This window comes from Brassica napus, chromosome C5 (genome assembly GCF_020379485.1).
Source record: "Brassica napus cultivar Da-Ae chromosome C5, Da-Ae, whole genome shotgun sequence".
NCBI classification, from domain to species: Eukaryota; Viridiplantae; Streptophyta; class Magnoliopsida; order Brassicales; family Brassicaceae; genus Brassica; species Brassica napus.
This window is the reverse complement of record NC_063448.1, coordinates 7,965,635-8,068,069: the sequence shown is the minus strand read 5'-3', so window position 1 is coordinate 8,068,069 and position 102,435 is coordinate 7,965,635. Positions and strand designations below refer to the sequence as shown.

Below are 102,435 nucleotides of genomic sequence, written 5' to 3'. Positions count from 1 at the left end.
TTATATCAATGATAATATTACGATATATATTTAATTTAATGTTTTTATTTCTTATATATTATATTTACTTATTCTTTATTCTTTCTTATATTTTATATTTACTTATTATAATATTTAAAATTTATATTTACTTATTGTATTTTTAAATAATAAAAATGTAAAACAATACATTTTTCAGATAGATGTTTAATGTAGTTTTTGCATTTCTTAATTGTATTTTACCTATTTTTTATTTTTCTTATATTGTATATTTACTTATTCTATTTTTTTACTTTTATATCAAAATGTAATATTATTTATAAATGTTTAATGTAACATTTTTATTTCTTATATTGTATATTTACTTATAATTTATTTTACTGTATGTTTATCAGATTTGTTTTTATTTTGCTTATATAGTATATTTACTTATTCTAATATTACGATAGATGTTTAATATAATATTTCTATTTATTATATTGTATATTTACTTATTATTTATTTTACTATACATTTTTTTAGAGAGATTTTTAATTTAGTTTTTTTTAATTTATTAATAGTATTTTACCTATTGTTTATTTTTCTTATATTGTATATTTACTTATTCTAATTTTCGTGCTTTTATATCAATTGATAATATTATAATAGATGTTTCATGTAAAATTTATATTTCTTATATTGTATGCTTAGTTTTCTTATATTGTATATTTACTTATAAAAATATTTGGAAGTAATAAAAATGTAAAACTCTACATTTTTCAAATAGATGTTTAATGTAGTTATTCCGCTTCTTATATTGTATATTTATTTATTTTATTGTATATTTACTTATCTAACTGTTTTTCTTTTAAATCAAATTATAATATTATGATATATGTTTAATGTAATATTTTTTATTTCTTATATTTTATATTTACTTATTATTTATTTTATTATAGATTTTTTAGATAGATGTCTAATGTATTTTTGGTATTTCTTATATTGTATATTTAATTATTATTTATTTTTCTTATATTTTATTTAGTTATTCTAATATTATAATATATGTGTAATCTAATATTATTATGTTGGATATTTAGTTATTATTTATTTAACTATATATTTTTCAGATATATGTTTAATTTAGTTTTCTATTTTTTATATTGTATATTTATTTACTGTTTATCGTTCTTATTTTGTATATTTATTTATTCTAAATTTTGTTGCTTTTATATCAATGATTATATTACGATATATATTTAATGTAATATTTTTATTTCTTATATACTATATTTAATTAATATTTATTTTTTCTTATATTGCGATAATTGTATAATATAATATTTCTATATTTTATATTGTGTATTTAATTATTATTTATTTAACTATACATTTTTCAGATGATGTTTAATTTAGTTTTTTTTCATTTCTTAATTGTATATTTATTTATTCTAATTTTCTTGCTTTATATCAAATGATAAATTATGATAGATGTTTAATGTAATATTTCTATTTCTTATATTGTATATTTCCTTTTTATTTATTTTTCTTTATATGTATATTTATTATTTATTTTTTATTAATGACACGTGTCATCTTTTAGAAGAAGTTTTTTTCGGTGATGTGGACGCTCTATGAAGCCTCAAAAGCTCAATTTTATTAATATAGATACATATTTTAGATAGATGTTTAATTTAATTTTTTTCATTTTTTAATTATATATTTATGTAATCTAATTTTCTTACTTTTATATCAGATGATAAATTATGATACATGTTTAATGTAATATTCTATTTCTTATATTATATATTTACTTTTTATTTATTTTCCTTATATTGTATATTTACTTATTATTGTTTAACGTAACATTTCTATTTCTTAAATTATATATTTACTTATTATTTATTTTTCTTTATATGTATTTTTATTTTTATTTTTTGTTAATGCCACGTGTCATCTTTTAGAATAAGTTTTTTCCGCTGATGTGGACGCCTTATGGAGCCTCAAAAGCTCCCTTTTATTAGTATAGATAGTTTTTTCATTTTTTAATTATATATTTATGTTTTCTAATTTTCTTGCTTTTATATCAGATTATAAATTATGATAGATGTTTAATGTAATATTTCTATTTCTTATATTGTATATTTACTTTTTATTTATTTTCCTTATATTGTATATTTACTTATTATTGTTTAATGTAACATTTCTATTTCTTATATTATATATTTACTTATTATTTATTTTTCTTTATATGTATTTTTATTTTTATTTTTTGTTAATGCCACGTGTCATCTTTTAGAATAAGTTTTTTCCGCTGATGTGGACGCCTTATGGAGCCTCAAAAGCTCTCTTTTATTAGTATAGATTTTCTTGCTTTTATATCAGATTATAAATTATGATAGATGTTTAATGTAATATTTATATTTCTTATATTGTATATTTACTTTTTATTTATTTTCATTATATTGTATATTTACTTATTATTGTTTAATGTAACATTTATATTTCTTATATTATATATTTACTTATTATTTATTTTTCTTTATATGTATTTTATTTTTATTTTTTGTTAATGCCATGTGTCATCGTTTAGAATAAATTTTTTCCGTTGATGTGGACGCCCTCTGGAGCCTCAAAAGCTCCATTTTATTAGTATATATACATTTTTTAGATAGATGTTTAATTTAGTTTTTTTATTTTTTAATTATATAATTATGTTTTCTAATTTTCTTGCTTTTATATCAGATTATAAATTATGATAGATGTTTAATGTAATATTTCTATTTCTTATATTGTATATTTACTTTTTATTTATTTTCCTTATATTGTATATTTACTTATTATTGTTTAATGTAACATTTCTATTTCTTATATTATATATTTACTTATTATTTATTTTTCTTTATATGTATTTTTATTTTTATTTTTTTGTTAATGCCACTTGTCATCTTTTAGAATAAGTTTTTTCCGCTGATGTGGATGCCTTATGGAGCCTCAAAAGTTTTCTTTTATTAGTATAGATTATAAATTATGATAGATGTTTAATGTAATATTTCTATTTTTTATATTGCTTATTTACTTTTTATTTATTTTCCTTATATTGTATATTTACTTATTATTGTTTAATGTAACATTTCTATTTCTTATATTATATATTTACTTATTATTTATTTTTCTTTATACGTATTTTTATTTTTATTTTTTGTTAATGTCACGTGTCATCTTTTAGAATAAGTTTTTTCCGCTGATGTGGACGCCTTATGGAGCCTCAAAAGCTCTCTTTTATTACTTTTTATTTATTTTCCTTATATTGTATATTTACTTATTATTGTTTAATGTAACATTTTTATTTCTTATATTATATATTTACTTATTATTTATTTTTCTTTATATGTATTTTTATTTTTATTTTTTGTTAATGCCACGTGTCATCTTTTAGAATAATTTTTTTCCGCTCATGTGGACGCCTTATGCACCCTCGAAAGCTCCCTTTTATTGCTATAGATTCACTTGTAGTTAAAGTAAGAAGATATTTATTTTTAAAAGGAAAGGTAGTGCAAAATTCAAGACTGGGGATTAAAACAAAGCAACATCAAATTAGAGGTGTATCTTTCGGTGTTGAGTCTCTATATGATTAGCTCACAGTGAGTTTTTGAATCGTCCGTAACTGGACAAAGAAACCAGGAGTATGAGACAAACTAAAACTCAAGAGAGGGAGAGATAAAGATTACTTTCCAAGTAAATAACGTGAGTCCAGTGGACCCATCTCTTAGCCGAGTGGCAGCTCCTTGATGTCCTAAGGCCATCAGCATCGCTGTATCTTCTCACGTATCTTGTTAATATTGGGTTCAAAATTAAATCAAATAAACCCAATTAAAAGAGGGACGTTAACAAAATTAGAAGTTTTGTTAACAAAATTAACGCGTCCCTGGGCATACGTGGCGAGAGGGGATAGGAAGACCGAAGAGGGTAGAGGAAAGTTCCAGATCGGTCTCGACTTCATTCTTCTCGTCTCCCCTTTCTCTCTCGTTATCGACGGCGACTAGGTGAGCAGCGGTGTGTCTCTGCTCTCACATCAAAAACTTCACCTCCGCTCTCAATCGAAAGCTTCTCCTCCAATTCAAAGTGTTCTCCTCCGATTGGAAGCCTTCTCCTCCGATTCAACGCCTTCTCCTCTGATTGAAAGACTTCTCGTCGGATTCAAAGGCTTCTCATCCGATTCAACGGCTTCTCCTCCGACACAAAGCTTCTCCTCCGATTCATAGGTTCTCCTCTGATTCATAGCTTCTCCTCCGATTCACATCAAAACCAGGTACGTCTTCTTTATTTGTTCTCCTTTCGCGGTGTAATTGTATGATTGGTGCTTCCTTGTCATTTGAATTCGGTGTAATGAGGTGACTGTAATGTGAATTCGTTTAGTAAATGTATTTCAAAGTTTAGGGATTACAGACGAGACCTTGAGTTGGTTTATGTGTTGAGTTGGTAATTTGAATTCGGTTATGTGTTCATCATAAGTCATTTGTATAGTTGTTTTTGTCGTATTTCGGATTGTCTTAAGCTGTAGTCGAACATTATAATAGAAACATGTATCTTCATGGTGAAATGAAATTTTATGAGGATTTTATGAGGAATTCAGTTTACTTTAGATCATTGGTAGGTAAGGTTGTAATGATGATTTCACCAACAGGTTGGTCTTGTATGTGAGATGGTCCACTTTGGAGAGTCACAACAGGCTGATATCCCTCCTTTTAGTTCACAAGAAACCGCGACACCATTGACCTCTAAGGACAGAAAGAAGTGGACACCAGCTGATGACGAGGTTATCATCAGCGCTTGGATAAACACGTCTAAGGATTCGGTGGTAGGAAATTCACAGAAGTTAGGGACCTTCTGGTCCCGAGTAGGTGAATATTATGCTGCATCTCCACATGCAAAACAGAGTGGTGACCGAAGAGAGCATCTGAATATAAAACAGAGGTGGCACAAGATAAACGATTTCACCAACAAGTTCTGTGCTGCATATGCAGCAGCAGAGAGACAGATCAGCTCTGGTCAGAGTGATCACGATGTTCTCAAGATGGCGCACGAGATCTACTTCGCTGATCACAAGAAGAAATTTACTCTTGAGCATGCGTGGTGTATTCTGCGGTTTGAACAGAAGTGGCTAAGTCTGAACACTCCTAAACCGACTGGTTCTTCAAAGCGAAAAGAATGTGACACCCCGAGCCAAAGTACAAACACCACTGCTGCTGATGATGAGGTCCGGCCTGAAGGTGTAAAGGCGGCTAAGGCTAAAAGGAACACTGCAAAAGGAAAGTCAGTGGCTGATTATGCGACCATCATGGAGATGAAGAGGGAAGATTGGGAGATGAAGAAGGATGATTTGGACAGGAAGGAGAGACTGTCTAAGCTAGCTATTCTAGACACTCTTTTAGCCAAAAAAGAACCACTGAAAGAGGCTGAAGAAGTTGTAAAGAATAACTTACTAAAGTTGTTGTACTGAGATTAGATCGCCTCTTGTTTTAAAAAATGTCTCTTGTTATAATGAATTAATCTATGTCTTTTGCTTCGTTGCTACAATGTTTGAATCAATATATTTGTTTTGCTTCATTGTTTGAATTAATCTTTGTCATTTGCTTCTCTTGTTTTAAAAATCATAACTGCTATTGATGATTAATACTTCGTATTGTTTTTTGCAGGTATTAAAACTTGACATGTTTGTAATATTTGTTATGTTCAGACTTTGTTGATTTCCCATGAATGCTATATGTTCAGACTCAGTTTCCCGTGACCACAAAAGATACAAAACAACAGACTCATACTCACTTTCCCGTGACCACAAAGATACAAAACATTAGTCACTATTGTTTCACAAGATGTATATGTCGACAATAAACACAACACGAGATGATATATCATTCTCTATAAATATGAGAATGGTTCGAACATTATACATATTAATCAAAAATCTCTTATACTCAACAATCTCTTCTACTCAATCTCAATACCAGTTTTTTTGTTAATAAAAATATGGCATCTTTATCTCATTACCATTACCATCAAAAAGATGATGATGATGATGATGAATATTCACATCTCTTTCAAGAATTTGATGACTTCCCTGCTAATATTCCGGAACCGAAAGAGCGAAAAAAACGTATATTTATCGAGAGAAACCGGGAAGAAGGCGACCGGCAGCTATGGAATGATTATTTCTCGGAAACTCCTACATACCCTCCCAATATATTCCGACGGCGCTTTCGAATGAGTAAACCCTTATTCTTGCGTATTGTCGACCGTCTCTCTACGGAAGTTGAGTATTTTGCTCCAACAGAAGATGCAGTCGGAAGGCAAAGTCTATCACCACTCCAAAAATGCACGGCTGCAATTCGTCTATTGGCTTATGGTGGTGGGGCCGATACAGTCGACGAATATGTCCGACTTGGTGAAACAACAGCTCGGAATTGCTTGCATCGATTTTCCGCCGCAATTATCAACTTGTTTGGCCATGAATATCTAAGACGTCCAACATCGGAGGATCTTGAAAGACTACTACATAAGGGAGAAGAACGTGGATTTCCCGGGATGATTGGAAGCATCGACTGTATGCACTGGGAGTGGAAGAATTGCCCTACCGCTTGGCAAGGTATGTACTCACGAGGAACCGATAAACCAACGATTGTCCTCGAGGCCGTAGCTTCTTATGACCTCTGGATATGGCATGCATTTTTCGGAGCTCCAGGTACGATGAACGATCTTAATATTCTAGATCGATCACCTGTTTTTGATGACATTATTAACGGAGTTGCTCCGGAAGTCAACTTCCATGTGAACGGAAGGGAGTACGATTTGGCCTACTATCTCACTGATGGTATTTATCCGGAATGGACGACTTTTATAAAATCTATCCGACTACCACAGGGTCCAAAGCATTCACTATTTGCTGAAACCCAAGAAGCTGTCCGAAAAGACGTTGAGCGTGCTTTTGGAGTCCTCCAAGCTAGATTCGCCGTTATTAAAAATCCAGCAAGAATATGGAAAAAATCCATGATATCTAATGTTATGAGAGCATGTATCATACTCCATAATATGATTGTAGAAGATGAACGACGTACAGACGATCAAGATGAGACGTTTCAAGATGCAGATATTTCTTTTCTCGTTAAGGAACCTACTGAGCTTTTCAGTTCACTTGATCGTCGAGCAAGAGTTCGGGGTAGACCAGTCCATCAACAATTGAAACATGATTTGATCGAACATATATGGGATAAGTTTGGGTAAAATCTCATTTTTAAGTTTCTATCTATTAAATAAAAATTATGCTTTTATTTTATGTTTTTGTAATTTTTTTTAACTTTTGTAATTTATTTTTTACTTTTCTAATTTTTTCAAACTTTTGTAATGTTCTTATGTTTAATGTTATAAGTTTTAGTATAAAATCCTATTAATCCATTCTCAATAAAAAAAAAAAATTTGGGGTAAGAACCTCTACAAACTTCTACCAATAATCCCTACTTTTAAGCATGTATCTTGCCAAAACTTCTTAATCTAATTATATTATTAAATATATCCTAAGATATGCAAGCATGTATCTTGCAATGCTGATGGCCTAAGATTTCTCCAAAAGTATCCTCTTCCAATTCCACGCTATAGATTGTAGTTATCTCCACCGTTTAATATTATTTCTCAGAGGCTACAATCACACTCACACCAACAATTAATCAGAGGGACTGAATCGTTACGACAGTGGAACTGAATCTTAACGAACAGAAATCTAGCACATCAGGAAGTTGATTTCATATTGTATGGGTAAGTGGAATTTGGTCGTAAATAAAAGTAAATATGAGGATGTCAATGTCATACCTGCTCATCGATCAGAAAGGCGCTCTACGATTAGGGGTTTCAGTTGCTCTTACTGCTAGGTTTTGATTTTGATAGGATTTAGGTTTAGACGAAGCCATTTATATAAGAGGAGGATGAACGGAAATTGGAACGAAACCAGCCAGAAGGTATAAAAAGCATCATTGATTAGGAGAGGGGTTACAGAGATGGAAGATAGAGTGGAAGAGTCGATTACAGAGAATCGAGAAGTTGAACATGAATTTGGAATTGTCGGGCTCGATGGCCGTGATAATTTTTTTTGGAAACTACGCCAAAGCCCATTTTCTCAAAACAAAGATGTTCTGGCGTGGTCAAATAATTGTTTCTGATTGGTGGATTTAATTAAATGACGTGGCAGCCTCTCTATTGAGTATATTGTGCTTTTAATATTGTTAGATGTTCACTGACTCTTGTGTATACCACCACTTATGCTGATCTTATATCCTGAAACTATTTTTTGGCTAAAACTACCTGACGTATTGAAAAAAAAAGGAGTAATATTTGTTAAAACACGTTTTACGTGTTGGTCGGCATGGACGGTGACGGCATGGACGGTGAGCTGAAATTGTTGACGTTGGTTTTGTCAAAGATTGTGAGCCACCAAACACCTTCTTCATGCTTATAAAAGGAGAGCTGAGGTGAAGAGGAAAATCATCCCAAAACAAGAAAACAGAGAGAAAAGAACGAGAGAGGAGAGGAGAAGAAAAAAGAAGAAAAAAAAAAAAAACTTTTTTTTCTCACAAAAAATCTTTTTTAAGAAATTACTAGTAATTTCTGAGTGTATTTGGGATCGGGGTGTGAGTTGTGAGCTTGTAAAAATTCCCTGGTTAATAATAAAAGATCTGTAGCAGGTCCGGACACGTAGGCATCATTGGCCGAACTCCGTTAACAATTTGGTGTGTGTGCTTCTTTCCCGCTCCCATAAATTCTGGCTTTTCCGCAAAATTTGACCGCGTATTTCCTAACAACTGGTATCAGAGCCTGAGTTACGGTGATCGGTCAATTTTTTTGCAGGGTTACTATTCACGTAAACATTACTTCATGAATAGTGAATTTTGTCGGTAACATCGGTTTGTCAACGGAGGTGTTCTAATACACGGTGGTTCCAGAAACGATGGGAGGCGAAGATGGTTTGGCGCACAGTATCGGGAAATTTGACGGTACAGATTATGCATTCTGGAGAATGCAAATCGAAGATTATTTGTACGGAAAGAAGCTTCATCAACCGCTGAGCAAGAAGCCTGAGAATATGGATCAGGCTGAGTGGGAGCTCCTTGACAGACAAGTTCTGGGTGTTATAAGGTTAACACTATCGAAAAACGTTGCTCACAACGTTGCGAAGGAGAAGACCACAGAAGGGCTCATGAAAGTTCTCTCTGATATGTATGAGAAACCTTCGGCAAACAATAAGGTGTTTCTCATGAAGAAACTCTTTCATTTGAAGATGGAAGAAGGTGGCCTGGTTGCCGCACATGTGAACGAGTTCAACACGATTGTCAACCAACTGTCATCGGTTGAAATCGAGTTTGAAGATGAAGTGCGAGCACTGATTTTGTTGGCATCTCTGCCAAATAGTTGGGAGCCAATGAGGGCAGCGGTTAGTAATTCTGTGGGTACTCAAAAGCTCAAATTCAATGATGTTAGAGATCGTATCCTTGCTGAGGAAGTTCGAAGGATAGACTCTGGGGAAGCATCAACGAGCTCTGCTTTCAACGTGGAAAACAGAGGGAGAAACCCAGATAGAAATAACCGAAGTAATGGCAGATCGAAGTCAAGGAATGGACGGGGTCAATCCAAATTCAGACAGCCTGCAGAGTGCTGGAATTGTGGAAAGACAGGTCACATCAAGAAGAATTGCCGAGCACCACCGAAGAAGGAAGACAACACTAGAGGCGGAGCCAATGCAGTGACACGTGAAATCGCTGATGCATTGGTAGTGTCTGTTGATTCCCCGAGGAAAATTGAAGCTCGTGATGCAACTGCAAATACCACCAAAGCGTCAATCTCCTATGTCGATAGCCCAGTCGATTCATGGGTGCTTGACTCAGGAGCGTCGTTCCACACCACACCGCACCATAACATCATGGAAAATTATGTTGCGGGAAATTACGGAAAGGTATATCTTGCTGATGGATTACCTTTGGACATAGTTGGTATTGGAGATATCAACCTGAAAATGTCAGACGGACGTGTGTGGAAGATTACCAAGGTCAGACATGTGCCAAAGTTGATGCGAAATCTGATTTCAGTAGGTCAACTTGATGATATGGGGCACGATGTTAATTTTGGTGGTGGAGCCTGGAGAGTCAAGAAAGGTTCCATGGTGGTGGCTAGAGGTCATAAAAGAGGCACTCTTTATATGACGACGAGTTATCAAGACACTGTTGCTGTTGTCGAGAATGCAAAACAGACCAAGTTGTGGCATTGTAGGTTGGGACACATGAGTGAGAAAGGGATGAAACTCATGGTGGAAAATGGCGCTCTTCCGGATCTGAAGACGGTGGATCATCAGATGTGTGAAAGCTGCATCCTTGGGAAACAGAAACGAGTTAGTTTCTCTAAAGGAGGAAGAGAGCCAAAGTCTGAGAAGTTAGAGCTGGTGCACACTGACGTGTGGGGACCCGCTCCTGTTGCATCGCTGGGAGGTTCATACTACTATGTGACCTTTATTGATGACTCCACAAGAAAAGTGTGGGTTTACTTCATGAAGAACAAGCATGAAGTGTTTTCGGTTTTCAAAATATGGAAAGCCATGGTTGAGATTGAGACGAATCTCAAGTTGAAGTGTTTAAGGTCTGATAATGGTGGAGAGTACATCAGCGACGAGTTCAAGAGATATTGCGCTGATAATGGGATCAAGATGGAGAAGACTATTCCTGGAACGCCTCAACAGAATGGAATAGCGGAAAGGATGAACCGAACCTTGAATGAGCGTGCAAGGAGCATGAGATTGCACTGTGGATTGCCAAAGACGTTTTGGGCAGATGCAATCAATACCGCAGCCTTCTTAATAAACAGAGGACCGTCTGTACCGTTGGGATTTAAGATCCCTGAAGAAGTTTGGAGCGGAAAGAAAGTAAATCTTTCTTATCTAAAGGTGTTCGGATGCTTAGCTTATGTTCATATTGATGATGCTGCAAGAAGTAAACTTGACTCGAAGTCTAAGAAGTGTTACTTCATCGGTTATGGTAACGCGGAGTTTGGTTACCGGTTTTGGGATGATGAAAATCGGAAGATCATCCGCAGCAAGAATGTTGTGTTCAACGAAGAAGCGTTGTACAAGGATAAGCTAAGAGAAGGCTCGGAGAAGAAAGAGCCTGGAGCTGTTGACTTAGAAGATATCCTGACACCGGAGTTGCCACAGGATACCGCAACAGCAGAAGAAGAAATCTCTCAAGACGAGAGTGGTGAGGCTGAAGAAAGTGATGATTCAGAAGTGGTCCCATATACACCAGTCACGGAGTTACGACGGTCAAGCAGAATCATCAGAAAGCCAGTAAGATTTTCTCCATCGCTCAACTACATTCTGCTCACAGACAGAGGCGAGCCTGAATGTTATGAGGAAGCTATGCAAGTTGATGAGTCGATCAAGTGGGAGCTTGCAATGAACGACGAGATGGACTCGTTGTTATCCAATCACACGTGGGAGTTAGCAGATTTGCCTAAGGAGAAAAAGGCATTGCATAACAAGTGGGTCTACCGAATAAAAGAAGAACCTGATGGAAGTAAGCGCTATAAAGCGAGGCTTGTTGTGAAGGGATTCCAACAAAAAGAAGGCGTTGACTACACTGAAATCTTCTCTCCTGTAGTCAAGATGGTGACCATCAGAACGGTTCTTGGGCTGGTAGCACAAGAAGATCTGCATCTTCAACAGATGGATGTGAAGACGGCATTTCTTCACGGTGATTTGGATGAGGAAATTTATATGAAGCAACCCGAAGGCTTTGAGATCAAAGGGAAGGAAAGCCTTGTTTGCAAGCTAAAAAGGAGTTTGTACGGCTTAAAACAAGCTCCAAGACAGTGGTATAAACGGTTCGACAGCTTTATTAAAGGCGTTGGTTTCTTGAGGTGTGAAGCTGACCACTGTTGTTACTTCAAGACGCTTGAAGAGTCCTACTTGATATTGCTCCTATATGTCGATGACATGCTGATAGTAGGAGCAGACTTGCACGAGATCAATAGCTTGAAGACGAAACTCTCAGAAGAGTTTGCGATGAAAGACCTTGGAGAAGCAAGACAGATTCTAGGGATGAGAATCAGTAGAAGCAAGGAAGGTCTTAAGCTATCACAAGAGGAGTATGTGAAGAAAGTCCTCAAGAGGTTTAACATGGATGACGCGAAGCCAGTTAGTACTCCCATGGCAAGTCACTTTCGGTTATCCAGAGAACAGTCTCCAAAGACGGAAGACGAGATGGCATGTATGGATAAAGTTCCATATGCTTCTGCTATAGGAAGCTGATGTACGCGATGATATGTACAAGGCCAGACATTGCACATGCAGTGGGAGTCGTTAGCAGATTTATGAGCAATCCAGGGAAGGAACATTGGGAAGCCGTTAAGTGGATTTTCAGATATCTAAAAGGAAATCCAAGTTTATCGCTATGTTTCACGAAGTCTAAGACGGGATTGCAGGGATATGTTGATGCTGACAATGGAGGTGACGTTGACAGCACGAAGAGCACAACCGGGTATGTCTACACCTTTGGCGGTACTGCAATTTGTTGGGTTTCAAAGTTGCAGAAAATTGTATCTCTATCAAGCTGTGAAGCTGAGTATGTTGCGGTAACGGAAGCAACAAAAGAGATGATATGGCTACAGTCTTTTCTAGAAGAGCTAGGCCATGATCAAGGGAAAGGTGTGTTGTACTGTGACAGTAAAAGTGCCATTGATTTGGCAAAGAATCCGGTTTACCATGCTCGGACGAAGCACATACATCGTCGATATCATTTCATCAGATCCGCGTTAGAAGATGAAATGTTGGTGCTTGAGAAGATCCCAGGAAGCAAGAATCCGGCAGACATGCTGACGAAGGTCGTGCCGTATGATAAGCTGAGGTTGTGTGCAACCTCAGTTGGCTTGTTGGAGTAACAAGCTGGGAATACCTGCTACATTGATCAAGGTGTGAAGACAGATTGAAATCAGTCTTCAAGTGGGAGATTGTTAAAACACGTTTTACGTGTTGGTCGGCATGGACGGTGACGGCATGGACGGTGAGCTGAAATTGTTGACGTTGGTTTTGTCAAAGATTGTGAGCCACCAAACACCTTCTTCATGCTTATAAAAGGAGAGCTGAGGTGAAGAGGAAAATCATCCCAAAACAAGAAAACAGAGAGAAAAGAACGAGAGAGGAGAGGAGAAGAAAAAAGAAGAAAAAAAAAAAAAAACTTTTTTTTCTCACAAAAAATCTTTTTTAAGAAATTACTAGTAATTTCTGAGTGTATTTGGGATCGAGGTGTGAGTTGTGAGCTTGTAAAAATTCTCTGGTTAATAATAAAAGATCTGTAGCAGGTCCGGAGACGTAGGCATCATTGGCCGAACTCCGTTAACAATTTGGTGTGTGTGCTTCTTTCCCGCTCCCATAAATTCTGGCTTTTCCGCAAAATTTGACCGCGTATTTCCTAACAATATTTAGTGTGTGTTTTTTCTGTTTGTAATCAGTACATAGTAAATAATGAAAAATTAGTATTCTATTTGACTGGCAACTTCTTAGTTCAACCTAGAGTAAATAATTATTTAGAGTCAAATTTTGTTCTACCAATTCTAGTCACACTCCTGATCTGTAAGTGGTAAAAAGTAAAAGCTGTAAAGGAAGCTTTTTGACTGGAACAAAGACTTAGGCAAACAGCAAAGAATGAAGAGACAAGACTCATTACACAACATGATTACCCACACTCACCTGACCTGACACTCAGCACTCAACCCGAATTTTTTAATTATCAAAATTAATTAGCCTAACAGAAACACTAATCACACACACTCAAAGCACAAGAACCGATGCAAAACTTCAAAAAAAATTCTGGTGGAAGAACGAACTCTAAAACCTCATCTCTCACCATCAAGAACAGAGCTTCAAGTAGGTTTCAGATTCTGAAACATTGAATCCCATTTGATCTCTTCAAGATAAGTATCTTGTCTGTTGTCCTTATAAACCATCTCCTCCCTGAAACTGTAATCAAAAACCATGGGACTCGAGAAGCTATCGATCCTACAAGGAGTCCCATTGGTCAACAGCAACACCTCTTGCTGCTTATGAACTACTCCACCATTTGCGTTACTCGGCGTCACAGATCTCTTGTTCCTCTTCATAAACCCTCCTCTCCACCTCCCAACCCCACTGCTTCTCTTAGGGACAAGCACCAGAGCTCGAGACGACTCTTCCTCGTAGCGGATCCATGCGCGCAGGTGGTCAGAGACACACCTGCTTGTTTTCTTGATGGCAACCACGACTCTGGAGATGGAACGAGAGGTGAGAAGAGGAGATCTCTTGCGCTCTCGACGCGCGAGTTTGAGGATCTCGAGACGGTGCTTGGCGATGGAGACGCCAATGCTCTGGAGAAACTCGTGGTTGAAGTAAGCAATGTCTTCGTGTTCGAGCTCGTTCTTGGAGAAGGAAAGACTGTATTCGTGGATGAGACAAGGTTCGAGATTTGTTCTAGACAGCCATGAGAACCAATCCATTTCTTGTTCTGTTGGGAGTTGCTTGTGTCGTTGGGCGTGGAGGTGTAGTGTATATAAAGGAAAGTGGGTGAGTGAGGGCTTCGTCGTTAAGTTAGTTGAGGCGTAAAGAAGAGGAGAGTGAATTTGATAAAAGTGGAAAATAGTAGGGTCAAAAGTGGAACTCAAGTTAAAGAATGAATAAACTGCTGCCAGCCAAAAACAGCTTTTTAGAAAGTGAAATTAAAAAGGAAAAAAGTTTCTCGGCTATACGAAGTTTTGTATAATAGAATGGAAACCATCCAATATATGAAAATGTGTCAATAACTATACGGAGTTTATGTTAATACATATCACATATACGAAGTTAATGATTATATGGTAGGAACATCACAATCGGGTTTAATTGATTTTAGGAAAAAAGTTTCTCAGCTACACGAAGTTTACTATAATATGGTGGAAATCATCCAATATATGAAAATGTGTCAACAACTATACAGAGTTTATGTTAATACATGTCACATATACGAAGTTAATGATTATATGGTGAGAACATAACAATCGAATTTAATTGACTTTAATAAAAGTTCTTGGGGTCAATCTGTAATTTATTAAAATTTAACCCTAAGTCATTAAAATCAAATCAATTAATTTTATTAAAATCAATTAAAAATTACTGTTTTTATGAAGTTTATTAAAATTGGAAGAAATTATTAAGTTTATTAAAATTGGAAAAAAAATATTAAGTTTATTAAAATTGGAAGAAATTATTAAGTTTATTAAAATTGGAAAAAATATTAAGTTTATTAATTTTACTAAACTATTAAGTTTATTAAGTTTTTTAAATTATAAAGTTTATCAAACTTAATAATTTGATAAACTTAATAATTTTAATAAACTTAATAAATTATTAAATGTAATACAATTATTAATTTATTAAATTAATAAACTTAATAATTTATTAAATTTAGTAAACCTAATAATTTTAAAAAACTTAATAATTTATTAAATTTAATAAAATTAATAATTTATTAACTTAATAAACTTAATAATTTATTAAATTAATAAACTTAATAATTTATTAAATTTAGTAAACCTAATAATTTAAAAAAGTTTAAGTAAACTTAATAATTTATTAAATTTAATAAACTTAATAATTTATTAAATTAATAAACCTAACAATTGTTTTTAATAAACTTAATAATTTATTAAATTAATAAACTTAGTAATTTATTAAATTTAGTAAACCTAATAATTTAAATAAAAAAAACTTAATAAACTTAATAATTTATTAAATTTAATAAACTTAATAAATGGGGTCAATCTGTAATTTATTAAACTTAACCCCAAATTATTAAAATAATTAAATTTATTAATAAATTTATTATCTTCATTAAGTTTATTAATAAAATCAAGTTTATTAATAAATTATTAAATTTATTAAAGTTTATTAAAATTATTAAGTTTATCAAATTATTAAGTTTAATAAACTTCATAAAAACAATAATTTATTAATTGATTTTAATAAAATTAATTGATTTGATTTTAATGCTTTGGGGTTAAGTTTTAATAAATTACAGATTGACCCCAATAACTTTGATTAAAATCAATTAAATCCGATTTTGATGTTCCCACCATATAATCATTAATTTCGTATATGTGGCATGTATTAATATAAAATCCGTATAGTTGTTGATACATTTTCATAGATTGAATAGTTTCCACCTTATTACAGTAAACTCTGTGTAGCTGAGAAATTTTTTTTCAATTAAAAAAGATGCCGAGTGGTTTTGTAGAATATCGAGAGCTTGTGGTGGTGAGAGTGTGGACAATGGAGTGTGACCATCAATCACGGTGTGGGTAAAGTAGCACACCCAATGGGATCTTTCTTTTTATTTGTTTTATGGGTCTCTCACTCACTGACTCTCTTGTATTCTATCCTTTGTGCTATTTACTATTGTCGTTTTTAACTTATGATACTTGTGTTTTGTTTGAATCTACTTTGCTTTGCTTTTATCAGAATAAAAAATATATAAATAAAGAATCAAATCGAGTGACTAGAATCACTTTTTATACCAGATATGCAAAGGGAAGTGCTGCCAGAAATCTTGGAATTTATTAGGTGATTCTAATTATGTCATTTACAGAGACTTATAAAAAAAAATACTGTAATATATAACCCAAACGAGGTAGCCTAGTGATAGTTGGACCAGAATCTAATGTAATGGTTGCACAGATATATATATATAGCATATGTAATTTATAGGAGGACTAGCCCAATTATGTCTTCCCTTATTGGTTATAGAAAAACAATTATGATAACATTATGCACATACTTTATTTTACACTAGTGGTATTACGGAGCTACGTTCATATGTTTTTTCTTAAATGAATTTACAATTTATTTTATGGTCTTAGTAAAGAAAATATGTTCAGAAATATGAATATGAAAATATGTTGAAAGTGAATGATATCCATTTGATAGTGGTTAGCGACCGTAATGTATTCCTTTATTTTGAAGTTGATTAGTTCAAGGTGGAATATCATAAGTGGTTGTGACTAATCGATTCGATAAAAATAGAATAAAAAACCGATAGTCGTAACAAAGTTAATTTAATTAGAATTTAAACATAAAGTAGATGTTTTATTTATAGAACATACTTATACTCTTTAGTACCATGTTGACAGTATATGGAAGGAACGACATTTGAAGTTCAATTTTAGAGACTAATTTGAATTAAAACGTGTGTAATAAACATAGGTGTTACCAACGGGAAAGAACTGTTGTCAAAATGTTGATGTTTATATTTTTGTACGCCCGTTTGATTTGAGCGGCCTTGACTAAAACTGTTGATGATTTCGTAATATTATAGATGTTGCCCCTCGAATATTGGCTAGCACATGCGATGATATTTTCTTTGATTTTAAGAAGTTTTTTTAATGATTGATAGTTGATGATTTGAATTCATTTTTTGAATTTTAATGAAGATAGCGATATTGAATTGGTATTACCAGTGACTAATTATGCTAAAAAAATTATAAGTAAAGTCTGAATTGCTAAATTTTATTATTTGTTAAGGTGGACCCGTTAAGTCTAAAAATGATATTTTTCCAACTCAACTCATTAGGGTAGAATGTGTAAAGTCTTAAACATTCTTAAAAAAATTCTAAGAAAATTCATTTATACATTGAGACAAAAAGAAGATAAATAATGTTATTCTTAAAATTATTGTGTAACTCTTACGAAGATTGCATCATACTGTACTTTTTCTTACTTGTAATTAATGTAATTTTGCTAAGTTAGAAATTTATCTGATATATTAGTGAAAGGAATCGTTTATAATAATTCTGAAATGAGAAAGACGTAAATTATCAATCAAATTATCTAATTATATTATTTTTATTCAGCTGATTAGACCATTATAATAACACAAAATTAATTGTTATTTCTTAGTACTATAGAAATAAATTGATTACATATTCATATATAATCATTTGTTTTATAGTTTATCTCCAACTGTAATGGTTGCGGAAGGATTACTGAGAATGAAAAAAAAAATTGGTTTGTCGCTTTTTTCAGGTGTCAAAAAATGTCTTTATGTGAATGATGATGTGGAGGGATATGGAGAGAGCATAAAACTATGTACATTGGTGTGATTAATTCAACATCCTAATTTTCACCTTTTACACTCCACATCATTTTCTCTCTCTTCCACCTAACAATTCAACACCCACTCATTTTTTATACTATTCAATAGTTTTGTTTAACAAAATTCAACATCCTATCCTATTTTTTATATTGTTAAAAGTTTTCAATTAGTTTAATTAAAACCATAAAAATAAAACCTTTTAATTTTTTATTTTAATTACATTTTTTACAAATAACAAAATAGAAAATATTAATAGTCACTAATTTTTTTTTACATCATCTTATTAAAAATTTTTACAGAAACTTAAAATGCATTACAACGCAATAATAAACACACAAAACAACTAATAAAGCACACATAACTTGATTAATACAATAGACATAACTTATACAAACAATAAAACTTTTAGATCACAAATAGAGATATCAAATCTCTTTAATCATGGATTACTCGTGAATTTGACCCATATCTGTTTGACTAGATATGCTTGTAATTCGTGATGTACATTCTTGGAAAACCATAGTTTGGTATATTTTGGGGTTGGTTGAAAGAGTGATTTTGAAATTGATAGTTGTTGGGATTTGGATAATTAAAAGGATAATTAGTAGAATTTTGAGTATCATAAGGATTATTGTTAGGATACATTCCGGTAAAAAAGATAGTTAATGATATAATCAAGAGATTAAAAGTAGAATGATAGAAAAATATAGTAGAAATAGAAGTTTTTTTGTATCTAAATCAAATGAATCAAGTCTCAATTTATAGAGTAGAAAAATTACGAATTTTGATATATAAAAAAATTAATTTATAAATTAATTTAGTTATAAATAACTGTTGTTAAATAATTGAGATAAGAAAATAAATCCAAAATGTACACAAACCAATAAGAAAATGACACATATGCAAAAGTGGGCTATATTTTGTGTTTATTCAGCGGTTGAAAAAATTCATCCGGTTGAATCCACATCGACATTCAACAACCTCATTAATTGGTCTCCTCTTTTTTCAACTGTTGAAAAAATTGATTCAACATCTTCAATGTATATAGCCTAAGAACACATTAACCTAACGATCCATAATGGGTTGCTTCAAAAAAAAATTTCTTGATTAATTTTTTTTTTCAAAAAAAAATGAATCAATCGCAGGCTGCCACGTGTCAGTGGAGCCTGCAAACAGTGCAAGCAGTGATGCTTAAATAGGCTGCAGAGCTGGTGCTTAAAATTTTGTGGATCCCACCCTGAGACTCACCCATTATTATATTTTTTTTAAGCACCCCCCATAAAGATGTTCTAACCCAACTTTATTATTATAGATAGATAATCAAATGTATCTTTTAGGGTTAGGTGAAGGTTGACATGTTATAAATTAAAATACATATACAATAGTGGATGTAAGGAACCTGGATTGCAAGAGAATAATCACATGGGCTCGACCTCTTTTCACCCGACATATGCTCTCACCGGCCCATGCGAAAAACTGTATTGATCATGGCTGAACTAAGAAGAATTACTTTGGGCAGTCCAAAGTTTGAAAGAAGCACACTACACATTATGAAAGTATAAACGGCCCCTCAGATTGCAAATCTCTTATTGGATGTTGATGCCATGCAGAATTCATCGGGAGTGGCCGAAGTATCCAACATTTTTTTTGACAAAAATCAGCATTTAATCAATTTTCTCCAATCTATGTTCATTCGAGCTTGTTTTTTAACTCTTTAAATATATTTTTTGGCCTAAGTTCGTTAACTCTTTAAATTCATAATAACATCTTACGATGTTACATCTTTCTTAATATTTATGAACTTTCTGTTTTGTGTAGTATTGCTTTAATATATTGATGCTTGATCTTACATTTAAATATCGTATTGATGTATTTGTTAGTTGAGAACACATTTGTAAACTATGAATTTTTAGTCCTATTTATGGTCTCTTTGGGGAATATTCAGGTCTTGATTATCTGTAACATAAATTTCTACAATAGAACTTAAGGGTTTTAGTATTTTATGGACATTGTTATAGGTCCCCAAAAAAGAGATTTTTTAAAAAAGAAAAACAAGTGAGGGGATATGAAGATACAATAATCTTATTTGTTTTGTTCACCCTTTCGTTTTAAGTATATGAGTTTGTTGTAGATGGTTGCCGAAAAAATCTGTAGATGCTAACTTTCATGACACGACGATTGTTTTATGGTGGCCACGCAAATATTGATCTATCTTACGGTCCATTAAAATACCCGAAATAAGAATTCATCTGTATGCTGCACCGAACCACTTTTTTGAGAATTAGTATGGATCTCTTCATGGGTTTAGAATATCTCCAAGGTTAAATAAAATAAAAAAAATTCTAAGATTACATATAAAATCTTAAAATTCTAAGACTGAGGCCTGCTCATACCCAATATTTTTTACAGTTATGTATTATATTTATCTTTTGATGTTATTGTCCAACATGTTCAAACTACAAGACAACGGTATGTCTAAATGTTTGTCGAACTTGAGGGGTGGATGGATAATAAGATTTTTAATCCTTGATAGCTGTGGGATGATGTACAGTTACCGCAAAGCTATGGGAGAAGGGCTCCATCAGGAGGACATATTGCTGAGAAAGGCCGTAGATAAAACAAAAAGAGGGTGATGAAATAACAGAGAATCTCCTGGACATTGACCCGCTAGGAAACAAGATTAGAGATGATGTTTTCAAGTGTAGAAGAATAAAGAAAGAAAAACTTCAAGGATAAGGTAAAACCCCATCTTTACATTTTTCCATCTACTTTCGTTTGATGAAAATTTGATTCATAGGTTTCTTTGTTTGAATATATTTGAATTAATGGCAGGAAGAGTAGAAGACCATGCCAAGTGGACCACCAAGACCACCAATATTGTTGATGAGAAGGTCGATATGTTTGCCATTGGTGTACTGGTTCTAGAAGTCATAACCAGTCGTAGAGCTGTTGATACAACAGAAGCCATGTCGGCATTGGCTGTGAATGTGTGCTATTTTCAGGATCACACAGCCCCCTCATACCTCAACGAACTCATCCGCCACGGGCAACTCCTAATGGAGTGAGTAGAAACAATCAAATAAAACTTAATGTCAGGTAACTAAATGTGCTTATGGCTTGCCTTAGTCCCTCTTGACTGAATAATTTTGCTTCTTAGTATTCTCCATTGATTGCTTCTTTTGTTTCGTCAACCAAACGGTGAATATCACCTAGATGTGTCTCTATATTGTTCTGCTGATCTTTGTTTAGTCTCAAACACCGAAGGAGTTGTCAATATTCTACAAAGTTCATTATAGTTTTAACCGGAAGCATAAAACCCCAGTAGTAGACAAAGAAACTCATACTCCCTCCGTTTTTTTATATAAGTCGTTTTAGAGAATTTTTTATGTTTCAAATTATATGACGTTTTCGGTTTTTTATGTAAAATTTATTAACACTTAATGTTATATGACCAATGAAAATATACCTTCTATTTTATTATTGGTTGATTTGTGGTTAGGTAAATAATTAATGATGTTTTTGTTTAGAAAATATAAAAAATTAATGATTTCTTAATCTATGTGCATAATTCTAAAACGACTTATATTAAAAAACGGAGGGAGTATTAAAATGAAGCATTAATGATATGTTCATTATTATCAACAAGCTCTGCTTCTTTATGATCCTCGACACTCGTTCATCTTAGGAAATATAAATTTATTTTTGCTTCGTACATGGTTAAGTATAAATCATTGTTTCCATTATGAATTCTGGAAACATTATCATTAATGAAAAACTTTGGGACTGATAGTGTGTCCCACTAAAAAATTTATCATTTACTATTAAGTACTATCCCCAAAAAAAGTTTAAAATATGGTCATCACTTTTGATTACACTCGGTTAGCTCAGAAATTATCAAAAATTGTTATCTCAAGTCTATATCAACAGTCATACTATTATATTTTTCCCTTCTTGTATTTCTTATTGTACAACTAAATTTGTGTAATGATTAACTTTATATTAGAGCATTACCAATAGATGCATATCGAGAACCTTTTACAAATTTTAGAAAATTCGACTTTGTTTCTCACTTTCCCGACTTCATTTTTAAAACTGTTTCCAAAACAACAACTGAGGTATGTTTTTACTCTGACATTTGTTATATTATCTTCTACACAATATCCATGACTAATATATCTACACGTGTGTGATGCATTAAGTAACGGATTTGATTAATAAGCATGGTTAAACCTCCAGTAGATTCTCCGAACATAAGAACCAATGTGCGAAGCAAACATACGGGCAACACATAATAAACCACTTCGACTAAACAAACATGATCAATCCACAACACTTGCTATAACATTTTTCAAGTTTTACAATATATTTAATTGTCAACAATCCGCTCTTGTGCGGAGCTAAATATAAAATACTGAATACACACCATCTGTTATGTGTTATAATAGTAAAGAGTGCGTTACCTTCTTAGACGTATTTTTCTTTTTTTTTTGTCATGATAAGACACTTTCCACTGGAGAGACACATTGTCCTCTTCCACTCCATGTGGTTTTACAGCAGTACCCTTCACGCTTGGTTAAGGAAAATAAAAAACTCATTTCTTTTTGTTCCTTTGATTCTACTTAGTTAGTGAAACAAGAGCTTTTAAGTTATAAAAAAAAGAGTGTATATTTTGTCTAAAAAGAAATAGAAAGCACGATTGACATCTAAAAAGAAATGAAAGCACGTACAAAAAATAAAAGAGAGCGAATATGTATTAAAAGTAACTTTTTAAATTCCCCAATATGTTATATGTGACATTATTTTATATTATACTATATAAATAAATATATAATCACATAAAATAAATCATTAATTTTTTTATTTATATTTTGATATCCATATGTATATATGTATTTTAATATTTTTTAAAATCAAATTTAAATTTCATACGGAGTATTTTGATATTTGTGGACACAAAATTTGTGGATACATTTCTTATGGACACATTTGAAATAGTTGTGGACATATGTTTTGTGGATAGTTTTTTGGTATTTTGTAGATACATTTTTGATGGACAAATTTAAAACATCCACTGATATGGCAGAGACATTTAGTGTACAATATTTTATAGACAAAATTTTGTGGACAAAAAACTTAAGTCTTACAAATTTTATGTACAAAATTCTGTGGACAAGATTGTTTGTAGACAAATCATACAAATATTCAAAGCTTCTTTTTCCAAATCAGTAGCAGACTTTAACATCTTTTATAGTCGCAAAGTATTTCCCATTCAAATGTGCCTTGGATTATGTTCTCTTTGTCCCTCCAAACACTGAGTTAAGTTTTTTGAACTATATTGCACTACTCTTTCCAAATGTTCTTCAAAGTTACAAACTTTCAACAAACTTAGAGAGATGTTGTCAAGTATAAACAAAAAAATGACAAGGAAAATGATTAAAAACTCACTCTTTGTCGCTATTATTACAGATCTATAGATCTACAACTCTTGAAAGGAGGAAAGAGTTAAGGTAGACGAAATACAAATCTCTGATGACGAGCTCATTTGAAGTTGGTTGACTAACAAACTTTTTTTTCTTCTTCGACTTTGATTTGGCCATGGTTCGCGATTTACAGAGAAAAAAAGGAAAATAACAGTAAAGTGAAAAATTAAAATCAAACAATATTTTGCGCCTTTTGTTTCTTCATGATACGATACAGTGATGAAAAAGGTCTCGATGAAAAGTAGACGAAAATGGAAAAATATATAGAAAGACAGAAGAGGTGAAGAGAAAATAACAAAATCAGACATGCGACAAGGATAAAAGCTTAATTGTAGTCTTCAACAATTGACCAAGAAGAAGAAGAGAGTTTGATGAAATTAAAGTTTAGAGAATTGGGGAAAGTAAATGAAAAAGTAGATTTGAGATTGTAAATTAATTTACGGACTTTTGGAAATTCAAAAATAAATTAATTTTGGAAAGTGTAGACGAAGGCAACTATGACAATACACATAGAAAAAGTGTGCATCCAACAACAAATGTCAATGCGTAATTGGAAAAACATAATGTGTCCTAGAGGAGTAAAAATTTCTAATAGTAATCACAAAATTTCCAATATCGTTTCGAATAAAACTCAAAAGTTTTGTTTATCCGTAAATAAAATTATAAATCATCACATCCAGAGAGAGGACTGGACACACAAGTGGGAGTAGACGTCTTGTGACCCTTCACACAAGTGGTCCCCATTTAATGACGTGGCTATGTCCTACGTGTAAAGCACACGGTAAGGCTAATCTCTGTCACTGTTTTTTTATCTCCATCCCTCTCTCTCTTTCGGCGTATAAATAAAGAAACTCTGAAGAATAATATTCTCTCACTTTCTCTCAATCTTCGTTCGCAAGTTACCGTACCTGAATCTTGGATCAGTCTTCTTGATCGTCTGTTCGATATCGGAAGGTTTCGTCGATCCGCCGCCGTGGATTTGGTACCCATGAAGAACACAGAGGAGTCGGAGAGTTCCGGCAGCAGAGCCGTCGTGGCTTCTCCGTCCCAGGAAAACCCTAGACACTACCGCATGAAACTCGACGTCTTAGGCGAAGTTTTGCAGCGACTCCAAGAATCTAGCTACGAAGAAGCCGCTCTACCTGATTTCGAGGATCGTCTTCCTGCTCGGTAACCTTTCTTCTTCTTCTACATTGATTGATTGATTCGGCTGTTCCATTAGGGTTTTATCATCTCTGAGTATGTTCAATTGGAAGGGTTTTACTCGTCTCTTGGGCGTAGCATCTTCTAGAATCTCTTAAGTATTCAACTTCGTTCTAGGGTTTGTATAGAATCTGAACAACTTCAACACGTGTCTCTTGATCCAAGAACGATCAACTGAATGTGATCTTTTGGTTTGTCTTAGTATCATAATTGCATTGTCATGTCATTATCTTTGATATCTCCCAGATATGCTCTCGATGTTAATGTTGAGAGGGCAGAAGATGTTCTCACGCATCTGAGGTTGCTGAAACTTGCGGAAGATCCCGCAACTAGACCTGCGTTCGAAGTTCGTAATGTACAGGTACTATTTAAGATTTAGCTAACAAGTGTGTTCTTTGTATTGATTCCTTTCTCTTTTGTTGCAGGTTTCTCAAAGCTCTAGCAAACCACACGGGAAGGGGTAATGGTTTCGGTCTTAGCAGTTATACCATTTCTAACCTTCTACTTTCCCTTTTTAATCATGCGCTTTCATGTTGCTTAAAACTTAAAAGGGTCCTTTCAACTCCAACGTTTGGCTCCTCTCCAAATTTTGAGCCTATTACTCCGGGGAGTAAACTTGTTGCATAGTGCTGTTAATGCAACATTGGCTACCCGGTGAGCTTTCTTTGCTAAGTTTTTGTTTCTCTGAATCGTTGTTTTTCTTACAAAGATTCCTAACTTGCTTTGCTGCTTATTTTGCAGACCGATGCATGAGATTACCTTTTCAACCATCCATAAGCCTAAACTCCTTAGTCAGGTTGGTGGTAACATCACTGTTTGCTGGTTGCCATTATCCTGATAGTTGTATCTTCCAATTTTTGTGATAATTTGAGTCAGAGATGGCTTTCTGTTTCAGCTTACTTCCCTGCTTAGTGAGCTTGGATTGAACATTCAAGAGGCTCATGCTTTCTCCACTGCCGATGGGTTTTCTTTGAATGTCTTTGTTCTTTGAAAATAAAATCTGTCTCGAACAAACCTGCCACCATGAGTACCAAGGTAATGTCGTATGCATGCGTTGGTTCAGAGAGATGTCACTCTTTGATTTTGGAAGCTGACATTTTTCATTTGATCTTGATGTGCAGAAGTATACGCCTGATGATCAGGAATGGCCGAGTGATCTCCCTGAGCATTTTGTTGATATTGGTAAAGACTGGAGAAACACACCTTTCATCATCCGCCCTGCTGCGTATCAAGGACTCTTAGGTAACACACTAAGGCTACAGTTTATGTTAATCTTATAGTCTGCTGCAATCCTTCCTTTTATAATTTAGTGTCTTGTTTTCTCTTCTTTTTTGCAGATCTGTGTTGGGCAGTTTGCATTAATCGATCTGTGGAGTCAGCTTTTAATCTTCTAGATGATGGGAGAGAACCCGTGAGGCTTTCTGCACAACACCTGGTTAACGGTGTCCATAAACACGAGTCTGGGCACATTACCCATTTCGATGGTGTAAGAGACTTCATGAAGCGGCATGGGATGGTCCCTGAGGCATCTTGCCCATGGACAGGGAAGGTAGATAAAGAGCTGGGATGCACTCACAAACATGTAGATGAAGAATCTGTGTATAAGGTTAATGACCTGGTTTTGTTGAAAAAGATCTCATCTTGATTCTCCAGAACCAGCCGATTCTTGCGGTGATGCAATACTGCACTGAACTAGAAGATCACCGAGAGGTAAACCTCTTGTATATTTTTTATTTGATTATGTTTTTCATTTTCAAAACAATAATTTGGTGATTGCGGTTTTCTTTTATTCCTTTTTACTTCTATTTGACAGTATTTTATTATGGGAAATACAGGGTATATACGATGGCCCTGGACGGAGTACATCAAACACGAAGTCAGCCAAAAAGATGCGGAGGTCTAGGCTCCATGTCGTGGAAGTATTGGGTTACAATACCGATACCGCTGGAGACACAGAAGGCAAGCACTATTGGCTTGTGCAAATGGCCTCGGGAACAGAATGGTGTAGGCAAAGTAATGAGGCAAATCAGCAGAAAGGAAGACAAGTCCCTATTCGTTAGCGCCTTGTACCCGAACGTTGGTTTGAGAGAGGCTTGATCGGTGAGGATGGATTGACACATTTAAAGATCTCATAAGATTTTTCTTTTTTTTTTTTTTTTTTTTGTATAACAAAATTTCAGTAAGACATTAACTCTTTTGTAAGTGATAGAAGGGTGTCTAATTAGCATTTGATAAAAGTCAATATGAGTTTAAGCGCACTTAATTGTAAACTTTGAGAAAAGAATAAAAAAAGCTCAACAAGAGGTAAATAAAAATAATAATCATGGAGTTCATAAAACACCAGCAGCAGCCACCAGTGTAGAGATGACTCCGGGTTGCATATAGGGCGCCTACATAGCCTGAAACCAAGAAGGAAAAAGTGAGACCAAAACCAACAATACATGAACCATGAAGAAGACAATAAATTCATGTTTGGTAAAAAAAAGGCTTAGACATTGTCTTTTTATACTAGGAAAAGATCAAATGGTTGCAACTTGCAACAAAACAAGAAGTGAGTTTGGATTACCTTGGGTGGTTTAGGCCTGCAGAAGACAACTTGAGTTAATTTGATGGAATGATACTGGATCATTGCCTGGTACAGCTGCAGCTGATTATCTTCACGGCCTTGGAATGTGATGTAAAACTTGCGCCCGGCTTGAAAGTGACAAACGGCCTTATGAGCCTCCACAAACTCAACCTTCTTACCCTACAAAGGACAAAGACAAAAGTTAGGTTCTGTTTTTTATTCTGTTATAAACGGACAAAGGCATTAATTAAGTAACAAATTCCTTACATAAAATTTGTTAAACTCCTCGACAGCCATGTTGCAGAACATGTTGATGAGGTAACCATCTTTTTGTGGTGGTTAAGTCAACTTGTTACCGTGAAGAAGATCCACGGGTGAAAAGTTGAACTCGCAGCGGATATTCGAGAAATCAACGTCGAACCCCTGTGATCAAACAACACCCAGAAATCAGAAACTCTAATCCCAGACTTGTTGACAAAATCAATATATATATATATAACTCAAATCAAATTACATACCTCGCTCTTCAACACTTGGTCCCGGATTACCTCAAACTCCTCTTCCGGTGTATAGAGGGCCCTCTTCTGACGTTTCAATTTTGGAGAATCTAACTCAGATTCTGATTCATAATCGGAATCATAATACATCAGTTCCACCACTTCGGCCAGAACCTTTCCAAAATTTTCCCATGGCATCTCCATCATCCTTACACAACAGCTTTTGATCTCAGCCAAACCCTAGCTAGTCCCTTTTTCTCTCTCTCTCTCTCTCGTTTGGGTGATGTGATATATATATAAGAATAAAAGTCGATTCAATGCTCTCTTTTTATATACAAGTTTCGGAGCTAAACCAAAGTCTCCCTTTTTTTATTTCTTTTAAACCAAAGTCTCCCTTGGATTGTAATGAGTTCAGATCAAATTCTCCAATATCCTTTTATTACTAAAACTAGGTTGTTACTAATATGTTTTTGTCATATTATATTATTGTTTTTGCCGGTTTACAATTTAAGGAGTTTCTGTTCTAATTTTATTTTTTGATATAAAGCTAATTTGTAAAACTTCTCCTAGTTATGATTTTTTTAAGTACTGGTTTCTTTAGTGGGACATTGTGTTTTGTAAAAAGAAATTTATTGTTTTATATAGTTTTGGACAAATTAAATACTAATGAAATTTTTTTTGCTTATTTGTTTTAGCTGAAATCCACTTACCACTGATGTGGGTTGATGTCATACCTCTCATCTTCCTGCGCACTGAGCCACTGAGAATTAGTTATTTTGCACGAGTCACTTGGACTCGTGAGCTTCAGTCGAGGTGTTTAACATGTGTTGGGATTGCGAGAAGCTCTAATCAAGGAATCTCCCAACCCACGAAACTAGTCGGCATTGGCTCCTAGGCTCCTAGCTGTTGATCATGTGTCATGTGTGGTTCCAAAAAAAACTACATGTACTTAATAGATGTAGTAGCCCAATAATGTCTTCCCTTAATGGTTATCGAAAAATAATAATGATGTCTTTCCTTATTGATAACATTAACCAAAATCTATACTATTAGAATAGAAATCACCACTTCTTTCATCCGTGTGATTTTTTTATTTGAACCACCCGTAAAAAAATTATTAAATTTTACATAACTTAATTATAATATATTTTAATATTTTTATTTTTATTTGAAATACTAACAAATATCTTAAATCAATTTCTAACAAAATCTACAAATATCTATCTTTAGAATCTTTTTAAAATATATTTTCGAAATTAGCTATTTAAAATTTTAATTATTGCACAAAGTATAATTAGAAACTAAATTTTAGTTTAGTTTTGATTGTAAACAAAAATTAACAATTATTAAAAAAATACTTTTAATAATATTTTAATGATAATAATAAGGGAAATTCTCTCAAATAGCTCTTTTTAAATTTTTATCACAAAAATAGTCTTCGAAGAAGAAAATTACCAAAATAACCCATTTTATTTTAAAATTTTGAATATTTTTTTTTATTTTAAAAAATTTGAAACTCTAACCCTAAAATTTCATCCCTTAACACTAAAGCCTAATATTAGATTAGTTTACCCTAGGGTAAATATTATTTTTACCCTTTAATAAAACTTATTTTGGTCATTTTTTTAATTGAGTGCTATTTTGTGAAGATAAACTAAAAAGGGCTATCATAGGGAATTTCTCTAATAATAATTTCAAATTGAATTTATTTTCAAAATTAAATTTAAAAAATATTTTAAAATATGTTTTTAAAAATAAATATTCATTTCTATTTCTAATTTAAAAATAAACATATCTTATCTATTTAGCACATAAATTATGACTTATTTCATATGTTATTTTGTTTTTAATTTAGATCATTTAGGGCATGACTGGTTCAAACGCAGCAGTTGCGGTTGCGGGGAGTTTGCGGATGCGAGTGGTTGCGGTTTCTAGCAGTTTTGAGATTTGTGCGACTGGTTCTACGGTTAGAAATTGGTGCATTTGCGGGATACTTATGACTGGTTAACTACCAAATGTAGCAGCGGTTAAATAATAAATTGACAATATTTAAATTTTATATAACTATAAAAATATCAAAAATCATAATATTATAATAAATATAAAAATTATATTTAGAAAGTTATAGTTTTAAAATTTTAAAAATTATGGAAAATATTTTTATTTTAAAATTTTATATTATTAATTAAAATATAATAGATATATTTTATTATTTTTATAATTTCAATTTAAAATTTTTATTGAGTATTTTTATTTTTGTATTTATATTGTTTTTTTTAAAAAAAATTATCCTACCGCAACCGCAAACGCTAGCTAGAACCAGTTTTCGAATTTATGAGGTTTAGAGCGGTTTGAAGCGGTTTAGAGCGGTTTGAGTGACTGTTGCAAAACGCCAACAACCGCTACCAACCACTAAAGTTGCGTTTGCGGGTGGTAGCGGAGAAACCAAGCATACCTTTAGAAGTCATACCTTTAAATGTTTTACCATGTAATACAATTAATTTACACTTTCCCTAATAGATGAAACATCTGATATTTATTAATTTACACGGACTTTAATAACAGTAGACTTAAGTTTTATAAACCAATTCGGTTTATTATCTAAACATCTATACTTAATTGGTTTAATTAATCACTATATACCAAATTCTCTATTACGTAGGTTCAACTTAATTTAATTTCTATATATATTTCAAATTTAGAAATAAAACAAAATTTATGTAAATCAGTATTGTTACATAATAATGTTTTCAAAATCAATTTTGTTACAAAAATAAAAAATTTATAAAATTTATAGTAGTAATATTATACACCACACAAATATTATTATAAAATTAGTTAATATATAACATCAAATTATATTAATTTATTGATATATTATATTGCATAAGGTTTGGGCTCTCTCAAAGATACCATCAAATCCAGCTATCTTCCCAACAAGGTCTTTTTTACAAATATGGATCATCTTTTCTAGAGAGTCTTTCCGCAATTAGATGATCATCAGTTTGCATGGATACTATGGTACATTTGGAAAGGAAGGAATAATAAAAAATTTAGCAATGTGGATATTGATCCTTGGGATACGCTCAAATTGGCAGAAACAGAATCAACACTTTGGACTGAAGCGCAGAAACAGAATCAACACTTTAGAAATTGGTGCATTTGCTGGATACTTATGACTGGTTAACTACCAAATGTAGCAGCGGTTAAATAATAAATTGACAATATTTAAATTTTATATAACTATAAAAATATCAAAAATCATAATATTATAATAAATATAAAAATTATATTTAGAAAGTTATAGTTTTAAAATTTTAAAAATTATGGAAAATATTTTTATTTTACAATTTTATATTATTAATTAAAATATAATAGATATATTTTAGTATTTTATAATTCCAATTTAAAATTTTTATTGAAAATTTTTATTTTTGTATTTATATTGTTTTTTTTAAAAAAAATTATCCTCCCGCAACCGCAAACGCTAGCTAAAACCAGTTTTTCGAATTTATGAGGTTTATAACGGTTTGAAGCGATTTAGAGCGGTTTGAGTGACTGTTGCAAAACGCCAACAACCGCTACCAACCACTAAAGTAGCGTTTACGGGTGGTAGCGGAGAAACCAAGCATACCCTTAGAAGTCATACCTTTAAATGTTTTTACCATGTAATACAATTAATTTACACTTTCCCTAATAGATGAAACATCTGATATTTATTAATTTACACGGACTTTAATAACAGTAGACTAAAGTTTTATAGACCAATACGGTTTATTATTTAAACATTTATACTTAATTGGTTTAATTAATCACTATATACCGAATTCTCTATTATGTAGGTTCAACTTAATTTAATTTCTATATATATTTCAAATTTAGAAATAAAACAAAATTTATGTAAATCAGTATTGTTACATAATAATGTTTTCAAAATCAATTTTGTTACAAAAATATAAAATTTATAGTAGTAATATTATACACCACATAAATATTATTATAAAATTAGATAATATATAACACCAAATTATATTAATTTATTGATATATTATATTGCATAAGGTTTGGACTCTCTCAAATATACCTTCAAATCCAGCTATCTTCCCAACAAGGTCTCTTTTTACAAACATGGATCATCTTTTCTGGAGAGTCTTTCCGCAATTAGATGATCATCAGTTTGCATGGATACTATGGTACATTTGGAAAGGAAGGAATAATAAAAATTTTAGCAATGTGGATATTGATCCTTGTGATACGCTCAAATTGGCAGAAACAGAATCAACACTTTGGACTGAAGCGCATATAGCGAATGAACAGAGGACAATATCACATGTAGAGGTTACGTCTTTACCGTCAATTCCAGGTAGATGGTGTTTCACAGATGGTTCCTGGATAGATAATGATATTTTCTCCAGACAGGGTTGGTTCAGTGCTTTAGAAGGTTTTGATGGGCCGATGGGGGCGAGGAATGTTTGGGCTAGTCTCTCTCCTCTCCATGCGGAGATGGAAGCACTACTCTGGGCAATGAAATGTATGAGGAACTTACGTCAACTTCAGGTTACGTTTGCAACAGATTGTTCTCAATTGGTGAAGATGGTTTCGGAACAAGAAGAATGACCAGCTTTTACAAGTTATTTGGAAGATATTACAGCCTTGAAAGAAAGTTTCCTCCAATCAGAGATCGTCCATGTACAAAAAACGCAAAATTCAAAGGCGGATAGCCTAACACGCAGTGTCAGGAAGCAACTGTCTTTCGTCGTTCACATGGATCAATATCTCTCGATATTATGATTCTGTATAAGTTGATGACAAAAAAAAAAGGTATATTATATTGCATAATCTAAAATATTTTATAAATAAAATTCGCACGGTCGTATCTTTTAAGGTTCGAGTTGAAAATTCTCATGTTATGATACATATATAATAGTGGATGTCAATGGGACAACATGCAACGTCATTATGTAGAGGAACTTGGATTGCAAAAGAATGACCACTTGGGCTCAGCCTCTTTTCACGCGACAGATGCTCTCACCGGCCCATGCGAAAAACCGTATCATGGCTGTACTAAGAAAAATTACTTTGGGCAATCCATAGTATGAAAGATGATGTACACACTAGACACTGTGGTAGTATAAATGGCCTCTCTTTATTGCAGAGCTGTAATCGAATACTATTACCATTAAAAAATTCATCTGGGGTGGCCGAAGTATGCTACATTTTTCGACAAAAAAAACACCATCTTATTCTTCAATCTATGTCCATTGAGCTTGTCTCGAGCAAAACAAACTTCATTTCAAATGGCTCTTTCCAAAAGCATGAGTAGAGATTATTGTTTTTCTCTATATCTTGCTCTAAATCCACTGGCTTAGCTACATAATAGACTTCTTAAAGGGACGAGATGTTGATGCTATATATGTTTTCTGATATCAGGTTTGATGCTCTGTTGTTTTGCTCAAAAAATAAACGGCTCTGTTGGTAGTTGAACCTCAGTCTTTCTGACATTTTGAAGCTTTTATTAACAGACAAGACCGGTGTATATATATGGGAAATTTTAAAATAGTCTTGTATATTCGGGTTAATTCGAAAGACTTATTCCAAAAATACTATGAACGAAACTAGAGTATGTTAATTGTTTATTACATTTGTTCGATTTAAAACATATATAAGGTATTTCATTCTAAAATATTATTTGGATTCACACAATGGTACCACTTCTAGATACAACTGACACAATTATTTAACAGTTGTTTCAAATTAGCACTATAATTTATTTCCTCAGATTTGTCTTAGAGGATCGTTTCTCATTTGTGTTGTCAAAGTCAAAGGGGGTTGCGATTTCGTAGATCATTAATAAGTCCCTGGCCGTTTATATAAGGAAAAAAGTTTCTCACTTCACGATGTGAAAACCATCTAGAATATTGAAATGTGTCTATAACTACACGTTGTATATGATAATACATGTCACATGTACGAAGTAAATAAATATATGGTGCCAACATTCCAATTGGTTTTAATTGATATTAATGAAACATTTTGGAGTCAATTCGTAATTAAGAAACTTAACTCCGATTAAGGCAAAACCCGAGCCAACTCCTTCACCCGCGACTCGTGTCTTGTTACTTCTCTTGTTTCAATCCCCTATTTCAAAGATTAGGGTTCATATCTGGAAAATAGGATCTATTTCAAACAGAGAGAGAAAGAGAGATGGAATTGGGTGGAGGATCCAACAATAGGCGACGGGACAAGGCAATTGCAGGCAGTGTGCTTTGTTTTTGTGGGCTACCGGCAAAGATATCTCAAGCTTGGACTGATAAAAATCCGGGTCGAAGGTTCTATGGATGTGAACGATACAAGGTACAACAATTGTGCTTTATGATATGTTGAATTGAAGTGTTCCTTACTAAATTCTTAATTTCGTTTTTGTTAGCGGAAAGGTGAATGCAATTTTTTCAGTTTGATGAGGAAGAAGCTTTTGGATGGCAAAAAGAAGCTTTGATTGAAGCGAGAAACCAAATTCGCAAGAAGGACAAGATTATTGCGGAGCTGAAGGTGACAATTTCTGAGCTTCAAAGTGATTTGGTCAAGAAAGAAGAGGCAGAAGAAGACATCATTAACAGCTTTCTTAAGCTATAAATCTTTCTTATTATGATGCTTTAGACACGTATTGTCCTTATAATCTCTGTAATGGTTTGAACATCTTTGTAATGCTTTGAACATCAAGTGGTATTTCATTAAAAATAGAGTTTCATCTCATTAGTTTTAAACATTCATCATACATAAACATTCAAAAGAGGCGATTCATCATAAATAAACATTCAAAATAAAAACATATCCGAGTAATGCCGTAGAAGTTCAAAAAAGACATAGCATAGACAAATTAAGCTTGTGTAGTAGGTGGTGCAGTTGAGGAAACGTCCTCAATTGCTTGTTCCTGAGCTGATTGTTCCATGTTGAGGCGCCTACGCTTTCTGCTTTCTTCAGACTGCAAGAAAATTGAATAAATCAAACACAACAAAGACAAAAGATTGACAAATTCAAATGAAATGTACCTCAAGAGGACGCTTCCTTGAGTTGTGGCCTTCACCACCACATAGACCACAATGACCTATTCTTCCTTTTCGATCAACTTTGGTCGAATTTTTCTTGGGAGATTCATTCACTCCTTTGATCCTTGCCTTCCCTTTTGGTCTTCCAGGAGGTCTCTTGTATGGCGGTGCTTCAATACGGTCTCCACCAGATTTCTTCCAAAACTTTGGGCCATTGACAGGACTCAACCCATTCATGTACAAACCTTGCCACTTCGATGTCAAATAATAATCTGAAATAAAATCTTCAACCTCGAGACCGTTCTCACGGATAACAGATACAACATGGCGACATGGAATTCCAGATAAGTCCCATTTCCTACAAGCGCAGCTACGAGATGGAAAATTCACACTGTAACCATTTCCAAATTCAACACACTCATAATCACCACCTGTGCTAGGCAAAGAATAGCAATGCTTAGCTTCATCACAAGACTTTTCACCCTCCTTTCTCGCCTTCTTTGTAACGAGACTCGTCTCATCTTTCGCTGTCTTACATCTAGTAGCTATCCGCTGCATTGCATCTCTTCTAATCAACTCAAGCATCTGAATGAAAGGCTTCTTTCTTGCTATCTTCAAAGTTCTATTGAAAGACTCAGTGAAGTTGTTGTGTGTATCAGAACAACACGAACCTATCCGGAAAAAAGCCCTGCACCAAGTAGAAGGATCCTTCTTCAGAAGCTCGTCAGCTGCTAGTGGATCAAACTGTTTGAAAACATCCAAACTCTTCTCATAGTCAGCCTCGTTGTAGCTACATGCAATACGCCAGAAGAGTGGCTTCAGTGTATCAGACTTATGATTCTTCTTCAGATTAGAATAAATGTGCCTAGCACAAGCTCTATGTTCAGCTCTTAGCAACTCAACTGCAACTCCATGAATCAATCCCTTATGCTGATCTGAAATGATTGTCACAAGATCACCCACACCTAAACCCAAATCAATCTTCAACCTGTGAATAAACCATTGCCAATTATCATTGCTCTCAGAGTTGACCACAGCCCATGCAATTGGATATATATGGTTATTGGGATCCCTTCCTATCGCAGTGAGAATCAGTCCTTGAAGAGAGCTGTGCTTGAGGAATGTCCCATCTAATCCAATAACCGGCCTGCAATATTCCCTCCATGCCACGCGAATTTTGTGAAAGCAGATATACATGGAGTGGAATCCTTTCGCTCCATTTGGTTTTGTTGTTGTATTGATCTCTATTTTGCTATCAGGATTTGAACTACATTTGAAAAAAATAAATGAAAACATTTAGCTTATCAAGAAAAATATTAAGAAACAGTTACTCATAAGTATATTTAAATAAAAATATTACCGTAATAGTTTCATCTCATAGTCATTTAGCCTTGCAAAATGCTCATTGCACTCGGCCTGTAGCTTATCAAGAACAATACGCCTCGCAATCTTGGCCTGCTCGAGAGAGATTATGATGTAGAACTTATCCCTAAACTCTTCTCTAATCATTGGAGCACTCATTTCAGGTTTCTTCCTGATTTTCTCCAACATAACTTCAGCAATGGCAGGGGCTTTGATGAGTTTACACTTCCCTGTGGGATGGCACGTATGTGTGTTAACATACACTTTCACCATCCATTTCTTGATGGGTCTCTCTACTGAGCAGTATATACACCACACACATCCTTTACCACCACATTTAGCACCAATCTTTGTCTTCTCCCATTTGATGAAGACTATATTTCTTCTCGTCTTCAGAATATATTTGATCACTTGCTTCTTGAACTCTTCACCGCAGTAAAAGGTCTGCCTAAGACTAAAAATGCCATCTAATTCACCCCTATTAGCCATCCTCTCAGCTTGTTCCTCTTCATCATCAGATGACTCCTCCGTGTCAGAATATACCTCCTCGTCGTCTGGAATCTCCTCATCATAGTTCTCATCCCTAAACATCTCAACATCCTCTTCAAAATTTCTGTCAATATCCTCTTCTTTATCAGATTCATCACTCGCTTGATACTTATCTTCACTCTCTCCTGCTTCATGATCACCATGATCACCATCAGAATTATCATCTTGTTGCTCAACATCCAACTCGTCACCATCAACAGGTTCGTTCCCAGTCACTGCGTCCACCACAGCACCATCACCAGTAAGAACACCAGTTTCAGGTTTCTCTATGAAGACATCAAGCTCCTCGTACCAACGACCATTAGAACTCATCTTCTTTTTGGTTTTCTCGTCATCTTCAAGCAACTCCTTCTTCTCTGATATATCCTCAAATGGTAACTTGTACCACATTCTCCCCACTCTAAATATCTTAACAATGATCTTCCGAACTTCTTCATAAGCCGCATCACCATCGACTTCAAACTGCTCCAAAAGACCATCGACATAATTTAGCTTCCCATCTTCAGCTTTGAACACACCCGAGTGGAAGCAGTTAATCTTCACTGATATTGAATCACTGTTATCAAAATAATATCATTAGTACATGGTAAAGACATCGATTGATTCCAATCATCGAAGTAAACAAGCAAGGGTTCACAGATTCTTAGCTCGTCGTCGCCATATTTCTTCTTTTAGCTCATTTGGATTCGATTAGACCAAAACTGAATCGATTAGACCAAACCCAGTTACAATCACTCTCTCTGACTCTGAAATCTCTCTCAGTCTCTATCTTCTTCGAAATCTCCAATTTTTTCGGGTTGGAACCCAAAGGAATTCGATTTGAGGGAAAATAGTTGTGTCGGGTCGGGTTTTGCCTTAATCGGAGTTAAGTTTCTTAATTACGAATTGACCCCAAAATGTTTCATTAAATCAATTAAAACCAATTGGAATGTTGGCACCATATATTTATTTACTTCATACATGTGGCATGTATTATCATATACATCGTGTAGTTATAGATACATTTCAATACTCTGAATGGTTTTCACCATATTATACTAAACATCGTGTAGCTGAAAAACTTTTTTCCATATAACGGTGAATTTATTATGGCTTTATTTTTGGATCTGAAATCTCTCTTGAGTGGGATATGTTGTCACTGAAATAATCTATAGTAAGAAGTGCTGCATTATTGTCTAATTAATTTATTGATCCTTTAGATTTTGGAAACAGAGACGCACACAGCCTCGTTACTCTCGTCAAAAGCCCTTTCTCTGTTTTTTAGTACTAGTTTTTACATTTGATAATTGATACTCAACGACTTGTTTACTACGATTATTTTCTTAATCATTTTTAACATCACAGAATTCAAATTTCAAGTCCTACCTGATCACGCGTAACGTTCATTTGTTTGTCTTGGACAAATTAAACTTCCATTTGTCACGTGCAAAATTAACCATGAGATTTTGAAAACCATAAGCAATTTTAACAAAATTTTAATATTTTTATAATTAAAAAACATATGTTTATTAACTTTAACCCCCCTAGTGCAGTGGTTTGACTAAGGATTCATTAATGTTTCTACACACACTCGGAGGTCTGAGGTTCAAACCCCAGAAAACGTAAATGATGCATATTATGGAGAAAAAATATTACAAGAAGAAGTCTTCAGCATGGTGCAAGACATATCATCGAACATGGATCTGATAGGACGGCTCGGAGTAACGCAGTTAGACGTGTATTCTCATCTGGTGGTAGAATTGTCAGATGTAAAATCGTCTATGTAATATTTCTCATCGTTGTAATAGCATAATTAATTAGACGTTAAAAAAAAAAATTAACCTAAAAATGATGAAAAACAGATGACAAAAAAAACTTTAACCTAAAAGGTTAAAATTAATGTTTTATTTCACTTTACCATGACCTAGGCCTGGGACTTTTATCCGAGATCCGGATTCGATCTGAGATTTGATCTGGATCCGATCCAAAAATTCGGATATCCAGAGGGGTCGAATCCGGATCCGGATAGTAAAATATTGGATCCGTCAAAGCCGGATCCGGATCCGGATACCTTAATTTTTTTAGTCCGGATATCCGGATCCGTAGGTTTTATTAATAACAATTTCAAAAATAGTAATATCTATATATAAAAATTAATTAATTTAATATATTTTTATTTTTATAATAGTATATATAAATTTTATGTAAATTTCGTAATATTATACATAGAAATAATTAAAAACATTATATATTTTTTTATTTTTAAATTATTTTTAATATTTTTTATATATTAATATTAATTTTTATTTATTTTAAGGATCCAAATCCGGATCCGGATATCCGCCGGATATTACAATTTTTAGAAGGATATCCGACACCCGGATATCCGAGAACCCCGGATCCGGATAAGGATAGTAAAATTATGGATCCGCCGGATAAGGATCCGGATCCGGTTACCTTAAAATTATCCGGATATCCGATCCGTCTCAGGCCTATCATGACCCGCTCTGAATCTAGTGAAGCGTTTTTAAAGAAGTGAATATTTATCTTTCTAACACATTGAATAATAATATTCTTTAATATATATATATGTGCACTTTCAAAAACTTTTAAAAACTTGTGAGAAATATTTCAAATGTATCATGTAACATTATATATCTGACTTTCTCACTTAAAACTCTAATTTGGAAAATGTTTTTCTTACATGTTCCATTTTTAACCCTAAAAGTAACATAATGAGAAAATAAATTGAAATTTTGCTAAAGCAAAGGTGATGCCCAATCGATAAGATATATGGACAAATAAACGATGGGATATGATAAAATGAAGAATATGGAAAATAGCAAAGCAATTAAACTTTTCATATGAATACGTGTAAGAGAAGGGGACACATACATAAGTGGAAAGTGACCAATCTCCCTCCCCCCGACACCTCATCTATTTAGATCTATTTGTTTCTAACTAAGGAAATATTTACAAGTTGAATTTACAATATCATTTAGAGACACATGGTATGTTTAACACATTTTATCATGCTAGATTTACTAAGATAATCCTCAACCAAGTGACATTTTGAGTTAACTAGACATCTCATCTAACAAACCAAACTCGTTACCCAACCCAAATAACCAAACCAAAATCTTATTTTTATCTTTTTACAAAATCGATAACTTTTAACTTTTTACAAAACCGATGAACTTATCTCTTCCCCTTTCTTCACAAATCCATCACCGGTGAGATGAACTTTAATTTATTTCTCCCCCGATTTCTTCTAGATCCAAAAAGCAAAACGTGAAATTGCATAACCACATAGCTAACTACAACATTTATTATATACTCTTATTATGATGTTTGTTATTTTCAGACGACGGATGGTTGCTTTGTGAGTTCTGAATCTCCTATTCTCAGTCAATATTGGGCCCAACATCATTCTTCTCGACGAAGTGGTTTTAACAATCTCGTCGGTCCCGACCACGACTCCTCGCACCACCACTCTCCTGACCACAACTCTCTCATCAACACTCTCCTAGCCACAACTCCCCTCACCAACACGCCAGTGACCATCACTCTCCAGACCACAACTCCCCCCCCACCACCGCTCTCCTAACCACTGCTCTCCTAACCACCACTCTCCAGACACCAACTCACCCCACAACCGTACTCCTAACCACTGCTCTCCAAACCACCACTCTCCTACCAACCAATCACCTCATCTCAACTCTCTTGACCACGACTCTCCCAATCACAAATCTCCTAACCACGGACCAGATAACCAGGCCTGGCCCTGAGAATGTCAAAAACAATTTGGGCCGGAAGCAAAAAAAATTTGTGGGCCTGTAAAAAAATAAAAAGATTAATAATGGGGATTGTAACAGCTCGAACCTGTTACATTTAGCTTAACCTCTCAAGCTTTAACCGACTGAGCTGCTGAAAATACTAGAAATTGTTGGCCAAAATTTTATTTAACTTTTACAAGGCCGGAAGCATATGCTTTCATGGCTTCTACCTAGGACCGCTACTGCAAATAACCTTACATCTCCTGACCATAATTCTATTGAGCCCACTATCTCCCTAGCCCACCCCTCTCCAAACCATCACTCATCTAACCACGTCTCTCCAGCCAACAACCCAGCCTCACTTTCTTTTACACCTTAGATCTCAACACAAAACTAAGCTCTGGCGAAAATTAATGCCATAGTCTGCTTTCAACAACGTCGTTTCCTTCTTAATTGCACCAAACCCACTCCTAGATTTAGAGCATCTCCTCAGCCGTCAGATCTTTGCTTTTAAAAATTTTAGATCTTTAAGCTTGGATCCTATGGCCACTAAACAATCACTCTCTCCCATACACCTACTTTTTTTGTTCATACACTTTATCATTAATTGCAACTTAGAAAAAACTTAGTTACCGTGTGACCAAATACAATTGACCATGTAGTTTTTTTTCACCTAAAACAGAGGTAATTTCGTCCACAAAAGGACAGTTGTATGGACAATGTGTCCTAACCACAGTATGTGTCTCTCAAGGTAAAAGAAACACGTATTGTGTCTATCTACGTAACTAACTCATTATTTATTCAATTAATCAGTATTTATACCTTTTGAACATAATAACCTTTACGGTATTATTAACATACAAATATACTTTTGACAGTATTTGGTGGACAATTTAACTAGCTACAAACCAGTGTAGTTGCCGAGCAAAGGAAATGATCAAAAAAAAAAGAAAACTATTTGTCAGATGCAAACCAAAATTTAAAGCTGAGTTCGGCAAGTATACGGAGAAACGTATTCGCGTGGGTATGACGCGTTTGACATCGTCAATGGGTTGTAACAAAATGAGAACTATAATTAGTAAATAAACAAAATATTGTGAAGTTAGGGGCGAGCTTCATCAAAACGTCACTTCTCTCGTGAGAGTGAGATTTATGGACGGACACGCCCCCTATAGGACCCGCTTGCATTACTTTTGGCCGGAGCCTTTTTCATACCATTATATACTAGTGTTATTGTAGTATTTTATGTTAAAGCAAAGATGCAACCACCATCTTTCACATCTCCCTATTTTATTAATATCCTTTACTATTCATCCTTTTCTTTTAATTTAAATTTGTTTATGTTAGGTTTTACCCCTGTTCCTGAACGCAGTAGGCGCTAGTCAGGCGGTCGGGTTGGGCCTAGCGCCTAAAGAGAAAATCGGAGATTAATCAGAAATTATGCGGGACAGAATTTTTAGATGATTTACTATGTTATAAAACATGTTAATCTTTAATTGTGTATAACATTAATACATTTTCATGTTTAAGATTGTATAAAGCACACAAATAGAATATATAAACTTAATATAGTGTAATTTTCATCAAAATTATGAATATAAATGATATTTATAAAATTTTAGATCAAATAAACAAATAAAAATATTATTAAAACTAAAAAAAATACAAAAAAATAAAAAAAATATATAAAAAAAAAATAAAAAAATAGATTAGGCGGCCGCCTAGGCGGCTAGGCGGTCATTTAGGCGGCTAGGCGGTCATTTAGGCGGTCTAGGCGGAAAAAATCGGATATCCGATTTTTTTAACCGATTTGGCATAAATCGGAACGGAAAAGTGACGCTACGCGTCTAGGCGACCGCTTAGCCGTGTAGGCGGCCGATTTTTAGAACAGGGGTTTTGCAATGTACTGTATTATTAGCATTTGTATCATTTCTTCCTTTTTGTCGGCTTTTTCTCCTTTTGATTTGTTAATTATGCTTTCAAATATATTTTCTTGCTTTCTATATGGCTGAATAATATGAAAGATTTATGATAATTTTAAAGTGATTTGAATATTTGTCTAAGTAGATTTCTAAAAATAAGAAATGAGTATTGACGAATAAATGGAGTATATTTTCCCCTGCTATCTGACAATTTGAATTTCTGTTAACTATAGATATGGTATGTGTATTTATGATGCTTCGCTTTCTTCAAGTAAATTAATCTGAACTGTACTGCTTACTGTATTTACCACGCTCTCGTGATCCGTGAATTGTTTAGTCGTGGAAGTAGGCAAAGACAACTCTGGTAAAAGAACTATAAATAAATACCCGTAATACAATATACACACTGAACTGAACTGCTGTAACACAGAAAAAAAACACACCACAACGATAGCAAATTACCATATTTACGTCACAATATAGTAACATCGTGTATATCGATTTTTAACGAGTAAACATGTAATTTTATTGCAAAATTGATACGTGACGAATCCTATCAAAAGTTACTTTTTCATATAAAAAATCGTTTCAATCAAATATTTTGACTCAATTACACGAAAACGGTTTAGTGACAAAAGAGTTTTGGTTTGGTAAGCAACTTAAGTTCGAAAGTATCCCACCATATTTATCGAGTAGGCTACGCGTATATGAATTCATTGTTTATAACATATTTAAATATCCATAAAGAGAATATATCCGTGAACCATACATCTTCTTTAAAATTAGTCTAGCTATTCTATAAACTTGAAATACTTCGGATTAATAAAAAAATATTTCGACTCTCATTAATTTGTTTTCATAATAAAGTGATAGAATTATTGATGGATCTTTTTTTATACAATGTCTATTTTTCCATTTTTTCCACATGAATATTTAAGAATATTTTTTTAAAAACCAAATTGATTTACATCAATCAAAATAATTTTTTGCTTCAAATAATAAATATAGTGGATAGTTCAAAATTAGTATTTATTGGAGCCCGATTTCTGAATAAAATTGTTTTAAACATAAAATAAAATACATCTGACAATATTATTTACAAAAATACAATTACTTAATTTCAAACTAGTATTTATAATTATAATACTTTAAAATATTTTAACAAAAAATGATTGTCAGTCACACGAATCATAGACTACAACATTCATGGGCGGATCTACATGGACATGAAGGGGGTTAGCTGACCCCACTAAAATAATAAAAATTTAATTTGTAAGGTTAAATACGTAAAGAGCAAGTGCTCTGTTGGTGAAAAATCTCTTGCATTGACCCCCTTTAACAAGTTCGATTCTCCTCCTATCTGCACCCACGTTTGATTTTTCTCTCTTTTCTGTTTAATAATATGGGCCTAAAATCCTCGATTCAAAGTGAAAGATGGATCAAACCAGTTTTTTATTTGCTTTCAAACTTCAGATATTTCAATATTTATGTCTTTAGTTTAAATGAAAACATTCGATTTGGTTTTAGTTGTTTTATTATACTTTCGTTTCAAAATTCTATGTATCAACAATTTAAAATATTTTTAAAAATCCTTTTAGCATTATATCTTTTCTTTTATTGATTTAAATTTCCTTAAAATTAAAACAACTTTCCAACCTTTAGTAGTTTATAATTTTTTAAAAAATAATATTAATAAATTATTACTTTTAGTTAAATAATTATGACGTCGCTAAAATTATTTTCTGGCTCTGCCACTAGCTAGTAGCTACATTATTAAATACAAAAGTAATATATTGCAAACTCTATGATATTTTTACTAAAAAATTATATAATTTATATAATATTTCTGAACTATTATGTATATTTCGTTGCTAAATCATACTCTCTCTGTTCCTAGATATAAGATTTTTTAGGTAAAACACACTTATTAAGAAAATTATTTTTTATCTAAAAAAATATCATTAAAATTTTAAATTAAAAACTATTCAACCAATTACAAAATAGAACTATTAAATTTGATTGATTACACAGTTTTTGATAAACTTAAAGTTATCTAGAAATATGAGAACAACATACATATTGGAACACAAAAACTATTCTAAACATCCTATATTTAGGAACAAAGAGAGTATATATTAAAAAATGTATGGTTTTTACTCCAAGAACCTGAAATTCGGCCTGAAGCATCCTAACCTATGATCCATAGTCTCGTTTGTGAAAGTCTTTAAGCGTAACTAAGACATTAGTTTCTTATTTGCTTGCGTTTATGTTGAAATTTGAACAAATCTAAAAGTGCTAAGAATATTATTTTAATGTTTTAGAGAATGACTTTTTATCGAGTTTAGTAATATAATTGAAAATTCTGGATTCGTCGCTACATGTATACGTTTGAGTATTATATGTAGTTATACTTTACGTGTGGTGATGGTGAGGCGACAGTGTTAGTGTTTGGACGGGATAGATGTCAAATACTCAAACGTGCGACTCTAGATACACCAGTCACATACATGAATGCCAATAATAATAGACTACACCAGTCACATTAACTGCCCATACTGCTTCGAAATCTTGTCCCTAATTTTAAACTCTCTAAGTACATTCAGTCTTTTTTTTTCTAAATAAAAAGCTGAGATTAATCTTTATGTTTTACATTTTTATTAATTTCTAAGGTCCCTCTTGTACTTCCTCTGCCATTTTGTAAAGTTGAAAACCGCGGTGGTCCACCTCATTCCCATCTAGCTACCGGCTCCTAAAAGCAAAATTTTAATTAAATTCTATATTATAAAGTAGTATAAAGTTTGTATTTATATACAGTGTGGTCAAGAGGTAAAGCGTTAAAATTTGTGTAATTCTTTCTCGAAACAATAATAGTCAATGCAAGTAATTTGTCTTTGTGTAGAAAAATAAGAACTACAGTCCATATCTTCTAGTTGAGTTTATGGAAATGTACACAACCAATCATACACTAAGTTTACCCGTATTGAAAACGTTAAAAAGAATAATTTGATAGAAAAACCATAACAACATTCATATTAATCAACACATGTTGCTCGACAAAAAAAATGATCAGCAATACTAAAATATTTAAAGAACAAAAAATCAGTATCGTGTTTATATGAATCTCATTGAATTATTAAAACATCGTGATAAATCGCGATAAACTGAGATGTATATCATTTTTACTTTTTAGGCAGTTAAAAATGTATATCATATAAAAAAAAAAATGTATATCATTTTTAGGGTTTCTTACTTTTTAATATATATATATTCGTATTATAGCATCTTCTTTACATATCATTTTTAAAATGTATATCATTTTTAGCATCTTCGTTACGAGTTGAACATTTCTCCATCACGTGATGTTCGATGTAGTACCGCATATCAAGAGCAATTTGGTTCAATGTCATATCCGTAAATATCAGTCAAACTCGAGGATAAGGAAGTCAAAGATAAATAAAGCTTTGTCGTGCCACGAGGGATCTGAGACAAGCCTGACACATTGAATAAAACTCTAGCCGTTAGATCGCCGTCCTCAGCGCTTTCGTATGAGATCGACGGCTTCCTAAATAAGTGTAAACCCATCGTTATGTAGAGGATCACCCCTCTTTAAAGTTACAGCTGGCAACTAATATTCCGAGCTGATAGCGTCGAGAAATGTAGCCGATTAACTCCTAGGGATAAGCTACTCTACTTATCACTCCTGCTTATCGCAGTTAGCTTTTCTTGGAGTGATAAGTTGGGTTACTTATTAGCATCCAATTATCTGTCACCTTCTCTTATTAAAATCTCCACTTCTGCAAGTTTTAATGTCCGTATATAATATTGAAGAGAGAGAAAATCCCATCTCTAGATAGATAGAAAAAGAAGCTTTGTTCGGTGAGAAGAAAAAAAAAAAGAGTCCAAAAAAACCAATCCATCATCTGTTTCGTCTGTGGAGAGAGAGAAACGTTGGTCTTCTTCTTCATCAACATCGATCTCTTTCTTCTTTTATGGTAAGTAAGCTTCACGCTTCTACCTTTGCCTCTGTTAATGGAATCTAGCTGTTTCGATTTTCAGAATATTTTTTTTTTTATTCAATCCTTTTGCCATTAGCTTTTCTGGGTTTTGCTTTTCTTTTTTTCTCTCTTTCCTTTTTGATAATTATTTTGCTTTTTCATGCAGTAAAAAAAATCTCTTTTTAAGCTATTGAAGACCTGATTTTTGGTTATGTATGGATAATTATTCAGATATAGGTTCGATTTCTAGTTAAAAGTATTGATTTTTTTTTTAAAAATAAAATAAATATAAACTCGAAAACCCAGGTTATAGCTCATTTCCGCCGTTTATGTTTATAGTCAACATTATAAAATTTGCAGATCTGGTGATAGCCTAGGCGGTTCTTGTGCATCTGAGTTGAAAAAGTCCGAGAGAAACATGTCTTCTCTTAGTAGAGAGCTCGTGTTCCTGATCTTACAGTTTCTAGACGAGGAGAAGTTTAAAGAGACTGTTCACAAGTAAGTACTTGTTTGTCTCTGTAGATTTCACCACACGCGCCCACTTCGATCTATTATTGCTCATTTCTTCTTCTTTTTTGTAATTTTTTGTTGTCGTTGTCATGTTAAGGCTTGAACAAGAATCTGGATTTTTCTTCAACATGAAGTATTTTGAGGATGAGGTGCATAATGGGAACTGGGATGAGGTTGAGAAGTATCTCTCTGGTTTCACAAAAGTAGATGATAATAGATACTCTATGAAGATATTCTTCGAGATTAGAAAGCAGAAGTATCTCGAGGCTTTGGATAAGTAAGTAGTGATGGATGGAGCTTTGTTATAACAAAAGATGAAAAGTTTTGATTTGTGATTATTATTTTTTTTTTGGTTCCTAGGCATGATCGTCCCAAGGCGGTGGAAATACTAGTGAAGGATTTGAAAGTGTTTTCAACTTTTAACGAGGAGCTTTTCAAAGAAATAACGCAGCTCTTGACGTTAGAGAACTTCAGGTAATTAAAGTGATATTTGATTAATGCAGTCCAAAGGTAGTGTGATAGTGCAAAAGACAGAGGATTAAAGTGTTTGAACTTTTTTTAGGGAGAATGAACAGTTATCCAAGTATGGAGACACCAAGTCAGCAAGATCAATCATGTTGGTGGAACTCAAGAAGTTGATTGAGGCTAATCCCTTGTTCCGCGATAAACTGCAGTTTCCTACTCTTAGAAACTCAAGGCTGAGGACTCTGATCAACCAGAGGTTAGCTTCTGCTTAGTCTTATTCACTTCTTAGCTCTTGCCATTTAACTCATTCCTCCTAACTTGCAGCTTGAATTGGCAACATCAGCTTTGTAAAAACCCAAGGCCAAATCCGGATATAAAGACTCTTTTTGTGGATCATTCTTGTGGCCCTCCAAATGGTGCACGAGCTCCCTCTCCTGTGAACAATCCCCTGCTTGGAGGGATACCAAAAGCTGGAGGGTTTCCTCCTTTAGGTGCACATGGGGTAAAGTTACTCTCTATCTTTTTTTCCTTTTAGTTTCACCTGTGGCAAAAAGTGTTTGAATCTCTCTATCTCTCCAGCCATTTCAACCAACGGCCTCACCGGTTCAAACTCCTCTTGCTGGTTGGATGTCTAGTCCATCTTCTGTCCCACACCCAGCTGTCTCTGCTGGAGCCATTGCTCTTGGTGGTCCATCTATCTCAGGTGCCACTTTCTTGTCAAATGTGTTTCTTTCATTTAAACTGTGCAATGTGCTCACAGTGTAGCTTCTTTCTTATTTTGGTACAGCGGCATTGAAGCACCCGAGAACTCCTCCAACTGCTTTAGACTACCCATCAGCAGAGTCTGAACACGTCTCAAAAAGAACAAGGCCTATGGGAATCGCTGACGAGGTGAGTCTAGGTGTGAGCATGTTGCCAATGTCTTTCCCAGGGCAGGCTCATGGTCACAGCCCGGCTTTTAAAGCACCTGATGACTTGCCCAAGACAGTTGCACGAACTTTGACTCAAGGCTCATCTCCCATGAGCATGGACTTCCACCCAATTAAACAAACTCTGCTTCTAGGTTCTGTTTCATCCTCTATCCATGTACTATTAAATCATAATCAGACATGTTCTAAATTCGATTACATCCTTGTACCAGTTGGTACAAATGTAGGAGATATAGGGCTGTGGGAAGTTGGTTCTCGTGAACGATTAGTACAGAAGACCTTCAAAGTCTGGGATATAAGCAAATGTTCAATGCCCTTACAGGCTGCTCTGGTGAAAGAACCTGTCGTATCTGTCAACCGTGTGATATGGAGTCCTGACGGTTCCTTGTTCGGTAAAGAAATTCACCTTTTAAACTCATATGCGCGCAAGAATGCAACTAATATAACTCTGCCATAACGTTCTCTAATGCAGGAGTTGCTTACTCGAGACATATTGTACAACTATACTCTTATCATGGTGGTGAAGACATGAGGCAACACCTTGAGGTCTCATAAATATTTACAAGCCTCTCTTTTTTATGACATTCTTTCTGTGGAGATGATTGTCTTTTAATATTGTGATTTGTTTCAGATTGATGCTCATGTTGGTGGTGTGAATGATATCTCCTTCTCAACTCCAAACAAGCAACTGTGTGTAATAACCTGTGGTGATGACAAAACCATCAAGGTCTGGGACGCTGCAACTGGTGTCAAAAGACATACTTTTGAAGGCCATGAAGCTCCTGTTTACTCCATCTGTCCTCACTACAAGGAAAACATTCAGGTAAGCTTAGCTAACCCATTGATCTCCCTCCCTTTCCCTTACATATTTTCTGATGTTTTTTTTGTTTTCTTCTCGTCTTCAAGTTCATATTCTCGACAGCTCTAGATGGGAAAATCAAGGCATGGTTGTATGATAACATGGGTTCTCGAGTTGACTACGATGCACCTGGTCGCTGGTGCACTACAATGGCCTATAGTGCAGATGGAACTAGGCTGTTCTCTTGTGGGACGAGTAAAGATGGAGAGTCTTACATAGTTGAGTGGAATGAGAGTGAAGGAGCTGTTAAAAGAACTTACCAAGGATTCCACAAGCGTTCTCTCGGCGTTGTGCAGTTTGATACGACTAAAAACCGTTACCTAGCTGCGGGTGATGACTTCTCCATCAAGTTCTGGGATATGGACAATGTGCAGCTTTTGACTGCCATTGATGGCGATGGAGGTCTTCAGGCAAGTCCGCGTATCCGGTTTAACAAGGAAGGCTCTCTCTTGGCCGTGTCTGGAAACGAGAATGTGATCAAGGTTATGGCTAACTCAGATGGTTTAAGACTGTTGCACACTTTTGAGAATGTTTCATCTGAATCCTCCAAGGTATACTTAAACTCTTAGCTAAAGCTTTATATGACTTATGCATAGTTGAAAGTTTCTTCAACACTTCAATTTTACATTTGCAGCCTGCGATAAGTAGCCTTGCAGCAGCCGCAGCTGCTGCTGCTACGAGTGCTGGACTCACAGATCGACCAGCCAATGTAGTTTCCATCCAAGGAATGGTAATAAACACTCTCTCCGTTCCACAAAGAAAAGATAATAGTTTTGTGTTTATGTAAATTTATAGCTTCTTTATTTATTTTGCTCATATTAATTAAGATAACTACTTTGACAAAAAAAAAAATTAAGATAACTACTACATATTTATGTTTTTTGTTTTATAAATTATGTATTATAGTAAGGTTATTTTCGGAATTGTAACTTTATTTTTCTAAGTGGGGTGAGAACTCTAAAATTAGGAGTATTGTTTTTCTTTGTTCTTTCACTCATTTCTATATTACATTACCATCACTCATCATCACTTTGCACTTTGTAGAATGGAGATTCGAGGAACATGGTGGATGTGAAGCCAGTGATTACAGAAGAACCAAATGATAAGTCTAAGATATGGAAGCTTACTGAAGTCAGCGAGCCTTCTCAATGCAGGTCACTGAGACTCCCTGAGAATCTGAGAGTTGCTAAGGTACAAAAATATTTATACATTTTCTGATCATATACATGCAGGTTCTGATCATATAACGTTTTGCAGATATCAAGACTGATTTTCACTAATTCAGGAAACGCTATACTGGCGTTGGCATCAAACGCTATTCATCTTCTATGGAAATGGCAGAGGAACGACCGCAACGCAACCGGAAAGGTGCAAAACTGAGTCTCTCACTTGCTTGGTCAAATAATGATAAAACTAAATGTCTCTACATCTCTCGGTTTCTTGTAGGCGACAGCTTCTTTACCGCCTCAGCAATGGCAACCAGCAAGTGGGATCCTCATGACTAACGACGCTGCTGAAAACAATCCTGAAGAAGCTGTCCCTTGTTTTGCTTTATCCAAGAATGATTCGTATGTTATGTCAGCCTCTGGAGGAAAGATCTCCTTGTTTAACATGATGACGTTTAAGGTAATGAGGACACACTGATGGTTAAGGTTTTGATGTTTTGTGTGTTCATTTTGACTTGACTGCCCCTGGTTAAAATAATTTGCTAGACGATGGCTACTTTCATGCCACCACCACCTGCTGCAACTTTTCTTGCTTTCCACCCTCAAGACAACAATATCATTGCTATAGGAATGGATGATAGTACTATTCAGATTTATAACGTCCGTGTTGACGAGGTAATGAATCCAAATCTCTTGATAAGAACTTAGAGGAAGTAAGAAGCAACATGTTCCTTGATTGCTCGTGCAGGTGAAGAGTAAGCTTAAAGGTCATTCAAAGAGAATAACTGGTCTTGCCTTCTCCAATGTGTTAAATGTGCTGGTTTCTTCTGGAGCAGATGCTCAGGTTCTCACCTTAAAAAGCCATTCTTTAATGTTGACAACCAGTGAGATGATTAAAAGATTTGATTAAACGATTTTTTTCTTTTTTTTTGGTTGTAGCTTTGTGTATGGAACACAGATGGATGGGAGAAGCAGAGAAGCAAGGTTCTGCCACTTCCACAGGGAAGACCAAACACTGCACCTTCAGACACGCGTGTTCAGTTCCACCAAGATCAAGCTCACTTCCTCGTGGTGCACGAGACACAGCTTGCAATTTACGAAACAACCAAGCTCGAATGCATGAAACAGGTACACTTTAGTTACAGTTCCCCCTCTTTCTTTCTCTCAAAGATATTTACACTGTATTGCATTTGATCAACGACTGTATTGACTTGTTTCAGTGGCCAGTGAGAGAATCATCAGCTCCGATCACTCATGCAACGTTCTCATGTGATAGCCAACTGGTCTATGCGAGTTTTATGGATGCAACGATCTGTGTGTTTAGCTCTGCAAATCTAAGGTTGCGCTGCCGAGTCAACCCTTCTGCGTATCTACCAGCTAGTCTCAGGTAAGCAACAGAGTGAAATTTCTTTCAAAAAGGATCTTGCAAGAGAATAGAACAATCTTGATGAAGCTTTTGCTTGTTCATTTGTGCAGCAACTCGAACGTACATCCACTGGTGATTGCTGCACATCCTCAAGAACCAAACATGTTTGCGGTTGGACTCTCAGACGGAGGAGTTCATATATTCGAACCTGTTGAGTCTGAAGGTAAATGGGGAGTGGCTCCACCTGCCGAGAACGGGTCCGCAAGCGGCGCAGCGGCTGCACCATCTGTTGGAGCCTCTGCCTCTGATCAGCCACAGAGATGATCTGATCCAGAGTCGCCTACCTCCCAGACTCTTTTCCTTTCAAAAGTCTTTCTTTATTTGTTTTTGGTAGAAAGACTTGTGACCCAAGGATTCTGACATGTTTTAGATGTAACATATTGTTTCACAGTAATTCAGTAGCAAAGTTGTTTCTCTCCTTTCCTTATCTGAGCTTAAACCCTTCCAAGATTTTCTTTGTTGCCAGGGAAAAATAAATTTAAAATTAAATAAGAATACAAACGATGTTTCAGATCTTTACATACATTTACAAGAGCAATCAGCTCACTTCGGTAAATAAGCACACCAAAGAGATCCCAAAAGCTGACAACATAGAAGAGTAAACCATAGCTTATAAAGCTTTATTTACAGTTTCTTCTGCAATTAATTCGAATAAGAGCATTTGTTTTGGACACCACGTATATATATATATACAAGGAAGACAGGTGACTTTGTCTGAAACCATAAGAGATCGATCTATTTACAGAGATAGTGAATTTGCCACTTGAAAATATTTCATTCAGGGCGGAAGGTGACCAGGTTTGGCAGATCGGTGGCCTGAAGCTTCCTGATGTCGTTAGCAGAGACCTTGCAGGACTCCAAGGTCAGAGATCTCAGGTTCTTCAACGGCTTCAGGTGACGCAATCCTGAGTTTGATACTCGAGAGTTTGAGACGTTTAGAGAGACCAATCCGGTCAACCCTGCGGGTTATCATACTTCAGGTTTCAAGTACATATGACTTGTCGGATGACTTCAAGAAATGACCGAATTGAATTCTTACCGGAAATCAACTCCAGTGTTTTGTCTGTGAGGTTCGAGTTTTGTGATAGATTGAGGAGCGTGAGGGATGAAAGATCTTTTATGTTCTTGACACCAGCATCAGTTAATCCACCACCACATATCTCAAGTGACTGCAGTTTCTTCAGGTCTGTTATCAAAACAAAACCAACCAAACAGTTCAGGAAGCAGGAGAAGAAGAGTGTATCTATCTAGCAAGCAATGAAGACTTACTTCGTAGATGATTTGTTCCAGAATCCGTGATACGAGCACCGAAGAGATCAAGGTGAGTCAATCCAGTCAAACCTACAACAAAAAAACAGACAAGACATCTCAGCATTTACTCTTGAGGAACATGCAACTTGATGACTGAAGCGAGAAGCACTGAATTGACTTACTAGTGAGCGCGGAAAGGCCAGCATCGGTGACATGACGAGCATCTAGGTTCAGCGTTCGAAGAGATGTCAAACCAGATAACTTCCTTAAACCGCTATCGGTGACAACAGTGAATGACAGGTTTATGCTCTCCAGGTTCGAGAGACCTACATTGTAACATAAATGCGCAGAATCAACACTAGCATAGACCAAAGAAGACAAAAGATGCAAAAGGGAAAGGTCAAAGGAATAATGTTTTACCAGAGAGATGGCGAAGCCCATGGCTTCCTACTTCAGTATCAGACAGCTCCAGAGATTTCAACCCAAGCATACCTAAAACCACAGGAGTATATATGAATATGGGAGAATCCGTGATAAGAGCAGGAAAAGCAAGTAAGCAATCACCTGATAAATGTACCAGTCCTTCGTCACCAATTCTACAAGAATCCAAGTTCAAGCTCTCCAACTTTGTCAACCCTGACAAGGTATTTAATCAAGTCATTTCTCAGACACATGGTAAATAGAGATGACACAAACAAACAAATTATAATGGAAATAGGAAAATGAGACAACCTCTGAGGTGGACCAAGCATGAGTTTGTAATGTTGTTCATTCCCAAGTTCAAGATCTTCAAATTAACTAAATCTGCAAAGGTAGGTGGAAAGCCCACAAAGTCATCTACTCGCAGAGAATTGCTGAGTATTTAGCAAAGCAAAAACGAGTTTAAGGAAGACTCACCAGAGAACTTTCCACACCCACTGTCTGAAAAATTGCATCTATTGAGGTTCAAGAACATCAACTCCGTAAGAGCTACAGAAAACATAAGAGGCCTCGTATTAGTTCATACATCCAATTGACTGGACAGTCACAGAGAAAATACAAGGACGGCTATACAAACCTGTGAGTGTCTCCAGGCATGCAGCGGTAACAAGACGGCACCCTTCCAAGTTCAATAAGTTAAGCTTGTTTAGCCCTGAACCAAGAGTGTGATAAATGATTGCTTAGACGAGCCAACTTAGGGTACGACGAGAAGATGTGAGACAAATGGTGAAAACAGGAAAACCTCCCAATTCAAGTACCTTTAAGGTAGCTGATACCAAAATCGGTAATCCTACTACAGCAAATCTGTAAACTCCTCAGATTTGTAAGCTCTGGAAGCAAGAAATAATAAGCACATCTATTGGACAAAGTACAAAAAAAAAAATATGTGAAGGAGAGGCGCATGTTCTTGTTACTTGAGATAGGCTCCATGTCTGCATCCGTTATGCAGTTACACCACTTTATGTTCAAGGACTCTAATTTGGTTAAATCTGGGAACACACAGAAACTTTCAGAAAAGCTAAAGAAGATTGAAGAAAAGACATTGCTTAGTCAAGTGGAATCATAAACCAACTGGCTTTTGGATTAGTCCATCAATAACATGAGATGCCAGAAACACACAAGAAATGAAAACACAACATGTAACTATTTTACCTCGCAGGTGAACAAGCCCACCGTGAATCCCAGGACACTTCTCAAGATCTAGTTTCTTCATGTTAACAAAGTTGGAAAAGGCACGCATGCCTTGTGCTGTGATTGCAGCGTTTCTTCTGAAGCTCAGGCTTGTCAAGTTTGAGAGTCCTGAAATTGTGTGCCAATAGTTATCATTCAACTTACGGACACATCCAATCAAAGAGTACCAAGGAAAGCTTTGACAAGCAAAATAGAGGTGTAAATAGTATAACACACTGCTTCATACACATCAACTAAATAATGTCTGAAAATGAGGAAAGTTTACCGCTAAGATGCTCGAGACCGCGGTTTGATATCTGGTCACAGAAATTAAAGTTTAAGGACTCCAAGCTCTTGCAACCTTTTAAAGAAACCAGGCCAGAGTCGGTGATATCAGACCCCGAGAAATCAACAGAAAGCAGTGATGTACTTTGCGAGGAGATGACATCCATCCAGTCATCATTAACCCCAGGGTACTCTCCCAAGTTCAGATCCTGTTTTCCCAAATACACTAATATGAGATGAGCATGAAGGGGAATCGTAACAAGAGAAAAGGCTAATGACTTTACCTGGATGGCACAGTCTCGAAATGCCTCGAGAGACTTTAAACTCAACCGTTGGGAACACACCAGCTCATCAAATATCTGCTGACTTATATCTCTAGGTAGGTCAGAGAATGTGGTGTATTTATCTATGTCCTGTGATTGCAACAAAGTTGAAACATTCCGTTATCGAATAAAAAACAAAATCAAAGTCACAGCCTGACTAGTATAAAATAAAACAAAAACAATATATAAACCTCCTGTATCTTGCGGACACAGAGCTCCAAAAGCGAAGGGCATTCTCCCTTAGTCCGTTTAACACAAGAGCCTGACCTAGAGAGCGAAGTAGCCAACCATTTCGAACTCGAACTCTTGCTGTATTTTCCACAGGCGCCTCTGTTTAGAATATCCTCGACGTGTTGATCTCTCTTCCTTGAGCAAGCTCCTCCCATATCATCAACCTTCTTTATAAACTGAAACAGAGTATGCAAAAAATTAGATTAAAAAATATCAAGACAGAAACAAACACAAACAATGATCTAACAGATAAGATAAGTGTGAATCATGCATACACTACAAGGAAAGGGTCTAATTAAAACCCAGAAACATAAAGTATACATAGTTCAGACACGATCACATCGAAGTAAAAGACTTTTAGTAAGCTTAATAACCAAAGACAGTAAAGGGGAAGCAGTATAGAGAAACTGTTCACAATAAAAACAGTTTGTTCTGGTAAGGTTGATCTCGGTTTTACCTAATCATGGCGGAGATCGATCGCAGATTATTTTGTGTGTTTGACGAAGAAGTTTTGTGAGGGTTTAACAGTGCTTTCTCTTTTGATCAAACGTTTTGTTGTGGTGATATTGACGAGACGGTGAGAGGAGGAAGAAAGAGAGAGGAGTGTAGAAATGTGCAAAGTGGCCGTCAGCCGAACCTGGTTTAGAACCTTCCATCGCATGACACGTGTAAGGTGAATCACCTCTGAGGTGGTACGGAGTTAGGTTTGGGACAATCAATTGCGTTTTGAGGATAAGATGGAAGAATAAAGAAGGCTGGGGGTCCCACTAGACTTGGAAATTTCAGCTTATTTATTTATTTTATTTTCTGTTGACGAGGAGAGCTTGCTTGGCTTTTTTTCCTTCCGCCAAATTTTTAATATTAATAAAACGGGATCAAACCTAACTACAAGGCCGAAACCCAACAAAACAAACATCAGAAAACCCAAAATGATAGAACCTAAATAAAGATCACTCTTTCGGTAAGGTTGATATGAACTCAGATCCGAGAAGATTGAGAACTGATGGATCGAGGGGTGACACTAAGGGTTGCGGAATAGCCCAAAGATACTACCAGACTTCGATCGTTGCCGGATGTGACGCACCGGTCCAACAAAAGAAGGATCGAGATTTGGAGATAACCTCAACAAGAAACTAAGAAGTGTTCTAAACAAAGAACAATGAGAGAAACTCATAAAAAGGGAAAAACAATCTGTTTTATTTCGTGGCTCTAAGGCCTGATTTATAGGATTACAAGTTGTAAAGATCCAAAGAAAAATGTGCTAAAAACAAGACATTGGAAATAGAAACAAATACTTGACTAAATAAAGTCTTTGACTGAAACTTGGACTACCCCTTCATATAGCCACGACGGGACTTTGAAAGGTGAAGAATATACTCCTGATATGGGCCAAGACATGTCCCTTTGAGGCCTGGTCGAAATCCATCTTTTCCCTTAGCCAATATTTATCGGTTTCTCCATTTGGCCCAAACAAGCTTGTTTTTGAATCTTTTTGAAAACCATCAAGCCCAATGCTTTCTTGAACATTTAGAACATGAATAATAACCTTTGTCATGATTGAATTGACCGTTGGTTCATCAGAAAGAAGGTTAGCCCTTTCGAGCTTCTCGGGTGGTCTGAATTCGCGAGAACTGAAGATCACCTGATTTGTAAATAGCATAACTATCACATATGAACTCCGTTTGATCTGATTCTTCTTCAAGGAGCTCCGTAATTGAGTTGAGAACATTCTCCAAGTGATTTCATGCGTAGAAGCCTCGTGGTTTGGAAGATATGAGTCAAACAATGAACATATATCTTTACTACTTTCCATGATCAAGCCATGCATGCCTGTTTTGCCCGGTGCGCTACCCTACGGCACATCATTCCCTCCCTCTTGAAAAGGATTTGACCTCAAATCCATTTCACCTCTATCAAAAGGAAATGAATAAGAGAAAACGAATTTTAAAATCATATAAAATTCAATGAAGGAAAAGTATGGACAGAAAGTTCCTTGGAGTTTTGGACTTGTTTTCCTCAATTACTTCCAGTTCCATGTCCCTGATACATAAGAACTTTGGCGTTCACCAGTGTTTTCTCTCCTTGGGAACTGATCATACTTATCCTGTACTTTCAAAACAACTAGGGAAACCACATCAAATCTGCGAGAGAAATAATCAAAGAGTTTCTCTATCCTTAGGACATCAAGAACATGATCCAAGCTCTTAGGATAATCATCAAAGAATGTGTTGTAAACCAAGATGACATCAAAGCTCAAGACAACACAATTTTCAAACATTGGTTTCAAATTATGCCAAGGTTTATCAGTTTCAACACACAAGTTATCAAGCTTCAAAACAGAATCAAAAATAAAATCGGTTTCAGCTCTATGTGATTTTTGTTTCAGCAACTTCTTAACCAAAAATTCGTCCAAGGCACAAGTGGATGCAAATAAATTACCAGTGATCAGTTCATGTCTATAAGGGCTCAGATTAAAGTCATTTTCTTTGAAGACAGATGAATCAAACGATTTTCTAGCACAAAAATCAGACTGTTGTAAATCAAGCTCAAATGACTTTTCAAGATGATCAAAACTTTTGCTATGTTTCAAAAACTGATCAAGACTCAAAACAAATCCAAAATGGATGTCATTGCCATTTTGAAAACGTTTTTGATCAAGAATTCCGTCAAGTTCAAATTTCTCAGAAGAATGAATCATGTTATCAAAAACAGAATTTGAAACACAAAATTCTTTAACTTTGTCAAAACCAAAACGATTTACAACAGGAGAACTGATCTTAACAAACATTTCAGGCAGAGAATTAAGTAAATAAAGTTTCTCACAGTGCTTTTTAGGCAAAGGCGTAGAAGTTGTGCCTGGATCAAAGCAAAGATGTTTCTCTATGATGATGGATGATGTGCTTGGTGCTTCCTCATCAAAGATTGGATCAAGCTCGTCTTCTTCATCAAAGATGGGACTAAGATCATTGTCCAAGGGTCTCCTAGTCTCAAGACGTGGTCCTTGATGTTGGTAGTTCAATGGTTCTTCCTCAAAAACCTGTGAAACTAGAACAAGACTACTCGGATGCTCCGGTTCAAAACAGGTTAGTCCATTAGTCTCTTCATTATCAATATCAAACATAAGATCAGGTTTTGGAGAAGGAAGATCACATTCATCCTCACAAGTGATCCAACTTTCCATTAGCTCTTCATCATACTTATCAAAAATTGGTAAAGAATCTGAAAAATCTTTTAGATCTTCAAGGTTGTTTTCAGATTTACCTTTGGATTTTTCACTGATGAAAATTGATGGCTCAGCTACTGGGGCACGTGTGGATGTGCTCTTCTTTTGGCTCTTGCTGACGTCCTTGAGGGCTTTGTCCACACCCTTCACAAAGTTATCACAAAATTGTTGGACATCAAACTGAAAATGTTTCCTTTTTGGATCAGCCACATCTTTGGAGGTATTGACATGTTTTTTGCTCCACCGGTTTGGTTTTTCCTGCACATCAACATACTCATCAAAAGTATTCAAAGCATATTTAAAGGCGGTTTGAGAGACAGAAAGTCGTGGGTGCTTCTCCTTGTTACTTTTCCTTTGGAGACCAAACATCATAACCTGAAAATTCACAACAAAAAAGTTAGATAAAAATTCTCACACTCTCTCAAGTGTTTAATCTCACCCACTCAAGTGTTTCTCTCAGATTTTATGGAATCACTCAAGTTTCTTCTCAAGGTTCTAAGAGAACAAATCAAGAATCCCAATGGGTAGATCCAAAGCAAACAAAGGGTTTTTCTCAAGATAGATAGATAAGAGATTTTTGATTTTTGAAATCCATTTTAACCATCTCAAAGGCTGGATTTCTCCTCAGCCAGCAGACTTTCTCTTCCACCACCAATCCACAAAACAAACTTTGAACTTTTTCTTTTTTTTTTTTTTTTTTTGAATCAAATCGTAAATCTTTTTTTTTTTTATAAATGGATGGTAATGAGGGGCCCGGATTCAAGAAAGGTAGAAGAGGAAGTGTTTGAAGAAGATGGAGAGATGAAAAGATGGAATGATAATAGAGTTACCGGAAGGGTGGCTCTGATACCACTTGATAGAACCTAAATAAGGATCACTCTTTCGGTAAGGTTGATATGAACTCAGATCCGAGAGGATTGAGAACTGATGGATCGAGGGGTGACACTAAGGGTTGCGGAATAGCCCAAAGATACTACCAGACTTCGATCGTTGCCAGATGTGACGCACCGGTCCAACAAAAGAAGGATCGAGACTTGGAGATAACCTCACCAAGAAACTAATAAGTGTTCTAAACAAAGAACAATGAGAGAAACTCATAAAAAGGGAAAAACAATCTGTTTTATTTCGTGGCTCTAAGGCCTTATTTATAGGATTACAAGTTGTAGAGATCCAAAGAAAAATGTGCTAAAAACAAGACATTGGAAATAGAAACAAAGACTTGACTAAATAAAGTCTTTGACTGAAACTTGGACTACCCCTTCATATAGCCACGACCAGGACTTTGAAAGGTGAAGAATATACTCCTGATATGGGCCAAGACATGTCTCTTTGAGGCCTGGTCGAAATCCATCTTTTCCCTTAGCCAATATTTATCGGTTTCTCCATTTGGCCCAAACAAGTTCGTTTTTGAATCTTTTTAAAAACCATCAAGCCCAGTGCTTTCTTGAACATTCAGAACATGAATAATAACCTTTGTCATGATTGAATTGACCGTTGGTTCATCAGAAAGAAGGTTAGCCATTTCGAGCTTCTCGGGTGGTCTGAATTCGCGAGAACTGAAGATCACCTGATTTGTAAATAGCATAACTATCACATATGAACTCTGTTTGATCTGATTCTTCTTCAAGGAGCTCCATAATTGAGTTGAGAACATTCTCCAAGTGATTTCATGCGTAGAAGCCTCGTGGTTTGGAAGATATGAGTCAAACAATGAACATATATCTTTACTGCTTTCCATGATCAAGCCATGCATGCCTGTTTTGCCCGGTGCGCTACCCCACGGCACATCACAAAACCCTACGGACCACATAAGATAAGTTAAATGGGCATGCGGTCCAAAACAAAAGAAACTAGACGATTTCGGTAGGCCTATGCGTCAAGGAGGCCGAACACGTGTAAGGATCAACACCGTCAGGACGACACGCGTCTCTTCCGTCTCAACTTGACCGTCACCGCCTCGAGACGTCGTCGGAGCTAAAACCACTGTAAACCTCGAACTCAGAATATCGGAGAGCCTCCATCGAAACCAACTCTTCTCTTCAACGCTTTGTCTTCACTTCGGAGAGCTTCATCGATCCAATCGAAATCTCATCCGACTGAACAAAGCCGTGAACCATTTGGAACCACGAACTGGGAACCACACACGAGTCACAAGCGGGATCCAAAACCGATCCAACGAACTGAAACACCTAAAGCCGGCGACGCAAGACTGAGAGAGTCTTCACCTTCCAGAGACAAAACCGACGACGGCAGAGCTGAAGAAGTCTCCACTTCCCTGAGACAAGGACCGGCGGCGACGGAGCTGTAGGAGTCTCCACCTCCCGGAAACGAAACATCAACTGACAAGACGACTAGCTTCACCACGCCAAACCTCCACACGACCACACCTTTACTCCATAAGCAGATCCGCCACAGATGGGACCTGAACCAGAGCTCAGGCAAGGCGGAAATCAGAGGAAACAAAAAAAAAAGCGAAGGACCAATATCTTTTACGGTAGTTCGAGAGGCTCCGGCGACGGCACGCACGCTCACGAGCCGGCCGCTCGCCGGACTCAATCTTAGATCTCACTCTGCAGCTTCAGAGCTTGCTTGTTTTCAGCAAACAAAACCTATCTAAATTAATTAATTAACAATCAGCACCAAAAATTAATCAATAAACTCCTAACTACAAATTCGTACTAGTATCAGCTTTTGAATTTTAAATTAAATTTGGATCAACGTAAATAATTCAGTCAGCTTATCTTGCACGGTTCTACTGATATCAATACAATTATACAATTTGATAACAAGACTAATTCTCAAAACTGAAATCAGAAATTATCGTCATGGAGTTGTTTACATTTGTCATATAACTAGATTAATGACTATGCTTCTTCTTTAGGCTTTGTATCAGGTTTTGATGCACGCAAGGAACTATTCTGATTAATATATTTTGTCAACACAATTGAGATTTAATTACTTTATGTATAGGAATATTATTTGAGTAGGTTTCCTTTTTATAACAAGAGAAATTGATGTTAATGATGCGATGAAGATTTAAAGCTTGCAAGAAAGTTAGTAGAGTTAATAATATACTCTATTAATAAAGAAGATCTCTGAAAGAAAAATATATCTCCAATTATTTCATTTGATCTATTGTTGTCTTTTATTAAGTTTTTATACTATCTGTTACTTTTTATTTTCATATGTATCTGTATCACATTATAATTAATAAATTTAAGTGGGTTAAAAAAAAGAAAACAAGAGCACTAATCAAAGATCACGTACGTTCTAAGCTACACAACACTTGCAGGCTAGGCTGGCTAGCATTTATCTAGAAGACTAGTGTGTGTTATGTGGACTATACTTTGGTGGAGTTTGGTTAGTGATACTGCATACTTACAACGAAGCGTTGCAACTTTAAATTAACAACATCATCTTAGATATTGTAAAAGCTTATCAAAGAGGAAATTACCATTCAGTTGTCTGGGAAACCATAGACTCGAAAGGGATTGATTACATACTTTACAATACTTAAATCTCAAGAATAATATTTAATTAACGTGGGGAAAACCCGTGTCAATCTGGACCGTTGGATCCAACCAAAACAAAAAAAAAACGTTTCAAAGGGTTCGAAGAGCATACAAAGCAAATATCTAATCTATAACCCTTCAGGCGCGATACCTTAAACCCTAACGACAATGGCGACGCTGCTTAGACTCGACACATCCACCACTTTTCTCGCTTTCACCTCTCCCCGTGCCGGTACGGCGTCGAACCATCGGTTCGCCTCTGCTACTCGCAGTAGAGCCACAGTCTCCGTCAGAAGGAAAACGTCGCCGTTCTATCCCTCCTCCTCCACGGTTTACTCTGACAACCGTCGGAAACCATTCTCGGCCTCTGCTACCTCGCTGGCTGTTGTGGAGACCGAAGACCCCTTCGATGTTCCCACTGAGCTTACCCCTGACAATCGGATTCCCGCCACTATTATCACTGGCTTCCTCGGCTCTGGTAAGGTGAGAGGCTTCTTTGTTTTTCGATTTTCTAAATCTAAAGGTGCTTCTACGTCTGTAATCGGTTTTCATGGGAGTTTTGTTTCTGAGCAGACGACATTGCTAAACCATATATTGACTGGAGATCATGGGAAGCGTATAGCTGTGATAGAGAACGAGGTATTGTGTTAGTCTCTCTGTGCCTGAGGAGTTGAATAGAGATGTCTTTTTTTTTTTTTTTTTTTGAGCTGGTGGTTTCTAATTCGTGCTACTAACATTGTGGTGAATTCTCACAGTTTGGTGAAGTCGACATTGATGGATCCCTTGTGGCAGCTAAAACTGCTGGAGCTGAGGATATAATATTGCTTAACAATGGATGTCTCTGTTGTACAGTCAGGGGCGATCTTGTCAGGATGATTTCTGAATTGGTCAGCAAGAAGAAAGGAAGGTTTGACCATATTGTCATTGAGACAACAGGTCCGGTTACTTTTTTTTTAGGAACCTAGTAACATTCTGCAAGTGAGTAATAGTTATATTGATTATGTATTTTCTTCTTTTAAGGATTGGCGAATCCAGCCCCGATTATTCAGACATTCTATGCTGAGGATGATATCTTCAACGATGTCAAACTTGACGGGGTTGTTACTCTGGTTGATGCTAAACATGCTCGTTTGCATCTAGATGAGGTTAAACCCGAAGGCTTTGTCAATGAGGCGGTTGAACAAATTGCTTACGCTGATCGTATCATAGTTAACAAGGTATGGCGAGGTTCTTTTTTTTTGTTTCGGCCAGATTTTCATGATTAACCATCACCATAGAAAGATTGTATTTTGAAACGTGCAGTGGATGCTTGTAGTAGAAACTTCTTCATGGTCTCATATGTATTGTTCTTCCTTGGCATATCTATCATACAAGCTGAAAAATATTTGTATTTTTTTTTTTTGTAGACTGATATTGTTGGTGAGCAAGAACTAGATTCAGTGATGCAGCGGATAAAGGTAGGTTATACTTCTTTTGGACTTTTTTTTTCCTCTGTGAACATCTGTTTATTATATTTGTTCTGCGTTAAAGGTTGTTTATGCGGTGTGTTATTTTCAGACCATAAATAGCATGGCTCACATGAAGCGAACAAAGTATGGGAAGGTTGACTTGGATTATGTTCTTGGAATTGGAGGTTTCGATCTAGAAAGGTACAGGGTCTTTTTTACGTCATTTTGTTACGATTTAATTGCTGTGGAAGTCCTGGGGGCTGGTTTCGTTACTTTGGTTTATTGCTGGTGGTGGCTAATCGGTTTGTCTTTCCAGAATTGAGAACTCTGTGAATGAAGAAGAGAAGGAAGATCACGATGATCATCACCATGACCATGACCATAGTCATGACTGCCATGATCACCACAAGGAGCATGATCATGAACACGGTATGCTTATATTGCTATTAAAGAAAGGCCGTATTACCTAATACTGATAGCCTACACGCACTGATTAGCTTGTTTCTGATTCCCCAGGGCATCACGATTCTCATGATCATACGCATGACCCTGGTGTTTCTTCAGTCAGTTTAGTTTGCGAAGGAGACTTAGACCTCGAGAAGGTATATAACCCAATAATGCGCAACATTATAAAACGTTTTATTACCTGAATCATCTAACCTCAGTTTTTGAGAATGGATCAGGCTAACATGTGGCTTGGAGCTCTGTTGTACCAACGTAGTGAGGATATCTACAGAATGAAAGGTATCCTCTCCGTCCAAGACATGGAGGAGAGATTCGTGTTTCAGGTGACTCCTCTTTTTCATTATTTAGACTGTTGGATACTTTTTGATGTAGAATTCTGTCTGACGTCTGTGGGTTTTTGATGGTCGGGACAGGGAGTCCATGAAATATTTGAAGGATCACCGGACCGGTTATGGCAAAAAGATGAGACAAGAACCAACAAGATCGTTTTCATCGGCAAGAATTTGAACCGGGAGGAGTTAGAGATGGGTTTCAGAGCTTGCTTGGTTTGATTATTAAGAAGACGAATATGAAAAACACACTAAACGCTTTTATTATTTTCACACTTCAGTATTTCCAAAAAGGAAACAACAGTTTATTTCGATTCTAACGTAATCCACCAAAACCTACAATTTTTTTTTAAAAGATGGTGATGAGCCGTTGATGGGAAGAACAAAGCCACTGTTGAGCAGCTTCTGCTCTGTTTTTTTCCTCACCGAGTGGACCTCCCCACCATCAAACATTTGCTTCCTGTAAACCTGATGCAACCTCCCAAACAAATCCTTCTTGATAGTAGACTCAAAAGCCATGTCCAATCTCTCCAACTGTTCAAGAGCATTCTGATTATACACAAGAGACCATAGTAACAGATGCCCTTATATATGCCAGAATTAACAGATCGTCGTGGAATAGGTTTCACTCACTTAAAGCCGACAATTCCCATACGTCCCGAAGAAGACCAAAACAACATAAGAAAAACAAAGCAGGGAGAGAAATAAGGCTAAAAACAAGTCTCAAATACTTGGTGGTTTTCTAAATTCTAGACAGCACAAAAAGATATAAAGAAAGAGAGAGGGAGAGTCATCATTTGGTTTGGTTCTTTAAATGAGAGCTCCCATCAACAAAAACATGTTTTAACTTTTAACCACCTACGTACGCAAAACGAAAACAAGAATTGCTAAAAAAAGAGAGTTTTGAGTTTTGAATCGATAGCCAATATCTTCTTCTTCATCATCATCTTTCTTCTTCACTCAAGAGTTGAGTTTAGAGATACTTGAAAAGGATACCACCGTGAGTGGCAAAGAAGGGAGCAAAGACAAGAGACTCAACAGCCATTAGCTTGATCAAGATGTTCAACGAAGGCCCTGATGTATCCTTCAAAGGGTCTCCAATGGTGTCTCCAATCACAGCTGCCTTGTGTGGCTCTGAACCCTTTGGTCCCAGACTCTTTGCATGCTCTGATACACCCGCCTGAAAACAACTCTCATAATTTAAGAACTTGATTTCATCTCTTAAAATGGTTTCCATTTAAGCTATAATAAAGAAAAACAGTTATGTACCTCAATGTATTTCTTGGCGTTGTCCCAGGCACCACCAGTGTTAGAAGCAGAAATAGCAATCTGTTTCATATCAAACAAGAACGTTAATGAGCACATATATGTTCAGTTATTCACAAGAGAACTGAGAGAAGATTATATACCTGAACACCGGAAACAAGGGAGCCAGCGAGAACACCAGAGAGAGTCTCAACACCAAAGAAGAAACCAACAATGAGAGGTGTGAGCATAACAAGGCAACCAGGAGGAATCATCTCCTTGATGGAAGCGTCGGTGGAGATCTTGACGCACGTGGCGTAGTCTGGTTTTGCGGTACCTTCCATGAGTCCAGGGATGGTGTTGAACTGCCTGCGAACTTCTTCAACCATCTTAAGCGCTGCACTTCCTACACTCTTCATCGTCATGGCTGAGAACCAGTAAGGAAGCATGGCACCAACAAGAAGCCCAATGATAACCTTTGGGGTCAAAACATCTACGGTGTGGACTCCTGCACGGCTCACAAAGGCACCGAACAGAGCCAAGGAGACTAGAGCAGCTGAGCCAATAGCAAATCCCTGAAACAAAACAAACCAGAATCATATTAAATCAAAAGCAAAGGTAACAAGCAGCACTAAGAGGTTTACAGTTCCCCATACCTTTCCAATAGCGGCAGTGGTGTTACCAGCTGCATCAAGAGCATCGGTTCTTTCACGGATGCGGTGGCTCATTCCAGCCATCTCAGCAATACCACCAGCATTGTCACTGATGGGGCCGTAAGCATCAATCGCCAAACCAGTGGCGATGGTGCTGAGCATCCCTAGAGCAGCAACGGCAACACCATACATAGCAGCGAAGCTGAAGCTAACGAATATACTGACAGCAATAGCAAAGATTGGAATAATAACGGATTTGTAACCAAGAGCTAATCCGAAAATAACATTGGTGGCTGCACCGGTTCTGCATGAGTCTGCCACATCTTGCACAGGGCTGCAAGAACAAAACAAGGACATTAGATTGTGTCATACTATCTGCTTATTCAAATCAAGTAAAAAGTAGGTTCCATACCTGTAGGCGTTGCTAGTGTAGTACTCAGTGACAAAACCAATAATGAGTCCAGCCCATAGACCAACACAGACACACAAGAATAGCTGCCTGTAATTCAAAAATGTGTACCATAATTAGAATAATGCACTCTCATAGAAACCATTTGCAAAATTCAAGGATCTTACCAGTTCTTGACGACCTTTTGTGCTCCAAAGTTGAAGATGGTGAAGGAAGAAGGCAAGCCAACATATGAAACAATAGCGATTCCAACGGTCATGATGACAGTTGAGATGATGAGCTGATTCTTCAACGCCGGCTCAATCTCCTTAACAGCCTTGATCTCAAAGAAGTCGGTGGCGAAGAGAGTTGTGATCAAACAAACCAAGATACCCATCGAACTGATGAGCAACGGGTAGCACATTGCAGTGAAGTCATGGTTGATTCCAAAGGAAGAGATAGAAGCAACAACAAGTGCAGCACATGATGCTTCAGCGTATGAACCAAAGAGATCAGATCCCATACCAGCAATGTCACCAACATTGTCACCCACATTATCAGCAATAACCTGTGCCACAAGCAAGTCAAGAAGCTTTATAAAAGAAAAGAAAAAAAAAACAAAAGATCATAGATGAACTCACAGCTGGGTTTCTTGGATCATCTTCTGGAATGTTCCTCTCGATTTTACCGACAAGATCAGCACCGACATCAGCCGCTTTAGTGTAGATCCCACCACCAACACGACCAAAGAGAGCCATGGAGGAACCACCAAGACCGTAACCAGTAATAGCCTCAAAGAGACCTTCCCAATCCTCACCGTAATAGATCTTAAACACGTTAATGGTAATGTAAAGCACCAAGAGACCACTCGCAGCAAGAAGGAACCCCATCACGGCCCCGGACCTGAAGGCGACGATGAAGGCCTTTCCGACACCTTTCCTCGCCTCCAGGGTGGTTCTAGCGTTGGCGTACGTGGCGATCTTCATCCCGAGGAAGCCAGAGAGAACAGAGGTGACCGCGCCGAGGATGAAAGCGATGGTGCTGAAAGCCGCGGTGGCTAAAGCAGGCTTGCAGGTCTTGGTGTCGTCGTAGGTGCAAGGCTTGTTCTCTGTGCTGAATCCCTCGACGGAGCCGAGGAAAACGAAGATGATTGCGGCGAAGATGACCATGAAGACACCGACGTATCTGTACTCGGTGAACAGGAACGAAGTTGCACCTGTTCCCAAACACACACCAAATCAGATCTCAACAAATATTTACTTTTCAGACAAGACCAGATACTAACTTAGTAGTTTTCATGTTCTAAAACAAACAACAATCATAACAGAATGAAACAGAGCCTAGATCTAAGAGCATCAACGTGAGATCTGAACCGTGTTAGATGAGATCTTACCTTCGGATATAGCGGTCTGAATCTCAGCGCACTTGGCGACGACGCTCTGGTCGTTAACGCCTTCCTCTTCCTCGATGAGGTAATCTCCGTAGCCGTTCTTACCATTGTTGGCACCACCGGAAGACGACGATGCGCCTTGGTCAGCGGAGACTCTAACTCGAGAGACGATGAACCATTGGAAGAGAGAGAAAACGATGCCGACCACCGCACAGACAGGGATTAGGATCTCCGTCCAGAGCTCCGGGAGAAAAGCTGACGCCACCATCTCGCGCGAGACAACACACAAAACACAACGCAGAGAGAAAGAGAGAGTGAGATGGAGTGAGAGGAAATGAGGCGTAACTAGGTGAGGATATCGTGTGGTTTTATAACACTGGCTCTCCTCTCCCTCTTCTTTTCTTCTACAACGAAAGTTGGAATCCGGTACGGTTAGTTACACCGTTCTTTACGCTACACCTCTAGAGATTCTTTTTAGGGTGAATTTGCTGAATAACCAACTTTGGCATCAAAATTAAGTAAGTGACATTCGTTTTGACGTAATGTAATAGCTATCATTTACGCCAATTATTATCCGGTTCTGTCTATTCTTCCTGTAATCATTCGGTAATATTGTATTGGACAGAACTTTGTTCACCCCCTATGGTTAATTTTTAAATTCACTTCATCCTTTATGACCAATCAAAATGACACATAAATTATTAACTAAAAAATATTAAATTAAATAAAAAATAGCTACAAAAAATAAAAATGATAATTTAAACGACGCTAACGCTTCCAGCTAAACCCTAAACCCTAAATCTTAAATTCTAAACCCTATACCCTAAATTCTAAACTCAAATCCAAACCCCTAAACCCAAACCCTATACCCTAAACCCTAATCCTACACCTTAAACCCAAATTATATACCCTAAACCCAAAAACTAGACTATAAACCTAAACTCTATACCCTAAACCCAAGTCCTACACCCTAAACCCAAACTGTAAACTTTAAACTCTAATCCTAGACCCTAAACCCTAATCCTAGACCCTAAACCAAATTACATACCTTAAACCAAAAAAATAGACTATAAACCTAAACCATGTACCCTAAACCCAAGTCTTAGACTCTAAACCCAAACCGTAAACCTTAACCCAAACCCTATATCATCTAAGTTTGGGGTTTGAGTTTAGGGTTTACCATTTGGGTTTTAGGTCTAGGATTTGGGTTTAGGGTATAGGTTTTGGGTTTAAGATTTACGGTTTGGGTTTAGGATTTACCGTTTGGATTTATAGTTAATGTTTTGGGTTTAGGATATATAATTTGGGTTTAAGGTTTACGGTTTGGGTTTAGGGTCTAGGACTTGGGTTTATGGTATAGAGTTTAGGTTTATAGTCTAGTTTATGGGTTCAGGGTATATAATTTGGGTTTAGGGTCTAGGATTAGGGTTTAGGGTATAGGGTTTGGGTTTAGGGGTTTGGATTTGAGTTTAGAATTTAGGGTATATGGTTTAGAATTTAAGATTTAGGGTTTAGGGTTTAGCTGAAAGCGTTAGCGTCATTAAAATTAGCGTTTTTATTTTTTTGTAGCTATTTTTTATTTAATTTAATATTTTTTAATTAATAGTTTATGTGTCACTTTGATTTGTCATAAAGGGTGAGGTTAATTTAAAAGTTCACCCTCTGTCCTATTGTATTGCTAGATATGACTTGGTCAGAATACCATAGGGTGAAAGATTAAATTAATACTATTTTATTTGATAGAAACACATACAGCCACGTACCCTAAATTCTAGTCATTAAACCCTAATCCAAATATACCCTAAACCTAAATAAATAGATTAAGCTAAACCTCAGTCAAGGAAGTATAAACCCAAATAAAATGTATATAATATGGTTTACTATACCCAAACCTTTACTTAGTAAATCTAAACCCTAGGTAGAAACCTATAAACCCAAATACAATCTATAAATTGTTTTCCAATATTAAACACTTGAAAGCACATTTACTTGGTTAGCATGTTGCATATCTTATATTCCATATAGTCTAAGTAGTATAGTAAACAAATGTTCCAAATAATCAAATTTGTCCAACACTCGAAAAATGAATTTCATATTACAATCAATCACACAAAATGACAAAGAAAAGATCTATCAAATTTAAAAAAAAATACATATTATTACATTTTTAAAGAGTAGTATAGAAATATGTCTCAAATAGTATGATAACTGTACATAGGTAGCTATACTTAAGAATATATACTATACTATTAATTTCACCAAATATAGTATAGACGGCGAGTTCATCTTCTTCAATTCTTTTCTTTTAGACAAGCTGATACACATTCATTTCGTTCACCATCATTATTCTTTACTACCATATAGAGATCGTCTTCATCTCCTCTCTTTTTCCTGACACGATGATGCTTTTACCGACTCGCCGTTGTTGTTCTTCACCACTGGATCTGTAAAATAAAAACAGAAACGAAAACAGAGTATGTAAATAAAAGCATGATTGTGAGAATCAATTGATTTAAAAAAAAATGAGAAAAAAATGAAAGAGTTGTTGTGTGTGCTCACCGTCTACGCTTTCATCGTTGTTTGTTCTTCACCACTGGATCTTTAAAACAAAAACAGAAACGAAAATAGAGTATGAAAACAAAAGCATGATTCTGAGAATCAATAGATTATTTTTAAAAAAAGGAAAAGAAATGAAAGAATTGTTGTGTGCGCTTTACCGTCTATGACTTCATCGTTGTCTTTTTTTTAGAACAATTGATTGTTCTTTTGGTGAAGTATCGAAAGAGAAGAATTATGTGACAGAAAAACATGTATGATTTTGTTGATAATCTGAAAAAGAAAGAGAGATGGTGGAGTAGAGACGTAGCGGTTGTGGTGATGGATTAGAAGATGTGGCTAAGAGTTTTTTATATATTTTTTAATTATTTTTATTAGTAGGTTTTACCGGTTGGTTGAGAAAGATAATATGACAATAATTTATAATGTGTACAGTGTATATTGAAAAAACACGGTTTTTAGGTTGTGGGTGAATTATAATTTGTTGGATGGATTTATGATGCAATTCCCATTCTTTTTAAATATTTTTTTCTCATAAGAAGGCGCGTGGATTTTACGCTCTGTATTGTCGGAATCTAGATCTTGGTTCAGGTCAGTTATCAGACACGAAAGCGAAGTACAGTCTTCAGTCAATCTTCGCCGTTGATTTTAGGGCTTTAAGACAATGAGTACGTTGTGCATCGATGCGTTAACATCCGTCCGATCGTTAACTGGAGGATTTAGTTTTCTTTTTTTTTTCACACTGACTGAAATTAATTAGGTAGGTGAAAGATTATTCTTATGGTAAGAAACTAATTAACTTTGACATGAGGAACTAATTAATATTTAGTCAAACCTTATCCATGTTAATTCAAGTATTTATAGAAATTAATGATCTTTTTACCTTATCGAGTGTATTTGGACTAACTATATACAATTAAATTCTCATCGTAATTATCTTTTTACGGGATTCAGTGTACATATTATCAGATATGGATATGGCTAAACTATTTTATAATTAGGATAAAATGGAAATATGTAACTAATTTATTTTTTTGTAACGCACAGTGTGTATAATCGTAAGCAATACATGTATACTTTTGGGGATATGTTTATTTATGTGAAAGATAAACTATGTGTGTGTCGATTAATAGAGAAAAAGACAAAAATAGCACTAAATCAAGTTTTTGTTCCCAAACTAGAACTCAATGTCAAAAGTCAAAAAAATAGCACTTAATGTTTTATCAAAAGTCACAAACTTAGGGTTTAGAGTTTATGGTTTAAGGTTTAGAGTTTAGGGTTTAGGGTTTAGAGTTTAGGGTTTAGGGTTTAGAGTTTAAGGTTTAGGGTTTAGGGTTTAGAGTTTAGGGTTTAGGGTTTAGGGTTTAGGGTTTAGGGTTTATGGTGTAGGGTTTAGAGTTTAGAAATGAGGTTTTGGGGATAAGATTTCAAATTTTGAAAAATTAAAAAATTAAAATTTTCAAAAGATAAACTTAGAAATGTGCTATTTTGGTCATTTTAGTTTTTGAGTGCTATTTTTGTGATATAAACTTAGAAATGTGCTATTTTGGAGATTTGCCGCGATTAATATCTACCTGTCAATTAAACATCAAAATATATAGGAGGCATCTTTCGTTCAATTTTAAAATGGAATAAAAACTCGTATCTGTCTTATGAGAATCGATTCTAGAGAACTTTTTGCACGCACACATGAAACAGTACTTTGGCGACCTGATTCAACGTATCGTACTAAATTATTTTCGCATTTGTTCGATTAGGTAAGATTCCAAAACCTTTACAAAAGAGCTTATCTTATCTTCGCAGAAGGGAGACGTATAGCAAGATACGGTGCATCCTACCGTATGTTGATAGTTCCTGTAGAGGAAAAACAAGAAGAGCTGCGAGAGGATACAGCCGATGCCTTTTCGAGCGGGGCTATATGTGACGAATTTACGTGTATTTTTTTTTGTATTTACGTGTATTGAATGGTGTGCAACCCTCCAATCGGATAAATCCATTTTAAAAATATCTAAGGGATTACTGAAAGATGAATTTGTCTAGAGTTCGTGAATTTTAACAATAGATGTTTGGACTATAATAAACAAGAGGTAAAAAAAAAGAGAGGTGTAAATAAAAGCACTAGCGATTGATATTATGTAGACTGTCAGAATTATATGAGTTCGACAATCTATTTCCCCACAAAAACTATCATATAGCACCAGATCCCAACCGAATTATGATATTGTCTTAAATGTCCATGATTTAAAAGTTATAAACTTATTTCTCCACAAATTAACAATTTCAAATCTATTTCTCTCTAAACAGAGATTTCTAAATTTAATTATCCATAGAGCTTGTTTTTATTGGGTTACTATTAACTAGACATGTCAATTAGGGCCGAAGCCCGTAGCCCGAACCCGCCAAGCCCTAAAAATTACTGGGCTTGGGCTTAGCTTTATAAGCCCAAACAAAAATTGGGCCTTTCGGGCTAAGCCTATTTGGGCTTTGGGTATTTTGGGCTTAAGCCCGTTTTGGCTAGGGCCGGCCCGAAAACCCGAAATTTATATTTTAGCGTAAATATTATCCTTCTTTCTTGTAATCGAAACTATTATTAATATTGATATATTATTTTAATATTTTTATTCAAACTCTAATAAAGCAAATATAAAAGTTGTTAATGCACTTTATTGTTTCATCATTACAAGTGTTACATTTTAAATTTTACAAAAGTACCTTCTTCTTTCATGTACAACATTTTTTTATTTTCAAAATACAAAGTATGAATCGTTTGACCATGTTTATCATAAATTTTGTTCTCTTATATTTTTTTGTTTTAATTGATAATTGAGTATTTAAATCTTATTAAATTTGGTTTGTGTATAAAATGTTTTTAAAGCATACGAAAAAATAAAAAAATTGTGATAGAGAAGAAAATTTTAAACTCACTTTATATATTTTTTTATATTTTTTAAATGAAACTCTTTTTTTTAATGAAAATTCACATGTATTAAAACGATGGAAGTGACAATGACAAATTATTTTTCGAAAAGCCCACAAAAGCCCGAAAAGCCCTATAGCCCTATAAGGGCCGGGCCGGGCTTTGAATTGTAGGCCCAAATTATTTTCGGGCCTGGCCGGGCCGGGCTCAAATATTTACGGGCTTAGCGGGTTTGGGCCGGGCCGGGCCGGGCCAGCCCGAATTGACACCCCTACTATTAACCAAATAATTTTAAACTTTTAAACCAAACCAAAATTCATTTTTTTATCAGAAAAAACATTTTTTTATTGAAATTTTAATTTTAATAGAAATAAAAATTATTCTTGTTAACTCAAACGTCGTCGCCATTGCTTGAATCAGTCAACGTCATCGTCTTTCTTGTTTTTTTGACTAATGGCTTTCATATTGAAATTGCAGAAAAAATACAAAAGAGTTTCAAGCCCAAAGGCTATAGTTAAACGGCCCAAAGCCAGTAGAAAACAACCCCATAAAAACAATCTAATAGTTAAAAACAAACCCAATAGTTAAAGATCAGATATAACCACACTTATGGCCCAATTGTGGATGTTGATGGTGGAAACAACTTCGATCAGTCCGTAGAGAGAGAGTCAATCAGATGGGAGCCAGATTTGCATAAGTTTCGAAGCCAGAAGGGGATTGTGATCACGATGACTCAAAAACTTATCTCTAATTTGTCTGTCGAGAAGACGAAACAGAGCATCCACCGTGCGGTAAGAGTTTCGATGTAGTCTATTGTTCCTTTCACTCCAAATCCAATAAACGGTTGATTGCCATCCCAACAAGGTAACCCTTCTCACATATTTGTTGCCTGATAGTGATTGTAGTTGAGTGAGGCAGTGATCCCAACGTCTGTCGGAGACAAGTCTACATCTTTGCGCCACTAATGTCCATAGACTCCACGCAAAAGGGCACAGAAAATAAAGATGGTCCCGAGACTCATCAGCCATGTTGCAGAGAAGACAGTTAGAGTCTGTTTGCAGGCCCCATCGGAGGAGGCGATCACGAGTTGGACATCGGTCAAGAGCAAAGAGCCAAGTGAGAAAACTATGTTTAGGGACACCACCTTTGATCCACACCAATTTTGTCCATGGTAATGTTTGAGTCTCCCCCTTCAGCTTAGTATAGACATCTCTAGTCACAAACTTAGTTAGAGGTTTATCTTCCAGCACCCATTCATAACGGTCTTTTCCTGCAGTTAATGTGAGTTCAGTAAGATAAACTTGGAGGTTTAGAAGTTCTTCTGAACGAGCAGGAGGGAGCAGCCAGTTTCCATCCTCATTGATCTCTGAAAGAGTAGCTGTCGCTGGAATGCCTAACCTTGACGTCGAATTTCTAAGGAGATATGTCTGTAGGGATCCAAACGGAGACCAATTATCAGTCCAAAACCGACAATCAGTCCCATCTCCCACACGCAATTTTATTCAGGTAAACACCTCTCCTCATAGCTTTAGGAGTTTGTTATCCAGCCATGAGTTCGTAGGGCTTATCTTTGCTGTCCAAAAGTTGTTAATACACCCGTTTAGCACCTCATTTCTGTACCATGCGACCCAAACTGAACCTGATTGGAAGAATAGTAGCCAGATGAGCTTTAAACAACATGCCTTGTTCCAAATTCCCAAATCTTTGATGCCTAGTCCTCCCTCTTTCTTAGTCTTAGTAACCATCTCCCAAGATACCCTAGCGTTATGGACTCCTTCTAAGTTTCCTTGCCACAGGAAGTGACCACATATAGAGTTGATACGCCGGATGCATTCTTTAGGAAGGATGAATGTTGAGCACCAAAAGTTATTAATGCCCGCTATGACAGTCTTAATGAGTAACAGTCGTCCTGCAAAGGATAGAGTTTTTGCACTCCAAGAAGTCATCTTTCCTTTTATTTGATGCAGGAGGACCTCACAGTTAGCCAGGGAGAGTTTTTTCGAACTTAGTGGGACTCCTAAGTAACGAACCGGGAGGGATCCTTGTTGCATTCCAGTGGAGACTTTGATGGCATCTAATTCTTGTTGAGTAAGGCCCGAGGCAAAGAAGGAGGACTTCTCTATACTAACCGCCAACCCAGACCGCATCTCAAACTCCTTAAGGACCTGGAGGACATTCTGCACTGATTCTATAGAACCGTCAATGAATATAAGGAGGTCGTCAGCGAAGCAAAGGTGGGTGAGCTTGGAAGTAGCACACTTGTGATGATACTTAATCTTTAGGTCCGCAGCGGCTTTGTTCAGCATAACGGAGAGGATGTTCATCGCTACCACAAAGAGATAAGGAGAAAGAGGATCACCCTGCCTTAAGCCCCGCTTCCCTTTAAAGTAACCTTGAACCCGACCGTTGTATCCTATCATGAAGTTAGTAGTGCAGACACATTTCCTTAGCCAGCCAGTTAGAATTTCTGGAACCCCTAGCCCCTGCAAACAGTTGAAAAGGAACTCCCAAGAGAGAGTATCAAAAGCCTTTGCAATGTCAACCTTTATGGTAATCCTTTTAGGACCCTGTCTCTTGTGATATCCGTTGACCAGTTCACCCGCAAGAACAGTGTTCTCGAGAAGAAGTCTGTCTTTGACAAATGCGGTCTGATTTGGAACAATGATGGAGGACAAGACCGGCTTCAGACGACGTACCAGTAGCCTAGAGATCACTTTGTATATAGTGTTTAGGCAAGCAATTGGCCGATAGTCGGTGATGAAGGAAGCACCCGGCCTCTTGGGCACTAGAGACAAGATAGCTGAGTTTGTTGTGGCTGGAAGGAAAGAGTTGAGGAAGAAATCAGTGATAGAACAGACAACCTCATCACCTAGTAGAGACCAAGTAGCCTTGAAAAATCCAGAGGTCAGACCATCCGGCCCGGGGGCCTTATTTGGGTTGAGTTTGAACATAACCTTAGTGATCTCAGTGCTTGAAGGGATAGAGGTCATTGAGGCAGTTAAGCGTTGAGGGAACACAAAACCAGTCAGGTCAGAGAACCAAGAAGGATGCGAAGTGAGCAGGAGTGGGTGAAGCGTTTCAGGACCGAGGATACTCTGAAAGTGTTTGATGGCGAGGTGACTCATGAGCAGAGGATCAGAGATGAAGATTCCTGAGGACAGTTGGAATGTACAAATGGAGTTGTAGCTGACTCTAGTTTGAAATACTCTGAAAAAATATGCAGTGTTCTGGACTCCCTCTTTAAGCCAGTTAACCCTTGATTTTTGGCGAAAGTAGGATTCTTCAATCTGGCGCAAGAACAACCATTTTTGAAGTGCCTCCCTCTCCTGCAACAGGTTAGTTTCAGTAGGAACTTCCAATGCTTTCACCTGTACAACTTGTAACAAACAGTTAGCCTCACTAACCCTCATCTGAATATTTGAAAATTTTTCTGTATTTAAGTTTTTTAGCACTCCTTTTAAGCTTTTGAGTTTCCAACACAGTTTTGTCAGGTTGACAGCCATGCTTCCGGCCTGTGCCCAAGTCTCATTCACCAGCTGGAGGAATTGCGGGTGTTTGGTTAGGTAGTTAAAGAAACGGAAAGGCTTGGTACCAGCAGTAGGAAGTGTATGGGCGAGATCAACAAGACAGGGGCTATGGTCTGAGGTTAAGGGTGGAAGGAAGAAGGCTATACTGTTGGGAAACGCTGAGATGAAGGTTGAGTTAACCAAGAGCCGGTCCAACTTCTTTGCTATAGGAGTGTCGGGCTGATGATTTGACCAAGTGAACAACGGCCCTTGAAACCGGAGATCAAACACTCCCACATGTCGGAGACAATCACTGAAGTCAACCATCTGAGAAGATAAGGTGTTGACAGCCATCAGAGAGTGCTCAGTTTGATGAGTAATTTCATTAAAGTCTCCTCCTATGATCCACGGAGTCGCATGAAGTGAGAGACTCTGGAACAGGTCAATCAGCTCAACCCACAGACTGTTCCTTTCAAATCTTTCATTAGAAGCATACACTGATGTGTGAATGAAGGGACTGCAGGTAGGCAAGGAGACTTCACACGTTAGGGATTGGCGACTCTGGTGAATCAACCTGACTTTTGCCGGGTGTTTCCAAATGATGATAATACGTCCATCTTCATCTGAGGCATGATTGGTTGGAAAATCCCAATCACAACAGAGCTTAGACATAAGGTGGTTCAGATTGTGATCTTTAATATGGGTTTCCAAAAGAGATCCGAAAATGGGTTGATGACTGTTAAGCCATTGACAAAAAGGTACATGCTTGTCCGTGTCATTAAGTCCACGGACGTTCCAAAAAAAGAGTTTTGCACTCATTGGGATAGAGGTGGCTCTCCCACAAGTGGAAAAGCCGAAGCAGCAGTCAAAGAAGAAAAAGAGTTTGAGGTTTTAACAGATTGGAGGGTTAAAGGGACAGGGACAACAAAAGAGGAGGAGGGGGAACTTTGAGAGGTGGGTGAGGTCTGGATGGTTGAGTCTATAGATGGATTTGATCGAGATTTTTTTAGAGCAGGCTTTTGGAGAGGTTCAGGAGTGAAGTGGAATGACGGGTTATCAGGTTTAAAGAGGGAGGGTAAAGCAAGGGTCAATGATGATGAGGGGGTAGAGTTGTGTTTTGGAGGGCCAGGGGGTGGGAGGCTAGGAAGGGTTGAGGGAGGAGGGATCACAGATTCAGATGAGGCCAAGTTAAGGGTGAAAGGGCCAGTGGGCGCTAGAGCAGAGGTAGGGGGAACTGCTTCTAAAGAAGCGGAGCCAGCCAGAGAAGAAGTAGGGGTAGACTTCTTTGGAGAGGGAGACTTAGCCTTGTAGACTTGTTTCACAGCACCTTGAAGAGTCTTAGGTGCTTTGTTTTTGGCTGCATTAGCCATGGTCGGATCAGTTCTTTCTTCTTGTTGTTTATCTTTCTGTGCAGGAGTTTGGACTTTATGAGCTGGGTCTTTTGTAGCAAGTGGGATCAGAAGACAATTCTTTTGAATATGACCCAACTCTTTACAATGAGCACAAGTAGGAGGAAGCCATGGATAAGTTACAAGCACTTCAACAACCTCACCAGACTGACGGCTGAACTCCACTACTGAAGGGAGAGGTCCTGTCAAGTCCACTTCAACTTTTACATGTGAGAGAGTGAGACTAACAAGATTTTTGGTGAAATCATCAGTTTCTTTAGGTTCGCCTACCAGTCCAGCTACCAAGCTAAGCCCCTTCTGGTGACGGAGATCCAGAGGCACTCCATGCAGGTGAGCCCATATTTGGATAGATTGCATAGACGGTGACTGGTTAGAATGAGCTGAGTTCCATTGAGCAGTGTGAAACATGGAATCACCTACATACCATATACCTTTTTCAAGAATCTTTTGTTTAAGCCAATCACTAGTTATCCGAACTAGCACTGATCTTGTATTAGGGTTGTTGTGAATTTCCAGGCGTTTACCCTTTCCCCACATGTGGTTCAGGACGCTTTGGATCTGACTGTAAGGTGGCGGTCTTCCTTTGAAGTAGCAAACAATGAAGTCTTTATGGAGATCTACACCTATTTGGAACACTTCATCAGGTATAAGCACTCGAGGCCTTCCATTCTCTGCAAAAGACACTGGTGCAAGCCTCGTGAGGGACTTATCCTCTAATCTTCTGATTTTTTCAACTAGGGAAGGAGTCTGCTGAGTAGAGGAATTTTGTGGCATTTGCTGAACAAAAGATTTTTGTGGCTCTTGCTGAGCTGCAGGAGACACATTAACAGTAGGAGGAGGAGTAACAGAAGCTGGAAGAGGAGCTTCTGCCATCAAAATATCTGAGGTTTCAGTTTGTTCAGGTTGAGTAGTACGGGTGGAGGTTTCTTCAGAAGGAGGAGAGTGGGTGGAGATTTGACTCGGAGGGGATGCGGCTCGGTTGGTTTGGAGGGGGGAAGATTTTTTAGGTTTTAGAATTGTGAATTGTTGGGGAGAAGTTTTCTCAGATCCAGAAGCAACTGAACCGGTTTTGCCTTCAGATCCAATAATCTTAGGCTTAAGAGTTGACTTAGCTTCAGCAGAGCCAACGATAGAGGTAGAAGTTCCTTTAACAGAAACAACAGTTTTGGGGGAAGAATTACGGGCAAGGATGGTTTTGGTGTTAGAGGGAGAAAGTGGAGGGTATTGGCCAAGGTCAGGAGGGTCGGGGGGAAGAGGAGGGATGGGGTTCCGGTCATCACCAGCGGCGAGAGACGGAGGGGATAGGGCGGAAGCACGGCGGGGCGTCAACCAAGGGTTTGACATGGGGAACTGAACTCTTCTTAAATGTTTTCTTTCTCTTTTGGAATTTTGTCTTTCTTGTTCCTTGCTGGAATTTAGTTATAGAAGACGAACAACAATACAAATTAATTCATTAGCTATTGCTCTCAGAATTTGAAACATTTTAAATTATTAAGCCATGAATATCACGATGGTTTGTTCTTCTTCGCCGAACTTCTATCACCGTTGATTTGACCATTGCAATATCATCACTTCGCTTCCCATGACTACTCATCTCAATTTCAATTTGTTATCTCTTGGACGTCTCAACTTGTTGCAGTCACAAGACTCACAACGCACTCCTACCTACATCTTCATTATCTATGAAATTTTCGATTCATGGCGTCTCAGGCCACCGCGTCTCTCCCGTAACAAAACAATCAGCCACCACAACCTTTGGATGCATAATTCCAGAATCAGCCAATCAATATCGCTCTTACTCAATCAAATAAGAAATCAAATGCGGCCAGAATCAACTTTTTTATTTTTATCAAAAACATAAATAATTTTCTGATAAAAATTGATTTTGGTTTGGTTTAGCCAGTTTAAAATGACATGGTTGATAATAAACCAATTAAAACCAAGGTTTTTTGGGTAATTAATTTTCGAATTATCGGTTCAGAGAGAAATAGATTTGAAATTCTTAGGGCGGGTTATTGGTAAGTGAATTCTCATGAACTTTGAAAATTTTGATATTCCATTGTTATTGGTTCTTGGATTTCAAAAATCTTAGTAGAATCCATTGTTATTGGTTTAAGAATTTTCAAAATCCATGTAAATCTCTTGTTATTCAAAAAGTCTAGTTATTATTGAATCTATAATTCTAACTAAATCTAGTGTTATTGGGAAATGAATTCTATCATTTTTTTTTTCTCATAAGACTCAACTTTCAAAATATCATGTGTATCCATGTGATTTTCAAAATCCATGTGATAAAAAACTAGAAAACAAAATTTTTTTTTTTTTGTCGACGCCCATCTTCTAAGATCAAGTGGTAGTCGGGTTTGAGTCGTTCCGAAGAGACGCTCTGTCCGGCTGGGTCTGATCTATATGGGAAAAGAGAACACCGCTACATCTTGCATCCTTGGAGAGAGAATCTGCACGAGAATTTCTTGTCCTCGGCCGATACTGAACTCCAAGAAGCCGCCTCGTAGAAGTCGGAAGGAAACTAACTCGGAGGCAAAGGTCGGCCAGTCAGTAGGGTTAGCAATCATGTCCACCAGGTCGGAACAGTCTGTCTCGATATGAATCACAGTGTACTGCAACTCTTGTAAACATGGCATCTCCCATATGAGTCATTCCATCTCTGCATGGAGGGCTGATAGGCTTTTCCTGCAACCCTGTAGTTCAAATCTTTCGACTCCCATTTGACCATTGTAGAACCACCCTAAGCCACTAACCGTGCTATTATCGATCCATGATGCATCGATCTAGCATGTCGGACGTTGGGAGTCCACAGGAAGAGTCGAAACCAGCGACGGAGCAGGATGTTGCTCCTCTTCTTCACCCTCCTCAAGTAAATTCGCTTTCCTCCAACATTCAGCTTCAAGGGAAGCTAGCTAGCTGGAGGGTATCCAATGGTGAGATATCCTTACCATCGAAAAATTTATCATTGCGAGCCTTCTAAATGTACCATAAGATCCATGGAAAAGTCTCAATAAGTGGTTCCATAGAGGTCACGTTTCACTTCTTCCAAAAAAGGAAGTTCATGTTTTGATAAACAAAAGTACTCGGGAAGTAACCCGGAAGGGACGGATAGTCCGATAAAGCCCACACCTGGAGAGCCGGGGGGCATTCAAAGAGGAGGTGATTAATGGTTTTCTCAGGGTCACCGCATCTAGGACAGCTCCTATTGGTGCCCAAGTGTCTATAGGCAAGTATTTCGGCTGTAGCAATACATCCTGTCAAAGCTTGCCACATAAAGTGTTTCATCTTCCTAGGGGCGGGGATACTCCACACATGGCTCTGTAAACCAGTGATACTCGGTTGTACAATCTGGGCTTCGTCATCACACAATTTAGTCTTCTGTAAACATTGATATCCTGATTTTACCGAGTAAACGCCCGACTTTGTAAAGTTCCACGCGTACCCATCCATAGACCATGTATTACTTGCTCGTAGTTTGAGTATTAACGGGATATCCTCAGGATGAAAGTAGTCTAGTAACAGGTTAGTATCCCAATCCCTTCTATCACGCTTAATGAAGGAGTGGACAAGGAGTTTTTGGTGTCAATGAGTAATTCGATCAGATGGTCTCGGCGGGCGAGCCTCAATGTCCGGGATCCAAGGCTCGGACCAAACACATGTGTTTTGTCCTGCTCCAATAGTCTTTCGTATGCCCGATTTGAGGAGTGGTTTTGCTGCCATAATACTACGCCAGCCATATGAGGGTGAGTAGACCTTCCGATCTTCCAAGGGGCTTGATCGATTATAGTACCGTCCTCTCAAGACTCGGGCAAGCAGAGAGTTTGGAAACTGGATCAATCTCCAAAGTTGTTTTGCTAATAGGGCAATATTAAAGTCATGTAAGTCCAAAAAGCCAAGTCCACCTTGATCATGTGGAACGCATATCTTGTCCCATGCAATCCAGTGTAACCCTAGATTGTTTTGGCTCGAGCTCCACCAAAAGTTTGAGATATCACTCTTTAGTTTCTCCACAATGTCTTGTGGAATCAAGTAGCACGACATACTGTATGTCGGCACAGCTTGCGCCACAAATTTTATTTGAACCTCTTTACCCCCTTTCGAGAGTAATCTAGCCGACCACGAGGTGACACATCCATTGATACGGTCTTGTACGTAACAGAAAACTTTCATCTTAGAGCCACAAATTTGCTCCGGGAGTCCGAGGTATTTGCCCATCCCACCTTCAGTATGAATCCCAAGAACGCCTTTTATATTCTGATTTATGTTTTGGTCGACCTTATTTCCAAAAATGATGGAGGATTTTGTCGCATTTAGTTGATGTCCCAAAGCTTTTCTATATGAGTCCAAGATGTCTAAAATTTTCTTGCACTGTGTCACTTCTGCTTTACAGAAAATAGGCTGTCGTCTGCAAAGAGAAGGTGAGATATCCGGGGGCTGGCCCGAGCGACACGTAGTCCTAAGATGCGCTTCTCATCCTCCGCTCCTTTAAGGAGGGAGATCAGAGCTTCAGTGCACAAAATGAAAAGGAACGGGGATAATGGGTCTCTCTGCCTCAAACCTCTCGTGGGTATAATTTTGCCCCTGGGTTCTCCATTAATGATCACTTGATATGAGACCGATGTAACATAAAACATAAGAAGATCAACCAACTTTTCTGCAAACCCCAAACGTAGCATCAAGGTCCGGATAAAACTCCATTCCACCCTGTTGTACGCTTTGCTCATGTCCGTCTTGATAGCCATAAATTCTTCTCTAGCTCTGGTGTTTGTCCGGAGGGCGTGGAAGTTCTCTTGCGCAAGTAAAATATTATCTGTGATCAACCGTCTTGCCACAAAGGCAGATTGAGTCCCTGAAATCAGCTCAGGGAGAACTCTCTTAAGTCTTTTAGATAGCAGTTTCGATATGATCTTGTAACTAACGTTACAGATGCTAATACGTCTGAACTCCTTCATTTCTCTCGGTCTTTCCTTCTTTGGGATCAAGCAAATGTTGGTCTGATTCAGTCTCGGGTCAAAGTTCCCACCATTGAAGAAGTCTTTCACTAGTCTGATGATATCTCTTTGCATAACATGCCAAAATCTCTGAAAATGTCTACTCGTCATACCATCTGGGCCTGGAGATTTATCCGGGTTAATATCAAATAAAGCTTTTTTGATTTCTTGCTCCGTCGGTTCTGCTGTCAGAGTGTCATTTGTTGAAGCTGAAACTTTATTTTTTATGAAGCACAAAGAGGCGTCCATATCTGTAGGTATAGAGGTAGAGAAGAGATCTTGGAAATGTTCGACAGCCACCGTTTCTATTCCACGATCGCTCTCTACCATCCTGCCCTCTTTGTCCTTGATACAAATGACCTGATTCCTAGCTCGTCTTTGCTTTGTGATACCATGATGGAATTTTATATTTCTATCACCGGCTCGATGCCATTGTGTTCTACTTTTTTGTTGCCAGTACTCGTCCTCTTCCCTGAAAGCGGTGATAAGTTGACGTCGTAGATCTTCTAGCTCATCCAAAGTAATATGGTCATCTTCCTGGGCTACATCAATTTTATTTTTCAGCTCTTCAATAAGTCTTGCTGAATTTGTCGGATTGTTCTTTCGCCAAGAAATTATGTTTCGTCGGCAAGAGGCTACTTTATGGTGAAAGTCCATATCATGGGTTTCACTGAAAGGGCCCCAACCTGAAACAATTGCCTCCTTAAATCCGGGTTTCCCCATACATCTTTTGTCAAATCTAGAACTCTTCTTCGATCTTCTGTATACGGATTGTATACATGCTAACACTGGTCGGTGATCTGATCCCCAAAGCTGTAAGAACTCCACATTTGTGGCCGGGAAGAGTGAGTGCCATTCTTCATTCGCCACGGCTCTGTCTAATTTACATTTGACTTTTCCGGATCGTCTCCTTCCCTCCCACGAAAACGAGTTTCCCTTATATGGAAAAGCAAGCATCCCACAATTATCCAGCATGGTGCAGAAAGGGAGGAAAGAATTTTCCGGTCTCCTCCTTCCTCCTCTCTTTTCATGCTTTCCCGTAATCTCGTTGAAGTCACCAATCATAAACCAAGCTTGGCTCCGGTTTAAACTCATTCGTGTTAGTCGCTCCCAAACCAAATCACGATTTCTTATAACCGGATCACCATAAAAAAATGTCATATAAATAACATGTCCTTCAAAAGTAGATTCAATATCAATCATGTGCTCATCCGCATACAAAATAGAAACAACAGGATCATCCATATAAATAAGAGCTAAACCACCACTGCGACCACTGGATCGACGGTGTAGACTCGATCATAACCATAAGAACCTTGCACATCTTGCAAAAAAGATCGATTGTTATTGTCTCCGATAAAAATAAAAACCTAGGTAGAAAACAGTGATGAAGTTCTTGAAGATGTTCCTTTGTCAATGGAGCTCCAGCTCCTTGACAATTCCAAGCAATAGTATTCATCACGGGACTTTCGGTGGCCTTTCGCTTGCCATTTTAGAGTTGGTGTTCTTTGGTAATACTACCTCTTGGGCTTTTCTCTGATTAGCTGAGAGAGATGGGCCTGGCTGTTTTAGTTTTGATCCATTTGGCCCAGTGCCTGTTGTGAGGGATTTTGGAGAGCCAAGCCCAACTTTGAGTTTACGTTGTCTTAGTGAAACTCCAAAGGTCGAACGACTACGCGACCCTCTTTTCTTCTTCATCGACGCCGAAGAACCTGAAAAACGATCTGATGAAGAACTTGTCCCTTTCGTAGGAGTCTTGTTCTTTGAGTCGACAGTGGATTCAACCACCTTGCCCGAGCCAGAGCCGTCTGTGATTTCTAGAGTTGCTCCTCCATCAGCCCTTTTGATTCTAGAATCGTTGATTTGGAGGTGCTTCTCGTTCTCAATCCGTAGCTCCTCGCCAAGTAGATCATCCTCCTCCATCAAATCAATATCTTCTTCTCCAAAATCATTGCCATATACATCCGCAAAGTCATTCCCATCATCCAACCAGTCTTCTTCTTCCAGGAGTCTCTCAGTGAGTGGTAAGGTACTGTTGTTTAAAGTCTGTGGGGGCGCTTTTGAGTTCATCGCTTCTTCAGTCATAGAACCCTCCTCTTCTAGTGTCATCTCATACCAACTTTTAGAAGGTTTCCTTGATTGATGAATCTTTGGCAAGTGTGATAGGTAGATCGACAGAAGGTGGGTGTGAAGGAGCTTCAAAGTTTAAGCTTTTCCTAGCAGAACTTCCCTCATCTGAAACCTCACCTTCATCTAAATTTTTTTTTTTTAGTTTCAGGTCTGTGGAGGCTTTCTTTTGGAGGTTTAGCCTGAAGGGTCTGTCTCCGGTGAGTTCTGGAGAAATCGTAGCTTGTCTTGCTGGTACAGCAGCGGGAATGGGCTCTGATTGTCGGTCTTTCTAGGTGAGATTTCTCTGTCCTTTCCTTTGTCTCTCTCCCTGCGTGATGCCTCCCTTTGTTTACTTGAGATAAAAGACTCATCATATCTTCGTTTATTATAGGAGTCATGGATAGGTGGATCCCTTTGACGATCAACATGTTTGCTATCATGTCGGTGATCATATTTGGAGGGCGAGGGTCAACTCGTGGATCATGCCGAGAGTCAATGCGTTTCCAAACGCTATCTCGGGTGTCCTCGTGAGTGTCCTCCCCATTGCGTCTGTCCTTGAATGGTTGAGGTAATGAGCGCTTAGAGGTTTCTCCCTTTCTTTGAGCATCAACTCTGTTAAAATTTGGATGGTCCCTATCTTCCTCCAGTCATTAGCTTTTCTCTGTTCTTTCAGCTTCAGAGAGTTGTGGGCAAGACTCCACCTCATGAGAAACATGGCGACAGTGCCTGCAGTAGCGGTGGAGGTTAGAGTAAACAAGCTTTACCGGGACGATCTCACCTGTGGACAGCTGGGCGCGGAGGGCAAATCTAAGAGGGCGATCCATGTTTATTTCAACTTGGACTTTAGCAGCTCTAGCATCAATAAGCCCCACATTGCCAAGCCTTTTGCCCAGAGAATCGAAAATAGGATCCATCCAGAAGTGTGTTGGGATGCCGCTGACACAGATCCAGAAAGTCATGGTATTAGGAAAGGTGTCGCCGACATGAGGAATCCACCGTTCCAAAGCAAAAGCCCATTTGTTGAAATGGCATGGCCTCTTGTTTAAGACTTTAACGAGGTCAGCCTCTGACTCAAAATCAAACTGGAATCTGTGGTTGCCTAGATCCAGACCTCTTACCTTTCCTTCCACATCCCAAATGTTAGGTCGAGGGAGTGGAGAGATGAGAGCCTCGACGTTGCGCCGTTCCGTGTTGAAGATTCTCCCTACCAGATTGAGTTTGAATTGAGCAATCAGCTGAGAGTTATCGACGTTTGGTAAGATGACAAGGTCATCATCTTCTTCATCCTGTTCTTGTGTTGAGTTCCCATGTAGATTTGAGACGCGCGTTGCAGACATCGTTTTGAGAAAGCTCGAGAGCGGACTTGAGAGAACATGCAGAGACAAGAACTTGTGACAAAGTTATCACAGAAAGACCAAAGAAGAAACCAGAAGCCGCACACCAAAGAGACGTCCTTTCTAGGAGCTTGGATCTAGATAAGGAGAGGAAGATCTAAGATTCTAGTATAGTTGCAACAATGAAAGGATAAGAGTTGTCAAGAGTTTGATGGACAGACATTGCAGATCTATTATAAGCTCTCCAGAAACTGGTAAAGAGTAGCACACAGGAGGAATCAGTGGTTCAGGGGGTTCTCGGATCTGCACTCATCAGAAGCAAAGACCTCGCCATGACGGAGCTGTACAATGTCCGTACCGTAGTCGCCGTTGAGGGGGCGAGAGCCGTTGAGGGGGCGAGAATTTACAGAATAACAAAATAATTATTCTACCAAATATCTATTGCACCTTTAATTCATATATGTCCAAAACTATAATTCATTACATTTATATACTTTTACATTTTTAAAACATATAATTATTTTTATAAATATTATCATTTTTGAATATAAATATTAATAATTACATTTTGAAATATTAACAAATTTTATTATAATTTTTTGAAAAACAAGTTTCAAAAAGCATTTTCAAATTTTAAAAAGAAAATTCAAAAAAAATATTTTGAAAAAATTGATTTTTTTATTAAAATTATATAAAATTCCGAATTTGAAAACATGTAATCCGAAATTATAAAAGAAACATTTTTTAATTACTTATATATCTATAAAGCAAAGGGTAAAATAGTTTTTTGACCTTTTAATATTTTTTAGTCATTTTCCTCTTTGAATGTTCTTTTTGTGACAAAAACTTAAAAATAGTTATTTAATAAAATTGTCCAATTTTGTATGTATCGCTATTATTATTTTTTTTAATTTAAAAGAAAAAAAATAATCAGGCTATATGATTTAGAAAATATATAAATTATATATTTACTTTACAAAATGAATAATTGAAAAGAGGTAATAATATTTTGTTTAAGAAAGAAGAGATAATACAAATTCACGAAAATCTATTCCAATCTAAAAAAGTTATGATCAAATTTCATAAGTCACGTTTAAAAATCTATCAATTCTTAAAAGTCAAAAACTCTACACAAATTCATCTCCCAATAATAATTTGTGGAGAATTAAGTTTATAATTTTTAAATCATGGACATTTAGGACGAGGACATACTTCGATGGGGATCTGATGCTATATGATAGTTCTCGTGGGGAAATAGATCGTCGACCCGAATTATATACATTGACTTATGAAATTTGATTTTAATGAATTTGTATTACCTCTTTTCTATCATTTTATTATAAAGTAGATATATATTTTATTTATTTTCTAAATCGTATATCATGATTATATATTTATTTCTTTCAAATTAAAAAAAAAATAATAGTGATACATACAAAATTGAACAATTTTCTTAAGGAGAATTTGCCAAATATGACTCACAACTTGATTTTAAATACAAACTATACCCAAACTTGAATCAAATGCAAAACTAAACTAAAAGCCTTATGAAAATACAGCCAGCCCCTTGTGACCAAACAAAAAAACAGAAGCCATTTTTACGAATATATCCCCTGTAAGTCGTCTGAGTCGTCTGAGATGCTAGAAGTCTTCTAGACGACTTGCAAGTAAGTCTTCTGGTGTAGCTGATCTTAAAAATAATTTATAAATTTTTAAAAAAATATTTTTATAAGCGAAAAATTAAAATCATGTAATTATAAACGGTTTTAAGTGATATAAATTAAAATATAACAAAAATGAAGTGTTTTCGACATAGATGAGTGTAGGTAGTGAATCATGGTATTCTTTGGTCTAGAGTTTGGCAACATATGTTGTAATATTTTATGTATTCTTAGAGTTAGATTTTGGAAAACTTGAACATATTTTTTTAAAAAAATTTTTACCTGTAAGTGTTTATTTTTGTGTATAGTAAACACTTTTGAAGTTTAATTTGGTTTTATGAAGTGTTTAGTTAGTTAATTAAGTTTAGAGGTTATGTCTGGTGAATAATTTTAGCTGGACGACTTACATATTCCCGCCTAAAATTTTGAGAAAATGACTAGGATAGCACTAAAAAAGTTTTTGTCACAAATATAGCCAATAAGAATAAAAATGATCAAAATAGCACTTAATGTTTTATCAAAAGAGATAAATATACAATTATACCCCAATGGTAAATTAATTTAGACATTAGGGTTTAGAGTTAAGGGGTGGGGTTTAGGATTTAGGGTTTAGGGTTTAGGGTTTAGAGTTTAGAGTTTAGGGGTGAGGTTTAGGGGTGGGGTTTAGGGTTTAGGGTTTAGAGTTAAGGGGTGGGGTTTAGGATTTAGGGTTTAGGGTTTAAGATTTAGGGTTTAGGGTTTAGAGCTTAGGGCTTAGGGTTTAGAGTTTAGGTTTTAGGGTTTAGAGTTGGGGAGTGGGGTTTTGGGATAAGATTTCAAATTTTGAAAAATAAAAAAAAATTTCAATTTTTCGAACAATAAAATGCTATTTTGGCCATTTTAGTTTTTGAGGGTTATTTTTTTGACATAAACTTAGAAATGTGCTATTTTGGAGATTTGCCCTAAAATGTTTTAAAAATTATTTTCCCGCTTAAATTATTTAAACTAAACAACTTACTTGTAAGTCGTCCGGAAAGTCCTTTATTTTAGTTTCCCGCTAAAAATATTTTAATTTTCCGCTAAAAATATTAAAGTCTTCTGGGCGACTTAGGAAGTCGTCCAATCAAAAATATTTTAACTTAATTGGATTTTTTGTCTCCTTAAATAAAGAAAAAACTACGCATTCTCTCTCCCACTCTCAAATGGCTGCAACAAAAATGTAATGTTCATCATTCTAAAACTCTTCAACCTCTCTCTAATCTCTTTGAACTTATAAACACTAAGCTTTATATCAATTTATTGTTTTTGTTTCATGTCTTTCTCACTAATTTATCTTGTTTTTGCAGGTTTTTCATCACATGATTTTCATCTTCCACTCATTTAAAGGTAGATCTATCAATTTTAGATATGTATTTTTGTGTGTTATATAAAAGTAGATTTATCTAATCTTCCACTCATTTTCTCTATTTTTAAGTCATTTGAACGTTTTTAGATATGCAGGTTTTTCAGATCTGGATTTGGATATGCAGGTTTTTCAGATCTGGAAGACTTCTGGGACGGCTTACCTATTAGTCGTCTAAAATATAATGCGCTAGACGACTTCCAGGAAGTCTTGCAGACGACTTCCAGGAAGTCTTGCAGACGACTTCCAGGAAGTCTTGCAGACGACTTCCAGGAAGTCTTCCAAGAAGTCGTCTGGACTTCTTGGAAGTCTTCTAACGAAGTCTCCCTTTCATAACAGATCTGAGCATTTTGGTAAGTTTTTATGTCTGATTTTTCTTCATTTGGTAGCTTCCTGTTGTACAAAAGTCTTACTTTTTTGTCAAACTAAAACTCTCCAAACCCACTCTAACCTCTTTGACTTGAAAACACCAAACTTTATATGAATTTTTCAGTTTTGTATCATGTTTTTCTCACTAATCTATCTTTTTTTTTGCAGGTTTTTAATCAGATGGTTCTCATCTTCCACTCATTTAAAGGTAGATCTATTGATTTTAGATATGTATTTGTGTGTGTTCTATAAAGGTAGATTTATCTAATCTTCCACTTATTTTCTCTGTTTTTAAGCCATTTGACCATTTTTTGATATGCAGGTTTTTCAGATCTGGATTTGATATGCAAGTTTTTCAGATCTGGAAGATTTCTAGGGCGACTTACCTATTTGTCGTTTAAAATATAATGCGCTAGACGACTTCCAGGAAGTCTTCCACACGACTTCCAGGAAGTCTTCCACACGACTTCCGTCTGGACTTTCTGGAAGTCTTCTGACGAAGTCTTCTTCCATATCAAGTGGAGTTCATGCTTGTCTTTGTAGAGGAATGATCTATAATAGTTTTGTTTGTGGTATGTTTTGTGATTTGCATGCATGTCTACTCTTTTAGTTGTGATTTTTTTGTAAAATCAGTAATAATGTTTCCCAAGATGTAATACATGTGTTAACAATGTGTTTACACATTTACAAATCAATGAAATAATAGACTTCAATAGCCTTTCTCTTATCTTTGGATCTCCCATATGCAATAATAAACTCCAATGGCCTTCTTCTCATCTTAATAAACAAGAATGTTGGTAGCTTCAGATTGATACAACATTTTAAGAAGCATTTTAACCCTTCTTCCAACTCATAACAATAATTATCATTAGTGTCTATAACAATAATACTTAGGAGATGGAAACAAACAATAGTAACTAGTCAAAACATATAACAATTTGAGACTACTTCCAAGTAAGTCTCTGCATTGACCAGAATATTTTCATGTAAGTCGTCTACAGCCATACGTACTTCATGCGTTTTATTTATCTCGAGCAAGTTCCGAACTTGTCTATCACTTGTAACATGAATAGGAGGAAGGTCTGGAGCCATCTGTTGTAATGAGTAGGTTAACTCCACAGACCCTGTGTTCATGTCCAGGTTATAATCTTCTTGAGCCATTGCACCATGATCAGCATGTGTCGAACCTTCACTCAAAAATAACATTCTCGCTCCTTTGAAATGATCAACCACAAAATTACAACATCCATCTTTCAACAACCATTCTCCATACACTGCATGTAACTGACGCATCATCTGAAAAAGTCAAAATAAAACACATTAGCAAACATAGAACAAAGAAAACGAAAGTATATTAAAGATCGACGCGGATGACTTCAATCTAAGTCTTCCAGACGACTAAAATATAAGTCATCTGGTCAACGCAGAGGATATTTTTGCAATTGACTTTGAAATCTTTTATCTAAGACGACTGAAAAATAAGTCGTCTACTTTTGTTTGGTTAAAAAAAAAACTCCAAAAAAGCTAGACGACTTACATTTCTGTCGTCATAGGTTAGTTTTGCATTTCACTGGATTATTTTAGAAGTTTGACTTTCCTGGACGACTTACATTTCAGTCGTTGATGTTAGGAGTTTTCAAGGCTCCTAAGACAAATATTGTAGTATAGTGATTGTCGAACCAGTTCTGAGGGATTTCAAGTACTGAGAATGCAAGTACTCACTTAATCTAAGTGCAACCAATGATTTAAGAGGTTTCTAAACTAATGATTAATAATAAATGAAATGACTTTCTTTACTAAGGGAAAAGAGAACTCATGGGTATAGGGATTGGACCTTGGGTGATCAAATTTTGAACTAAGGATGGCAAACGATCAATCAAACTATCAACCTTAAGCTTAGACACAATCTTAAACAAACTCTATGCCTAGATGAATGTTCATTTACTAACATACCTCAAACATCAAATGTCTTTGGTTGAATAATATGAAAGCAATCATTACTAACAAGTCTATTGGCTATCTTAACACCTTTAACAACAAATGTCTTTGGTAAAGTATGTTAAAAGCTTAGGAGAGTTGTCTCAGGCATTTCATCAAACACCTTGTGGGTGGGAAATGCCTAAAGATCAACTTTTGAGTGGCTAACTCAGAAGATGCATTATTAATACTCTACTAGCAAGGAACAAGAATGATCTACACTAAAACATTCTAGAACTAACCTAATCACCCTTAATCTCCCTAACCCATGAATTCAAAAAGGTGATTACTCATTAATCTCCATGATTCCTCTTAAACCCATGGTGGATTTCAGATTAATCATGTAGAGAAATAGATAAAAAATCAACAAGAACACAAGACGAGAGCAATCAAATCTGAATCAAAAGAAGTTTTCACTAGTTCTTCTCTCGAAAAAGAGATTGTTTTTTGGTGGCTTACCAAAAATCCTTAAAACATAGGTTTTCAGAAATAAAAACGTGCATAATGAAATGACCAAAAGGCCCTTGAGAAATCATGAATTCGCCAAACAAATAGATGTGGAGCGACCTCGGCACGTCGCTGCGAGAGGTCGCTCCCGGGTCGTTCCTCGCGAGCGACCTGGCTGTGTCGCTCTGAAGACGTCGCTGTGGTGAGGTCGCTCTAGGAGCTGGAGCGACTTCGCCTTGTCGCTCTAGGAGGTCGCTACGAAGCGTATAGGGCGAGCGAGTTCATAGCGTCGCTCCGGTAGGTCGCTCTGGCTGGAGCGACTTGAGATAGTCGTCGGGTTTTAATAAAATATTGATATTTCAATTTTCCACCAGACGACTGAAAAATAAGTCATCTAGGAAAGTCAAAATTCCGACAAAATCCAGTCAAATGCAAACCTAACCTATGATCGTCTAGGTTCTTTGGAGATTTTTTTGTAACCAAACAAAAGCAGACGACTTATATTTCAGTCGTCTCAGGAAACAGATTTCAAAGTCAATTGCAAAAATAACCTCTGCATTGACCAGACGACTTCCAGGTAAGTCGTCTACAGCCAGACGACTTACTGTAAGTCGTCTGGACGAACAGATCTGAAAAAAACTCGATTTCATACCTTAAATCGGTGAGATAACTTCTTTAGCACACATAAGGATTCTCCAAGCACACATAATCTCAAACGAAAGTGACCCACCCTGAATCGTTAGCTTCTATGACTCTATGAACCATAAAAAATGTAGAATCAAAATCTTGGGGTTTTTAGTTGAATGTGGAGAGAAAGTGAGAGAGATGTTGTGTTTAGTTCATAAGAATGGAGAAAGAAGAAGGGTAAATCGATTTTGGGAGCATTAAGAGCTTTAAATTGGTTGTTCATGGTGGTTGGGGTATTGATGACAATGACAATCTTGTAATTACTTGAAGATGACGAGGGTGAGAGAGCAAAAATGTCATTTTCGAAAAAAAAAAAATTTGATGGCATTTTCGTGAATTATATGAACTTGTGGGGTGAATAGAAGTTTTCACTAGTTCTTCTCTAGAAAAAGAGATTGTTTTTTGGTGGCTTACCAAAAATCCTTAAAACATAGGTTTTCAGAAGTAAAAACGTGCATAATGAAATGACCAAAAGGCCCTTGAGAAATCATGAATTCGCCAAACAAATAGATGCGGAGCGACCTCGGCACGTCGCTGCGAGAGGTCGCTCCCGGGTCGTTTCTTCGCGAGCGACCTGGCTGTGTCGCTCCGAAGACGTCGCTTCCGTGTCGTCTCCTCGTGAGCGACCTGGCTGTGTCGCTCCGAAGACGTCGCTCCCGGGTCGTTCCTCGCGAGCGACCTGGCTGTGTCGCTCTGAAGACGTCGCTGTGGTGAGGTCGCTCTAGGAGCTGGAGCGACTTCGCCTTGCCGCTCTAGGAGGTCGCTCCGAAGCGTATAGGGCGAGCGAGTTCATGGCATCGCTCTGGATGGAGCGACTTGAGATAGTCGCTCTGGGCTGGTCGCTCCGGGATGTGGTGCACAGCGACTTCATGTAGTCTCTCCGGGAAGTCGCTCCTGGCAGTGCTCGTCCAAAGATCACTCTAATCACCTCCTTTGAGCTCCAAATGCACCCAAATGTCTCCAGGAACTCCATGTGGTAATCCATTACCTAATAGAGACATATGTATGCAAAATGCAACCTAGACATGGCTAAATCCTAATCTATATGATGAAAATGCACATGAATAAATGGATAAAACAATGTAAATATGCAAGATATCAATTTCCCCAAACTTATTCTTTTACTTGTCCTCAAGTGAACTTTCTAGAACTCATAGGGAGAGAGGTTTGAAGGTGGGAGCTCATAGCCAAAAGAAACACACAAAGCACTCAAATCAACATCTAAATTCAGCATTAGTACACCCTCTCTTATTATACTCTAGCTTCTCTAGGCCTATCTCAACTCTTTTCATCCATACACTCATCATCATGCATTCACACATGCAAATCATCCAACTCTCAAGTTCATTAAGCATAGCATCAAGTGAATTCTTGCAAATAGTCAATTGGTCCAAATCATTTGGTTGAGTAAGGGAAGGCTTTTATTCAAGTGGATCAAAAGGTTCAAAATCCATGATCTTTTAAAGTGGTTTACTCTCAAAACAAGTACCTTTGACATTGCACATAATACATCTAAGAAATGGACCAACTCATGCATACAATGCTCAATCTCCATTGTTCTACTCTTTTCCCAAACATACAAGTTACACAATCACTTCCCAATGTCAAACCCAACTCCCATCTCTCACCAAAAGATCCCAAGAATACTTTACACATAAAATTTTTTTTTTTGAAATCTATAAAGAATTTTCTCAACTTCTAAACAAATCTTAGCTCTAAACAACTTTGCTAGCCCCATTTTCTTTCTTTTTCTCTTTTTTTTTTTTCGGGGGCCAAGACTTTTCATAAACTCGAGCTAGACGTTTATCTATTAATTCCAATAAGATTATCCATTTAAACACAAAGAGTCTATTCTTTTCCTTCGAACTTTTCATGCTTCCAAACCATAGTCACAACACTCACCCCCACCTATAGCTAGACAATAGAGTGCCTAATCTAGCAAGAATGAAGACCAAGCATTGTCGTTCCCGATACTCTCAACATTATGCACATGTAAGGCTTTCCGAAAATTGCCTCACTCATCAAATAATGAAAGCTCAAAAGGAGGGAAGGGTTTTGGGAATGGTGTACCACTCGAGTTTGTCAAAAAGATTGGCATAAAGGATGTGACAACTCAAGTGTGTATATCCATGACTCAGTACACAAGGGACCATGAGCAAGATGCATTAAGTTCGTTCTGTTCAAATAAGGTTGTAGTTGGCTTCAAAGACTGAGTTTCAGCAATCAACAAGTTTCAAGAAGAGTCTTCAAGGCTCGAAGCATACAAGTGTTTTTGAGAGGTGCATAAGCTACTCAGGTGCAAAGTAATGTTCTTTACAAGGCATTTCAAATCATTGCTCCCAATGCAAGTAAATGCAACCTATATGCTCTAGACTCTCCTAGAAATGCAAATGATGCAAACTAAATGAATATTTTTTTATGCAAATATATATGTATAATGCAATGCATGAGACTCAAAATCATCAAAGCAAACGTGATCAAATACTTGGTACCTCCCCCAAACTTAAATGACACAGTCTCTGTGTTGTCAAGGAGAGAGAGATACCCAAAAAGAGAAAACTAATATGCAAAAACGAAATGGTATATACAAGGGAAAGTAGTGGGTTACCTTCTATGGAGAATGAGTAGAGGGAGATGCTCCCTCCTCGTCGTCCTCAGGTGGTAACTCCTCAAGGTGCTCATCAGCAAGAGTGCCCATCTCTTCAATGTAGAAGGCTTACCCGAACACAGTTGGTTTCTTCATTTTCTCCTTGATGTCAAAGTGGAGAACATGCCCTTTACCCAAATGGAGATCAATCGTGCCCTCTTTCACCTTAACAATTGCTCCTGTTGTAGCTAAGAATGGCCTTCCAAGAATCAATGGGTCTTGAGCCTCCTCACCCATCTCAAGCACCACAAAATCTGTAGGTATCTCATACCTTCCAATCTTCACAGGTAGGTCCTCTAAGATGCCCACATGGTACTTCACTGAACGATCAGCTAACACCAGAGAGAGTCTACACTTCTTGTACTGAGTGAATCCAAGCTTCTTTGCAACAGACAAAGGCATCACGCTGACACTAGCTCCCAAATCGCAGAGACATTTCTCAAATACCATAGGTCCAAGAGCACAAGGTAGTGTGAAGCATCTTGGATCCTCTAACTTCTCTGGAACATCAAGCCTCTGGATGATGGCACTGCACTCATGGGTAAGAATCATCATGCTTTCCATTTCCTTCTTCTTTGCAGCTACAACATCTTTCAGGAACTTGTTGTATTGAGGAATCAACATGAAAGCATAGATGATGGGCATTGCAACCTGAGCTTCACTCATTTGCTTCTCAAACAAAGCCTTGTACTTCTCTAACAGCTGCCTCTTGAATCTACCAGGGAATGGTAGTTTGGGTTCATAGGGAGGAGAAACAAAATAATTCTCACTTGCTGGAGCAAGAACTTCACCATCTTTCACTGTTTTCTTCTCTTCCCCCACCTTTCCTGTACCTTTAGCTTCCACAATCTTCTCCAAGATTTCATCATTGATTTTCTCATCAACAATCACCACTTCATCATCTAAGTTGATGGCCACCTCCTCACCTAGTTTCTCAGCATCCCTGGTGAGGGTTGTAGGAGGTAACTGCTTACCACTCCTAAGGGTCATAGCTTTGGCCTCCTTGGGGTTTTGGTCAGATTTTCCAGGTAGAGATCCCTGCTGGCGAGTCTGGTGAGTGTTCATGGAAGCAAACTGATTCTCTAAATTCTTGACTGTAGAAGCAAGATGTGAGAACTTGTTGTTGAGCTCATTGTAGCTCCCATCAATCTTGGAATGAAAGTTTTTCAACTCATAACCAACATGCTTCTCACTTCTAGTCTGAGACTCCAAGATTTGTTTCAGCAGGGTGTCAGTGCTGCTCTCTTGAGGAGCAGAGGAACCAGATGAGGGGTTTTGCAGAGGTTGATAGCTGCCTTGCTGGTTGTGTCGAGGCGGATAACCACTCTGTTGGTTGTTGGGATAGGATTTATGTTGGTAGTTGTTGTACTGAAAGTTGGGCTCTTTTTTGTACCAGCTACCATTGTTGTTGATGAAACACAGCTCTTCCTGACCTTCCAAACCCTCAACCTCATGGACAACAGGTGGTGTCTCTTGGCTTGGGTTACCAACAAAGTGCAGCTGCTCTTGTGTGGCTTTATCAGCAAGGAGGATGTCTATCTTATCCTCTAGAGCTTTCAACTCCTTCCTCGTCTGCTTATCATCTGTTCGACTGCCTCTGTCGTGGTCTCCACTGTAGACTTCATCACTTTTTACCATGTTGTCAACCAGCTCCTCTGCATCTGCCTCAGTTCTCCCCAAGAAGTACCCATTGCTAGCTGTATCCAGTCTGGCCCTGTACTTAGGAAGAACACCACGGTAGAATGTGCTCAGCAAGCTCTCCTTAGAAAAACCATGGTGTGGGCATTGAGCTTGGTAGCCCTTGAATCTCTCCCAGGCTTCACTGAAGCCTTCCAAGTTCTTCTGTTGAAAGCTGGAAATCTCATTTCTCAGCTTAGCAGTTCTTGAAGTAGAGAAGAACTTCTCCAAGAATGCTCTCTTGCACTCACCCCAAGTAGTGATAGAGTCGCTGGGTAGAGACTTCTCCCACTGACGTGCCTTATCCCCCAAAGAGAAAGGGAATAACTTCAGCTTCAAGGCGTCCTCAGACACACCATTGGTTTTTGACAACCCACAGTAGCTGTCGAACCTATCCAAGTGATCAAATGGGTCCTCTAGAGCCAAGCCATGATACTTGTTGTTCTCGATCACGTTAAGGAGTCCTGACTTGACCTCAAAGTTGTTGGCTGCCACAGCTGGTGCTCGGATTCCGAATCTATGACCATGTATGTTGGGGCGGTCGTAAGTGCCAATGGGTCGAGCTGCTCGTTGTTGGTTGTGTGGAACGTTGTTGGCATCATTTTGAGGTATATCTCCCATATCAGTATCCAATCTCTGTAAGTGAGACTGTTGCTCTTCTTCTCGTCTCTTTGTAGCACACTCTCTCTCTAAAGCTCTGATGTCTGCGGCTCTTGGAACTAGGTTTGATGGACCCTTGCTCCTCAAGTTCATACACCTGTAAAGTAAAGGGAGGTGAAAAAGGAGAATCAGTAAGAAAAGAAAATAAAAATGACTTAGTCTCAAGCAAGTGACTAAATCTCAATGTTTAAATCTACTCAGAATTTGGCAACGGCGCCAATTTGATGTTAGGAGTTTTCAAGGCTCCTAAGACAAATGTTGTAGTATAGTGATTGTCGAACCAGTTTATAGTGATTGTCGAACCAGTTCTGAGGGATTTCAAGCACTGAGAATGCAAGTACTCACTTAATCTAAGTGCAACCAATGATTTAAGAGGTTTCTAAACTAATGATAAATGAAATGACTTTCTTTACTAAGGGAAAAGAGAACTCATGGGTATAGGGATTGGACCTTGGGTGATCAAGTTTCGAACTAAGGATGGCAAACGATCAATCAAACTATCAACCTTAAGCTTAGACACAATCTTAAACAAACTCCATGTCTAGATGAATGTTCATTTACTAACATACCTCAAACATCAAATGTCTTTGGTTGAATAATATGAAAGCAATCATTACTAACAAGTCTATTGGCTATCTTAACACCTTTAACAACAAATGTCTTTGGTAAAGTATGTTAAAAGCTTAGGAGAGTTGTCTCAGGCATTTCATCAAACACCTTGTGGGTGGGAAATGCCTAAAGATCAACTTTTGAGCGGTCAACTCAGAAGATGCATTATTAATACTCTACTAGCAAGGAACAAGAATGATCTACACTAAAACATCCTAGAACTAACCTAATCACCCTTAATCTCCCTAACCCATGAATTCAAAAAGGTGATTACTCACTAATCTCCATGATTCCTCTTAAACCCATGGTGGATTTCAGATTAATCATGTAGAGAAATAGATAAAAAAATCAACAAGAACACAAGACGAGAGCAATCAAATCTGAATCAAAAGAAGTTTTCACTAGTTCTTCTCTCGAAAAAGAGATTGTTTTTTGGTGGCTTACCAAAAATCCTTAAAACATAGGTTTTCAAAAGTAAAAACGTGCATAATGAAATAACCAAAAGGCCCTTGAGAAATCATGAATTCGCCAAACAAATAGATGTGGAGCGACCTCGGCACGTCGCTGCGAGAGGTCGCTCCCGGGTCGTTCCTCGCGAGCGACCTGGCTGTGTCGCTCTGAAGACGTCGCTGTGGTGAGGTCGCTCTAGGAGCTGGAGCGACTTCGCCTTGTCGCTCTAGGAGGTCGCTCCGAAGCGTATAGGGCGAGCGAGTTCATGGCGTCGCTCCGGTAGGTCGCTCTGGCTGGAGCGACTTGAGATAGTCGCTCTGGGCTGGTCGCTCCGGGATGTGATGCACAGCGACTTCATGTAGTCGCTCCGGGAAGTCGCTCCAAGCAGTGCTCGTCCAAAGATCACTCTAATCACCTCCTTTAAGCTCCAAATGCACTCAAATGTCTACAAGAACTCCATGTGGTACTCCAATACCTAATAGAGACATATGTATGCAAAATGCAACCTAGACATGGCTAAATCCTAATCTATATGATGAAAATGCACATGAATAAATGGATAAAACAATGTAAATATGCAAGATATCAGTCGTCTGGTGAAAAATTGAAATATCAATATTTTATTAAAATTCGACGACTTACAATTAAGTCGTTATAGGTTAGTTTTGCAATTGAAAAATAAAACTTCAATATTTAATTATATATAGACGACTTACAATTCAGTCGTCCGTCCGACGACTTACATGTAAGTCGTCCAGGATTTACGAGGTTTGACTAGAATCTCAGAATAAAATCATGGACGACTTACATGTAAGTCGTCGGGCGGACGACTGAATTGTAAGTTGTTTGGGTATAATTAAATATTGAAATTTTTTTTTCAATGGCAAAACTAACCTACGACGACTTACATGTAAGTCGTCGGGTTTTAATAAAATATTGATATTTCAATTTTTCACCAGACGACTGAAAAATAAGTCATCTAGGAAAGTCAAAATTCCGACAAAATTCAGTCAAATGCAAAACTAACCTATGATCGTCTAGGTTCCTTGGAGATTTTTTTGTAACCAAACAAAAGCAGACGACTTATATTTCAGTCGTCTCAGGAAACAAATTTCAAAGTCAATTGCAAAAATAACCTCTGCATTGACCAGACGACTTCCAGGTAAGTCGTCTACAGCCAGACGACTTACCTGGAAGTCGTCTGGACGAACAGATCTGAAAAAAACTCGATTTCATACCTTAAATCGGTGAGATAACTTCCTTAGCACACATAAGGCTTCTCCAAGCACACATAATCTCAAACGAAAGTGACCCATCCAGAATCGTTAGCTTCTATGACTCTATGAACCATAAAAAATGTAGAATCAAAATCTTGGGGTTTTTTAGCTGAATGTGGAGAGAATGTGAGAGAGATGTTGCGTTTAGTTCATAAGAATGGAGAAAGAAGAAGGGTAAATCGATTTTGGGAGCATTAAGAGCTTTAAATTGGTTGTTCATGGTGGTTGGGGTATTGATGACAATGACAATCTTGTAATTACTTGAAGATGATGAGGGTGAGAGAGTAAAAATGTCATTTTCGAAAAAAAAAATTTGATGGCATTTTCGTGAATTATATGAACTTGTGGGGTGAATAGGGCAAAACTAATTTCGAAAAAAAAGGTTACTTTTGTGTTTGACTTTGAGTTTTAGGTCAATTTCGCAAAAAGCTCTTTTCTTAAATAGTCATTTTAAAGTTTTTGTCACAAAACAACATTCAAAGAGGAAAATTATCTAAATATGTTTAATTAAAAAGGCAAAAGACTATTTACCCCCTTGCTCTATAGATATATAAGTTTCGAATTATATGTTTTCAAATTCGAACATTCTATAATTTTGTTATATTTATAAAAAAAAAACAAATTTTCTTTTTGAAATTCGAAAATGCTTTTTGAAACTATATAAAAAAATATTTTAAAATTATTAATATTTATAAATGTAATTATTAATATTTATATTCAAAAATGATAATATTTATAAAAATAATTATATTTTTAAAAATGTAAGAGTATATAAATGTAATGAATTATAATTTTAGACATATAATTTGGATTTAAGGTGCAATAGATATTTGGTAAGAATAATTATTTTGTTTTCTAGTTTTTTATCACATGGATTTTGAAAATCACATGGATACATGTGATATTTTGAAAGTTTAGTCTCATGAATAAAAATGAATAGAATTCATCTCCCATTAACAATAGATTTGTTGATTCTATTTCTAACTAATTAAATAATCAATAATAACTAAACTTTTTTGAATTAAAGAATCAATAATAACTAAACTTTTTAACTAATTAAAGAATCAATAATAACTAAACTTTTTGATGGGAGAATCAATAATAACTAAATTTTTTAGAATTAAAGAATCAATAATAACTAAATTTTTTAACTAATTAAAGAATCAATAATAACTGAACTTTTTGATGGGAGAATCAATAATAACTAAACTTTTTAACTAATTAAAGAATCAATAATAACTAATTAAAATTCTATTTCTAACTAATTAAAAAATCAATAATAACTAAACTTTTTAGTATTAAAAAATCAATAATAACTAAACTATTTAGAATTAAAGAATCAATAATAACTAAACTTTTTGAATAACAAATGATTTGAACGGATTTTGAAAATTCTTAAGCCAATAACAATGAATTCTATTAAGATTTCTGAAATCCATGAACAAATAACAATGAAATCTCAAAATTTTCAAAGTTCATGGGAATTCACTTACCAATAA

At 36.6% G+C, this 102,435-nt stretch overlaps 12 protein-coding genes and 1 non-coding gene across 17 annotated transcripts; 6 read left to right on the top strand and 7 right to left on the bottom strand.

Annotated features, from left to right (window-relative positions):
- Window positions 1–3,888: 3,888 nt before the first annotated feature.
- On the top strand, window positions 3,889–7,297 carry LOC106442743 (glutathione S-transferase T3-like). 2 transcript variants are annotated; one of them, XM_013884393.3, is made up of 2 exons: window positions 3,889–4,270; window positions 4,646–7,297. In XM_013884393.3, exon 2 carries the CDS (start codon window positions 5,989–5,991, stop codon window positions 7,237–7,239), a length of 1,251 nt encoding a protein of 416 aa, XP_013739847.3. In that variant the 5' UTR covers window positions 3,889–4,270; window positions 4,646–5,988; the 3' UTR covers window positions 7,240–7,297. The 2 variants fall into 2 exon arrangements, with proteins under 2 accessions (XP_013739847.3, XP_048614093.1); XM_048758136.1 differs by having other exon boundaries at window positions 4,646–5,568.
- Window positions 7,298–13,635: 6,338 nt separating this feature from the next.
- On the bottom strand, window positions 13,636–14,704 carry LOC106394592. The gene has a single exon (XM_013835156.3). The coding sequence runs from the start codon at window positions 14,515–14,517 to the stop codon at window positions 13,909–13,911; it is 609 nt and encodes a 202-aa protein (XP_013690610.2). The 5' UTR covers window positions 14,518–14,704; the 3' UTR covers window positions 13,636–13,908.
- Window positions 14,705–25,377: 10,673 nt separating this feature from the next.
- On the top strand, window positions 25,378–27,141 carry LOC125587502. 2 transcript variants are annotated; one of them, XM_048758133.1, is made up of 6 exons: window positions 25,378–25,480; window positions 25,568–25,622; window positions 25,722–25,861; window positions 25,948–26,068; window positions 26,164–26,536; window positions 26,662–27,141. In XM_048758133.1, exons 3-5 carry the CDS (start codon window positions 25,850–25,852, stop codon window positions 26,469–26,471), a joined length of 441 nt encoding a protein of 146 aa, XP_048614090.1. In that variant the 5' UTR covers window positions 25,378–25,480; window positions 25,568–25,622; window positions 25,722–25,849; the 3' UTR covers window positions 26,472–26,536; window positions 26,662–27,141. The 2 variants fall into 2 exon arrangements, with proteins under 2 accessions (XP_048614090.1, XP_048614091.1); XM_048758134.1 differs by having other exon boundaries at window positions 25,739–25,861; window positions 26,662–27,063.
- LOC125587503 lies at window positions 27,071–28,144 on the bottom strand. 2 transcript variants are annotated; one of them, XM_048758135.1, is made up of 3 exons: window positions 27,660–27,817; window positions 27,393–27,572; window positions 27,071–27,225 (listed from the first exon to the last, which is right to left on the bottom strand). In XM_048758135.1, the coding sequence occupies exons 1-3, from the start codon at window positions 27,699–27,701 to the stop codon at window positions 27,217–27,219; spliced, it is 231 nt and encodes a 76-aa protein (XP_048614092.1). In that variant the 5' UTR covers window positions 27,702–27,817; the 3' UTR covers window positions 27,071–27,216. The 2 variants fall into 2 exon arrangements, 1 of the variants encoding a protein (XP_048614092.1); XR_007323785.1 differs by lacking the exon at window positions 27,071–27,225 and adding an exon at window positions 27,911–28,144 and having other exon boundaries at window positions 27,392–27,572; window positions 27,660–27,815.
- Window positions 28,145–34,093: 5,949 nt separating this feature from the next.
- On the top strand, window positions 34,094–34,522 carry LOC125587049. The gene is made up of 2 exons (XM_048757168.1): window positions 34,094–34,243; window positions 34,343–34,522. Exons 1-2 carry the CDS (start codon window positions 34,094–34,096, stop codon window positions 34,520–34,522), a joined length of 330 nt encoding a protein of 109 aa, XP_048613125.1.
- Window positions 34,523–34,829: 307 nt separating this feature from the next.
- LOC111213933 lies at window positions 34,830–38,420 on the bottom strand. Its single transcript, XM_048758132.1, has 2 exons — window positions 36,296–38,420; window positions 34,830–36,202 (listed from the first exon to the last, which is right to left on the bottom strand). Exons 1-2 carry the CDS (start codon window positions 37,234–37,236, stop codon window positions 34,924–34,926), a joined length of 2,220 nt encoding a protein of 739 aa, XP_048614089.1. The 5' UTR covers window positions 37,237–38,420; the 3' UTR covers window positions 34,830–34,923.
- Window positions 38,421–46,306: 7,886 nt separating this feature from the next.
- LOC106392709 (protein TOPLESS) lies at window positions 46,307–52,296 on the top strand. Its single transcript, XM_048758130.1, has 21 exons — window positions 46,307–46,515; window positions 46,879–47,016; window positions 47,126–47,305; window positions 47,389–47,502; window positions 47,591–47,749; window positions 47,818–47,995; window positions 48,073–48,196; window positions 48,281–48,556; window positions 48,635–48,814; window positions 48,895–48,968; window positions 49,054–49,245; window positions 49,329–49,832; window positions 49,916–50,011; window positions 50,326–50,472; window positions 50,539–50,649; window positions 50,728–50,907; window positions 50,994–51,122; window positions 51,196–51,291; window positions 51,387–51,575; window positions 51,668–51,834; window positions 51,924–52,296. The coding sequence occupies exons 2-21, from the start codon at window positions 46,937–46,939 to the stop codon at window positions 52,135–52,137; spliced, it is 3,390 nt and encodes a 1,129-aa protein (XP_048614087.1). The 5' UTR covers window positions 46,307–46,515; window positions 46,879–46,936; the 3' UTR covers window positions 52,138–52,296.
- Window positions 52,297–52,346: 50 nt separating this feature from the next.
- On the bottom strand, window positions 52,347–56,322 carry LOC106396441 (F-box/LRR-repeat protein 14). 2 transcript variants are annotated; one of them, XM_013836830.3, is made up of 16 exons: window positions 56,071–56,322; window positions 55,574–55,789; window positions 55,344–55,472; window positions 55,061–55,268; window positions 54,757–54,903; window positions 54,519–54,593; window positions 54,363–54,434; window positions 54,182–54,256; window positions 54,022–54,093; window positions 53,857–53,928; window positions 53,689–53,760; window positions 53,545–53,616; window positions 53,307–53,450; window positions 53,143–53,214; window positions 52,913–53,059; window positions 52,347–52,832 (listed from the first exon to the last, which is right to left on the bottom strand). In XM_013836830.3, exons 2-16 carry the CDS (start codon window positions 55,766–55,768, stop codon window positions 52,648–52,650), a joined length of 1,737 nt encoding a protein of 578 aa, XP_013692284.2. In that variant the 5' UTR covers window positions 55,769–55,789; window positions 56,071–56,322; the 3' UTR covers window positions 52,347–52,647. The 2 variants fall into 2 exon arrangements, with proteins under 2 accessions (XP_013692284.2, XP_048614088.1); XM_048758131.1 differs by having other exon boundaries at window positions 53,545–53,760.
- A 6,079-nt stretch (window positions 56,323–62,401) lies between these two features.
- LOC106396121 (COBW domain-containing protein 1-like) lies at window positions 62,402–64,945 on the top strand. The gene is made up of 10 exons (XM_013836429.3): window positions 62,402–62,831; window positions 62,922–62,987; window positions 63,104–63,284; window positions 63,369–63,565; window positions 63,755–63,805; window positions 63,906–63,997; window positions 64,113–64,225; window positions 64,313–64,398; window positions 64,480–64,584; window positions 64,675–64,945. The coding sequence occupies exons 1-10, from the start codon at window positions 62,517–62,519 to the stop codon at window positions 64,810–64,812; spliced, it is 1,344 nt and encodes a 447-aa protein (XP_013691883.2). The 5' UTR covers window positions 62,402–62,516; the 3' UTR covers window positions 64,813–64,945.
- Window positions 64,946–65,295: 350 nt separating this feature from the next.
- On the bottom strand, window positions 65,296–68,636 carry LOC106396122 (pyrophosphate-energized vacuolar membrane proton pump 1). The gene is made up of 8 exons (XM_048758129.1): window positions 68,270–68,636; window positions 67,518–68,092; window positions 67,065–67,444; window positions 66,901–66,987; window positions 66,492–66,822; window positions 66,000–66,410; window positions 65,860–65,919; window positions 65,296–65,770 (listed from the first exon to the last, which is right to left on the bottom strand). Exons 1-8 carry the CDS (start codon window positions 68,532–68,534, stop codon window positions 65,564–65,566), a joined length of 2,316 nt encoding a protein of 771 aa, XP_048614086.1. The 5' UTR covers window positions 68,535–68,636; the 3' UTR covers window positions 65,296–65,563.
- Window positions 68,637–82,242: 13,606 nt separating this feature from the next.
- LOC125587048 (uncharacterized mitochondrial protein AtMg00310-like) lies at window positions 82,243–82,875 on the bottom strand. Its single transcript, XM_048757167.1, has one exon. The coding sequence runs from the start codon at window positions 82,873–82,875 to the stop codon at window positions 82,243–82,245; it is 633 nt and encodes a 210-aa protein (XP_048613124.1).
- A 2,536-nt stretch (window positions 82,876–85,411) lies between these two features.
- On the bottom strand, window positions 85,412–87,615 carry LOC125587501. The gene has a single exon (XM_048758128.1). It carries the CDS (start codon window positions 87,095–87,097, stop codon window positions 86,411–86,413), a length of 687 nt encoding a protein of 228 aa, XP_048614085.1. The 5' UTR covers window positions 87,098–87,615; the 3' UTR covers window positions 85,412–86,410.
- Window positions 87,616–98,031: 10,416 nt separating this feature from the next.
- On the top strand, window positions 98,032–98,138 carry LOC125588249. Its single transcript, XR_007324637.1, has one exon. It is a non-coding gene; the product is annotated as a small nucleolar RNA R71 (small nucleolar RNA).
- The last annotated feature ends 4,297 nt before the right edge of the window (window positions 98,139–102,435 follow it).

What these genes read in the sequence shown, in the direction of transcription:
- LOC106442743 (XM_013884393.3), top strand. Translation starts at nt 5,989, where the DNA reads ATGGCATCTTTATCTCATTACCATTACCATCAAAAAGATGATGATGAT.
- LOC106394592 (XM_013835156.3), bottom strand. Translation starts at nt 14,517, where the DNA reads ATGGATTGGTTCTCATGGCTGTCTAGAACAAATCTCGAACCTTGTCTC.
- LOC125587502 (XM_048758133.1), top strand. An exon ending in TGCGTATCAAGGACTCTTAG is followed by an intron (nt 26,069 to 26,163) that starts GTAACACACTAA and finishes TCTTTTTTGCAG; the next exon opens with ATCTGTGTTGGGCAGTTTGC.
- LOC125587503 (XM_048758135.1), bottom strand. Translation starts at nt 27,701, where the DNA reads ATGTTCTGCAACATGGCTGTCGAGGAGTTTAACAAATTTTAT. An exon ending in AGGAGTTTAACAAATTTTAT is followed by an intron (nt 27,573 to 27,659) that starts GTAAGGAATTTG and finishes TGTCCTTTGTAG; the next exon opens with GGTAAGAAGGTTGAGTTTGT.
- LOC125587049 (XM_048757168.1), top strand. Translation starts at nt 34,094, where the DNA reads ATGGAATTGGGTGGAGGATCCAACAATAGGCGACGGGACAAGGCAATT. An exon ending in ATGGATGTGAACGATACAAG is followed by an intron (nt 34,244 to 34,342) that starts GTACAACAATTG and finishes CAATTTTTTCAG; the next exon opens with TTTGATGAGGAAGAAGCTTT.
- LOC111213933 (XM_048758132.1), bottom strand. Translation starts at nt 37,236, where the DNA reads ATGTGGTACAAGTTACCATTTGAGGATATATCAGAGAAGAAGGAGTTG. An exon ending in TATGAGATGAAACTATTACG is followed by an intron (nt 36,203 to 36,295) that starts GTAATATTTTTA and finishes TTTCAAATGTAG; the next exon opens with TTCAAATCCTGATAGCAAAA.
- LOC106392709 (XM_048758130.1), top strand. Translation starts at nt 46,937, where the DNA reads ATGTCTTCTCTTAGTAGAGAGCTCGTGTTCCTGATCTTACAGTTTCTA. An exon ending in TTTAAAGAGACTGTTCACAA is followed by an intron (nt 47,017 to 47,125) that starts GTAAGTACTTGT and finishes TGTCATGTTAAG; the next exon opens with GCTTGAACAAGAATCTGGAT. An exon ending in ATAACGTCCGTGTTGACGAG is followed by an intron (nt 51,123 to 51,195) that starts GTAATGAATCCA and finishes TTGCTCGTGCAG; the next exon opens with GTGAAGAGTAAGCTTAAAGG.
- LOC106396441 (XM_048758131.1), bottom strand. Translation starts at nt 55,768, where the DNA reads ATGGGAGGAGCTTGCTCAAGGAAGAGAGATCAACACGTCGAGGATATT. An exon ending in GTGTCCGCAAGATACAGGAG is followed by an intron (nt 55,473 to 55,573) that starts GTTTATATATTG and finishes TTGCAATCACAG; the next exon opens with GACATAGATAAATACACCAC. An exon ending in TGGAACAAATCATCTACGAA is followed by an intron (nt 53,060 to 53,142) that starts GTAAGTCTTCAT and finishes TTTTGATAACAG; the next exon opens with ACCTGAAGAAACTGCAGTCA.
- LOC106396121 (XM_013836429.3), top strand. Translation starts at nt 62,517, where the DNA reads ATGGCGACGCTGCTTAGACTCGACACATCCACCACTTTTCTCGCTTTC. An exon ending in TAGCTGTGATAGAGAACGAG is followed by an intron (nt 62,988 to 63,103) that starts GTATTGTGTTAG and finishes GAATTCTCACAG; the next exon opens with TTTGGTGAAGTCGACATTGA. An exon ending in ATCGTATCATAGTTAACAAG is followed by an intron (nt 63,566 to 63,754) that starts GTATGGCGAGGT and finishes TTTTTTTTGTAG; the next exon opens with ACTGATATTGTTGGTGAGCA.
- LOC106396122 (XM_048758129.1), bottom strand. Translation starts at nt 68,534, where the DNA reads ATGGTGGCGTCAGCTTTTCTCCCGGAGCTCTGGACGGAGATCCTAATC. An exon ending in CCACTGCCGCTATTGGAAAG is followed by an intron (nt 66,411 to 66,491) that starts GTATGGGGAACT and finishes GTTTTGTTTCAG; the next exon opens with GGATTTGCTATTGGCTCAGC. An exon ending in ACGCCAAGAAATACATTGAG is followed by an intron (nt 65,771 to 65,859) that starts GTACATAACTGT and finishes AGTTGTTTTCAG; the next exon opens with GCGGGTGTATCAGAGCATGC.
- LOC125587048 (XM_048757167.1), bottom strand. Translation starts at nt 82,875, where the DNA reads ATGGGCAAATACCTCGGACTCCCGGAGCAAATTTGTGGCTCTAAGATG.
- LOC125587501 (XM_048758128.1), bottom strand. Translation starts at nt 87,097, where the DNA reads ATGTCTGCAACGCGCGTCTCAAATCTACATGGGAACTCAACACAAGAA.